The sequence below is a fragment of the Leucopleurus acutus genome (genome assembly GCF_964270905.1).
Source record: "Leucopleurus acutus genome assembly, chromosome: 14".
NCBI lineage: Eukaryota > Metazoa > Chordata > Mammalia > Artiodactyla > Delphinidae > Leucopleurus > Leucopleurus acutus.
Genome location: NC_139156.1, coordinates 46,100,696 through 46,234,619, shown reverse-complemented (window position 1 = coordinate 46,234,619; position 133,924 = coordinate 46,100,696). Strand labels below are relative to the sequence as shown.

Below are 133,924 nucleotides of genomic sequence, written 5' to 3'. Positions count from 1 at the left end.
GCACGGCGGGCTTGGGCACTCGGGACCCTCATACACTCTTCTCACCCTCGCTCTGTTCCTTGCTGGGAGGGGTCTTGTCCTGGCTGCCGTCGGGGGGCGCCGGCTTGGCTGCAGGGCTGGGGCTGCTGCTGCTGGATGGCAGGAGGTTGGCCGACTGCAGGACGGCCTCCGAGTGCTCACGAGCTTTCATGCGCAGGGCTGCCACGCTGGCCGTGCGGTTAGTCTGACAGCCGTAGGGGGGGAGGAAGGAGAGCCCCATGGGGTCTGGGACACAGCAAGAGCACAGTGGGCCCCCTGGAAGAAGGAGAAACAACAGGCTGCCATCACTGTCCACATTTCGCTCTCTCAGACTTGGGCGCGGGCAAGGGGCTGATTGATCCTGTTTGGTTCCAAACACTAAAGGGAGAGGTAACAAGTGCTCAGGACCCCAAAGATGCACAGCTCAAGAGATCCAGCTGATAGTCCAAGGGATTACCAGAGTATCAGGGAGAACCGACCAGTCTTGGCTCCCTTACCAACCAGCTGTGTGGCCTGAGACCAGTATCTTGACTTCTCTGAGCCTGGGCTTTTCCTTCTGTAATATGAAATGATCCCCACCTCACAGGATCATTATGAGGATCCAGTGAAGCAATGCCACACACCACAAACCATGTGTCAAAGCACCCCTAAGAGCTCACAAGGGCCCTGCGGGGATATTTTAAGTTTTCAAAGGCAAGGGGAAGCCAGCCACATCTGCCGGACACTGTGAAGCTGCTGGACGAGGCAGCTCACAGCTTCATCAGGAGATCTCACTGCACTCCCTTCAAGGATGTCATACATTTGTGAAGCTGGATTTTGCAAGTACCACACAAAAATCCACACGGAACATAAAATGAGGGGTGGTGGCATCCAACCTGATTCCGCGCTTAGAGAAGCCATGCAGAGCCCATTGGTGTAATCCCATTAGAAAGTAATGGTAGCTATTTAAGAATAAAAGAAAAATATTATTTTTCTTTCAATTTATAAGTGATATTTTTCAAATGGCTACTAAGTTGTTGGGACATAAACACTCACTGAGTTACTTGGACCTAACCATTTAATGAACAGAACAGGTAGGTATTTTTTATGGCCCAGGAGAGTCACGAAACATTAACCTGAGGTTCAAGGGACCCTCAGGGCACCGTGAACTAAGGTTTGAGAAGCTCTGATGGCCTCAGTTTGGAAAGCACTCAGCACAGGTCCGATGTGTGAAATGGGACGTAGGAACAATTGCCTGGCCCCGAGCGTGCCGGCCAGCACTGCATAAACCACTCCAGGGACAGGGCCGGTGTTGAGGAGCCTCCCTTCTCACAGGTCACCCTCAACGGTGCATTTATTCAATGACTGGCCCATGAACACCTGGCACTGGTCTCGACCCTAGTGACCACTCAGCAGGAATAAGGCAGCAAGATCCCCGGCCTCATGGAGCACAGCTCCAGTGGAGAGGCACACCACAGCCCAGGCATCCCTCATGCAAAGGCAGGCGGCAGTAAGTGCTATTTAAAACGGGAATGGAGTGTGATGCTTGGTAGATACCTGAGTGCAACGTCAGAGAAACAGACACGTGAAGGCCCAGGAGAGAGCATGACAGCTGGGGAGGAGCCAGTGCAATGGCACCAAAGTGGGGAGAGCACGGCTCAGAGAGCAGCAGGGCATTCCGAGTGACCAAAGCCAGAGGCTACAGGGGAGGAGGACAGCGGATGAGTCGGGGGCCGCCAGGGCCAGGTGGGACGCAGGGAGGGGAAGCCCCAGAGGGTTTGAGTAGAGAGTGTCTGGAGCTTCACTGCATCGGGGAGAGGATAGGGAGGCTACTGCAGTAACGCAGGCCCAGCTGATGGCGGCTTGGCCCAAGGTGACTAGAGGGGAGGTGATGAGAGGTGGCCAGATGCTGGGTTTATGCTCAAGGTTAGCACCTGTGCAAATTGTCCTTGGACTGCAGGTGGAGGCTGATGGAAAAGAAGGAATCACAGACGACACCTAGGTTTGGGCCTGAGCACCCGAATGAATGAATGAAGGTGCCATTTCCAAGATGGGGAAAAACAGAGAGAAAGGTGTGTGTGTGTGTGTGTGTGCGCGTGCATGTGTGTGTGTGCGTGCGTGCGTGTGTGTGCGTGCGTGTGTGTGCACGTGCGTGCATGTGTGTGCGTACGTGCGTGCATGTGTGTGCGCGTGCGTCCATGTGTGTGCGTGCGTGCATGTGTGTGTGTACGCATGCGTGTATGTGTGTGTGTGCGTGCGTGCGTGTGTGTGTGTGTGTGTGAGGGGATATGGAGAGTCTGGCCGTGGAATCCTGAGGTCCTGATGGCTACCCAAGTTCTGAGGGGACAGTTGAGCAATGCTGACACCACCACAAGCGCAGGTGTGGTGGCCGGAGTCACAGACCTGCACCCAGACTGGGTGGGTGGACACGGCTGCTGACATGACATAATTTGAGAGACTTCCTGAGTCTCTGGACAGGTCAAACGGTGCCCCATGCACCACGTGTGATTCCTGCAGTAGATGAGCATCGCCACAGCCTCCGCCCCCAGCCGGCTCCGGAGCCCCATCCCACCAGGGCAGCAGGAGACGGTGCGCCGTGGCCCTGCCAAGGACAGTTAGTTGGGAGTCAGTGCCTGTCCCAGAGGCCTGAGACCTGGGAGGGGCCGGCAAGGCCAGCCCTCCAGGCTCCACCCACCCCTTGACTCTTCTGAAAGTGCAGCACCAGCTTTGGGAGAAGCAGCATTGTGAATAGGGAGTATTTTGGGACCAAAATCCGTATTTGTTGAATGAATCCAAGTTCCTCCCTGTGACCTTCAAACCCTTGAGTGCTGGGGCCCCCACTGCCCTCTCGTCCTCCTTCTCATGTGCCGCCCAGGCCTCCTTTCAGATGCTCAAACCACCGTCACAGCGAAGCCCTACACAGGAGCTGTACTCGCTAGAGCAAACACGTGTAGGTACCAGGCACCGCGCTTGTAAGCACACCATGACTTCACGCATCTCAGCTTTGGAACAATCCTAGGAAGTTGGCTCTGTGATTATCCCCTTTTGCAGATGAGGAGACTGAGGTTAAATAGTAAGTGGCAGAGCCGGTCGTCACACCAGGCAGAGGGCCGGATCCTTAACCAGCGTGTCCCTCCATCTGGAAAGAGGACACGTTCCTCCCCCTCCCTTGGGCCCTTGGCCGAGCTCTGCCTGGGAGTGAAGATACCCTCCCTCCGGCTTGGGGCTCCCTCTCTGTCTTTAGGGCTCCATTTGACCATCATGTCCTCAGGGGGCCCTTCGGGACCTCCTCATCCAGGGCAGGATCCCCCGTTACGCTCCGTCAGAGCTTCACCCTCACATCTTCAGGCACTGGCCACAGGCGGTAAGTGGATCCTCAATGGTTTGTGACTGCTTTCTTGTCTACCTGCCCCTACAAACCCCCAAGGGGGCAAGTATTTTTCTGCTTCATTCACTACTTTGTCCCCAACACCTAGCACAGTGCCTGGGACGGGCCAGGCCTATGGGAAACATCTGTGGCAGGAAGGAGGGAGGCAAGGGAGGGCCGCCCAGCCCCGGGGCCCACGTGTAGAATCAGCCTTCAGCTATGCCAGCAGCTGGGACGTTGCCACCCTCCTTTCCTGGGGACAGCCTTCCCTGTGCCGCAGCCAGGCTCCTTTCTCTCTCGAAGCACATTTGGGCATCTTTCTCTTCCTTTCCAAGCCTGTCAGAGGCAAAAGGAAGCTCACCCTTACCAGCACCTAGTGTGGCCTCTCGTCACCATTCTGGCTGCCCTGAGGGGAGGGCATCACTCAGCCCCATGTTCCAGGCAAGGAAACGAGACTCCAGTAACTGCCCAAGTTCTCACAGTTCATGACAGAAGTGGGACCAGAACCTTCCGGTGGCCTTTCCCTTCTCCTCTAGTCTAATAGGAGGTTAACGCGCGGCCATCACTTCCTGCCTCAGTCTTGACGGAGGGGCCAGTACAGCAGGCAGCAGATGGCAAGATGAGCGCGAGATGAATCACAAGTGCCCAGTTTACACAGGAAATCCCGAGAGCCCGTCCCACACCCCACACCCCTGGCTGGCTCTAGCCTGGTCATGTTTCCAGAGACAGCAGGAAACAAACAAAAAGTTACATGGGGTCAAACCCTGTTATCCTGATGGTCCCACTTCTCCCAGTGGCTCAAACAGACAGCTGCACGCTGACAGCAGTCTCAGCCCCTGCGTGGGCTCGGTCCTGGCTGGGAACAGTGCCTGTGCCCTGAGCCTGGGGGGCCATCCCGAGGGCGAGGACCCTCCCTTCAGGGGAGGCCTTCCTCCCCTCCAAGTCCTTCCTGAGGGGAGCTCATGTGGGAAGAGAACAGAGCACAGTGAACCCTCTCAGCAGTGGGAGATTGACTGAGGCTACGGGCTTTGGGGGACCTGCAGGGGCCACAGTCTCCAGGCCCAGGCCTGAGCAGCTGACCCCAAGTCAGGCCAGCCCGAGAGGGGCACAAACTCAATGTGCATGTCTTGCTGGTTCTTGTCCCCAGCAAGGCCTTGCTCTGATGTAACATCAAAGAGGGAGTTAACTAGTCTGTGACTCAGTGATGAGCATGTCACCTGCAAGATGAAGAAGTGCCACTTGGACAAGACAGAGCCTCCTGGATCCACAGCTACACCTGCAAGGTCACACCTGCAGCAGGCAAGTCCCCGCAAAAGCCACCAATAACTAGCAATATATTCCTGGCCCACAAAACCCAGATTCAGACGTAAAGAAATAAGTTAACTCACAGAATGGAGGCTGCAGGAGGGAGAGAGTCTGTGTGGCCCGCCTAGTTCACCCCCTACACTAGACATGGGGAAACCAGGGACCAGATGAACCCAATGACTCTGGGAGACCCTGGTTTAAAACTGTAAGGGCTATGCATACAGTGGAATATTATTTGGCCTTAAAAAGGAAGGAAATTATGACACAGGCTACAACGTGGATGAACCTCAAGGACATTATGCTAGGTGAACTAAGCCAGTCAGAAAAAGACAAATTCTGTATGATTCCATTTGTATGAGGTACTTAGAGTAATCAGATTCACAGAGACAGAAAGTAGAATGGTGGTTGCCAGAGGCTGAGGGTATGGGAGTGAAGAGTTAAGGTGTAATGGGCACACAGTTCAGTTTGGGAAGATGACAGAGCTCTGGAGATGGATGGCGGTGACGGTTAATAATGTATAATATATATAATATCAAGCACATGTAAAATAATAAGGACATATTCAACACTTCTGAACTATACGCTTAGACATGGTTAAGACAGAAAATTTTATCATGTGTGTATTTCACCACAATTAAAACTAAAACAAAATAAAATAAAATAAATTCTTAAAAACAAAACTGTAAGAGCTAAAAGAGAGTTCAGGTCAAGGTCATCGGGAAAATGAGGACCGCTCAAGGCTGGAACTCCTTCTTGCCCCTCCAGTGGGTGAGGACCCCCAAAGTGCCTCAGGCCACCCACACACATTTGTGAGAGGCACCCTCAACCGATCTCACCCACCCCATCTCTGGCTGAGACAGCATCACGCAGTTTGTACACCTCCCTTGAGCCCTGCCTCTGTCTCATGACTGCACTGTGCCCTTTGGGTGGGCATTTCTAAAGCAGGGCAACAGACCGTGAGAGGTGCACCCAGGCCAACAAAAGTCTTTGGCATGAAGCCCCTCACAGACGTCACCCTCTTTCCTCATCAACACCCCAAGTCTGAACAACAGCTGAGTGTCCATCAAAGGGGGGCAATACTCATAGGTGGACTCAAAAACATCTGAACAGCTACCTGGAGGAATGCTGAAAAATGAGCCACTGGGAGTTGCCTCCTCTCCACACTGCCCTGCCCTCCCTGGATGAGAACATGGAAGACGTGCCGACCCACACGGCAGATGCCGGCAAGACTAAGAGAGGCCATCTGGACAGCAGACAAGATCAAAGGCGAACAAGGAGACAAATCTCATTCGATGATATTTATCAGGGAAACGTGTGAAGTCTGTGCTCTGCACCCAAGGATCCAACTGTCGAGAGGGGCGTGTGTCTCTGCAGTAGAGCACGTGGTCCATATGACTTCACAGTAAGTTCACTGTGACGCCATATTGTGTGGGTTGCCGAGGCAGAAGCTGCAGGAAAAGGGAGGGGAAAGTCATGGTCAGACCGTCAGGCCAGAGGGAGGGAGTTGGGGGGAGGAGGGAAAAGTGAAAGAACCGGGGCCATTTAGGCACAGTGGATATGAGGTAACTGCCTCTCTCTGGGGGTGGGTTGAATAGAAGCAGTGGGTGGAGTGAGAGAAAGAAGGGTTTTCTTTTCTTTACCGTCAGCGTGCTATGCATGTGTGGTGGGCTCTCTCTGGGAGGTGATGGGTTTCTGGTCATAATATCCTGAAGCTCCCTTGACAGGATGTTGTAGAAATCTTCATGCACAATATGGGCTATTGGACAAGTTTTTTAATCCCTTTCAACAAAAAAATGAGTGGTTTTAGAATGGGATGTGAATTACAAAGCTAAGTTTTCCTTCCAATTTTAACGTGTGTTCAGAATTTCAACTGATTTCAGTTGAACTTAAATTGTCCAACAAACAGCATCTGCCTTAACCATTTTTAACACAGGAAAAAAAAAAGTGATTCCTACAAATAGGATCCTTTTAGACCTAACTCTTGATTTCTCCATGATTTTTTTTTTTTTTTTTTTTTTTTTGCGGTATGCGGGCCTCTCACTGTTGTGGCCTCTCCCGCTGCGGAGCACAGGCTCTGGACGCGCAGGCTCAGCGGCCATGGCTCACGGGCCCAGCTGCTCCGCGGCATGTGGGATCTTCCCGGACCGGGGCACGAACCCGTATCCCCTGCATCGGCAGGCGGACTCTCAGCCACCGCGCCACCAGGGAAGCCCTCTCCATGATTTCACAGTAACAACAGCAGTACGAGATTTCTCCATGTGCCTCTGCCTAAAAAACTTCATCAACCTGGAGCACTACTGAAAACCAGTAGTAGCAAAATAGGGACGCATCCTTTGCAATGTTCAGGGCAGCAGATGAACAGACAGTTACCGAGAAAAAAAAACAGACTCCAAAACGCATGCGCTTTTCCCATGAAAAGCAGTCTCAAAGCCCTCACCACGTGCTGAAAGACTCTTCCAAGTGCACTGCTAACATAAGTTGTTTGTCTTACAAGGCTGCCGCAAGCTTGAAAGCAAGCTTGAAAGGTAATAGCAGAAACATTAATGGGTAATATTGAGAAAAGAGACAAAAAAATTATAAAACAGCCCCAAAAATTAACATGCACAGTAACCTGGGGCCATTTAGTACAAGGCAAGCAAAGTAGCACGTCTCAGGATGGCCGGAAGCCATCCGTCACCGGACAACAACAGGAACCATCACAAGAGATGACGTTTGAAAGGGTTTTGAAAACCGAACAAAGCTTGTGTCTATTAATGATGGGACGACACAGAGTCGGCCGTGAGAGAGGCTCTGTCCTCCTCTTTATTATGTCAGGGTGGTGACAGACACTTTAGAAAATGTCTACCCCAAAACCAAGTCATAATTATCAAAATCCTATAAAACGAGAGTGGCGATAAGACATCTCTGGGGTCTGAAAGCCGGATACAGCCTGCTGAGGAGGAAGAAAGTGGGCTTTGAAGTCTGGCTCCTGACTCCACCGTTAACTAGTCATGGGACTTCTTCTCACCAACGTTCCAAGCTCCAGCTTCCTCATCTGTAAGAGGAGGTAATACACCTACCTTAGGAGAAATTCTATAAAGGACCTAGCACTAAGTCCTGCAACAATTATTATTTCCATGACCCCATACAAAATAAAGGGCAAGAATAATTCACAATTCACAGCTTATTCAAGTTACGCATTCAATTCAGCGGCCGGCGAAGAACTCAGTTGCTCTGAGCATCCCCAGGAGGACACGAAGAATGAACAGTGCCTCGAGATGCGTGACTGTGCTGTGAGCATCCTCCACCCTGCGTATCCCTACACTGTTTTCACAGCTGTGTGGGTTCATTGGTGAAGCCTTTTCCATGAGACCAAAAAGTAGAAACATTTATTCTGCCAATAGAATCTTGAGGAGTAAGCCAAACAAACTTTAAAAGTCTCATCTTTTAATAACCAGATTTCCAGACTTGGGGCTCTAGTTTTCTTTTCTTTTCTTTTTTTAATCTATCAAAAAGCTACAATCACCAATGGGCTAAAAATTAAATTAGCTACAAAGGAAGTCATCCCCATGTGGCACATAGCACCAAAAAACTATGAATAACCTGACCGCCCGATACGAGAGAGTTGATTGAATAAGTTATAATTGCCATGTTGAACGCACTGAAGCTATGACAAAATTATGTTGTAGGAGGATATTTGGTGCCATAAAAAATAATAATAATAAAATATTAGGTTTAAAAAGTAGGTTAAGAAACAGTAAGTCAAAATGATCCCATTTTGGTGTAGGTATGTATATTTATATACATACATATACATATATACACAATACATACATATATTTGCATAGTACATATGTATATATGCATACATGCAGCCATATACCATATCCATATGTGGTCACAATTATGTATAATATACAATTTTATTTAGCAACAGAAAATATTTATAAATTTAAACTTTTTAATTAAAATTTAAAAATTTTAAATAAGTTCTAAACTAAATAATTTTTTTTTTCTTTTGGCTGTGTGGCTTGCAGGATCTTAGTTCCCCGACCAGGGATTGAACCCAGGCCCCCGGCAGCGGAAGCACCGAGTTCTAACCCCTGGACCGCCAGGGAATTCCCTAAAATACATAAATTTATTAGCGATATATATTTATAAATGGGAAGAAAGCAAACGTACCAGCAGCAAATATTCATAGTGGTTGATTCTGGATGCTAAGATTACAAATGATTTTTATAGTTTTCTTTGGGTTTTGCTGTACTTTCCACTTTTTCTAAACTGACCAAGTATTACTCTCACAATAAGAGTGTCTTTTTTGTGACTCATGATTTCCCTTCTCCCTTCATTCAAATGATGGGATAGACGTTCTCCTTTAGGGCAGAGTTCCACTGAGGTTTCTAAGGAATAAGAACTGTACCCTCAGCACCCGGCTGAGACTCCACGACTGCTAATGGCTTCAGTCTGCACTAGAGTAACTGACTGGCGAACATGGAGCTTGAGGGCTGACCATGGAAGACCCACCGGGAACATCCTGTCTATCTCCCATTCGGCCGGGATCGAAGTCAGTGATCCCTGGCATGGGACGCGACCAACCATCAGCCAGCAAAGCCCTTAAAAGGCCACAATTTCTTCCCTCTCACCCTACCACGCATGCCATCACCAAAGCCTGGACAAGAGCCTCCAAGCCCCCAAATGCAGCCTGAAAATTATGTTGTTTGAAGAACTTGCTACCTCTCGGACACTAAATTAAAACACACAGTTAGATTTCCATTAAGTTACAGCAAATTCTGCTGAATTGATCGAATCGGCCTACATTCCTATATGACATCATGCTTTAAAGGCTTGGCCTGAACATAAATACTTAATGTAATAAATACAGTCTGAAATAGTTGATCTCCTTGGCAGTTTAATTGATCTACTACAGAGACTGACAGGAAAAATTAAGTTAGTTCTGTCTCCTCTCTGCCGAAAGCACATTTTCACCATAGCAAGGCACATGAACGATAATTTTGGTTACAAGTAGAGCTCTCACACATCGATTTCTTGTCGAACGTTCAGGTTAAGGGTAAGGAATATGGAGCAAGGAAATGAGTAAGTGGATTTATGAGACCTTTCACATAAATACTACAGTTCAGTTCTTTTTTTTTGCTTTATAGCAAAGTAAATAAATGAATAAAGATATTCTGTGATTCCTAATACCAGTTCCTTACAGTTTACAAGGAATATTTGGGTGGCAGTGTTAGTAGACGCCTGCAGTATTTAGGCAGAGATTTTTAGCTGCAGTGGCTAAGCGTGTTCACCAGTAATCAAATACACAACAGGGTCCGATTCACTCCTGGGTGACTACTACCACAGAACCCCCAAAGCGCTTTCTCCTGCGCCTGTGTGGCGGTTTTGATCGCCTCTTTACCATGAGTTGTGTTTATTTTTGTACCTCACCTCCCAAACTTGCAGGGTAAGGGCTTTCACCTATGTCACCCACACAGCCCTGATTGCACAGCTAATATTTCCAATGTGGGTACAAAGTAGGCACTTGAATGTTTGGGGGAGGGAGAAAAGGAGGGAGAGTCTATCTTTCCTGACTGAGGGGGCATATTTTAATTGCTCAAAGGTTGCCAACTCCCAGGTTCTAAGCTTCCTCAATACCCCATGGAAAGGAAAACTATGGTCATCACAGAGTTACCCAATCTGATTAATGCCAAAATCCCCAGGTTAATTTGGCAGGTTATGCTGGAGGAGTGGACTCGAAATCCCTCCCTGTCGTAATTCCACGTGTGCACGCACTGTCCCAACATCTGCTTATTCACTCAGCAAATGCTCCCTGACAGGAGTCAGCTCAGCCGACCGTCCCTCATGCTGTGACCCAGTCTCGGGGCCAGCGCCAACGTCCCATTTCTGCTTGGATACCTTTAAAGGGGCGAGCAAATGATGACAGCACCCAGATTCAAGGACCCTGGCACAGCCAGAGGAGCAGCAGGGACACGCGTTCTAGGTGATCCGATGCCAATGAGCGTCACCCTCCCTCCCGGCGGCTGCCAGAACTCTGGACGGGCAGCCTGCTTCCCCGCTGCCTCTGGGCACAAGCCAGGAGCCCTCTGCTCAGCTCCCTGCCCTCCAGGGCCCCATTGATTAGCAGGAAGGGCAAACCCATCAGCACCCATAGGAAATGGCTTCTGGAAAGTGAGTTGCAGTTTTTAAAGCCAGAGAATGGTAGCAGGGGCCTGTAAAAGGAACGGAATCAATACAGGGTGTGGGGAGCTGGCAGGTGGGACACTCGGGTCCCTGGCTTGTCTTACCTCTGGCAGAGGCACTGTGTGACCTTGGGCAGTCCTAGCCCCTCTCTGAGCCTCAGTTTCCCCCACTGTATCCTGGAGAAGTGGTGGTAACATACTCATCAAGGAGATTCCTTACAAATGTTAAGTGCTGGGGTTCTCCACCCCTACCTTCCTGACATCGGCTAGGCACCGAGAGGCTAGGGCTGACCAAACCACCTCCCCCATGAGGACAGACCATGTCCTGGCCCTCAGGTGCCCTGTTCCCCAAACGCCTGCATCTTCAGAAATAAGCCAGGAGCCCCTGCAAGGCTGTGCTGCTTTCCTGAAGCTGCACACACCGCGGACCTCAGGCTGAGAGCCTCTCCCACTGAGGAGTGAACGCCTGCAGGAAGCGGGATCCTCTGCCCCAGAAATCCAAACCCAGACCCTAATCAGATCCCAGGTGATCTCTTGGCCTCATCCTCATAACCCTAACAACAGTCACCAGCGCCTACCGGGCACTTGGATGTGCCAGGCACAGATACACACGCTACAGACCACAGGCAATATTGCGTATGGCCATGACGACCCTCATTTTACAGATGAGGAGACTGGGGTCTCCCCTAAGTTGGCCTTATAAAGGGAAGGAGGCAGTGAAGGGCCATGGCTGGTCTGACTCCAGAGCCTGGGCTCATCTTGAGGCCACACCATCCTCTCCAAGGACCGTGGCTCCATCCAACCTCACACTTTGTCCCTTCCTCAAACAGCCAGCCTCAGTGCCTTTGCTCATGCTCTTCTGTCAGATGCCTGGAGTGCCCACACCCACTGGTCAGCTCCTACAACTCCTTCAAGCCCAACTCAAGCATTTCCTCTGGAAAACCTTCCTCATTCCTACAGAGAAAGAGTTCCTCCCTCCTCTGGGCTTCCCCCACACCTTGCATGCCCTTGTTGGCCTCTATGAGGGCATGTGACAGTGTCACAAGTGTCTCTCTCTCCAAGCCCACGCCCAGTCTTGAGCCCCTTAGGGTAGGGTTGTATCTAATTCATCAAAGGATGCTCAGCCCCCCATTCAGAGGCTGACAAAGTAGGGTGCTCAGTGGGTACTGAATGAAGAACGGAAGCCTCCAGCAGTTTCTGGGGCCCAGCAAGTGGTCCGCAGTACAGGGCCAAGGCCAGTAGACTGGGGTCTCCTAAGTGAGGCGGGTCTCCCAGGGCCAGAACAGCACGACTTTCTTTCCTTCTTTCCCCAAACGTCACTACCTTTTACTCGGCACCAGACCAGACCCTGTGTAAGGGGCAGAGGTAAGTGGTTTGGAAAGGTCTAGAGGTGAGTCAGATAAGGCCAGTGCCCTTAAAGTGCTTATAGTCAGGATTGGGAAGTTGGATGGGTTCAAAAATAAACATCCCAACTCATGTCACGAGGCCAGAGTATTCTCAATACCTAGAGAGTCAGTCTCTACAGAGGGCCTTCAATGAACCACCTTCCCAGTATTCACACCGGTGTGCGGTTCCCTCCACCTAAGTCTGGGCCGGCTCTGTGAGCAGCTTTAATCAATAGAATACAGCAGAAGTGACACTGTGCCTGTTCTAAGTGTAAGTCTTAACAAGACCTGGCATCTTCTGCTTTCACATTCTCAGGATCCAACCTCCATCCAACTGCCACCATGGGGAGAGAGAGAGAAAGAGAGAGAGTACTTCCAGCCTCCCAGCATCCCTGCCAAGGCACCAGGCGCAGAAGTGATGCCGTCTTGTATGTATCAGCCCCAGCTGCCATCTGACTGCAACCTCATGAGACGCCCCAGGCAGAAGCAGCAGCAGAACTGCCCGGCTGAGCCCAGCCAGTCCTTGGAATCAGGAGAGGTAATAAAACAGCTGGGTAGTTCTGCTGCTGCTTTTATTATACTAAGTTGGGGGGTAAAGTCAAACAATACTGAAGCCTGGAATGGCGATTATAAGAAAAAGAAAATGATGAGCCAATTTCTTCATGATCATAGATGAAAATACCCTGAACAAAATGGCAGCCAATCCAGCTATATATAGAAAGGATAACATGTCACATCTAATTTGGGTTTATTCCAGGGATGCCCAGTTGGTTTAACATTAAAGAATCAATCAGTGTAATTTGCTGCATTAATATATTGAGAAAGAAAACTCATGTGATTGTCTCAACAGCAGCAGAAAAAGTATTCAATGAAATTCAACATCCACTTATTCATGATTTTTTTAAATAATAATTAAAATACAACTCTCAGAAAACTAGGGCAAGAGAAAAATATCTTCACTTGATAAAGGGTATCTTAAAAATAAAAAGGCAGACAGCAAACACGATTGTGAAACTGTGAGAGCTTCCCCCTGAGATCAAGAATAGGGCATAAGCCCAGGGTCAGTCACAAAGACCAGATATTATAGGATTCCATTCAATGAGATATCCACAATGGCAATAGCAGAATGTCCACAATCTGTAGAGACAGAAATATTAGTGGTAACCTGGGGCAGGGAGGGTTGGGGGAAATGGGGACTGACTGCTAATAGGTCTGGGGTGATGAAAATTTTCTAAGGTCAATTGTAGTGATGGTTTCCCAACTCTTGACTATACTAAAAATCACTGAGTTGTACATTTTAATGGATGAATGGTATGGTATGTGAATTGTATCTCAATAAATCTGTTATTTAAAAAAAAAAAAAACAAGGCAAGAATGCCTATTATCACCACTTCTATTCAATACTGTACTAGAGGTTATGGCCAGACAAAAGCGAGCACAGCCAGACAAAAAAAAAAAAAAGAGAGAAATAGGGCTTCCCTGGTGGCGCAGTGGTTGAGAGTCCACCTGCCAATGCAGGGGACACGGGTTCATGCCCCGGTCCGGGAAGATCCCACGTGCCGCGGAGCGGCTGGGCCCGTGCGTGGGCCATGGCCGCTGAGCCTGCGCGTCCGGAGCCTGTGCTCAGCAGCAGGAGAGGCCGCGGCAGTGAGAGGCCCGTGTACTGCCAAAAAAAAAAAAAAAAGAGAGAGAAATAAAAACTATAGTCTGTCCTTCTGTATCCGCAGGTTTCGCATCCCCAGATTCAACCAACCAATTGAAATCGATCCGCCAGTTGCTTGAATCCAGGGATATGAAACCCACGGATATGGAGGCCCAACTGCATTCATTATACTACCACATTTTATATAAGGGACTCAGGATGGGTGGGTTTTGGTATGGGGGGTCGCGGAGGTCATCCTGGAACCAATCCCCCACGGATACCCAGGGATGACTGTATAAGGATTGGGAAGAGAGAGGCAAACCGTCTTTATCGGCAGATGATCTGAGCATGTACACAGAATATCGTTAAGAATTGACAGCTAAACCTAATTACATGGATAAATCTCCCAAACATAATGCCGAGTTAAAGTAGCTAGGCACGAAAAATACAACCTGTATGATTCCATTTATATGCATACACATGTACAGTTCAAAAAAGTTCAGGCTAGACAGTAGCGTTTCTGAATGCCTACGCAGGTGGCCAGCAAAGCTGCATTACCATAAAAGTCAGCACAGTGGTTTCCTTTAGGGGGAAGAAAAGTGACATTAGTAGAAAGGGGTACAGGGATTCGGGGGCTTCTGGGGTGCAGGCATAGTTCCAAAGGAAGGGTAGCACATGGGTGCTTAAAATCATTCATTAAGTTCTAGATGCATGTCTTCTGAGTTTTTGATTAACATATTTCATAATAAAACAATTTTAATTATTTATTTAGATTGTGATTTTTTTTCTTTAATCACAGCACAGGAAAAAGTGATTAAGAGAATTAGGGGGAAAATGTTTTCAGGGGACTTGAAGGAGGAAGAGGCTGCCTCCGGCTCTGAGTTTAGCCCTGGTGGACAAATGTTCATTGGCCAATAAAGCCCTTCCAGTCTCAGACTCTGGACACTTTACCCTGGCCTGGAAGCCCAAGGGCCAACGCCAAGGTGAAGCAGGGAGGGCACATTCTTGGGTAACTAAGGGGCCCTGCTCTCAAGAAGGACATGACCAGACCCTTTCCCAGCACTGGACACCCTGCCCCTCGCCTGCCTGCTCGTCCTCACACACATGATGCAGGCCCAGGACTGCTACTCTGATCGCTAGCACTGACTGAGCACCCACTGTGTGCCAGGACATCTCCGTCAGTCCTCACGGCTTCCGAGGCCTGCATGGATGGAGCTCAGCTACGGAGGTGGGACCAGGTGTGTGTGCCTCCAGACTCCTCCCTGCCTGGGCCTCATGTGGGACCACAGGAGCCGTCTGGCCTCGCCAGGAACCGATGGAAGGTCAGCCGTGATGCCCCGCCCAGCTGGGGAGAGTGGCTGTGACTCCCGGGCATGAGCACGGACTGAGTTATGAAAGCTCTCCCCTGGCAGCCGTAATGAATTTCCACCTCACACCCAGCTCTCCGAATCACAGGTTAGAGGCAGCTGGGCCAAGTGCACCAGGGAGAAGGCCTCCGCTGACTGTGGCCCGTTCTGTGGCCAGCACTTCCCCGGAACAAACCCAAGCGCTTCCCTCGGCCATTAATAACTTCCTCTGCATTAATGAATTGTGAACAGGAGGCTGGCCATTAAGACAGTGCAGGAAAGCTCTTTGTGTTGCAAAGGCTTTTTCTCTGGACACCCATTATTGTTATGCAAACCCTGACTTCATGGGGTAGGGTCCCGCTGCCTTTTTATTTTTAAGTTTCCGTGGGACACTCAATCAGGAAACACACTGACTGCATGCCTGGCCAGGATGCGCCCTCTCTGACCACCCCAGAGTACAAAGCACATCACTGGCTGCACGAAGCCCCAGGGAGGGAATGGATGCCCTGACCAGCAAATCCTACCAGGGACGGGAAGGAGCTCCCATCACAGCCAGAAATCAGAATGAGGGGTTACGAGGAAAAGGTGAATGTCAGCAGCGATACAGTTCAGAAAAATGGGAGAAGTTTGGGAGAAAAGACATTTCGGTTGGTCTTTTAAAGATGAGTGGGACCCAGTGACTTGAAAATGAGAATGGAGGAATCTGATTAATAATAACGGTGTTGACTCACACGTCCCACTGGTCCAACTCACACTCTCCCCATTTGGTCCTATAAGTCCAGTCCTGTGATGGTCAAGATCCCCAATTTACAGATGAAGAAGCAGAGGTAGAGATTCCCAGTACTTAACTCAAGACTTACATGGCCAGAGAATGGAAGAATGAGGATTCACACCAGGCAGGACGTCCAGAGCCCTTGCTCAACGCTGCTGCGCTAGTTCACTGCTTGATAATTAAAGGATAATTAAAGGAGGAAATTTCCACAAGTGCCTGGTTTTCAGTTACCTGGCTCTGTCGCTGGTGGGCAGTTTTCTGGCCCCCTCTGATGGGCACAGCCCAATGCCCATCCACATGTCCCTGCCCAGCAGAGCGTGGAGGCAAGTCTGCCACACCTCTGCATATAGACACTCTGCTTACCCAGCCACCCCAAAGGGGTCATAACCTCCTGTCTTCAAGGGCGCCGGCCCCACCTCCCACCCTTCCCAGGCTCCAGATTGCTTGGGCAGCCTTGCTGACCTAGCCAGACCCATCCCTCTGTGAACACCCCCATCCACACGCCCCAACACTGAACCTGCTGAATAGGTGTCCCCAGGGCTCCAGCCCCAGAGCTGCATCTCAGCCACCTGCCCAAGCCTGGGGACCTGGCAGCGGAGCACAGTCCCCCAGCACGGGATGTGGCGGAAGGCGAAGCTCCGGAAGGTCTCTGCCCTCACCCCTTGGCCGGAGGCAGAACTGCCGAGCCAGCTCAGTGTGCGCTGTGGCAGCTCTGAGCTGTGCAGGTTTTCCAAAGCCAGGGGTCGTTTCCAGCCTCATCTTGGTTTCCCTAGCTCTCGAGCTGCTTCCGAATCTCAGGCCCCTGCCTTCAACAGGTGTCTCCAGGGAATGAAAATTAGGGCCTCTAATTTCCTAAGAAAACCATAATCTGCTACCGACTTCTCAGTCTGGGTGCTAAAGCTCAGCAAAGCGGCTGAGCGACCTGTTCCTCTTCACCTTTTCTGGGCCACTTCCCCCACAATCTAAAAATAAAAAAGCAGAGTCTAGATCCACCAGCATGTTCTGGGCCACAGTCATGGAGCTGCCGGGGCCCAGCCCACCCGGCCGTTCACATTGGAGGCAGGGCTTGGTGACACCCCACAGCTCTGTGCTCTGGGAGTCCAGTTTCTTGGACATCCCCCACCCAGCACATTCCCTCTATATCCAGCACCCCGATCTGCCCCTGCTTGCCCTTTTCCTCCCCCCAGTGCCACCTGCTCCAGGAGCTGATAGCCAATATTCCAAGAATGCCCTTGTTTTCAGAGCACATTCAAAGCCAAAATGTTTCCAGGGAAGTGAATTCAACAACTACTTAGAGAACCTAAGGAGTTCAAGGACCGGTACTCAAAGGAATTCAGCAAACCGTACCTCAACAACTCCCAGGCTCCCCTACAAACACACTTGGAGGCTCTCTCAATGTTTCCCTGGAAGAGACTTCACATCTGTCACAACAACACCTAGAACCGAAAGACCAGGACCCCCAACTCAGAGTCCTTCGACTTGTAGCTCTATAGAATGCTCTGCAGGCAGTTAGCTCTGGGGCCACTCGCTGGGAGGCTCCATGTGCCCCCAGGGAGAACCGATCCTGCCTGGGCACTGGGAGCCCGGATTCCCCTCACACCCAGGCCGGGTGCTGGCGTAGCACAGCTCAGCCTTGGCTTGGGTCCTCGAGCCCTGGGCTGGAGTCTCAGGGCTGGAGTCTCGGGATCGACACCGAGAGTGCTGTCTGGGGCAGGGCCAGAATAGTGGTGGCCTCTCCAGGACACCTGCTGTCTTTAGTCCAGGACCATAGGACCCCACTAGGACCACTAAGCCTGGGGAAGGAAGCCTGAACACTGGTTTGAGTCCAGAAGCTGAAATTCACTTTGATTCTTTCTTGATGATTTGCAAGTTGCCTCAGGCGCGGAGAAGTGGGCTGGGATCTCTGGGCTGGAAGGGGCTGCGGCGCTCAGCTCACAATGGTTCTGGGCTCTGGGTGAGTCCAGATTCTTTCCCCAGGGCTCATGCCCAGTGGACCTCCAGCTGTCCTCACTTTCCAGGCAGAAGCAGGGTGGGGGTCAAAAGCCCCTACCAACAGGTGCCCACCCAGAGGAATGAATGAATAAATCATGGCCGGAGGAAAGAGCACACCAGGATCCTGTGGGGATCAGCCTAGATCTCAAAGGGGAGACCTCGCTGATATGAGTGACCTGTGAGCAAGTGGCTTTCCCTCCGGGAACCTCAGCTTCTCGTTTGTAAAAAGACGGATGGGTACGGAAGCCCAGGTGTGTGCCTTCTAGCACACACGTGCGTGAAGCTCCTCACAGCTTGCTGAGGGGGCCCCCTGGTTGGCCAGAGGCCCCTGGAAGCAGAGCTCAGGCCACCAGCTCTGCCAGCACCTGGTCGCCCAGCCACCTCTGGGGGTGAACTCAGGAAAGGGAGGCCAGGTCACAGCCCAGAGGTCCGGGCACTGAGCCAGGCCTAGAAAATTGGGATTGCTCCTCTCTTGGGCCTAAACTGGGCCATGCACTTAACTTCTGTAGCTGGGGAACCCTCGGAGAAGAAGACGTAGGCTGCAAGAGTCTGCAAGATGCAGGCCTCAAACCACTTAACAAATGTTCCGGAAAACAATCGAGAGTTGAATCCCGGGGCACCCAGAACCTGACTTGCAGGTACACGCTTGTTACCCCAGGTTCTGAGGCAGAGGCAGGTCCCCCAAGCGCATCTCCAAGGACGGCCGAGCCCACCTGGACTGGAGCGAGGCTGTGCTGCCACCTCACAGGGTCAGGAGCTCTTAGAATGCAAAGATACCCCAACCAACGCCAGCTGTTATCGCAGAGCCATCCCAGCTCCACTGACCTGCTGTGCAGCTCTGGAGCCTCCCTGATACATCGTTTACTACTCTCCTCTACCGTGAGAAATAAACGGGACCACACGTGAGACCACGGGCAGAGGACAGAAGAGGTTTTCAATAATCACTCATTTCCCTCCCTTTCCAACACCACTTAGCTTGCCAGAGACTAAAAAGCCAGCTGCTCAGAGAGGCCAGATAGCAAGGGCCTTGGTGGGTAAAGGGGTCAGGATGAGCTACGGGAGGGGAACTTTGCCGGGGGAGGCCTGAAGAGGAGCTACGAATGCAGCGAGAAGAGCACAGAAAGCAGAGATGGGAGGGGTGGAGGAGAAGTACCCCCCACAGAAAGGCAGTCTGCAGGCTTGTCTGACCAATGATGCGCCCATTTGGCCCAAAGACTTGGAGGTCGCATTTAAAAGATGGGACTATTTTGAGCTTCCCTGGTGGCGCAGTGGTTGAGAGTCCGCCTGCTGATGCCGGGGACGCGGGTTCGTGCCCCGGTCCGGGAAGATCCCACATTGCCGCGGAGTGGCTGGGCCTGTGAGCCATGGCCGCCGAGCCTGCGCGTCAAAAGAGCCAAAAGATGGGACTATTTCAAATAAAAATCCAGATTTCCAGCTTCTCCTGAAATTTCAATAGTTCTGGCAATGTAGGGTCCACAGACCCACGTGGCCACCATCGGCTGACGTGAGCAGTAGTTGACCCTGGAGCGGGCAAATGCTCCCCAGCCCGCCTCTGCCGAATCTCAGGGAGCCCCTTAGCGTGCTCCTCGCATAACTGCTTCTGATGTAGAGAAACGTGCCTTTTCCCCACCCCTTTCTCACAAGTGGGAGAATGACGTATAGACCAAGAAGGCTGCGTATCTGGGGGAGCAAAGACAAAGCCCACACACACTCGCTTTGCTCATCGCCTGCCCGGCTCTGGAACTATCCGAGTGTGTCACCTGCCCCAGCACACCTCGTGTCCCTGATCGCAGCCAGGAAGACCTTCCAGTGGGGATGCGCAAGCTGTGCCCTGGCTTGGTGAGCGCACTGTGATTTCCAGCACTTCTGCCGGATCCTGACACCCCAACGCCCCATCCCTCCATCAGAGGAAAGTCTGTTTCCAGCGAAGCAGGCACAGGTCAGGCCCCAAGGGAAGCGCTGGGGTTGGGGGAGTACGTACGAGTAAAGGAAGAAGAGGAGAATGACATTTACCTGCCCCTCCCACCAGCCCTGCTTCCTTCTGCTCTGTCCTCTGTCTCCCTCTTATCAGTGCCTTCAGCCTCGCAGTGGCAGGCAGGCACTCCCACCCTCCCTGCCAGCGGCCTGGCCCTCTCTCCACTCGTTCAGACACCTCAGGCCTCCACCAGGGCCTGGGCTTTGCCCCAGACCCCTCCCACTGCCCCAGCGAAGAGACGTGGGATTCACCTTCAACTCGTGAGGCTGGTGTGGGGCAAGCAGAGAACATCGATAAAAGAGACGGTTACCCTCAGGGACTGAGCTGGGCCTCGCCGAAGCGGAGAGGATCTCATAGATGGACACAGGATTGCTCTTCTGCCCAGAGCAGCTCCTTGAATGATACCCAAGTCCCAGTGGTAATCTCCTTCTGGAAGCCCCTTCCAATTGGGACCCCATCTTCACAGTGCCCCCTCAGCCTATTGTGTCTGTGAATGCGTCCCAAGGCCACTCTGTGGCGGGGGCTCTACCTGGCCCCTGGAGCACACAGACCCTGGAGCTGAAGGGGGCACTATCAGGACACGGGGTGCAGAGCTGGATGGAGCTGAACCCCATCAACCCACGCCGGCCATCTGAGCATGGCGACTTGCCCAGCCGCCTGGACCACTCAGAAGTGGCTCCAGGCCTCAGGGTCCCTCCTCCTACAGTGGAAACTCCAAATGCAGGAGTGCGGCATCCAAGGCCTGCAAGCTCTGGCCCCTCCACCTTACCTCTGGGCACTCTCCTGTGGGCACCCAACATACCAGCCATTCCCCAGACAAGCCTGGTTCTTCTCCCTGCGCCTGGCACTCTGCACGTGTTGTTCCCTGTGCGTAGAACACCCTTCTCTCCCTTTGGAGATTCCCTAGAGAAGCTCCATCATGTCCTTATTCAGGCTCCAGAAACTACATTTGCAATGCAGATTGCCAGTGTGCGTGTGCGTGTGCGTGTGTGTGCGCGCGCCCGTGTGCACACACACGTGCGAGACCAACCTGCAGGAGGGGGAACCTCTCGAGGGCAGGAGACCCCAGACCCTAAAACAGAGCACACAGGAAACATCCTAGGGGGGCCTCTCCCACTGCCTATTATGGGGAAAAAGCCTACAGCCCGCACCTGCACCCCCATCTCCCAGACCCGCTGTGACGGACAAACCCCAACACTAACACTCACTGTCCCAGACGAACTCTGGGGCCCAGCCCTGCTCCCGGCCAGCACAGCTGCTTGGTCTCCTCACAGGAAGAGTGAGTTTGGGGCCAAGAATTGAAAGACACTGGAGGGACCCATTCATCCAGTAGGGTTGACCCAGAAACCCCCAAAGGACAGCCCCACCAGAGTCCTTCTCTCTGGGCCTGACAAAAATGCCCCAAATGGTTTCCATCCTTCAGACAACCACAGCCTTTGAGAAGACAGCAAATCTTAGAAAACCACAAATCCTAACCCCCGACATCAGGAGCCCCAGGGAAGGCAGGTGGGGAGGCTGCACATCTGGGGAGGGTCCTCACGAGCTGGGACAACGGTCCATCGCAGGCCTCACCCACGAGCTGCAAGCTAGCACCTGAAACTGGTACCGACAGGAAGCAGCAGTCTGTGAACATGCAATGGCCCTTCTGAAACAGCCCTCTCTCAACCAATTCCGCAGCTGGTGCGGTGAGATGACATTCACCCTCATTCTCAGGCCATGTAGAAAGCAAACAAGATAGCATGTGTGGAAACAGATGCCGTTCATGACCCTGGCTGTGATAGACAGAAGGAGAGAAGGAGCTACACCAGCCCCAGGTGCAAGGATGGGCCCGCCCAAGCAAACAGAAGAGGCAAACCACCTCCATGATCCCCCTGGAGGCGCTGCAGGCAGGCAGAGCCCCCGCCCCGCACCAGCAGGCAGCAGAGCCCAAACTCACCTTTCAGGGAAGCAACGTGTGACAGGGCCTGGGCGTACGTGGCCGTATTCAGGAGGGTCCCCGGCAAGCAAGAGGGGAAGAAAGGCCCTGTGGGACCGACAGTTCGCCCCAGGCTGGCAGTGGAGGAAAATGACACACTGAGTTCCCAATCCTGGGTGCCCGCCAGCCCTCCAGGCCCTGGGTTCAGCCAGCCTCACCTCTGCTGGGCCTCCAGGACCTCCTTCTTGCTCCGGGCCTGGTCCCCAGGGGGCGGGGAGTTGATATTCCTCACAGGCGGTGGCGTCACCTCTGCCATGGGCTCCTTGGCTCCTGGCTCCTGGTCCGAGGCCCCTCTCTCCGTTTTCCTCCATTTGGCTCTTCGGTTCTGGAACCAAACCTGAGTCCCCGAAGGAAGCACACACCCACCAGAGGCAGAAAATCAGACAGAAGGAGGCAACCAGAACCTAAACCCAGGTGCCTGGTCCCCGTGCCCCCAGCTCCCCTGCGGTAGGTGTGCGGGAGCACAGCCTCCTCTCTCTAAAGATCTAGCGAAGCAGTGCCCTCCGAATTGCAGCTTCAGACTCATGGGTGGGTCAGAAAACCAGAGCGGAAGGTGTGACAGGCATTTTTTAATGAGTGTGAAATCATAGAAAGTATCCGAATGCACTGCCCACAGTAAGGGTCAAAGTACTATCTTGTGGAAATACTCAGGGTATGCAAGTACACTTATTTGATGTGAAATGTGTTTCCTACGGGGAGAGGGGGGATTCATCATCAAAGCAGTTTGTAAAACACTGCCCTGGGGTTTCCTTATCAAAAAATACTCATTCTCTCATCCAGCAGGTTTGGCCGGAGTGTGTCTGGCCTCATACGTGTGATTTAACGCTGACGCATCACAGCAAGTTCATGACCATCAGCCCAGTGCATCCACTAGAAACACTGACTCTGGAGTCAGTCCTGGTTGAGAATTCTGGACCCCGGTGAATCTGGTTTAGAATCCACTGCAATCCTTTAAGGCAGGTAGTTCTACTACCCCCACTTTACAGATGAGAAAACTAAGCACAGACAGTTTAATTAACTTGCCTGAGGTCATCCAAGTGCTAAGTGGCAGATCTACAATTTGAAGCCCAGTGGCTTGGCTGGGTACCATAATCCAAATTGTCTGAGAGTAATAATAACAGCCACCCCCAAGCATCGTTAGGAAATTTAATGGAGATGCATGCAAAATACTAAGCACAGTGCCTGGCACACAGCAATCCATCACTCGGTGAACATTAGCTAGTGTTATTATCTCCACCATCCTCAGGTTGGGAGGCAGCTTGTGATTCACCTGCTCTGAGTGCCTTCTTAGAGGCGGGTGTGGAATTCTTTAAGCCTTAGAGACCAAGATCGCATTTGCAGGACAGCCTCAGGGCAGTCAGGCAGCCTGGGCCCAAGGTGTTCCCAGAGGTCAGTGAAATCCTGCTGCTCTTTACTCAGTGCAGCTAAACCTCTTCCCCCTCTCTCCTGGAAGATAATTCCTGGCTTTAAAAAAAAAAAAAAAAAGGGCTTGTCTAGACCTCCCTCCTATTCCCCTGGGCATCCTCTCCTCCTTGCCTGTCAGCAGACTGGCCCAGGAGAGAGCCTCGGTCTCCAGGCTCACCCCACCTCCGAATTTTCATTCTCCTTTAACTGGGTTTCTTTCTTTCTTTTTAATCTAGTTGGTTTTTTAATTGCACATATCAGCAACCACTGAATAATGATTTTATCTATATTCTAAATTTAGGGCAGTTAAATGCAAAGCAAAATGCAGACACTTTCTGGCATCTTAATTGAATGAAGGTCACAGCTATAACAACATTTAATTGAGCTATTTTTCATTATCATATTTTAATGACTTTGCACTGACAGTTCGCCTGCTTCTGAGGCAAGAGCATGATGGAGTCGTTTATTTCCCTATTTAGTTATTGTTTGACAACATCAGCTTCGATTAAGACCCTGCTTTATAGAACATTAATCATATTTGAATGAGCAAGGGGTATAAATGTAAACACATCTCCCTTCCCGCCACCAAAGCCATGTCCCCACATGGAGTCTCACTAAACAAATGCTTCACAGCCATTGTCTGTTTGCATAATAGCCAACAATAGCCCGAACAACAAGTCCCAGCTTTAATTGTCACCACCCCTATCTCACCCTTGCACCTTTCAGGGAGAAGTTATGATCTTCCACTTCTGAATGCTCAGTAATTGTGCCATTTATCTCAATTTGCAGTTCAGTCTTTACGCAGCTATTGGCAAGCTGGCATTAAAAAAAGAAAGGATGAACGGCGTCCTGGCCAAAGGAGATTTTCATTTCCAAATAATAATCAGTTTAATTTGCCTGCATATGACCAATGATTCATGTTCAGATTTAATAATCAGGATCACATAATCTGATTATAGGGGAAATAATTTGTTTACAACCCCCAATTTACTGTTCAGAATTCCATTATCTCTCTTCAGCCATAGGTTTTTAAGAGATACTAACATGACCCAGGGGAACCGAAAGCAAACTATTATATTTCCTACAATTAGATCTTTGCATAGTCTTAACCCCAAGCCCCTACATAAAAAAGAACAGAAACAGCATGGAGGAAACCCCATAAATAAAATGAATATATAATTGTGCTCAAAGAATAGCTCGCCCGGAGAGGCGCTGCTGCGAATCTGTTCCTCCTGCGTTCGGGCACATCTGCTGGGCTCGACGGGTTTGTGCACTTAAACGTAATCACCGTGTAGCTTCTAAAAAGAAATCCTGCCTAGAGACAGTCACCACGGGCCACGCTCGGCTCTGAGGCAGCCCTTTTGCTGCTGCCGTTTAAAGATTTTTAAATTGCCCATGTTCTTCGGACCACTTTGCTGAAAGGGTCCGCGTGCTGGGGAAAAGTTGGACATGATGCAATTTCTGGAAAGCAGATCCTACTCTGTTCCCATACGAAAACACAGTTCTCTGCCATTGACCGGCCTTACCCCAGAGTGGTCAGAGCTGCTTTGAGAATAGCATCTCAGCTCTTTTTTTTTTTTTTTTTTCCCCAAAGCAAGGAAATGGATGTGCATTGATGTAATTTAGTACCTTAGAGACGCGGACAAATTAGTGTAGAACATTATCACTAGTTAATTATGAATGACCGATTAATCAACCTAATCTAATATTCCACATTATGTTGATGTTATTAAAGTGCATCATGAAAATGACAGATAGTCTTCATTTGCTTTCTTTGGCCAAATGTGCACTCTGCAGTCATGATGTCAAAAAAAAAAAAAAAAGTTTGCCAGTTTTAATATTAGAGAGTTAAATAATTAAAAAGAAGGTTTACCTGCACTCTGGCTTCTGTGAGGTTGATTTTCATGGCTAGCTCTTCTCTGGTGAAGACATCAGGGTAGTGTGTTTGGGCAAAAACTGCCTCCAGAGCTTCCAGCTGGTAAAAGGAAAAAAAAATATTTACTGGTGAGAGGATGTGGCTAGGTGAGAGGAAGCAGATGCATATTTCAAATTTGCTGTGTGTGGTGAGGAAGTAGTTTCACAGATCAAGTAGGGGAAGAGAGGGAGAAAAATGCTCTTTGGAAAGATCCCACAGAATTAAAATTTCAACCGCGGAAGACTTGGGAGCTGAGACTTACTAACAACCTCAGTGCTACCCCAAGAGGTGGAAATAAGAGAGGCGCAAACATCTGAACGCATTTACATTTAAAGTGCAACCCACGCAGCTTTCACTATAGAGCTTGGAAGAACAGAATCAACTTGCAGAAGCCCTCGCTGGGTCAGTCCCACAGAAACTGCCTAGGGTTTCTGCTCCAGTGTGCTCTGGGAGACAAACGGATCTAAGGGAAGGAGCCGCAGCCCTGGAAAGACAATATCAAGGTTCCAGTTGTAGCCCTTCCACTTATGGACGACAATACCTTCTACAAATCAGTCAACCTCTTGGGGCCCGGTTTTCTCATTTATCTACTGGGGATGAGAACACCTGACCTGCCTTCCTCAGAAGGTTATTTCCAAGTTGAAATGATGTTGCTGTATTGCTGATGTGGAAACGTTCCCCAAACTATCAACTTGAGACAAAAGGGCGCCGTCCTCATTGCCTCTTCACTGACTATCTGGGATCATAACGTCACAGTCCTCTGCCCTCTCCCCAGACAGATTCCTTGACACATGAATTGTTCAAGAAAACAGAAAGATCCAGTTAACATGATCAGTTGGCTTTATTTTAAAAGACAAAGAAGAGCTGCTCAAACTCTGATTAATTTGGAGGCAGGAAGTGGATGGCTCTCAGAAGGGGAACATCATTACCTGCTGAAGAGTGAACGTGGTCCGGTTCCGGCGCTGTTTTCTCCGCAGAAACCCATCATCGAAATCTCCTGTAGAGTGGTTGCCAAAGGGTGCAGTGCCTGCAGGGAGCAAACTGGATCAGCCTGAGCACAGGGCCCCCCAGTCTTCACACTGAGCCCCTGCCATGCACACTCACTCAGTGACCCATCCCACCCAGACGGAGCCCTGTCTGTCCTAAAGCATCTTTCTCTGCTCCTGTTATTAAAGCTCCCTCTTTTTCACTCTCTCATGCTTTCTCTCTCTCCCAGTAATCTCTGACTTTAGGCCTAACTATGCCTATTTCATAGGGTGAGTGGAGACCTTACTCCCCTAGACAGCCAAGTCCACTTGTGAAATTCTAGACTCTGAGCCAGGAAGGGTCACTAACTTGAGATGAAGCCTTCATCGGCCCTCTGGCTCCCAGCTGCCTGCACCTCTGTCCAATGTGCCTTCAGCTCATCCCTTCTACCTCTGACCCTTTAATAAAAGCCTCTACGTTTCCCTTTTGCTCACTTGTTATTTTACTTTCCCTTGTTTCGACAACAATAAGAATTAAAGGCTGGGGATAGGGGAGGAATGAAATCACCAAGAGCTTTTCCCAGCACTTTTCTCCTAGAACTTCAGGACACGAGGAGGTAGGAAGTTTATAAATGAATATTAATACTGTTGGTCACAGCTCATCAGCACTCTAGTGGATCTGTTATATAGATGTCAATTAACAAGAAATCTGCACCAATGGCGACTGTCCTGAATTCCAAGCAGACTTAAACAGGAGCCTCTGGCCAGGCTCATAAAGGACCCACTACTCCCACTTCTGTGAAAAGAAAGGCATCCACAGTCCTCCCTGCCAGCCTCCAAAGCTCGGGTTAAGCCACAGCAGAGTTTGGCCCCAAATGTGCATTCAGGTCATTTTCCAAATGTGCACCATTGACTTGACAGTCCACCATTTACTTGGCTTCTTAGGAAAACAAATGAGCAAGTTCCCATTAGCCAGTGAACGCTGTACCTGCCACGGGCTCCGGTCTCAGAATCATTGCATGTTCGCCATTAGGAGCTGGCTAGTGACACTGCCCAGGCACCATCCCTCCGAAGGACCTCAGTCCCAAGGAAGCAAGGTCCTTCGGCTTTTTAAAATTCTATCTGCTAAATGGAGTCCCTCCTACTTATTATTCAACTCCCCAGTGCACATCCCTGGTCACAAGACCTCCACTCTCTGGTGAAGACTTCTCCCTCCACCATCCCATCCAAATTGCTTCCTTCCTCAAAATCCTAGTTACAAATATTTCTCTCCAGCTCATTGAGAACTTCAAAGGGACAGCCTCAAAGTGGTCTTATTTCCATTATTTTGTGGGAAACCAAACAGTTTCCTTTTGAAACAAAGCACTTGACTGGTGAGGATGAAATGCGAGCTCTGAGGTTCTCAAATCACAATCAGCCTCACAAACTTCTACCTGCTTGTCCCAAATTGTTTCACAAAGTGTACATATAGTATCTTTAAGTGAAACACTGCATGTCAAACTGGATCCTAAAAAAAGCTGACAGTTCATCAAATTAATAAGAACAACGATTGACAACCTAATAGAAAAGAGGAAATGATGAGAACAGGCTTCTTACTTAAGAATAAATAGAATGGTTGATAATGTTATGAAAATGTTAAAACTTGCAATAATTAGACAAAACATTTTTGCCAAAACAATAAGCTGCACAATTATACCCAGTACAGTTAAAAGCATAATGAATTGTACACACTATTCACCATTTGTAGGAGCATGAATTTGTGCAGCCTTATTAGAGGGTAATTTGACAATATCCATCAAAAATGTTAAGTGCACATACAGGTATGTAGTCTATGAATATACTTTATAAGTGTGCCAAAATGGAGCGAGAATATTGTTCCTGGTAACATGGTAACAGGAAAAAAAAAAAAAGGAAACAACCAAAGTGCACAATTGTAGGCACCTTCTGAACAATATATAATGGAATACTACACAGCTATTTAAAAGAAGCCAGTCAGGCTTCCCTGGTGGCGCAGTGGTTGAGAATCTGCCTGCCAATGCGGGGGATACGGGTTCGAGCCCTGGCCTAGGAAGATCCCACATGCCGCGGAGCAACTGGGCCCATGAGCCACAGCTACTGAGCCTGCGCTTCTGGAGCCTGTGCTCCGCAACAAGAGAGGCCACGACAGTGAGAGGCCCACGCACTGCAATGAAGAGTGGCCCCTGCTCGCCGCAACTAGAGAAAGCCCTCGCACAGAAATGAAGACCCAACACAGCCAAAAAAATAAATAAATAAATTTATAAAAAAAAAAAGAAAGAAAGAAAGAAAAAGAATCTGCCTGCCAGTGCAGGGGACATGGGTTCGATCCCTGGCCCGGGAAGATCCCACATGCCATGGAGCAACTAAGCCCACGTGTCACAACTACTGAGCCCGTGCACCAGGCTCCGCAACAAAAGAAGCCACCACAAGGAGAAGCCCGCGCACCACAACGAAGAGTAGCCCCCACTCACCACAACTAGAGAAAGCCCACGCACGGCAACGAAGACCCAACAAAGCCAAAACTAAAAACAAATAAGTAAATAAATTTATTTTAAAAATAAATTTAAAAAATAATAAAAGAAGCCAGTAGATCTGCATACATTGACACGGAAAAATCACCAAAATCTGTATTATAAAGTGAAAAAAGGAAAGTCCTGAATGACGTGCCAGTATGATCTCAGCACAAATAAGGCATAGCATATAAAGGAAAAATACATAAATGAGGGTAAACGCAGGTGATAGCATGTTTTTCTTGAAGGAATCACAAGAAACCAACAATAGGGAGTATCTTTAGAAAAAGAGGTAGAGAAGGAGGATTTCACTTTTCAGTGTGTAAGTTTCTGTTCTATTTGAATTTCCTAAGCAGGTAGATGTAATACTTTCTAGTTTAATATCAGCAAAATTATCTGAGAAGGGAGATTATGAGCCATGCTTTGCTTTCTCTTATATGCCTCTCTAGATTAATAAAAAATTACAATTAAAAAGATGATAGGCAATAACGAGAAGTCAGATTCCAAGGATCTGTCCTCAGCCTTTCCATCGGCGGCAGGCCACCTCCCCCCACAGCAATACTAAACTAAAATAAAACACCCGTTTCTGTAAAACTGCCTTTGAAACACATCTGCAGAGGAATGAAAAAGTTCTTAAAGACCCATCTCCTTTTCTTCTGGTCACAGCAATCAGAATAAGCGTTGAGGCGGGATGTGCCCCAGGTGTGGGAAGGAAAGGTGAGCTAAGCTGAGCTGAGGACAGCAAGCAGCTCTGTGTGCTGGGGCCACGACAGGCTGGCCAGGGCTCTCCCCAGGTGACTTCTGCAACCCCCCCTGCAGACTGGGCTTTCCCCTTCAGTCACCCAGGCAGCCCACCCTCTGCTAAATGCCCACACCTCAACCTTCCCACTTTAACTGGAAGGGTGGGCTGCCGAGTATCCATCAGTCCAAACCTGAGGTTCAGGGATGCAGAAAAGGCGTGTCCACTGCACAAGCAGAGGATCTCCCTGCAGTCCCAGGTGTCAGGGGGTGAACCTCTCAGACCTTGATAAAGCCCATCTGCATGGGTCATTGGAAGTAAAAGGAGGTGAAATGCAGCCAAGTGTCTGGCCTTCCCTTCTTAGGAATGCTGATCTGGCTGGCAGGGCTTGAACCCTGGTGTTCATTAGCCTCCTTTAGAAAATGCTACTGAACTTTTAAAAGCTTCCACGGGAAAAACAAAACAAACTTTCTGAAATCCCTGTGTACACTGGCCAGCTGAGGCCGGCTACTGCTCAAGGTAACCGGGGCAAGGTGAGGGAGCATGCTCTGATGTTTCAGGTCCCCCCAGTGTCTCACCACATTTTGCCCTGCCCCGTGCCTTTCTCGATTTCTTCCCCTCCAAAATTCACTCACTGCCCACCCCCACCCCCCAAAGGAGTAGGTTGCCAAAGCCGAGTCCTGGTTCTGCTCCCAGTTATAGAAGTCCTAGCAGCCCATGGCTCAGACTACTGGTCTGAGGAAGGCGCTGTTAAAGGGCCAGAGTGTGTGGCTTTGCATTTGCCTGATACATAGAAATCCCCTTCTTGTATGGACGGCCCACCCCCGGGGAGCCCCCACGACCAGGAATCCAAGCTATTTCCTTCTCACCAACCTACCCCCGCCTAACAACCCAGTGCAGAGACCACACCAAGGATCCTGAAGCGAAATTTCTTCTAATAACTGGAGACCCTCAAAGACCCAAACCCTGGTCATGGGCTGGCCCTGGGAGTGGGAAGTGGTTAGCATCTGAGGTCAGAAACCCAGTGAGTCACAGAGGAGCAGCCATGCCAGGGCACTTCTGGCAGTGGTGAGCAGGGCCACCCTGCTCCTGAGGGCCACATTGGCCTGGCCAAGCAAGATGGCCTTGGGCAGGGAATGAGAGCAGCCTGGCAGCGGGGGTTCCTGCTCACGTCCGGCCCAGGACCCTGCGGGTCACCTAGTCCACCGCGGCTTATCAGGATGTTTGCAAAACACCGTGAAAGATTGATGTGGCCCCCTGGGCAGGGGAGCCCAGATTAGAGGCGTGACACCAGCATCTGTGCTGGGAGGATCCGCCGGTCCTGGCAGCGCTCATAGCCCGGGGGCCAACCCGCCCAGGCCCGGTGGGGGGGGGGGGGAGGTAGGAGGCAGGTGGCAATGGGGTGGAAGGCTGGAGCCGGATGTGGGGAGAGGGCCAAAGGCGCCTCTACCCACCTCCGGCGGCTGCGCCCCTCGCTGAGCAGGGACCCAACCACCAACCAGCCCCAGCTGCTGCTATGGCCCTTTCTGGCCGGCGCCGGCCTTTTGGAGCAGCTCCTGGCTCGGCGCTTACTCACCCTCTAGCTGTGGCGGACAGTGGAAATAAAACATCGCCGACGGCCGGATCGACCTGACGGCCAGGACTCGGGAGGGTGACTGCGGGACCGACAAGGCACGCGTAGATCTGGCCTGGCTGCAAAGCAAACAGCGACAGAGCCTGAGTCTCCCTCTGCCTTCGCCCCCGCCCGGCCCTGGAGTGCCCCGGGCGCTCCTTTCATGGAAAACCCCCTCCCAATGCCTTCAGCCCACTCTGGGGACTGGAGGGGAGGTGGCAGCGCCGTCGCAAGCCGGAGACCCCGTGGGACAGCCCTTCCGTTCGGGTCCACCACCCGGACAGACGTCCCCCCACCTCGGCCCCAACACCAAGCCCACGTAGTCTGGTTCCCGGCTCTCAGGGGTCCCCGCCACAATCCCTGCACCCAGGACAACGCAGCCGAGTCCGGCGAGCGCGCCAGGCCATCTGCGCGAAAGGCAGCCCCCACCAGGAAGGCGGCCGAGCCCCAAGGCCAGGCGCGCAGGGCTCGGTGTGTGGGTCGGGAGCCGCGCGTACCTCGGCGGGCGGCGGGCGAGGAAGGCCAGAGCGTGAACGCCTCTGGTCCGCTCGCCCGGCTCGACTGGATACGGGCGGGGCTCCGCGCGGCTGGCGCCCGCAGGACCAGAAAAGTGACTCGGGAAGTGGCCAGATGTCTTGCTATCTGTCTACAGCGCGCGCCGCCGCTCAGCACTCGCCTTTATAATCTCACGCGTAATTGGCCTTAATCTGATTATTTCCAGCGCTGTCTACAGCGAGTAACTTGGATAGGTCTACTGGGCCTTACAAATGGCCCACGTGGTGTAAAAAAAAAAAAAAAAAAAAAAATCCGTCATTTCTCAGCAAACATCAGGAATGTTTTTCCTCTTTTCTTTTAAAAGAAGGTTGAAACAATCACCACTACCACCATCCGCCAAAAAGCATTATTTTCTGAACACTCCACCCCACCCCCACCCCAAGTTCCCTCTGACTCAAACCTTCTTTCTCGGGGAGAGCTCGGTCTTAAGCTCCCCTTGTCAGGCCTGGTGACTCCTGGTCTGCAGATGACAAAGCGCTGATAATTGTCGCCACCGGATGGGTTTTGGGGGGACTCTTTGCACACGGCTTCCCTTTCCAAGCGACCGTACAAAAGGAAAGTTTGATTTTGTTCTCAGCAAGGGGTCCCAGAATTTATGTTCGCTTCTCCATGCAAATGATATGCGGTGGGACCCTTCGCAATTACTTTTAAAATGCATCCGAGGCAGAAGCTCAGCGGAGAGACCGCCCTTCCCTCTGCCTGGGTGAAAATTAAACTCTAAAGTACCGGGCTGAAATTTTCAAGTCAGGGGTGCGGGATTGGATCAAATCACATAAACTGCAAAAAAAGCAAGTCTAATGGCACATAATTGGTTCTGTAATAGCATTACACCAGGATAATAGCCCGTTACGGCCCCCTGAACTATTAAGTGCTTCCCTGGCGGAAAGCCTTTATGATATTAAAGGGGGAATATAATGATATTTTGGTTATTAAATGCGTGTAATTAATTTATGCACCACTGAAAATAAAGTTGGTATTATGACCCACTCAAGATGCATCAGAAGATGCAAGTCAGACAACTGTTGATAAGTTCTGGTGTCTGTGTTCCGTCTAGACTGCTGATTTTATTTTGGGACGATGGCTTCTTGGACAGACTACATAAATTGAATATTTTATAAACATTCTAATGCTGCGTTCAGGAGCCCTGGAGAGGCGGTGGGTCGGGTCCCTGCACCGCCTGGGATCCAGCCTTGACCTTAAGGATACATTGAGTTGGAAACAAAAGGCCTGGCAGGGCCACACGTGGACACCCGCCCCGAAAGAGGCGCATGGAGCTGGAGGGCAGATTACTGGGGCCCTGACCGGCCCGTGGACGCCCCTCCGAAAACCGCCAGGAGGAAGATGCAGCACGGCTCCTGCAGAGGCAAGTCGGGGCCGGTGCACTTCAGCGGCCCCTCCTGGGCTCAGCCCGCCCAGGCGCGGAAAGTCGACCCAGTCACGCGGAAGGAACCGCTGGAAACGCCGGCTGGGTTCAGAGCGGAAAGATCCCGCTGCGCCAACTCCGCCAGGGCCACCGACTCCGCGAGTCCAGGTGACCCGCCGGCGGGGAGCACGCATGCTGGTCTGGGCGGCGGGCGCGGTAACAGGCAGGGCCGGCGGGCCATTTCCACTTCATCCGGAAAGGGATGGAGCCCTGAGAACCGACCCTATTTCAACCCAGGCCAGGAAGCTCGGCGCGCTCTCTCTGTCTCCCTCAGAGCACCCTTGCTCTCTGGATCTCTTTTCAAGAGCCCGAGTCTCCCCTTGCGCTCTTGGGTTTGCCAAAAGCCCCCTCAAACTCCCACCTGCCCTAGGCGGCGTCCCCTCTCCTGCAAGAGCCCCGCGCGCTCCGGAGCCTAGTGCCTGTGAAGCGGGGTGAGGAAGACATCCGGGCGGGCCTGGCCAAGGTGCTCCAGGGAGCACCTGAGTATCTGTACGGGAACTCAAGGCACCAGGCGCCCAGCGCCGCGTTGGCCCCAGAAACCAATGAGGTCCAAACCCCAGTTTCAGCTCCCCATCCCTGACATCCGCTGAAGCAGTTTCTTGGCAAGGCCCAGAGATGTCCCCGGGGCTGGACAGGCTTGTTCTGGGTCGGCGGGCAGCGCGCTCCCAGAGCCTCCCGGTCAGTCAGGACCCTGGACAGCGGCACCTGTTCCTCCAGGGCTGCAGAGGGAAGAGACCAGTCACAAGGGCCGCTCTGTGGCCCTGCGCTGCGCCGCGGCCGGACGCGCCCCGCCGGATTCTGGGTGTTGGGGGCCCGATCCCAATCCTCTCCTTGTCCAAACCTGAGCAAGTTGGGACGCGCGCTCAGTGCTCGCAGCAGGGACCAAACTCTCGGCTCCGCAGACCCACGCCCCGCTCCTGCCCCGCGGCTACGGCCGGGAATCTTCCCGCGGCCGGTCGCCGCCTGGTCCCGGCTTTCCCAGCGTCACCGACGCGAGCCTGGTTGTCTCCCTGATGGGACACTTAGTCAGGCTCCCGCAAAACACCCACCTGGCGCGGGGCTCAGAGCCAGCGGGACCCTCGGCCTCGCCTCCCCCGAAGTTCCTCTCCCCCAGCAGGGAGGCCGGGCTCGTTCCTGTTGGCAAAACAGTGAATTAACAACAAACCAAGCAATCGCAGAGAGGAGAGGCTACAGCAAACTTTGATGACAACGCGGGCCCGTTTTTTTCCTCGGATTGTCTCTGACACTCGGGGCCGGAGAGAGGCGGCTAACGTGTATGTATTCGCTACCATCTCCCTCCCCTCTAAAACAGAGCGTTCGTTGGCAACGAAAATGTTGTTTTTCCTTAATTCTTGTGCAATAAAATGTATTTTCCAATTAACCAAATTCACCGATCTGTCCTGCTTGGACACTCTGATAATTTACAACCTAAAAGTGTACTTTCTTTATCTAAAGACCAAGGTGACTGCTTTTAATTTTCTCTAACCTCTTTACACTTGATGTTCACCAGACTCATAATGTTAATTGGCTTCATATACGGATCATCAGTTTAATGAAGAAATAAATCCTGTGTTGCTTTATGTTTTAACAGTGATTGCTTTAATGAGGAATGTGACGTGTTCCAAAATCAAAGCTGCAGGAGACATTAGAGGGGGCTTCTATTAGGACGGAAATGCTTATTTAAAGTTAAAACCACGGGTCATATCTCAACAGATTCTCACACCACTGCCCTCCCTACCCCCACCTGGGTTGCTGCTTCCAGCCTCTGGAAGGAGACAATTCTGTGGTTGGCCCTCAAAGGCTCCTTCTCTCCGTATTTCATGCACAGCAGCCACAGTCTCCATTCCCTCTAACAATCACTTTCTGGTTACTAAACAGGCATGCTACGTTACCTCCTGTCCAGCAGAGCAGAGAGAAGCCGGAACAGAATGGGGAGTTCAACTTTCAAGGTTGTTCACTTTTAAAAAAATAATAAAACCAAGTGGGAAGAGAGTAACACACACCCTAATATTTGTGTGTGGAGGTTGCAGAGAGGCTCCCCCGTGCAGCGCATCCCTACCTCTGAAAACCCAAGCCTCCGCTCTTAGACAGACAGCTCCGGCTTGGGCCAAGTGGGCTGCTGCTGACCCAGGCTCTGGCCCCTGAGAATGTCTGCAGGGGATGCACTGGGCTCCCATCTGGGTGATGGTAGCTTTCCATCTCTGTATCAATTAATGAGAGTAAATCTGCTTTCTCTAATGGGTGTTTGATGTTTCTAATTTGAAGCTTGTTCTATGAAGGGAGAACTGTCACCTCAAAAACACTGAGAGCAGCAAGAAAATGCTGGAAATCGGAGCACCTATACCTGGAAGCCCTAAATTGTCTTTCAGTTGAATTATGAGTTATTTTTAATTGATTCCTGAAAAGAATCCCAAAGCCTTAGAAAATGTAGGGAGCTGAGGCTCCAGGTCAGTGTCTCAAACACCACACATGGTATTTATTTCCTACCATTTGCTCTGTTTTAGGAAAATGGAGAAACATTTGGAAACACCACTGTCAACATCTTCTGAGCCTGAATACATGAACATATGTTGGATTTGACATCTCTACTGTGCTCAGAAGAGATTTTTTCCAACCTCCCTTTTAAAACTTTCTTTAGCAGAAACAGTTTTAGTAAATACGGTTTAAAACCATAACAATGGGCTAAAGCAGATAAAATACTTACATTTTCAGGGAGAAAAAAAACACACTGAATTCCTAATTATGTGTGTTTTTTTTTTTTTTGCGGTACGCGGGCCTCTCACTGTTGTGGCCTCTCCCGTTGCGGAGCACAGGCTCCGGACGCGCAGGCTCAGTGGCCATGGCTCACAGGCCCAGCCGCTCCACGGCATGTGGGATCTTCCCGGACCGGGGCACGAGCCCATGTCCCCTGCATCGGCAGGTGGACTCTCAACCACTGCGCCACCAGGGAAGCCCCCCAGTTATGTGTTTTTAAAGTGTCTGGTTGTTTTGTAATATTGTTCCGTTATTAAATTTTACAAAGCCTCTCTGGTGTAATACTCAGCGGCCACACAGCTCTCCAAGACAGAAGGTGCAGCATATGCATGTTCAGTGTGGACCCCACACATCCTCTATTTGTCTGCAAATCTATTGTCATTTTGTAGTTTTGGAAATTGCCAAGAAAGTTTGCAATTGCTAAACACAATGGAATATGTGAGGGGAAAAAAAAGCAGCTAATTGAAATTCCAGATGAACAGGGGACTATGAACAGAAGAAAAAAAAAATATATATATATATATAGCAAGGGATAAATATGCATTTTATCTTGGAAATTTCCTATCATTCATTAGTTTTACTGTCATGTAAAAGTAATAGCAGCTACTTAAATACAAGCCAACTTCTAATACTCTCACCTGCAGTGGCCACAGGACAAAGTGTATTCTCATGTGGCTCTCAGGGAATCTCAAAGCTGGCTCCAGTCTGCCTGATCTTCACGAGGTAAGAAAGCATTACACCTGAGGCAGGCCCGCTTCCTGAAGAGTCTGTGCATACTTGCCTTCACTCAAGCAGACTCCAGCCCTCATGAGAAAGGTGAGCTTGAGCAGGTCACCTACTCCTTCAGGACCCCCGTGACTTTCTCTGTGAAGGGGGGATAAAAATGCTTACATCGGGGCTTCCCTGGTGGTGCAGTGGTTGAGAGTCCGCCTGCCGATGCAGGGGACACGGGTTCGTGCCCCGGTCCGGGAAGATCCCACATGCCGCGGAGCGGCTGGGCCCGTGAGTCATGGCCACTGAGCCTGCGCGTCCGGAGCCTGTGCTCCGCAAACGGGAGAGGCCACAACAGTGAGAGGCCCGCGTACCGCAAAAACAAACAAACAAACAAAACAAAAACAAAAATGCTTACATCAGGTGCTGGTGGGCAGATTAAAAACAGTGCTAGAGGGTTTAGGGCAGAGAAAATATTCTGTATGTTACAGGGGTGGATACATGTCATTATACTTTTGTTAAAATCCATAGAGGGTACAACATCAAGGATGAACCCTGATGTAGACTCTGGGCTCCGGCTGACTATGATGTGTCAACGTAGATTCATTGACTGTAACATCTGATGGGGGATGTTGGTAATGGGGAGGCTGTGCATCAAAAACTGCTCTGAAAAATAATAGTCTATTTTCTTTTAATTAAGGGGGAGGTGGGGAACTGAAAACAATGCCCAGCACCTAACAACCAGTCATTAGCTACAACTGTTCTACTACCATTATTGTTATTATTATCTTGTCACTACTATGGCCCACTAGGGGGCCACATTCCTGGAGAGATGCTACCCTGAGTTGCTTTGGGTACTTACAAGATGGCATCTGCCTCTGCTGGCTGTCTCCAAGATGAGCCCACCTTGGGCCAAAGCAGTACCACCATGGGGAGAGCTCCTCTGTGGCTCTCCCGCCTACTCGTCCGCCAGTCTACCATGCTTATTTCCTTACATTTTTCTCTTCATGCTTCATTGCTTGGTTTGTTGAGTTTTACACAGCACACAAGCATTTGACTAGAAAACCTAAACCAAGGGCCTTTAAGCTGTATCAGAGGTATTTTATTTGGCCAACAGAAGTTTTTTAAAAATTCAAATTGAGTGCCTTTAGACTGGGCATGTCAACTCTACTTAGCCACAGGCCCCACTATTCTGCACTCCTTTCCTCCAGGGCACCTCTCACATCTGTGTGGCACACTTGGTTCCTGCAGACATCTGACTTTCCTACCCCTGACATAAATTCTGTGTGAGTCTAGCATAATTTCCCAACTGATAATGCCTTCTTATCAAATGTTAGGATGGGAAAGGGCTGTATTGATGGAAACTAAGTCCACAGCCCCTGGAGTTTCAGAGTCTAGCTCAGTCCACTTCTATAAACACTTATCTAGCACCTGCTCTGTGCTAGGCACAGGAGATACAGAACTGATTTCTTGGCCTTGGGAGCCAGCCACTAGAGATTCTAGCTAGGAAATGAGATGGGGTAGCACGGAGAAGGGAAACTGACACCATCTGGCCAGTTTGGCACTGGATTCACTGGGTCTTCCCTCCTCTGTCCTAGAGAGCTCTTTGGAAGGGCAGCTGTCAGAATACATCCCACCCCCAGCTGAAGGAGGGGCTCCCATACGCCTGCATCCTTATGCGGCTTCAAATGGAGAAGCGGCCTCTCTCCCCAGAGGCCACGGACCCAGTCTCCCCTCGGTCCCCAGTGTTCAGACCATCACACCAGAATCCAAGAGACTCGACAAGGCTCAACAACAGCCTTCAGCCTCCTGCTTTCCAGTTTCAGCTACAGTGAAAAATCTCAGGGAGCTGGACCACAGTCTGGGATATATCCTACAGGTGCACCCGCAGGATTCTGTTTCTAAGATCCCAACATCCAGGACTACTCTGCAGGATTTACTGGAGTCACTGACTTGGAGCGAAATCATTTTAGGAACATTTAGTTGTTAACTCCAGCCGGCTATTATTAAAGACGTCATAATAAGTTGCCGATAAGAAAAAGGAGCCAATCCAAGGAAATCTCAAATAGGATCCAGCCAAAAATAGAAGAAAGATCTGTCTCCAGACCTAAATTATCTCACCGGTAAGCCTTTAGGACAAATAACTTTCAAGGTCAGCTCTTTGGTGTAAAACAGTTGTCCGTAAGAATAAAATAGCAGAGGTGCGGAATGTTAGGAGGAGGAGTGAGGAGATGGCAACTGGAGGAACTGGTTATCAACAGAAGCAAGACTGGAATCCAGCCCCCAGCCCCAAGCCCAGTGCTCTTGGCTGTGCCCTCTTTAATGAGATGTGTTTCTCCTGAAACAAAATACACAGTCGTTTGCCCATGCTAAATGTTTAATAAATGTGCAGAATTTAATTGAAATGACTATTAAAGAAATGAAATAGGTTTACAACATGAATATTAGTAAGCACAAGGAAAGCCTTCTAATTTTTAATAGACTTGAATTCTGTAAACATCTACGGTGGGAGGGAGGGAGGTTTGCAATCAAGCAGACTTGGGGTTAACTTTGGCTTCTTAAACCCCCCTTTCCTTGTCTGCAAAGCAGGATTGACAATGCCTGCCTTTCAGTATCTGGCCAGCCATCAGGACATCAGTGCCTTATTCTCTCTCTCTCTCTCTCTCTCTCTCTCTCTCTCTCTCTCTCTCGCACACACACACACACGCACGCACACACACGCACGCACACGCACACGCACACACACACGCAGCGTAGGCACTCTATAACTGTGACTTCTCTGTGACACCCTTCCCAACCGGGCTCTTTAGGAACCTCCCGTTCCCTCTGATCAGCCACTCGTGTCCATGGTTGCACCCTCCCCTCCTTCTCCAGGATGCTGCCCCAGCCCCACACCCAGTCCACAGCTCTGCTCACATTGTCTGGTTCTCCCTTCGTGACTCAGTTCACCATGGCCTTGCCCAGCGTGGAGAGACCATGTGTATATGCAGCAGAAATTCTCAGCACACTCCAAGGGTACGGTCCTATTGCCCCCTTCCCTCCTGCTGGCCTCAGCCTCACTCAAAGGCAGACTCAGAGCACATTTAAATCCCAACATAAATATTTATTGAATGACGTTGACTGGTGTCTGAGCAAGGCTGGTGCAGGCAATTCCCACCTCTCAGTCCAGTCACCAAGCAGCCCACAGTGCCCCACAGGCCAGCCTGGTGATGGGCAAGGCTCAGCTTGACTATTGATACAACTGGGGGCATCCTCCATGTACCTGTCTATCCATCCGCTTCCATGTACCTGTCTATCCATCCGCTTCTTCATTCATTCCCCAAATAGCTGTGGAGTGCCAGTTTCATGCCAGGTGCATTCAGGGGATGCACTTGTACACAAGATCCAGGGATAGAGAAGGTAGGTGTGTCAGGAAAGCCTCTCATAACCATTATAGCAGAGCTTGCTAAAGTCCAGCCTCCAGCGACAGGCTGTACCCCTGGAGAGGACCCCTGCTGCCCAAGGCTGCCCCCCAGTCCTGCAGCCGTGTGGCCCAGAATCCCAGCCAGAGAGACTGAGCCCAGCTGCTGCAGGAGGACAGCTGAAGCAGGGATGGATGAGGCCTCAGCTTCGCCGGGGAGGTGGAGGGCCCCATCAGAGCTTCCCTGATGCCATCCTGTAGCTGCAACATTCCTCTTCTCCTCCACCTCTCACTCCTCCAACAGATGCTCACAGAGAACCATGTTTGTGCCAGCCTTATGCTGTGGGCAAGAGAAAAGAGATGTCTTTTCTTTCACTGTGCTGAAACCTTTTAATATCGTTTGTGTGATTTTTTTTTTTTTTTACTAACATTATCTCCCCAAGTAGACTAAATGCCACGAAGTTAGAGAACAGGTCAGAGTGGGTTCATCATGATATTCTTAAGCCCTTAGCCCAATGCCTGGCACCTAATAGACATGCAAGAAGGAAAGCATAAGAATAAAACGAGATCTAGGACTCAAGTCCAAGAGGACATAGACATGAACAGAGCATTTGGCGATCAACACCTCTCCCTTCAAGTGCTGGGCCGTGTCCTTCGATGCTCCCTGGGACAAGTCAGGACAAAAATAAGTACATGAATCGAGGGCCAATCAACCAACTCCTCTCTCCTGAATCTCTTACTAAATGTTGCTGAGGGCCTTAGAACAGTACAAGCACTCGCCTCCAAGACGGTCACAAGCAAATCAGACACGCCGTCCACAATCTTACAGGATGAAAGCACTCTCCTGGGCTGTTTTGCCTGACTCTACTCACAAACCATTCTAGAGCCTTTTCTCTGCCCACTCCACAGCCCGCAGTATAGAATGTACATGGTGTTTCATGTCCGAGATCCCTGGTGCCCCTTTCCAGCTCCTGGGTCCTCTTAGCTTTTTGAACATCATCTCTCCCATCTGCAACAGAGAAATGATTCCCATCTCAGAAGAAGTACTTTATGAAATGGTAAAAGGCTCTGTAGATGTGGTGGTGGAGGTTAGCCTGCGTGAGCTCCCTTTCATAAAACTAAAGAGGGGCGAGTGTGGGGAATGGGTAATAGCCCTTCCACTTTCGCATTCTCTCCTCTCTCTCTCTGTCTCTCTCCCTATGCTAAATTCTGTCCTATCCAAGGGATGCCTATCTCCTTCCCTCTCTGCTGTAACTCTCCCAAGAGTGTCTGTGTGGGCTCTGACCTCTCACCACCTTCACCCTTTTAACCAAGAAATAGTGTTTGGATGTGGGGAGGCACGAGTGAAGAATGGGGGAAGAGGAGGAGACCCCCATTTTTTACTTTCTGAAGGGGTGGCCACCTGGCTATTGCGGTGAAAATTTTTTTGTTCAATCCGAATTGATATTGGCTTTGTTTTATTTTCTTTAAAATGTGAAAACGATTGTATGGAACACAACTGATCAAGGTCCATATCCTGCCCCCTTGTAACACTGGGCACTTCACACAATGATGATTTCTATCTGACATCTGAAGGCATCTGAACTTACAAACCCCGGATAGATTTTTTTTAAGTGGTAGGTTTATGGCTGACGTTCCTTTTTTTTCTGCTCCTCAGAAAAAGTTGTCTAAAGGAAAAATAAATCAATCAATGGATTAAATGTTAAGATATTTCTAAAAAGCACATAGAGCAATGAAATTAAAAACATGCACAATCTCACAACCCAAGAGAACCATTATTAACCTTTCATTATAGAGCTTACAGGTATTTTGCATGAATTTATTTTATGCATATACTTTTTAAAGAAAAAAGTGGGATCATAACACTACCTGGTTTTGTAGTTTCTCACTCACTTAACAATATATTGTGAATGTCTTTCTATGTCATTAAATGTTCTTCCACAATATTCTCAGTGGTTCTACACATAGTTAGGGTATATGTTCAGTTGCTGTGATAGAGACACATAACAGTGACTTAAAGAAGACAGTTCGTTTCCCTCTTGTGAGGATGTCCACTCTGGTATGGCGGCCCTGCTTTCTCCACCATCCCTGTCCACATGGCCCAAGAGGACCCCTCTCCATGTCTGCCTTACAGCCACCAGGGAGAGTAGAGAAGGAGCGTGGGTGGCACACCCTTCACTGGAGGGCATCGCCCTTCCAGCATCTGGAAGGTGCACATGTTACCTCTGCTCTCATCCCCTTGGCCAAGACTGTGGCTCCACCCAGCTGTTAGGGAGGCATCCGTGTGCCCAGATAAATATCACAGGGTCTGTTATCATTGGAGAAAGGAGAGTGGCTATTGGGAGACAGCTGTCAGTATCTGTCACGGTGCTGTTTCATTTGGGGGACTGTTGTGGAACATTCATACAGCCGTTGTTATTCTCTTAAGATAACTTTTCAGTATTCTCTTATTGATCAAACAGTAAGCATACTGAAGATTCCCGAGAGTCTTGGTACCTCTTTCCAATTCTGTGAAGGCCCATACCCACGTGCACATTTTTCTTTTTGGCTTCCCTTCCACTTGAGCAACCTTCAGCTCTCCATCCTTTAACAAGGGGACCAGCCTGCATGGGTAGTAGACGTCAGTGGGCATAACCCCCAAATGAAAACCACATCAGTAACGCAAATCCCACAGGCCAGCGTCAGCCCCCTCTAGTAGCAGGTGGCAACGTTGGAGCCAATCAGGGTCTCAGGGACAGTCCAGAAAGTCAGATACTGCCGGCGAGAACTCACAGACCACGGGACAAAGGTCTGGATGGAAGCCCCTGATCCCCCAAACACACCCTTGCGAGGCTGCCTGGGGAGAGAGGTCACCATCAGGAAACCTGAAGCCAAAGGACACTGGGGTGGGGACTGGAAGGCGGCAGAGGCAGGTCCTGGGACAGGCATGAGATCAGGGCTTTCTTTCCCAGGCTGAGGAAGAAGATAGTCAGGAGGCCAAACACCAGGGGCGTCAATACGCTATAGGCCACTGGCTGATTTCTCCCTAAGGCAGAGACATCTAGCAGGGGTCCTCAGGATTCCCTGAACCCACTCAGCTCCTGCACCACCAGGGGCTGCCACCAGCAGATGGGGCACTCTGCTTACACCCCTACAGAGTGGCCATACACCCCGGTTCACAGGTCAGGACTTTAGACTCCATGAAAACGGAAGCCCGGATTAACAGGAGAGCAGAGGGAGTGGGAGGAAGGCAGGAAGGGAAAACCCTAGGCAACCCCATCTTGGAGAGCAGAAAAGGGGATGGGGGAGGGCTCTCTGTGTCCCCAGTTCTCCCAGCCCAATTTCCTCAGACTGGGCTGGCAAAGTGTTACCAACCGACGATGCAACTTCTGAGATTGCTGCTGTTATCCTGAGGTCCCACGGAGCCCCCCAACCCAGAGTCGCCCCCAGTGATTTAAGCCGGAGCCAGAAACTGCCACCAGGTGGCACCAAACTGCAAAGACAGTAGCTCCTTCCTCTTCGGCTCAAAATCCTGTACAGACAGCTTCACGTCCACAACTGGAGCCCCAGCTGATTTATCTGTATGTTGCCTGCTCCCACCAAGACCCTGGCACAGAGTGAGGGCTCAGAATATGCGAATGTCTTCTGGTTTCAGGATGGACAGGTGGATGGAGGGAGCTGATTCCCACTGCAGGAGCTGGACGCATCTTCTCCTTCAAGTGGGCACTGCAGATGAAGCTGGGGGTGCACCCCGGGCCTCACACGTAGCTCCAGCTCAAGAACAGGACTTCCCAGCTGCCTCTGCCTCTGGCTCCGTCTGGGTCCACAGCCTGCAGAGAGGGTCTTTATTATACAAATTGGTGGTCTACTTCCATGCCAGGGGGTGAAGAGCAAGAGGACGCTGGGGGTGTCCTAATGGGGCATCTCACGTGGGACGATCAGAGAAGCCCCTCCTGTACCCAGTCCCCACCCCAGCCTGGCCAGCTGTCTTACCACCCTCTTCCTGGCTCTCCTCTCTGTCTGGGAAGGCTTTGTCAACTACAAATTGACATTTTCTACTGACACGTGCCATCTACCTCTACAAGGATTAAATCATGCACCGCTGCAGCTGCTGACTTTCAACACCCCCTGAAAGGAGCTCAGGTGGAGAGCAGAAATGAGGCACTCTGTACTCTGGGAAAAACTGGCAGAACAGGTCTTCAGATAGTTAGATATTTTCAGGAGCCACTTTTATGAGCCCAATTCTTGTATCTCCTCATATCTAGAAAAGCACTAAAATCCTTCATGGTGACAACTGTTCCTCCTGACTAGCAGTAACCTGCATGAGACTAGCAGAAAATTTCATAAAAAATATATGCTTCATGACCCAGGAGGGCCAGACTATGCTGCCCTCTAGGTGGAGGAATTGACCCCGGGGTTGAGCACATGACCCAAATAAGACAGCCTTTTTCATTCTGAGATAGGAGACAACAAAGTGTCCAGAAGCCTGGAGTACACAGGCGCCGTCTGTGCTGCCTCATGAGAAGAACGTCCCTTAAAGTGAAGTCTTCATAGCAGACAGTAAAGTCCCAAGATGGAGACGGTCAAAGCCCCGATGGAAGTTGGTATCTGTCAATGCAATTGTACCTGAAGCAGCTGCCTCTGGGGTTTCCCAGTGATCGAGGCCAATAAATTCCCTTGCTGCTTAAGCCAGTTTGATGTAGATTTCTGTTACTGGAAATCAGGCATCTTCTAATATATGATGTTACTCAGATCCAGCTGAAGTAACCTCATCCTCTGAGATTTAAATAAAATGTATTTGTATCCCCTTCCCTTTAAAAAAAAAAAAGAAAAAAAATATGTACTTGATTACATGTATTCACTCTTCACCAAAATCACATATATGCTGACCTTCCCCCCCTGCCTCTTTGGAGCAGTTTCTAAGAGCTATCTGGGATGCTGTCTCTGGGCTACAGTCCTCATTTTGCCTCAAATAAAACTTAACTGGCAACTCTCACGCTGCGCATTTTTTTTTAAGTTGACACCTTCAAGCCTCTGGCACTCACATCATCTATTCCCACCTCTAAGTCATCTCTTCAAGAGAAGACTCCCAGGGCTACCACAGCCCCACTCTCCCCACAGCCCCCAACTCTCTGCTTTAATTTCCTTTTTAGCTGTCAAAACCTTCTCGTGTGTTTTATCGGTCCACCTCCCTGCTACCGTGCAAGCTCAGTGGAGCAACCCAGTGTCTAGAACAGCACCTGGAGCACAGCATTCTGCTGACCCAACAAACTCCAGCTCCTCCCCTAGCTGGACCAGTTTCTGGCAGCCCCTGGCCCTTCCCCCACCCCAGCTAGGACTCCCACCACCAGTGAGAGTTCATTACCCCTGAGAAGTGCATCTTTGCACGACAAAGGCAACTTCCCCTTAATTACTCTGCTGATTGTAAGTCTTGAAGTCCTAGATCTGCACCACCACCATTGCAAACCTCATTCCCTTATGAAGTCCAAGATAAACAAATCTAATATATTTTGTTTTAATTATCGTTGTTTAATGAGCCATAACGAAACTATGGTGAGGGTGCACGAAAGGAGATCACTTAGGGGAGGCACCAGTGCAGAGCTGCTGGTGAGTGAGAGTCTTACCTGCTCTCATCTGCTGTCATCCGCTGCCTCTCTGTGCCCAGAAACCCGTCACTCACTCATCCCTCTCTGCTTCTGTCTACTCTACTCTTCATGGCGGTGCGCGGGCTTCTCATTGTGGTGGCTTCTCTTGTTGCAGAGCACGGGCTCTAGGCACGTGGGCTCAGTAGTTGTGGCTCGCGGGCTCTAGAGCGTAGGCTCAGTAGTTATGGTACACGGGCTTAGTTGCTCTGCGACATGTGGGATCTTCCCAGACTAGGGCTCGAACCCGTGTTCCCTGCATTGGCAGGTGGATTCTTAACCACTGTGCCACCAGGGAAGCCCAGCAGGCAACTTTTAAAATCATTTCTGACAGTCTAAGCCACACACAAAAAAGGCATCTTGCTTTATCTTTCTTTTTTTCATTTTTATGGGGTTAAACAGTTTACTGTACATATATTGCTTCTACTGTACTGTATTTCTTTGGGGTTTGGGGGGTGGGGGCTTGTTTATTTTCCTGTTGGAGGGTTCATGATTCCTACCGGAGGATCAATGATTTGTAAGATCTTTAAATGCAAAAAGATTTCACTCTTCTGTTTGTCATCTGTGTTGCAAATGTTTTTCTTAGTTTATTGTGTGGCAGTGGCTGTGTGTTTACCCAGGACAATCCCACCCCCTCTGGGCTTTCGTCTCGCTGAGCCAGGGCTGTCCCCCCACTGCCCTCGTGATGAGTTAGGCAGAGGCAGAGCCCTCATTGCTCAGTCGGGCGCTGGTTGTCTAGTTACCCAGAAAGGGAAACCCCTCCTCCCCAGCCCCCAGGAGGACCCCAATCTTGCCTACATCAGCCCCATCACTTCCCCTCCATCCTGCACGCCCACATCCCTGTTTTTCCAGACACTTCCCCTATTCTAGTCTTACATTTAGGATCCTGGATCCATTGAATCTTTGTTTCTACTTAGGAGGGGACTAGAGAAGGAAAAGACAGCCCTGAAGCCTCCCTGCACGACGGCTCGTCTTCCTTGTCGTGTTCACGGAAAGCTTTCTAAACTAGGGGCCAGCCTAGGAGCAGGAAGAGTGAGCGCTGCTTTCAGCATCTGCCGTCCCTCAAGGAAGTGTTTGATGGAGGAATCTGGGGAGGCAGTGTCAGCCGCAGAGAAGGTGGGGGGACCTTGGAAACAGCCAAGGCCTCAGGCAACACTCAGCTCTGCAGAGCCACAACCAGTCACTCACAAGCTGCCCCTGACCTTCCAGAGAGCCAGGGTGCTGGGAACAAGGCACAGTTGCCCCCTTGCACAGGATTTCCCGGCTCAGCCTGACCCTGGTCCTTGGCACACAAAAACCTGGAGGGGAACAGGGGCCCGAGGGGGCTTGTCTGGTCCCCCAATACAGCCAGAGGATTATTTGTAGAAAATGAGTATTGGGGTTGCTTTCATCTATTCAGTCAACAAGCTGTTGCCAGGCTAGAGGGGCCCAGACATGCCCAGAGGCGTCCTGCTGTCAGGGCACCTCCACAGTAAAGCAGCAGAAGGCTCTGCAGATCTAAAGAATCTGTTCCCATTTTGCTCTGCAGACAGCCAGTATTCCCATAGACTCACGCCTATGCAGTTGGGTTTTTCCTGCAAAATGATAAGCTTCTGTCTGCGATGGGGATACTGACGGTTGGGAGCTGGGGGACCCACGGGCCAGGGTCTCTGATTGCCAAGCCACTCTGCAGACCCCAGCCCCACAGAAGGTATAAGAGGAGGGTAAAACTCCAGAGCCGTGGAGGGACTGAGCTGGGGCAGGACGCGGCACTGTCAGTCCACGCCAACCCCATCACGATGGACCGATGGAAGAAACAGCCAGGACTGGAAGCCGGGTCCGTGGGCTCAGGAGTCATGCCATGAGTGGAGCCTGAAGCTTCATGCCGGCTGGGCAGGCAGGACCCTGCGGGGAAAAGTGATTAGGAGAGAGGGGAGCGGCCGAGCCCAGGGAGGGCTGGGGAAGCGCTCTGAATCCAGTTTCTACTCCATCTGGGCCAGTGGCCAGCACACCCAGGCTTTGGTCCTGCTCATTTGGGACTTTGACTATATTCTCAGTGTGCAAAGGGCTGGGACCTGACTGCTTTCATCTCTGATGCCTCCCGTGCCTGTCAGAGGGGCCCGTGACACCCAGCGCACTGTCAACCAAGCCCTCACCCACTCAGGCTGAGCGTGAAGCTGTCCTCACCATTGGGCAGGGCCGGCTAGTCCCCCAGGGGGCTCCTTGCCCCTGCTGTTGGTGTAGATGACAAGCAAGGAGTTCCCGTTCTCTTTCCTGTCCACTTTTGGTCGATCTTGCCATAGCTGTCCTTCTGCAGCGTACCCACGTTCTTTGTGGTCAGAACCAGAAAGCTCCTGGTCAAGGCCTTCTCCTGGATGCAGACAGACACCCAGAGACAGCAGGGTCCCAACAGGTAGGAATCAAACAGGGTGGCCCTGCGACCGCCCCACCCGGGTGCAAACTCTGGGTCTTATTAGCTGAATGGTGTTTTTCCCCCAATGGTTAGCATTTAATGGGAACTTTCTATGTGCCAGGCACTTGATATTTTGCATTATCTGAAACCAATCTTCACAGTAGCTTCAAGAAGTAGGCGCTATATTTATCCCCGTTTTACATATAAAGAATCTGAGACGTAGAAATAAGATGTGTTGAGATAAGTAAATTTCTTTAATATGCACCAGTTCTCCTTAAGACAAACCAGATGAGCAAGCTATGGTTTTCTGCCTAAGCAGACCCAAGCCAGTGCGTGTTTTTAATGGAAAGACAATCCCGATAAACATTTTATCTTTGAATATTAGCAATGGAAGAGACCTTAAATTTCATTCAGTGCCACAACCCACACCCCAGATTAAGAAAGTAGAGATCAGCAGCCTGGTCACCATCACAGACTTGAGTTACTGCAGCACCAAAGAGCCCTGCCCCACCAAATGGCCTTTTGTGCCTCAGTTTGCCCATCTGTACAATGGCAACAAGAATGGTATAAATCTCATAGACTTGCTGAGAACATTAAGTTCCTTTGACTTGATATGAATGAGCTATTTTTCTTAGCCCAAGCCAACTTCCCCACGAGCTGGGCATTCCCAGCATTCAGTGTTTTGGGGGGACGCCCAAGTGCCCCTTGGTGTTCAAAACCAAGTCCAGTACAATGTGGTCTGGGGTTTTTCTGACTCCATTCATCTATTTCCCACCTTCGCAATGTGATACAACAAATTCAGTGCATAATATTGACTTCATATGTTTCTATAAATCATATCACTTTGGTTACCCAAAATTTATTTTAAATAAACACTTTAAAGCACTATTATAAACCCAGTATCTTTGTGTTCCTGAGGATAGACTGAAAATAAATATGGAATACAAATGATACTCCAACAGCAATGAGCATATAACGTGTTTGGTTTTTCAGTATCATTCCCCACTAAAACAGGAGTCGGGCTCGCAAATGCTATGTAAGTTTGAAATTGTTTCAGAATAAAAAGAAAGAGAGAGAGGTGGGGGGGGGGAAACGACTCAGAGGAATGGCTGATTCCAACTCAAGAGGAGAAAAGTACACCGTGAGCCTGAACTATCTTGCTGTGCCAGGAGGGAAGGAAGTAGCCAAAAACTATGGGAACACGTCAAAAAGCTATAAGAGCTCACTCACTTAACGCAGCTCCGGGCCAAGACTGGGAATGTCTGAGCGTCAAACTAAATGATGATACTAATGGATTATAATCTACTGAACAAAATAAAATTCCATAAGTCCATTCTTCTCTAAATAAATAAGCAGGGACAGCTCTTCCTTCCAATGAATGCCAATAATAAATATAGAAGGAATGATGAAGTTAGAAAGTCTCTGGCAACCATCATAGTCATCATGGATCCAGGCAGATCTCATCAATGAAGGTTAAAAACAGTGGGCAAGGATTTGATGAGGAGCAAGATAGCCATATAATCTCAAAAACAGCTCCCCACAAAATACTTAATGAGCTTACAGAGGGGGGTAAAGAGTAACATAGACGGAAGGAGCCCGGGGGGAACCCATCTTCCCCAGGTGGTCAAGGTCAGCATGACCAATATGGGGTCAGAAGCTCATCAAGCCTGCCAAGGCCATGCCCTGAGGGGACAAGACACCACCTCTGCTAAAGATGCTTCACCAAACCCTCATCATAAGCAAACAGCCCACAGACCCAAACTGAGAGACATTCTGCAATGTCCAAATTGTGAGGGTCATGAAAGCCAAAGAAAGGTGGGACTACTCCACTTAAAGGAGACTAAAAGAATGGATGACCAAAGGCAGTGTGTGGTCTTGGACAGGCGGGTGGCAGGAGCTGCAGAGGACAGAGTGGGGCAGCTGATAAAATCCGAATATGGTCTTCATATCAGATCATAGTATTGCATCAAAGTTAAATTTCTTGCCTTTGATAACTGTACTGTGGGTATCTAAGAGATTGTCCTGTTCTTAGGAAAAGCACACTGAATATTTAGGGGTAAAGGGGCATGTATACAACTTACATTCAAATGTTCAGGAAAAAGTGTGTGTGTGTGTGTGTGTGTGTGTGTGTGTGTGTGTGTGTGCGTGCGCACAAGCAAATGGGGCAAAAATGTAAACAGTTGGTGAATCTAGGTCAAGGGAGTTCTCTGACATTCTCATAACTTTTCTGTAATGTTGAAATTATTTCAAAACAGCAAGATTTTTAAATTAAGGGTATTTATCCCTGTGCTGACCCAGATCCTCTGCCTTGGGCATCATCAAAAGAGTGAAAAGAGAATGTGGCTGACTGCCGCCCTGCAGCCCAGCACCTGCGTGTGGTGTCCAGGGACACCAGAGCCTAACCTGGACACCTGGGAACTGGAGTCAGAGCAGCCTGGGTGGTGTTGGAGGAGGTCCATCTGAGACAATGCACGTGAAGTGGCAGCAGTGCCTGGCACATAGCACACTCCACGCTGCTTCCCTGGGCCCCCAGCCCCTCCAGCCCAGAGGGCTGAGGCCCCCTCCACCACTTACATCCAGGTGACACCAAACAGAAGCCAGCCAGGGGAGGTCAGGGGCAGGTCCATGACTGAAAGGAGGAGACCTCCCTCCAACTATGGGGGGATCCCAGGACCTGAGGGATTTCCACCAGGGACACAGCAACCCTGCCATGAGCTGAGCCCACATTCGCAAAAGCTCCCCATAGCACCAGTATGAAATTAGACCCAGATGCCTAGAAACGCCACGCCAGCCAGGGAACTGGCCTCTTCCTTTCCAGGGAATGCGAAGGTCTCTGACCTGGGAATCCTTCCAGGAAACTGATCCAGAATGAGAAGGGAGAGAAAACTGTCATGCATGGAAATGTCCACCAGTATTATTTATAACAGGAGAAAATGGGAAAGTGATGTTAAATTATGATATATTAAGTTGATAAAAATGGTATAAACCTCATAGGCTTATTTATTTAATAAATGAAATAAATTATGATACATCTGCATATGACAATATTATGTGACCAAAATAATTCTTTTTTTTTTCCAAAAGAATTCTTAACATGGGAAAGTGATTAAATGAAGACACCAAATGAAAAAATATATGTAATATAATCTGTTATTAAAAGTATTCAGGGGCTTCCCTGGTGGCGCAGTGGTTGAGAGTCCGCCTGCCGATGCAGGGGACACGGGTTCGTGCCCCGGTCCGGGAAGATCCCACATGCCGTGGAGCGGCTGGGCCCGTGAGCCATGGCCGCTGAGCCTGCGCGTCCGGAGCCTGTGCTCCGCAACGGGAGAGGCCACAACAGTGAGAGGCCCGCATACTGAAAAAAAAAAAAAAAAAAGTATTCAGAAGAAAAAAAGACTGGAAGGAAATATATCTAGAAGTTAATTATCGTTGCCCATGAGCCATATGATTATGGATATTTTATTAATTCTTCTTTATACTTTATGTAATTTCCAGATTTCCCCCAGTGAGCATGTGTTCTGTGTCCATATTACTCTATGAAGTAAAATCCAGCTCCATCCTTGTTATTCCAGGCCTTCTAGGATTACCTCTAACCACCCACCACCCATGTCCCAGCACGAACTGGACATTTGTGTTTCCCCTCCTGGAACATCTTCCTTTCTCTGCCTAGCAAGGTCCATGCATCTGTCAAGGCAGCCTAGACAGCAGGTACTTCTCTGGGGTTGCTGTCTGGACTACAGTGTGCCCAATAGAGGACTGTGGTATGAATGAGAGCAATGCCGCCTTCGATACCAGCCTTCCTTGGAATCCCTGCTTCTCTTTTCTTTTCTTTTCTTTTTTTTTTTGTGGCCATGCAGACAGCTTGTGGGATCTCAGTTCCCTGACCAGGGATTGAACCCAGGCCACAGCAGTGAAAGCCCAGAATCCTAACCACTAGGCCACCAGGGAACTCCTGGAATCCCTGTCTCTTGAGACCCCTACCAGGGCATGGGTTCATCCTGCCTCTTGATAGTTCATTGAGAGCCTGTCTCCCCCAGGATTGGGTCTCTTTGAGAATACAGCCATTACCTTCTTTATTATTATTATTATTATTTTGGCCACGCCTCGTGGCATGCGGGATTTTAGTTCCCCGACCAGGGATCGAACCCTTGGAAGCACAGAGTCCTAACCACTGGACCACAGGGAAGTCCCTACCTTCTTTTTTTTTTTTTGCGGTACGCGGGCCTCTCACTGCTGTGGCATCTCCCGTTGCAGAGCACAGGCTCTGGACGCGCAGGCTCAGCGGCCATGGCTCACGGGCCCAGCCGCTCCGTGGCATGTGGGATCCTCCCAGACCGGGGCACGACCCCGTGTCCCCTGCATCGGCAGGCAGACTCTCAACCACTGCGCCACCAGGGAAGCCCCCCTACCTTCTTTATTTACCCTTAGAGAACAGATTAATGGTGCATACTGTTGACACATAATAAATATGACCAAATGATTGAGAGAGGGGGAGGAGGAGGAAGGGGGAATAAGGGAAGGAAGGTGCATTGGGGGACTTGATAAATTCACCCCAGAAACACACAGCACCTGCCCTCAATGCACACTGTGCCACCTTGATGCCCCCTGCTGAGGATGCCCACCCTGTCTCCTTCAGAAGAAGGCCCATGTGGCCTGAGGAGCTGCCCTCCATGGCATCCCTCTCCCCATGCTCTCCCCAATTAACTTGAGAGCCAGAGCATTACCTGAGCCAGGCTTTAGACCAGACACCTAGGTCCTGCTGCCTCTGCTCCCACTGGCTGTGGGCAAACTGAGAGCTCAGGGGAAATGCATCTAGACGGGCCTAAGCTGGTTATCCCTTCCCAGACACTCTCCTTGTGGGCCATCTGCTCCCCTGGCAGGCCCAGCTCGCCCTGGGGTCATGGTGGGCCTTGTCATGGGCAGGAGTCCCGTGTGGATGACGGAGTTTAGAGCGTGGCACTCAGAACTTCTGGGGGTTGCCTTCTGAGTAGATGTTGAAGAAAAAGTGGACTGGACTACAGGTGCTGCAGATTGGGAAGGGGGGGTGGGGCAGTAGTCACTGCCCTTTGTTCTCTCCCTTGGGTGGGGTTGGGTAATGAGAAGGATAAGGCAGAGGGTGGCTGGGTCAGTGGAAGAGAAGTGATAGGTCTCGGGGGGTGTTCAGTCCCCCAAAACCAGGGAGCCTGGCCTCACTCCTCACTCCCCTTCCCCTTTAGTATTTCTTATTAGGTAGCAACAAATTTTGCTTTTGTTTATCTGGGCAAGTTTTTATTTTGCCTTCACTTTTTAATAACTTCGCTGGTAAAATGATTCTAGGTTGATAGTTTTTTTCTTTGAGGACTTTGTTATCCCTGCCTTCTGGCCTCTGTTGTTTGCTGAGAAGTTAACTGTTAATCATATTGAAGTTCCCTTGTAAATGATGCATCATTTTTCATCCGCCACTTTCAAGATTTTGTCTTTGATTTCAGCAATTGTACTGATCTGCCAGTGAGAGCCTTTGCATTTAGTTCACTGAGCTTCATGGAGTTTTTAAAAAATAAATTTGGGATATTTTCAGGCATCATTTCTTAAAATATTTTTTCTTTTTTCTCTCTCTCCTTCCAGTACTCCCATTATGCGTATATTGGTGCACTTAATGGTGTATCACGTTTCCCTTTGGCTTTATACTTTTTTCTTCATTCTTTTTTCTCTGTTCTTTGGAGAGTATAATCTCTATCCATCTATCTGCAAATTGCCTGAATCTTTCTTCAGCCAGTTCAAGCCTAGTGAATTTTTCACTTGTTATTATGCTTATATGTTTATATATATGTTTATATATTATATGTTATATGCTTATTATACGTTATTATACTCCATGAATTTAGCCCCTGCAACTTGGAGCTGGAGGGGATGAGAAATGCTGCCAGCATGCCCTCCCAGTGAGATACTGTATCCCTGGATTGGGAATTGCAGGAAGGAGCCACATTTTCTTGGCTGAACCTTCCTGGATCACAGACTCTGTCACCACACTGAGATGAGGAGGAAGCAGGGAAGGAATAGGTCGTGGCTCAAGAGTCACGGACTTTTGCTATTCTTACCAAGGTTTAGTAGATTTTCTTGACTGTCTCTTCATTTACAATATACCCTTAGGATTATTTCCAGATATATTCAATTTTCTGGGGGAGGGAGGGGGTGTGTGTCTTCTGGAATTTTGTCCAGTTATAGTCATTTTCTGGATTGCACTACTGCAGGGTCCTTCACACTGCCATTCTGTCAGTAGAAGTCTAAAAGATGTTTTAATTTTGGAAAATTACTGTGTACTTTACAACACCGAGAGAGATTTAAAGGAGAAAACCTACACAATTAAATCAATAGTGCAGAAAAATCATTTAATAAAATTCAGCACTGGATTCAGGATTGGAAAGAGCATTTCATTTTTTTTTAATTTATTTACTTTATTTTTGGCTGCATTGGGTCTTCGTTGCTGTGCGTGGGCTTTCTCTAGTTGCAGCGAGCGGGGGCTACTCCTTGTTGCAGTGCGTGGGTTTCTCATTGCGGTGGCTTCTCTTGTTGAGGAGCACGGGTTCTAGGCTCACGGGCTTCAGTAGTTGTGGCACGTGGGCTCAGCAGTCAAGGCTCGCGGACTCTAGAGCGCACGCTCAGTAGTTGTGGCGCATGGGCTTATTTGCTCCACGGCATGTGGGATCTTTCCGGACCAGGGCTCGAACCTGTGCCCCCTACACTGGCAGGCAGATTCTTAACCACTGTGCCACCAGGGAAGCCCAGAAAGAGCATTTCCTTAACCTGACAGAGATCATCTGCCAGAAAGCTACAGCAACTGCGTATTTAACGGTAAAACTTTAGAAGTCAGGAATAAGGCAAGGATGTCAACGTTGTCAATTATATTCGTTATCATATTGGAAATACATGGTGGAAGTATTGAAACAGAAGAAATACAATTGGCATTATTTGCAGCTGACATGATTGTAACACACAGGACAATTTACAGACTTACTGGAATTAATAAGAGTTCAAGCAAGGTTGCTAAATACAAGACCAATACGTAAAATCCAACAATACTCTTATAAACTAGAAAATGTGGTTTTAAAAATGTTACTTACTATAGCAACAAAAACTGTAGGATAATTAGGAGATAATGTAAGATGTGCGTGACCTTATAAAAGTGAAAGACATAATGGAATTATGCCTTTATAATATGTATTATAAACAGAGTGATATGCCCTATTCATAGATGAGAAACTCCGTAAACAATCCTAAGTAATCTGTACAGTCATTACAATTTCAAAAACAACAACAAAATCCAAATGTGACAAGCTGATCCCAAACAAAGGTTCAGGAACTAAGAAATTTTTTGGAAGATGAGGGGAATCGTTCTACCATATATGATTGCCAATTATAAAGCTACAATTATTAAAACGGTGGGTTACTGGCAAAGTTAAGTAAGTGGACCAATTTAACAGAGTACAGAGCCCAGAAACATTCCCATAATTACATGGAAATTAGATATAGTGGTAGAGGAAGGCTTACAAGTCAGGAGGGAAAGGATGAACTATTTTTTTAATAGGTGCTAGAAAAAGCAACTATCCACATGGTGTTTACAAGAGAATTCATGAGAATGTAATCAAGACTTTAGGTTAGGAAAGGGGTTCTTAAATAAGGAAATAAAATGAAACATGAAAAGACTGAATTTGACTATATTTAAATTAAAAACTGTATGATAAACATCATAAAAAAGTTCTGTGTTCTAATCCTCCATATTTTCATGCAAAAGTAAAAAGATCCCTCACAAAACTAAAAATCTATAAAATAGCTAGGAATAAACCTAATATGAAATGTGCAAGACCTTCATGAAGCAAGTTATTAAAATTTTATCCAAGAATATAACATACTCTAATAAAATGAGGCCTACCATGATGCTAATGGGAAAAACTACATTAATTAGAAGAAGTCTATTATCCTCAAATTAATGTATAAACTAATACAATCCCAATCGAAAGGGCAACACAATTTTAGTGGAACTTAATAAACCGATTCTAAGATTCACCTGAAACAAAATGCACAAGAATAAGACAATGAAGAGGGGGGAAAAAGGAAGGGAAACATGCCTATAGATAGCAAAACACTGTACAAAGTTGGACAGGGAAGTGTGTGTTCAGTAGAATAGAATCTAGATCCACTGTCCAGAAACAGACAATTTAGCATATGATAAACTAGGCATTTCAAATGGATGGAGAAAAGATTGGACTATTCAATAATAGTAGGAACAATTGCCTTTTCATTTTTGTTTGGGAAAGAGGGTAACCCCTAAGAGAGAAAACGATCTATAGTGAAACTAGGCCAACATAACATGAACAAGCAACTTGTAATGGAGGATCTACAAATGGCCAAAAAACATGGAAATGTTTAGTTTTATAAGTAATCAGGGAAATTCAAGCTAAAACAAGGTATTTTCAACCACAATATTGTTTAGGAAAACAAACTTCCGAGATTGATACGGCCTACTGTTGGCAAGGGTGTGGAGAAATGGTCCTTTTATGGAGTATGAATTGAAGGAAGTACTTTCACTACAACCATTAAAATAAAAAATCCACCTAATTTTAATTCCAGCAATTACATGAAGGTTGAGCTATACTTAGAGGAACGAAAGGATGTGTTGTATATAACGTTAAATGAAAAGTTAATAGTTGCAAAATAATAAAGATGATAATCCCATTTTTGTAAATCACATATAAAACAAAACCAGCTGCTGTAACAAAAAGACTCCAAAAGACAGTGGTTTAAACAAGTCAGGAATTTATTTTGCTCTTAACGGGTGAAAGGGAAGCAGTTCAACACTGGCAGGCCAACGTCTCCATCCTCAGCACACGACCTCTCCCCACCGCATGTCACTGCTAAAGCTCCCACAGGCATCTCGGCCAGCACAAAGGGGAATGTCGAATGGAGTGGACACCCAATTCCTTATTTAAGGGCCCAGTCTGGATGTTCTCTTTGTAGCCCATTGCCTGGTCACGTGGCCACAATTAACCATAAGGGAGGCTGGCAAGTAGAGTCGTGAGCTGAGCAGCCACGTGTCCAGGTAGAAAGCAGGAATCTTATCAGCAAAGGAGAAGGGGAAACACATTGCAGCAGCAGTCTCTGCTGCACGCATCTGTAAAGGCATGGAAAACAGCCTGGAAGAATACACACCAAACACAGTACTTATCTCTGGAACACGAGCAAGAGGGGGTGGGGAGGCACAGTACTGCTTGAAAGTTTTTAAAGAGTGATAGTATATTCATGTATTAACTAAGGAATTTTTAAAATTTCACAAAATTTTAAAATCCTTTATTGTAGCTTAATACCATATAACATTTTAAACACATTATCTATATTGTACAAAGCTTTTAAAGTTCCAAAAGTTAGATACTATCTAAATGAAAAAGTTACTCTATGTTGTTAAAACCATGACTTCGAGCATCTTCCTCTAAGTCTCTCCACCCAGAGGCACGATGACGATGTTTACAGATATCCATACTGAGACACAGGCAAGGCAGTGACTACCCAAGGTCTCAGCTGGTGGCAGAGCTGAGACAAGGCTTGGAGTGAAGGCCACCTTGCTGTGACTGTATCATAACTTTTGCTGGCATTTTCTACTTGATGAGAAGGCTACAACTTCCCTAGCTTGGTAGAGTTTGGATTTCACACAACAGAGCCAGGATGCCAAAGCACTTCACACTCGTGAACTGCATTGGTACTTTAATCCGAGAACAAAGGGATGCAATTTTCTTAATTGAAATGATGATTACATTTCAATTAATGACTTGATTACAAAAATAAAAATTAAAAAAGAACCTCCCAGAAACAAGTCATTAATTTTGACTCCCTTCTGAGCCAAGTAGTCAAGTTTAGGATGTACTGACCTGTTTAAAAGTCTCTATTATTTCTAGATAATGATGGCAGAATGAAGAAAATAATAGAATCTTCTTCCTCTAATACCGAACCACTCTAAAAACAGAATAAAATAAAAAAGCCAGAATCCAAAAAAAGCAGCAGAAAATTCTGGTGGGAATTATGACTCTGACAATGACATCTCCTAATCTAAGGGGAAGGATTCATGGCCCAAGCTATTTAACAAAATCTCAGAACAGAAAAGTAAAACCCAAGTCCTCCAACCAAAAGCTGCATGCTGCCCAGCAGAGGCTCCCCCCGACCTCCAAACCCACACCCCTTCTCTCTGGGTGGCAGGGAAGAGCATACAGATCTGGACCCAGCTGCCTGATTTTAGCATGAGCTAGATGTAAAGAAACAGCATGGGAAGAAGGAGAGCACAATACAGAAAAACCAGAAAGAGTGAAAACAGCAGCCAGAGGAAACAACTCTAAGAAACAAACTGCACCGTGACAGCTCTAGAAGACATTTAAGGAAGCCAATGAACTTCAGGAAACAGGACTTCAGAGCTGTGATGATAAAACAATGACAAGGAAGGAAAAACAACGCTAAGAAAACAAACTAAGATCAAAACAACATCACCACAAAACTCTAAACACATAAACAACAGCCAGAAACAGATGCAGCTGAAAACCAAACCTCTAGAACAGGAGAGTCACGGAGAACGGAAAGGGAAAAGAGAGATGAAGATGACTGGACAGAAGAAGGAGAACAATGATGTCTGATATAAAGTTACCAGCATCCTTAGAAAGACAGACAATGAATAAGGTAAAAAAGGTTCAAAGTTCCCGCCCAGGATGTAAGCAGAGAGAGGGCTGGAATGGTGCTCACCATGTGGTGATGATGGTATATCCGGGTGTGGTCTGGAGCAACGTCCGTGTGCGTGTGTGTGTGCGTTGGTGGTTTTATTTGTACCTACTTTTGGTTCTGCTTGAGTTTTTTTTTTTTAAGATAACATATATTTTCCTAAAACCACTATTCACTATGCGGGGGGGAAAGGTGCCCTTTGCTTAAAATAAAGCCACTGTAAACTGAGAAAACTACAAGTTTCTGAAAATACATGTCTCATCATTTACTACCAAGCTATTCCATGCTTTACTAATAAAAATACCTGTCAATTTAACAGTACCTTAACAGAAGATCGTTTAAAGGCAACTAATAGGACTCAAAAGGTAACAAGTCTGATCTCTTTTTTGGGTGGCAAATGATCGACTTAAACATTTAAAAGCTAGGTACCAAAAACAATTCTGTTATCAGATACTGATGAACTGATTTACTGAACAGGTCTAACTGAATATAAGACATGATTTTAGCACCAATAAAAAGAATTCTTGAGAGTTCTGGTCTATAAACTTCTAAATGAGTAGTACGTATTCCCTGACAGCATCTTCTGGGTAAAAGAACAAATGTGTTCCAAGGATTAACAGTTAGGTCCCTGATTTCATAATTAATTTTGGAAAGAAAAAAAAAAGAAATCCAGGTATTTGGGAAAAAAAAAAGAAATCCAGGTATTTTTTAAGTTTCAGAGAAGAACTTCTTCCTCCTTAAAGTTTTAATTATGAGGTAGCTATCATTCAAAGTAAACATCAAATGCAGCCAACTTCCATTGACAAAACATGATTATTAATCATAAGATTAATAATCAGAAATTTCCACTAGAAAAAGTCAATTTAAAGTTCAGAAGGTAACATTGATTAGCAGTATTCTGGCTTGAGTTTCCAAATTCCTTCACCACCTGAAGTTCTATGAAAAGTGCACAGATTTCTCAATAGTTCTCGAAAGACACAAGACTGTGATGCTGATAACTTGGATTCAAACTCCTGCAGTATCTCCCGAGTGCTGGCCTGGCCATCAACTTCGGCCTGAAAGGCAATGAAGTTTCTCATTTCTACCAGAAGGTCATCGTGTTCCATGCTGGAAGGCGGAGGAGCAGAAGCCTCTGGAAGGTACCCACTTTCACTTTCTAAGCGCTCTGGCAAAATTAGGTGGTTTCTAGCTCTCATCTTAGCCAACAGTGAGGACGAAGTGAGGGCCCCGGATGAAGGCTCTGCATCTTCAACTTTTCCTCTAAAATGCTCCGAAACATTGTCTTTTCCATCCTTTTTCATAGTGCTGTCCTGGAGAAAGAAGACCAGTGCATCGATATATTTAATCTCCAGTTTACGCTCCCACTACTTATTTCTCCAAAGGCTCTGAGGGGCCATAAGATAACACACATGCCCAGGGCACTGAGGTTGACGGAGAATGGATGATACACCGTCTAATGCAAAGGGAAAGGAGGAGAGTCAAGTGTCTAAATGCACCCACTCTTAGAAAACATTTCCTAAAAAAACCCAAAACTACACTATTTGCTTCGTCACCATCCTGAGGGACGGGAGTGGAGGGAGGGCAGAGAGGGTGGGGCCGGGCTTCCGAAGAAGGCTTCTAGGGAAACCTGTCTCCAGCAGGTACGAGCTCTGTGGGCATTTACTGTTCTTCCTCCCAAATTTTCCCTGATCTGAGCACCGTGGGATAAGGAACAATATCAGAGCTGTACTTCCTTCACTTTTAAATCTTTTTACTACTTTACACCTCATGTGAGTTTCCTTAGAACAGCTACATAAATCTAGTTTTTCTTCACATTCCTACTGCTAAAAGAACATAACACAGGAAGTCAAAAAAAAAAAAAGGTTCTCTATTCCTAAATGTGTTCATATTAACCTAAAACAGGAATCTGAACCTGGGAGTTTTCAAATTTTATAAGTAACATGACCCTTAAGCAGAAAAAAACAAAGTATTAAATGATAAGAGCATGGCCTACTATTTACTCTCAGTGAAGCACTCAAGGCCTTCGGGGTTGTAGGACAGGCAGAGAAGGGCACAGTGCTCTGGCAGCTAGGAAATTACAAACAACATTCAATAAAGGCCCTCTAGACCTTTAGTCTAGAAGGCAGTGGTCCTTGGAGCTAGTACTTCACCTCCGGGTGGGGCAGGTGGTATGAGCAGCAACTCACACATCACCCATCCTTATATGAACTTTGGGAAGACAAAACAGAGATTCTACTATGGATCTTGGGTTAAAGACTTTGTCTTTTCTAGGAAGTTCGCTGGCCCTTTTAAATTCACACAAAAGTACTTCATAAATGCATGAAAGTGCATACAATGTAAACATCAGATGTCATTATGCCAGTGACGCTCTTCACATGCAGAATCGAGTGAAATTTTCATGGCAATTCAATTAAGTAGATCTCACAAATGAAAAGCTGATAGGCTATCAGATTACCTGGCATTTCTCCTTTGGAGACGTTGAAGAGGGATGCTGCACAGAGAAGCTGGAGTTCCTTTTCTGACCAAATCTTCTCCTAAATACGGAAGAGAGTCATAGTTGATAAAATGTAACTTTGTGACTTACAGATGAGAATGCCCTTCCAACAACTAAACTCCTCTTGGAGCAATTTTCTTCTGCACGGTTATTCTTTCACAGCCATGATGCTTCTGCTCCAGCAGCCATGGTGCTTCTGCTCTATCCCCTGAGATTCCCGTACTTTACTCTCCTAGTAAAGTAGTAGAAATTATTACTGCATCTCAAGTAAAAACTACTCAATATCCTTGCTCAACTTACTACCCTTGAATTCTAGGTAGGGAAACTATTCTAAAAGAGCACACTGAATACCATAGTAATTACTGATTGCTGAAACCTAGCTAATCATCTTATTAAAGTTTAATCGTTATTCTGTACCTCTTACTATTTTTTATGACATCACCTCTTAAGCAAAACAGATTTCTCCTTTCCCTGAAAAATCAGCTTTGGAAAGGAGGGAATGAAAGCAAAGAAGAAGGTAAGATGATAAAAATCTTTCCCCAAGTCACATACATCTGGCTGACCCAATCCCTCCCTGAGAGATTTTCTATTGCTTCAGATAAACGGGAGGAGGTATCCTCGCCTGCCCTGATTTTATTTCCAGCCCAGCAGGTTTGGCCTCCTCACAAGCATGGCAGGGTGGCAACCTCTTACTTTCTTCCTGCTGGTGTACCAGCCAGCCCCCTGTGGCCGGTCCAGGTGGGAACACCAGATGCTGCTCCCAGACACCGCTGCCGAGAGAGTCTCAGTGCTTTGAGGGCATCCTGGGCCACACGGTTGGCCTCTGCCTCCACCAGCACGTAGTCTGGACTAGCTCCGTCCATGATGGCATCATGCTTCATGATGCTGTGCACACCCACTGGCAAGAGCAAAGGAAACAGTGAACATGTTATTTCAGCTCGTACACAATCACACGTTTTCTTCTGTATAGGCTAGTGTGTTGTGGGTAGAGGAAACATCATGAACGTTTTTAGCTGCTATTCACCCGTGATCACCAGGACCCAGGAACTTTTACAAATGCTGCTGCTCTTCACCTGCATCTCTACCCGATGAGGGAGGGACTATCAACTGTCACTGCTTTGTATAATCAAAGCATAATGCTTTAATAACCACACTTCAACATAAACTCTTCACTGTCACCTGGAAAACTTTAAAATCTTCTACTAATATATTCTCTATTGAAGGGGGAAAATATACAAATATAAAATAAAACTACAGAATTTCTAAAAAGTAATGATGATGGAAACACTACATATAAGAAGAATCCAATGCAGTCATCAGTGGAAAATGCATAGCCCTAAATATTTCTATCAATAAAAATGAAAGAACAAAAATAAATACACTGAATTCCAAGTCGAACAGTTTTATAAATATTAAGACCAAAAAAACTCATCAAAACAACAACAAAAACAAAAGCAACAGGAAGAAAATACTGAAGATAAAAGCATAAATTAATGAGGTAGAGGACAAGCATGGATCTAATTAATAAATCAAAAACCTGGTTTATTGGGGGGAAAAAATCACAAAATAGACAATCTACTAGCTTAACCTGACAAAGGAAACGGGGGAAAAAATATACAAAATTAGAAATGACAAGGGGGAAATTATCTTGAAACAGAAGCCGATTTTAAAAAAATTATTACAAGAGTATTTTCTATGCCTCCATGCAAATAAACTTGAAAATTAGACAAGACAGATAATTTTTCTTAGGAAAATAGACCAGGAACTGTAGGAAAAAATAGAGCAAGTTACCAATGAACTACCTTACAAGAAAGCATCAGGCCCAGATGGTTTCCTTCCGAGATGCCATACGTAAGCCTGCTTTCCTGAACAGAAACCCATTCAGCAATCTTTGGAAACTCAAGGCTGTCAGCTTGGGAACACAATGACTGGTGAGACCTGAGTAAGACAGTCCCAGGGATGAGTAATTTTTGAAGGCTGGTCGGTCCCTCCAGGGTCCTGAGCAATTGTTGAGTCTGCTTTCCTAATTTTTCTCCCTTGATATTAGCTACCAGCTTTCCTACTTCCAGAGTGCCTGCCTCTGGCCATGCCCCTGTGTCTCTCTCCCATGATCTGTCACTTTACTCTCCTGTGTTTGTTAAATCAGATAAATATAGCATGCAGAGAAATCATCTATGAATGTTCAGGTAGTACAAATCTATTTTAAGCATTGCACCCCCCTGTATGTGGTTAGAAGTCGAGTCCTATTGTTCTCCCAAGGTTCAAATTCTCCTATGAAAGAGAGGTGAAAATGATTTTCAAAAATGTCAATACATTTCAAATCTGAGTTTTAGAAGGAAAAATACTTCCAGTTGAGCACATACTCTGCACTGTCAGAAAAGGCTGCTTCCGCTAGAAGTGGCCCCCTCATTTCTATTCCTAGCACACCTGTGGCAAGGTCAGCAAAAGGAGTACCTGATTTTCTGAAAAGCTTTTCCAGGACGTAGTCGTCGTGGCTGCGTTCCTTGGGCTCGCTCTCATTTTCATTGTCCTGCCTCCGGTACTGCTTCTTCTTCACCAGGTGCGGAATTCGAGTTCCCTCAAACTTGGCATCTCTGCGGTGCTTAGAGCTCTTAAGCTTTTGCTTCGGCCTCAGATGTTTCTCCAGGGTCTTTTCTTCTGCCACATGATGTTTCATTTTTGACTTGTGCTTATAAAAATTATTTTCTGTTTGCTCATTCTCCCAAAGAGGTTCTGTTTGAACCCGGCAGCTTTCTCTTTTATCAGAAAGACCCTCCTTTTCATCGATGCTTTCCTCACCAGACATCCTGTACATTTTGCTGATTCTTGGAGAATCTGAACCTTCCCCGTTTCCATGAAGCACTGAGGAATCCTGCAGTCTGGACACTGCATCTGTCTCTTCTCCAAGCCTCTCACTGTTAGTTAGACTACAAGATGCTTGAGGGGCATCTTTCAAAGGATCACCCAGATTAGAAGTTACTGCATTCACTTCAGGTCCGATAGTTGTAGATTTCTCTTCAGATGACATGGCAACGTTTGCAGATGTGTTAGAACCAGGGAACTTTTTACCTACTGGAATGTTCTGGTCTGTTCCAAAAGCCGGTTGAAGTTTTCTTTTTAAATGGCGTTTGGGTGTCTGAACATCTGAACCAGTTCCTGTGAAAGGGAAAAACATGCTAGTGTTATACTGCATAATTCTTATGTATTTCGTTATTTTAAGTTAAATTCTTTTATGAAATACCTGCAAAAATAGCACTTGTTTCAGTGCTCTGGGATGTATCAGGACTAGTCAGAGTAAACAGCTCATAAAGATCATTGGATTTGAAAAATCGCCTTTGCTTTGGATCTTTCAGCACTCTATTTGTCAAAAACTGCTTGAAGATTTGTCTAAAAAGATAGAAATCAAGCTGGTATGAAACAATCTTTAGCTGTACCTCAGAATTCTAAACATACAGTAATTGTTTATTAATAAGGTAGAAAAACAATCAGGTTCAAAGACATTTTTAAAAAACACACAATAAGACATCTAAGCTTATTTTAATGAGAAAGAAAAAAAACAAGATAAAAAAAACCACATATCGCTCAGTTACAGCAACTATTGCTCTAAGATGGAAAGACTTTTTTTTTTTAATTAATTAATTAATTAATTTGCTGTGTTGGGTCTTTGTTGCTGCGCACAGGCTTTCTCTAGTTGCCGTGAGCGGGGGCTTCTCTTGCTGCAGAGCGCGGGCTCAGTAGTTGTGGCTCGCGGGCTTAGCTGCTCCGCCGCATGTGGGATCTTCCCAGACCAGGGCTCGAACCCATGTTCCCTGCGTTGGCAGGCAGATTCTTAACCACTGCACCACCAGGGAAGTCCCAAGACTTCTTAAAATACTATTTTTAAAAATTCCCTGCTACAAACCCTGGCAGCGTGCCTCTCCCTCCTGCACACCCGCAACCAGGAGAGCACCCTCCGGTCAAGGAGCGCAGCCACGTGTACTGACCGGTGGTAAATCTTCTCTTCAATGGTGCCTGCGGTCAGAAGCCTGTACACCGTCACCTGTTTCTTCTGGCCTATCCGCCACGCTCGCTCCCGGGCCTACGGTAGAAGAGATGCAGCTCAACAAGGGCCCTTCTCAGCGATAAGCACTGATTAATAGCCAGTCGCTTCCTTCCACTCCCGAAATTAGAATTTTGGCTAATGAGGCTAAGTACAACCAAGGTCTATTAAGGAAGATAAACAGGCAGGTGACAAAACAGACCTAGTCAACTCTACCTGAAAAACAATGTGTATCTGTCCCCTCCCACGTTCTCTTTTTACCCATGTCTAGTGTGCCTGCTACGGGAAAACTGTGAAGACCCTTACTCTGAGCTGAAGACAAGCTACAACCAAGATGTGAGCTATATGCTGAGGGTAACGTGGCACCGAAGGACGCTCCCGAGTGCAAGCCATCAGACAGTATGTCACCAACACGCTCCTTTCAACAAAATAAACGGACCTGCACGTCTGTGCTTGGGTTCCAGTCAGGGTCATAGATGATGACTCGGTTTGCCCCCGTCAGGTTGACTCCTAGGCCACCCACCCGAGTGGTCAGAAGAAACACAAATATGGATGTGTCCTAGAGGTAAGACACACAACACTCAGTATGCACATGGAAGACTAGTTACAGCTCTTCACCTCTGCCTTTACATATTCTCCACACGGAAGCCTGTTCCCAATACAAGCAATGGGTTATGCCCCAGAAACCTTTGGTCAGCCAAGATCCCATCTCACAGCTTCTACTTTTAATATCAATTATATTAGCAATATTTAAACCCGGGTTTTCGAGAAGGAATACACATTCTCTGTTTAAACACAACACATCCCAATAATCCAGAAAGGCACTGAGTTAAAAGCACCCACTGCCCAATCCCAGATGTAGGCTCTGTGGGTGCAGACCTCTCCTTCTTCCCCCCCTCACCCCCCCGCACAAAGTAGCACCATGTGACTTCATCGTTCTGTTCACTTGTTACCTCATTGTATCTTGTGATCAGTGGTTGTCTTGAAGCTATCGCAGTGGTACCATCCATCTTGAGATAGGAATACTTTTGGGCCCTAAGGAATACTTCAAATATGTCCAACATCTGTTTGGGAGAAAGGGTGGAGGATATAAGAGTTTAAAAATCAAATGTACACCTCCAGTGAGTACTCCACATTTGTGTAAAGAGTCACATCCTTCCCAAAAGGCTTATATTAAAAGGGGTTTCCTGATTCGAGGAAGATAAACGTAATTACTGCAAGAATATTTTTGGTATTTCCATACTGTTAATTCTTACAAGTTTTGTAATCAGCACGGCATTTATTTGAGTTCAGACCCAAACTCACCTGCACCCCAGAATCACATGGTAATAAACCTTTTTTAAAAAGCCGACTTCTGGGCACCAACTCTAGAGAAAGATCCCATCTCCCAAAGAGCTTTGCAGGCTGCCACTTCAGGGTCAATGGGTGGATTTGCCTTTGGAATCAGTATTTTAGACAATATCTCATTTTTTGAATAATGGTTGTGAGTCATAAAGAACCAACTTGTTTCTTGTATGAGGTTTGTATACTCACCTGTCTGGACTGAGAAAACAGCAATACTCGTTGGCCCTGCTTGTGCCATATTTTCAACAAGGACTCAACAACTATCATTTTCCCAGAACGTTTCCAGTGTCCAAACTGATCTTCCCCTAGTTCCTCATCTGGAATTCCTATAAGATTCTTGGGGCCTCCAGAAAAGAGATCAGGGTGGTTGCAGATTTTTCTTAGGGCTACAAGTCCAGAGAAAATCTATGGTACAAAAGAATTACGTGCACTCAGATTACCCCACGTAAAATACCATTCACTCCGGAAGGAAAGGAAGGAGGCTGTTTGATATGTAACACAGATTAAAAAGTAGTTCTTCACCAGCTTCTTAGTTTCCTCCCTAATCACAGCATATTAGGAGCTGGAAGAAATCAACCTTTACACATCTTCTTTTCCTGATAGGGCAAGTTCTCTAAAAACAAAAAAAAATCCTTTTGGACCAAACATATCTACCAGGGTCACACTCAACTGCTGATGATTTATTTTCCCTCTAGAAAGAAAAGTATGCAGTTCACAGTATATAAAAAACTGGCTCACCTTTTAAATATAAATAAGAAACATCAGGCCCATCTAAAATTTAGGAAAATCTATCATGTAACTTAACAAATGCATTTCTTATTTTTTTTTTGAGTATAATTGCTTTACAATGGTGTGTTAGTTTCTGCTTTACAACAAAATGAATCAGTTATATATATACATATGTTCCCATATCTCTTCCCTCTTGCCTCTCCCTCCCTCCCACCCTCCCTATCCCACCCCTCCAGGCGGTCACAAAGCACTGAGCTGATCTCCCTGTGCTATGCGGCTGCTTCCCACTAGCTATCTACCTTACGTTTGGTAGTGTATATATGTCCATGCCTCTCTCTCGCTTTGTCACAGCTCACCCTTCCCCCTCCCCATATCCTCAAGTCCGTTCTCTAGTAGGTCTGTGTCTTTATTCCTGTCTTACCCCTAGGTTCTTCATGACATTTTTTTTCTTAAATTCCATATATATGTGTTAGCATACGGTATTTGTCTCTTTCTGACTTACTTCACTCTGTATGACAGACTCTAGGTCTATCCACCTCATTACAAATAGCTCAATTTCGTTTCTTTTTATGGCTGAGTAATATTCCATTGTATATATGTGCCACATCTTCTTTATCCATTCATCTGTCGATGGACACTTAGGTTGTTTCCATCTCCGGGCTATTGTAAATAGAGCTGCAATGAACATTTTGGTACATGACTCTTTTTGAATTATGGTTTTCTCAGGGTATATGCCCAGTAGTGGGATTGCTGGGTCATATGGTAGTTCTATTTGTAGTTTTTTAAGGAACCTCCATACTGTTTTCCACAGTGGCTGTATCAATTTACATTCCCACCAACAGTGCAAGAGGGTTCCCTTTTCTCCACACCCTCTCCAGCATTGTTTCTAGATTTTTTGATGATGGCCATTCTGGTGTGAGATGATATCTCATTGTAGCTTTGATTTGCATTTCTCTAATGATTAGTGATGTTGAACATTCTTTCATGTGTTTGTTGGCAATCTGTATATCTTCTTTGGAGAAATGTCTATTTAGGTCTTCTGCCCATTTTTGGATTGGGTTAGTTTTTTTGTTATTAAGCTGCATGAGCTGCTTATAAATTTTCGAGATTAATCCTTTGTCAGTTGCTTCATTTGCAAATATTTTCTCCCATTCTGAGGGTTGTCTTTTGGTCTTGTTTATGGTTTCCTTTGCTGTGCAAAAACTTTGAAGTTTCATTAGGTCCCATTTGTTTATTTCTGTTTTTATTTCCATTTCTCTAGGAGGTGGGTCAAAAAGGATCTTGCTGTGATTTATGTCATAGAGTGTTCTGCCTATGTTTTCCTCTAAGAGTTTGATAGTTTCTGGCCTTACATTTAGGTCTTTAATCCATTTTGAGCTTATTTTTGTGTATGGTGTTAGGGAGTGATCTAATCTCATACTTTTACATGTACCTGTCCAGTTTTCCCAGCACCACTTAATGAAGAGGCTGTCCTTTCTCCACTGTACATTCCTGCCTCCTTTATCAAAGATAAGGTGACCATATGCGCGTGGGTTTATCTCTGGGCTTTCCATCCTGTTCCATTGATCTATATGTCTGTTTTTGTGCCAGTACCATACTGTCTTGATTACTGTAGCTTTGTAGTATAGTCTGAAGTCAGGAAGCTTGATTCCTCCAGCTCCGTATTTCGTTCTCAACATTGCTTTGGCTATTCGGGGTCTTTTGTGTTTCCATACAAATTGTGAAACTTGGGCTTCCCTGGTGGCGCAGTGGTTGAGAGTCTGCCTGCCGATGCAGGGGACACGGGTTCGTGCCCCGGTCCGGGAAGATCCCACATGCCGCTCAAAAAAAAACTTGCCAAGATTGCTTTGGCTATTCGGGGTCTTTTGTGTTTCCATACAAATTGTGAAATTTTTTGTTCTAGTTCTGTGAAAAATGCCAGTGGTAGTTTGATAGGGATTGCATTGAATCTGTAGATTGCTGTGGGTAGTAGAGTCATTTTCACAATGTTGTTTCTTCCAATCCAAGAACATGGTATATCTCTCCATCTATTTGTATCATCTTTAATTTCTTTCATCAGTGTCTTATTATTTTCTGCATACAGGTCTTTTGTCTCCTTAGGTAGGTTTATTCCTAGATATTTTATTCTTTTTGTTGCAATGGTAAATGGGAGTGTTTTCTTGATATTATTTTTTTTAAACATTTTTATTGGAGTATAATTGCTTTACAGTGGTGTGTTAGTTTCTGCTTTATAACAAAGTGAATTAGCTATACATATATATATATATCCCCATCTCTCTTCCCTCTTGCGTCTTCCTCCCTCCCACCCTCCCTATCCCACCCTTCTAGCTGGTCACAAAGCACCAAGCTGATCTCCCTGTGCTATGCTTCCCACTAGCTATCTATTTTACAAACAAATGCATTTAAATATTATACTCCTAAGTACCTCACTAGAAGTTCTGTATTTTAACATGTGAGTCAGAGGTTGAAATTCCCTTTACGTTTACATTAGTTTATCAGAAAACATACCCACGTGCAAAATCCATGGATGGGAATGACGTGCGGGACTTTTCACGCAGCAGAAGGGCTTGGAGACCCAAAGTGAGAGAGCCCACCTGCCCGCCCCAACAAGAGGGAATCTTTCACAGGTTTCACCCCTGACTCAAGTCACACTCACCAGTACAAAAACTCAAGTGGAAAAAGATAAATCATAAATTAAGCCAAAAATCAATGGCTAAAATGGTAGTTTTAACTAGTAAACAGTTAAACAAATAAACAATAAACGATCTGAACAAAGCAGGAACCCCATCACCACTCCCCAGAGTCATCTGTTACTTGTCTTTCTTCCTGGAGATCTCTGCTGTCCAACACAGCAGTCACGAGCCATGTGTGGCCACTGAGCACGTGAAGTGTGTAGTCCAAATTGAGATGTGTTACCAATGTAAAATACCCAATTTTGAAGACTTAGTACAAAAAAGAGTAAAATATCTCAGTAGTTTAAAAATTTTGATTACATATTAAAATATTTTAGATACATCAGGCTAAATAAAATATATTATCAAAGTTGATTTCACCTGTTTTGCTTTTTCATCATTTTTAATGTGAGTACTAGAAAATTTTAAATCACACATGTGGCTTGTGTTCTCCATCTACTGGACAGTGCTGATCTAGACCACCTAAGGCTTCACAACTTGGAGACACGTGAAGATAAGTTAAGGGGAGATACAGGAGAGATGAATAAATGTGAATGGTTTCAAAACCTCCTAGAGATGCCAATGACAGATGAAATAAATAGTAAGAGGTGGGTAAAAGAACGAAAATGCCTTAATCTGGAGGAAAAAACACGTAGATACTACGGAACACAGGCAGCCTTGTCACCCACACTCATCTCTATCTGGCTCCATGCAGGAGGCAGGAAAGTGTATTTCCGAGCATCCCATGCTGCTCAGCTGTACCTCCAACGAGGATGGACCAAGGATCAAGGAAGTCTTACATGTCAAATAAAAATACAATTCACGCTTCAAGATACTGAAGCACAAAGAAGTTGAAGAGTTTACGTGAAGCTTTTGACTAAAGCTGATGATAAACTTACTACATGTGCTGAATGAAGAGACGTTTACCCACATATATTGCTGAATATGGCCAATAACTAAAATGTTATTACTTATACAAAAATGTATAACAATAATTCTTCCTCTGTGCAGCCCAGCAGTCCGGGGCTGCTCCCGACATGCTACAGAGGAACAGCAATCCCTGTAGGACCCACCATTACAGACCCTGTTGTCTAGTGCATTCTTCCACTAGACCATGCAGTGCTGGGTTCAAGTGTAACAGTGCTGCAGTACAGATAAAAAGGGAGCATGCTCAAACTGTGTGTTCTCTTACTTCTGGAAGGGCTTCAAACGAAGGGAAGGTTCACACCCAAATATTTTCAAGAGGGTAATAATAGTGAATCCTTGACTAGTACTAGTTTCCTTTCCTCCCCCACTTTCCTTGGTCCACAATTCTTTCTCCAGCTTCTATTATTTGGCTGACCTGCATCTCTCCATTGAGAATTCTGTAAACTTCTTTGGAATCAATGAAATTTTGGTAGACTTTATGTTGCTCATCGGTAAGACGGCAAAATAAGACCTAAGGGGAGAATAAAAACAGAGCTGAAAAATAAAACTTAACAAAACAAAATAACTAAAATAGTAACAAAATTTACTAATCAAAAGAACACAATGTATGTAATTTTCAGTGTACATCTTATTAAAAACAAAAGAAGCCACATCTCAGAGCTGAGCAAAGAAGAGTTCCCTCCTCTCAAGAGCCCCCTCCGTTTCTGTCTTCCATCCACTTTTTGGTCCCCATGCCATTTGGTCCCTACCCCACTATCCTGAGAGTCCTTGAAGCCTGGCTTCCTGCTTATGGGGAAGTTCAGGACCAGGTGCACAGCGTTTCCTCCATCCCAGCCTCCGAGTGCTCAGACCATCTCAGCTCGCAATCCCCTCAACGCACTCTTCACTTCAGCAAACCTGACCAGGGACCTTAACCTTGCCTGGCACACCCCCTCCCTTTCCTGGAGTTCTAAGCCATCCCCAAGTTTACCAGACTCACCTCTGACAACCCCTTACCCTGCCAGCCCAACAGCATCTACTAACCCACGCCCCCACGTTCCCCTCACCCCCCGACATTCTGCCTCTCAACCCTCCTCTCCTTCTCCAAGACCACTGCCACCATTTCACGGCCTATGTTCCTCGGCTACTCACAAACCCACGGTATTTGCCTTCAGCTACCCCTCTGCCACCCACTGCATCTGCCCTGCAAACTTCCAAATGAAGAGGAACTCAACTGCCTGCCTTCTCCACTCCTTTGTGGTAAGTGCTGAGTGCCGCTGGAGACAGCCCCACCAGGGCGGCGTCCTAGAGAGGACCCCCCCCGCCCCCCGCTCGGCACCTGCTCACACCCAGACGGCCGTGACAAGACTCCTCACTCTCCCCAAGCCACCCACCCACCACCTGTGTCTCCACCTCTACTTAAAAACATCAGAAACAAAAAAACAGAAATAGAAACTGAAGCTATCAGGTCTGATTTCCTAATTTTCATTCTGTAAAATGTATCTACTTCTTCATCTGTCACACCTGGTTGTTCTCCTTTATTCTCAGACCAGCAGGTCCCTAGAAGGGATCCAGGACAACCCTTTCATCTTTGCACCAGATCTGAAAACCCATTCATCTTCCTCAGATCAGTGCTCCACACCTTAGATGCTCCAAAAACTGAGGGGGATGCTTCCCTGGTGGCACAGTGGTTAAGAACCCTCCTGCCAATGCAGGGGACATGGGTTCGATCTGTGGTCCGGAAAGATCCCACATGCCGTGGAGCAACTAAGCCTGTGCACCACAACTACTAAGCTTGCGCTCTAGAGCCCAAAAGCCACAACTACTGAAGCCCGCGTACCTAGAGCCCGTGCTCCACAACAAGGGAAGCCACCGCGATGAGAAGCCCTTGCACCGCAACTAAGAGTGGTCCCCGCTCGCCGCAGCTAGAGAAAGCCCGTGCACAGCAACGAAGACCCAACGCAGCCAAAAATAAATAAATTAAATAACTATATTTAAAAAAAACTGAGGGGGAAAACTCCCTGAAAGGATGTGCACAATGACCACCTCCACTTCCCCACCCTCCAGTCACTCCTGAGCCCAGCAGGCTCACCTGTCGTAGGCAGGTATATACAGCTGTAGACTAGCCTGCCCCCCAGCACCAGAGACCACACCTGTTAGCCTCACCTATTCTGTGTGTGAAAAGCAGGGTGAATGCCAGGTACACCTGTGCTTTAGGAATGTTTTGATAATTCTTGTATTTACAGACCTGTTCGTTTTTATCTGGCAAAGAAAGGCTCATTTTGACATCCGACTTCATTCTCCGCAGTAGGTATGGATTTATGGTATCTCGTAGAACACACGCACACTTATAAGCAGTTTTAACCTTTAATAAGAGAAAAGGGGAAACAATTACTGTATATCTAAGGAATGCATTTGTTCTTACCTCTCAAATGATTCCAATGCTTAAAAAAATTTTTTTAAAAGAATGACCAATGGTTGTACAAAATTGTGGGAAACAGTAGGAAAATGGTTTGTAAAAATTTAAGTTCCATATACTCCAGGACGCAGTAGCTTTCATAATAATATCATCAATAAACAAAACAAAACAAAACAAAACTTCTCATTAACCAAAATGTACGGAAGAACAACTGGTAATTTTGTGCCCTGTTCCACCTCTATTTAATTATTATTATATAGTTAAACCCTAAAGTGGAGATTTATTCAGCGCTTGACCCCCTCTAGGGAAAAAAACTGCTTTCAAACAAATCTCAGTTTATAATCTTGTACTCTCCAATAGCCACAAAGGAACTGCTACTCCGCAAGACTGAAGATCAAACACTAACTCAGGGAAACGCTGCAGCAAGGGGAACAGCAGATAATAAGCAGAGATTACTGCCCACAGGAGACTCAGAGAGTAAGTTCAAGAAAAGCCCTATGATCCCAGAAACAAAAGGTCACTCCAGCCTAAAATGGAGCATATGGCTCTGTAATGGAGCACAGCCACATGAGATGGGTATTAACTGTCCAGAGAAAAACAAAGACCCACAGTGCAGGAAACCACTCTCTCTGCAATTCACTTAAAGGCAAACAAAGAATTCAATAAATTATTGATACTTTGAAAAAAATCTAAATAGGCTTAACAACCTAGTAAATACTATTTAATGGAACAAGAAAATTTCCAACCAAAGCTTAAATTTAAGAAAGTTATCAGCAAAATGAATAATTTAAAGAGCTTGAATAAACACAGAAAAATTCACGTTAAAAAATTAACATGGTTGGGCTTCCCTGGTGGCGCAGTGGTTGAGAGTCCGCCTGCCGATGCAGGGGACACGGGTTCGTGCCCCGGTCCGGGAAGATCCCACATGCCGTGGAGCGGCTGGGCCTGTGAGCCATGGCTGCTGAGCCTGCGCGTCCAGAGCCTGTGCTCCGCAATGGGAGAGGCCACAGCAGTGAGAGGCCAGCGTACCGCAAAAAAAAGACAGAAAAACAAAAAAACAGTTTTACTTGGACCAGCAGACAATAACAAAGAAACTCCATTCATCAACGACTTTTGGTTACAGGTAACCCTGTAAACGTATCATTCAGACATTGATAAAAATTACCTGAAGATGATAACCAGGTTCATTTTATGGCTTGTAATGCTGAGATAAATTTCAAATTTTAACAAGACATTGCAGTCCTACCAAGGAAGCAAGTACATTATTTAAAATCTTCCTAAAAATATATACAGCGTGTTAAGGAAACTCTGCCCACATGCTCACGTCTACCTCCATTTCTCTCCTCTCGAAGAATGAGTGAGATGCTGATGGTGCTGGAAACCCAGGGCTGGGCTGGTGAGTGGCCTGGCAGCTCGCTCTCTCCTGCCCGTCTACCCTTCTGGAAAGTCCGCCCGCCCCCAGCCCACTTGTGCTGAACTTGCAAGGGCTGGAGCTCAGAGTGGCTGGGGATGGGTCTGTTTCTCACACCCCACTCTCCCCAGAGGAAGATCTTAAGCTCTACACTGGGGTGGGGATGTGAGAGCAGGGAAGATCAAGAAACCCTATTTTAGCTTTGATGTCACGCCACATTCTCCAGTCCAACTTTCGAGCCAATTCTATATTGAATTCCCTTCTGCTTCTTGTGTCTGCCTCTGTGAGTAAAAATGCACAGTGAGGATCCAACCGTGTTCCTTCGTCACTCCACCTCCCCACTGCTATGGAAAATGGACACCTTGCTGAGCCCGCTCATGCTTCCTTCCTCTTCCTGAGGAGGCAGAGTGATAACTCCTTCCCAGTTCTGCCTTTCCCAGAGCCCAGTCACCAAAACGCTCAGTCTCAATAATAACCTTGAGCATGAAATGAGGAGGCTCAACTAGATGACTCCTCGGGCTCTTTTCAGTTCGAAAATCCCCTGCACTGGCTCAATGTACAAATCCAAGGGGCAGTCCATGTTTTGGGTAGTTAATGTTCTTCCCCCTCACCCTCCTCAGCCTTTTAGATCCTAATCATCCCCACCCAGGAGGCCTGCCTTGACTCCCACAAGCCCTGCTATTGGCTATCTCCCCTGACACAGTCCTCATTACCCTATACCGTGACCATCTGTTTACCACTTTCCCCCCTGCACACTCTCCACTGGACCAGGAATGCTATTCAAGGGAAGGCTCTGATTGTCAGCCATTTCCCATCATTTTAGCCCCAGCCTGACACACAAAATATCTGCTGACAGACTACCTTCTTGGGATTTACTATTTCATGGCAACTATGGACTTAAAACAAAAAGGAGCAAATAAAAGCAGTACCTCTGCTCCCAAGGACTTTACAGTCTAAAAAGGGAAAGAAGATAAGTGCACAAACTTCTGAAAGGAGGACCTCAAGGAAGAAACAGACCATAGTTGCACCGCCTCAAAGTATACCCCATAAATGACTTATTAATTATAAAGGAGAAGTGGTAGCTTCAAAGAGTTTAGAAATCTGACACACAACACCTTGCCCAGTAGTCAGACCACCACCAATGAAGGGACAAACCAACAGCATGTACCTCCAGGTACGGTTAAAGCACTGAGAGACGGGCCACTTCTGTGCACTCCTGCTCAAAGGGGATAAGCTGATTCCAATCACAAAGAATGGAAAACAAACCCAAGGCGAGGCACGTTCTATGAAACAACAGGCCTGTAGTCTGCAAAAATGTCAAGTCATGAAGGCAAAAGAAAGATCAGAGGAACAGCTTCAGATTAAAGGAGACTAAACAGACACGGAAATTACTGGAACAACCGGCACAATGTGCATGACAAATAGATTAGATAACAGAATTACATCAATGTTACATTTCCTCCTGATTTTGATGTTTATACCATGGTTATGTAAGACAACATCCCTCTTCTTAGGAAATATACACTAAAGGATTTGGAGAAAAGGGGCATCATGTGTACAACTTACTCAGATGATTCAGAAAAAAAAAGCATAAATTTGTGTGTGTGTGTGTGTGTGTGTGTGTGTGTGTGTGTGTGTGTGTGTGTATACAGCAGGGGGGGAGAGAGAGACAGAGAGAGAGAGAGACAGAGACAGAGACAGAGAGACAGAGACAGAGACAGAGACAGGTAGGGAAGGAGGAGGGAGGGAAGGAAAGATAAAGCAAATATGGCAAAATGTTAGCAAAATGCTAACAATTAGGGAATCTAGGAGCTATTTTTACAATTCTTGCAACTTTCTGTTAAGTTTTAAATTATTCCAAAATAAAGAGTTAAAAAAAAAAAGAACAGGATACATGAAGGATAACGGGGATTCAGTGGAGGAAGAGAGCTCCTGTACAAGTTAATTAAAAATCAAAAATCATTCAATCTCAAAATTTTAAAGGTATTAAAATGGTTTTTGACAGTCCTCTAATCTTAAAGGTCTAAAATTCTTTTTCTAGTTATGTATTTTATTTCTGGCTCAGTCATAACCTGGCTGGTACAGGCCCCCACCTGAGAGCTGTGCAGAGACCCAGCCTCTCATGGAGGCTAGAGCCTGCCCCCAAATTCCATAAACCGCCCTCCAGTTGGCCTCACCTCCTAACGTTCCTGTCTGTGACAAGCCCACTCTACCAGTCACCAGGCTTGAAGCCTCAGGGGTTAGCTACAGCAAGCTCACCACTCTCCCACCAATTTCCTTTATCTTATCAACCTCCACATCTTGTTTGTTCTGCCTAGAAAACGCCACTTGGGACTCTTGCTTTGGACCTGCTTTCTCAGGACCATCACCCACATCCAGGTCCAGGCTCTCATCACCCTCACCCCCAATTCCTGCAGGTCCCTCAATGCCAGCCTCCCTCCCACAACTACTTGCAGCCTGAGTAACCGTCCAAGAACAGCCTGCTCCCAGCCTCCTGCTCAAACACCTTCAGTGGCTCTTCCCTGCCTAAGCGCTCCTGCCTCCCTTCAAGGCCCCCACTGCCAGCATCCACAGCTTTCCTGCAACTTCCTCCTAAAGCATCTCCAGTCCAGTCAAGCATGTCTCCTCACTGCTCATGGTCACACAGAGTGGCTGCATTATACTGTTGCTCTAACCTAGAATGTCCCACTTTTCCCAACCTGTTTTCCCAGGATCAGGTTAAAGGGTATACGTCTTGTTAAGTCTTCCCTCGTGTCCCCTTTGCTAAGCTTGTAAAGTACTTTATAAGATGCACTACCCAATTTGCACTATTACATGCTGTCCAGAAGTGACTCACTCTTATCTCATAATTTCTGACTGCTCTTGAATATTTTACATGATTTTTTAAAAACTCATCTGGAAAGTTATGCGCTATCAAGCAAAAATAATTTTGTGGTTTTTTTATCAGATACCAATTTATAAGCTTGGTCATTTCCCTTACATTCTGAATGACTTGGCTACAAAGTATAGTATTTAGTAGGAACATTTTAAATATTAAAACACCAGAAGTGTCACCTGCCTGATACATTACCTGTACTGGGGAGGCATTTGAATACCCCCCCATGGTGATGGGGACTGAGAACTGCTCCATAAACACAGGCAACGTGCCCAACTTTCCCGGGAAGATGAAATCAAAGAGTGACCACAGCTCACGGAGATTATTCTGCATCGGTGAGCCAGACAGGATGATGCGATGAGGGGTGCGGAACTGTTCGGGTAAAGCAAGGACTTTTCTGTTAAATTCACCTTTTAGCAGATGATCACCAACCCTACCCCAAAACACTCCCATGCAATCTTATTATTTAACACAACTACATATTCTTTTGGTCTCCTCTAAAACGCAGACATTTTATGAAACTTTAATTCTTCAATTACACATAGATTAAAAATATATATATATACAGGGAAGAATTTTTCTTACTGTTCAAGCTGAAGACTATGGACTACAGTTGGATTTGGTTACATTCTAACAACTGATCCCTATAAGAGACATTAAGTAATGTGAACAATTAGAATTTTAGAAAACATGATTAAGTGCAAGAATGAAAAGTGTTCTGCATTAAGGCAAAATGTGTATTTCAAATTCCTTATGCAAAAGCACAAGGAAAGGGCTTCCCTGGTGGCGCAGTGGTTGAGAGTCTGCCTGCCGATGCAGGGGACACGGGTTCGTGCCCCGGTCCGGGAAGATCCCACATGCCGTGGAGCGGCTGGGCCCGTGAGCCATGGCCGCTGAGCCTGCGCGTCCGGAGCCTGTGCTCCACAACGGGAGAGGCCACAACAGTGAGAGGACCGCATACCGCAAAAAAAAAAAAAAAAAAAAGCACAAGGAAAGATTAAATAAGTCTGTTACTAAAAGCAGAGTTTATTCTCAATTAAATATTATCCACCTGGAAACCCTCCTTGTTATTAAAGGTCACACCTGTTTGCAAGCAAGAGTGATGGCAGCATTTGGATTCCGAATTTTGTGTCCTTCGTCCAAGATCACATAGTGCCAGTCATGCCTGCTAATATCATCTTGCATCAGTCGAACGTAGGAGTAAGAAGTGATCAAAATCCCATGACAATGAGCAATATCTCGAATTAGTTTCTCCTAAAATGATGACAAAATGGTAAAGACAGTTTTAAATAAGAAGTTAAATGAGGATGACTCTTAAAATCAACCTTTTAAGGACTTCTCTGGCGGTCCAGTGGTTAAGACTCCCCGCTTCCAATGCAAGGAGCACGGGTTCAATCCTGGTCGGGGAACAAAAATCCCACATGCCATGCGGCGTGGCCAAAAAAATAAATAAATAAAATCAACCTTTCATGTGGAGAAAAGGGAACCCTCCTGCACTGTTGGTGGGAATGTAAATTGATACAGCCACTATGGAGAACAGTATGGAGGTTCCTTAAAAAACTAAAAATAGAACTACCATATGACCCAGCAATCCCACTACTGGGCATATACCCTGAGAAAACCATAATTCAAAAAGAGTCATGTACCACAATGTTCATTGCAACACTATTTACAATAGCCAAGACATGGAAGCAACCTAAGTGTCCATCGACAGATGAATGGATAAAGAAGCTGTGGCACATATATACAATGGACTATTACTCAGCCATAAAAAGAAACGAAATTGAGTTATTTGTAGTGAGGTGGATGGACCTAGAGTCTGTCAAACAGAGTGAAGTAAGTCAGAAAGAGAAAAACAAATACTGTATGCTAAAACACATATATGGAATCTAAGGAAAAAAAAAAGGTCATGAAGAACCTAGGGGTAAGACGGGAATAAAGACACAGACCTACTAGAGCATGGACTTGAGGACATGGGGAGGGGGAAGGGTAAGCTGGGACGAAGTGAGAGTGGCATGGACATATATACACTACCAAATGTAAAACAGCTAGTGGGAAGCAGCCGCATAGCACAGGGAGATCAGCTCGGTGCTTTGTGACCACCTAGAGGGGTGGGATAGGGAGGGTGGGAGGGAGGGAGATGCAAGAGGGAAGAGATATGGGAACATGTGTATATGTATAACTGATTCATTTTGTTATAAAGCAGAAACTAACACACCATTGTAAAGCAATTATACTCCAATAAAGATACGAAAAAAAAAAAAGAAAAGAAAAGAAAGAAATAGCCATAGGTACCAGGAACAAACAGGGGATGGGCAGGGAAGAAATAGGTGAGGGAGATTAAGCGGTACAAACTTCCAGTTGCAAAATAAATGAGTCAAGGGTGAAATGTACAGTGCGGGGCAATCTAGTCAATAACTATGCAACATCTTTGTATGGTAACATATAATAATTAGACTTATCATGAAGATCATTTTGAAACCTATAGAAATATTGAATTACTATGTTGTGTAATAGGAATTAACATAGTGTTATAGGTTAATTATACTTCAAACACAAACTCATAGAAAAAGAGATCATAGTTGCGGTTACCAGAGGTGGAAGATGGGGGGGAGGAGGAATTGGATGAAGGCAATCAAAAGGTACAAACTTCAGTTATAAGCTAAGTACTAGGGATGTAATATACAACGTGACAAATATAATTAACACTCCTGTATGTTAGGTATGAAAGTTGAGAGTAAATTCTAGAGTTTTCATCACAGGAAAGTTTTTTCTATTTCTTTAATTTTGTATCTATATGAGAGGATGAACGTTCGCTAAGCTTACTGTGATAATTATTTCATGGTGTATGTATCTCAAATCATTATGCTGTACACCTCAAACTTCTAAAGTGCTGTATGTCAATTATATCTCAATAAAACTGGAAGGAAAAATAAATATAATAAAATGTTTAAAAATTAAAAAAACCAACCTTTCAATCATGATACAATCTAAGGCACTTTATAAATATGTACACAAACATAATATATACAACAGAATTATACATTATCAGCAGTGGAAGTTTATGTTTCATTAATCTGTAAACACTGACTAGTATGTCCACTACTGTGGGGGAGGAGGGCTCATAAGAAGACCAGAAAAAGGTATAACATGTAAACACTTACCCAATTTTTATTTTTCCAAAACATCCTTTGTGTCAATCCTTGTTAAACTGAAAACAACACAGTAGATGGAAAACGGTTTTTTTTTAAAACGAAAGAAAATGAGAGAAAAGCCAAGGAGACAAGAAAGACAAATCCAGGAGCTCTGATGATGTATAACATGAATTCAAGAAGGATAGAGTACAAAGGATATAAAAGAAGTGATTTTAAAAATGATAGAAAAAACTTCCGAGGAGAGACTAGAGTCTATAGAACAAAACACCGAAACAGCCATACACCTGGGTACACACCTATTAGATGTCTGAATCCCCAAAACAAGGGAAAACGAGAAAATGCTGTAGCTTCTAGTCAGAACAAAACAGACTGAAAAAAGATTCCCTGCAAAGGAAATCTGTGCTGGATATCTTTTCTGCAACACTAAATACGTCAGAAAACGAAGGGCAAATCTTTCCATAATTCTAGGGGGAAAGCAAAGACCCTGGAATTCTGCATTGATCCAAATTCGCAGTCACGCTTGACAGAAAAAAAGAACAAATTCCACCTTTAGCTGGGCAAGGACAGAAAATAAACCAGCAAGAGATGGCCTATGAACAGCATGCTACCTGCAGCCGGTGCAGGGGTGCGGTCACTAAAAGAATGCAGCTCCCTTCCCTGGTGGGAGAAGAAAGGTGCTCAGGACCCCGCACTCTGCACAAGAGCAGGCAGCAGAGCTCCCCGCCTCATGCTCATCACAGACTGAGTGCTCACAGCAACTCTGAGAAAGGACAGAGGTCCTTACCCCCAATTTACAGAGGGGAAAACTGTGGCTTATCAGGTCACATAGCTGGTAAAGTGGTGGTAGGATCTGAGCATAGAAAAGCAGCCAACTCCAAAGCTAATATTAACTGAATATTAGGCAACACTGCCTCTTACTTTACTATAAAAGAAAATATTTTTAAGGGAAGGTTACATGTAATATACCTACCATTCTAAAATTATTAAAATAATAAGTAAATATTAAAACATTGTTTTAAATACTAATGAAACTGTTATGAAATTATCTAAAATATAAAAAGGGATCTATTTTTGCATGATTATAATTCCAGTTTAATTTAACAAACCTAGAGTGAGAACAGGGGAAATTAAGAGTGTACTAAAAATCCCACCTTACCAATGGTAGAACGGAGCACAGGTGATGAACACTGTTCATGTCCTTATCATGACAGAAAAACAGATTGAAATACATTCATAAAAAATTTAAGCCCAGGGCTTCCCTGGTGGCACAGTGGTTGAAAGTCCGCCTGCAGATGCAGGGGACACGGGTTCGTGCCCCGGTCCGGGAAGATCCCACATGCCGCGGAGCGGCTAGGCCCGTGAGCCATGGCTGCTGAGCCTGCGCGTCTGGAGCCTGTGCTCTGCAACGGGAGAGGCCACAACAGTGAGAGGCCCGCTTACCTCAAAAAAAAAAAAAAAAAAAAAAAAAAAATTAAGCCCATTTATTGATTAATAGTTGCTACTTCAGCATAAATACCAGAAAAGAAATAGACTGTAGAACTATCAAACCACTATCAGGAAAAAAATAGATATAGGAATAGAAAATTTTCTAATAGGAAATAGAAAAAGAATTAAGAAAATATAAAAAGCAGAAAATACAATAAACAGAAAATAAGACAGCTGGCTTCAGAGCTAACATTTATGTCAGGGTCTCCACATGACAGTGGGCTGTCAGCTGGGACCCTTTCCACTAGGAAAGTACGGCCAAAACCTGGCCTGTGTTTAAGAGATGAGACCCAAACTAGACTGGTGCTGAGAGTTAAGAGTGTGGGAACTATTAAAGATATCCCAAGGAAATGCAAACAAAAACAGGGCAGGATCAGAAATACAAGTATCAGACAACAAGAAGTGAACAGGAAAAGGAGGGCCTCTTCTGTATTTTAAGGAGACAACACACTAGAGAGAAGAGCCAGGCCTTTACCTGCCTGCCCGGAGCACTGCACCAGAACCCAAGGCACAGCCCTTAGAGCTATGCTGGCAAAGGAGCACATCCACAGCCAGCAGGGGACACGGCCACAGCTTCTCAGAGTTCGACAGTCATTAGAGACAGGAAGACTAAAGGCAACTAAAAGCTTATAGTTAGGATCCGAAGGATCTGAGTCTCTCCATCAGTGAGCTCCTTTTAATAGCTCTCAGCAGAGCCTTAACCCACACAAAGATACTCATTCCCCACACCCTACTGAGGCTGAAATCAAACCCAGCAGCCAATACAACTGGCTAAATAAAGACAGTGAGACAGTAAGAGAAAAACAAAAATCAGGGAAGCTTAAGGACAAAACCTGGTAGAATTGATAGAGAAAAAAACTAAGTAACTCTTTGAAAAGACCAAAAAACACAGACCTCTGGAAAGTCAGCCCGAAGAACAGACTCAGATGGGCAGCATGAAAAACATTAAAGGAGTCACCCCAGAGGCAGAGAACACAAAATGTTCGCCAATGTCACGTGCAATCCAATGCCAAAGAATCTGAACTTTGACAGAGAATGTGAACATTACCCAAAACGGACCCAAGAAAAATGAGACAAACCAATCAGACCAATACTGAAGGACTTGAAAAGGATGTTATGCTTTTCCCACCAGAAGTCTACTAGACCCAAAGGGTTTTACGAGTGAAGTAGGAATCAATCCTGTTATTTAAACGGTTCCAAAATACAGAAAAAGATAGAAGGCTAGCAAAACCCTGTTTTCAAAACTGACAGAAGCAACATACTCACACAGTGTGTGTACTCCCCAACTAGAGATTCATTACTTTATAAATAAAACCTAGCACTACATTAAGCTAACAAGGCACAACAGAAATAGAAGACTAGCTAAATATTAGGAAAACTAATACAATAATTCATGTAATCATAGTCATACAAATTTTATAAAATTCAACATCTTAAAAAATATTATCTTAATAAACAAGGGTTAAAATATTCTTTAATTCAATAGACTATAAAAGGGTGTAACAATGGCCAAGAAAATTCTGAAAGAGGAAAAGAGAAACTTTTCTCATGTCATAATACACTCAAAACTTCAGAGTTAAGAGCTATAACACCTGGTACTAGTAAAGGCTCAACAGTTGAGAGCTGTATTATTAATACGACTACTGTTTTGCCATCTTCCTATTCATGATTTTCCGCGCCTATGCAATACTACATCGAGGGCCACACCTGATTTAATCATTTCCTGATTTTTTTTTTTTTTTTACCTATGATGAATGCAGCACTAAATACCTCAAGGCTCACAGCCTTACAATCACACGTATAGACTCTCCCATGCCTCGCCTTACCCACTTCTCCCTGACTACACTGCTACTCCACTGCCACCGGCTCTGCCACGGTGGCTAGTGTCCAGTGAAGAAAAGCAGGCTGTCCGGAGATGCACCGTTCCACCTCGAACGCATCCCACCAGTCCTGAGACTTTTAGAAGCCAGAGCTGATTTCAATAGCTCCTCCACATCTGAATTTTCCACTGAGATTCTAGGCAGGCAGCTATCCCAACTCTATCCCCATCTCTTCCTCCTCCTGGGACAGCAGTGGCTGCCAGAAGCCCTGAAGCAGGTAGGGCGTGGAATGACAGCAAACCGACACACAGGAATGCCCCGTGCCCTGTGCTACTCCAGGCACAGAGCTATGTGCCCAGAGAGAAATGCGAGAGTAAAACAACGACAACTGTTTGGGGCCTGAAATACAGCAGAAGTGAAATTACCACTCACATGTATAAACTGTCCGCTGGATCACAGCCAAAGCCTGCCCATGTGCATCTGCTTGCTCATGACCCTGGAACTCCTAACTGCTAGACGCAGTGACTCACCACAGTCGTTCCACTCCCCTCCAAGGAACGCCACCCTGAACTGGATTTCGGACATCACTTTACCACAGTTAAACAAACGAGATGCCATGCCTCTCAAATACATACCACCAGAGTGATGTTTAGCTTCTTCGACATGTCTAAGAATTGAAGTTTATTTGGAAAATTCTGTAACGTTAACTATAGAAATACAAAATTTCTACCATATTCGAAAAGATGTATGATGATAAGAATCAAAGATGCTTTTATAAAAAGAGTAAGAAAATTTTTTAATGTCCACATTGAAAACATAACCTCCACTTAACAGCCACTGGGTAAAAACACATCTAAGACTATTTGTTTTTACCTGATTCAATCTCAGAATTCTGTAACTGCCTAGACCAGAGTTTCAACAATGGTGAATTGTTGAATATTATGGACGTCTCTATCCAAACACTTAAGACAAATCATCTCGGGCGGTTTCAAATTAAAAGCTTGTAAAATATGTAACCTCTCCTAGTTTTTGCAATTAATAGGGTACATCTGCAATTAGCCTGACTTACTGAATGCAGTGCTGTTGTCATTAAAAGATGTCTGTGAAAGTGCTGCTGTTATTACGGAGGCTCAGGAGACCAATCCCTCCTAGAGGGCAAACAGTGGACTGGTAGAAAACAACAGCCATAAATCACACTGTCAGGCAGCAGGGAGAGCGGAGTGGAGCACAGGCACATGAAGGCCATTCACGGTAAACACAGCACGGCAGCTTCCCAGGCAGGATTTACTGCACCTGTAATTAATTAAAATTTCCTTCAAGCTAAATCTTTAATAAACAAGGATTTGTGCTGACAATGAAGAAAAAAGGGCTCCAGCAACATAATTTTACAATATCCCTCAAAGACCAAGCATAGGATCTATCATTTCTTGTATCAGGTGTATACACCGTCTCGAAAGTTAATGGGAACTACATCACATTGTGTTGTAATTTGTGTACCTGGAGCGGGTCTGAAATATTCAGGATGCTTGAGGGACCATGTGGCCCTTTTCTACTTTTATTTGTTATGTTTTTACTTGTCTCCCTTCCAGCTTTTTAAAAAGCCAAGTCTTTTTATTTTAGTGTTTCAGAAAACGGGCCTTTTTAAAAAACATGTGATGGTAGTTGCATCAGATGGCCATGTTTTCCTGTGGTCTGTTCTTTAGTCATACCTTGCATTTCCCAAAAAGAATTTTAACACTGTATCATTTGGGGGCCAATGAATCTAGACACGAAGGAGAAAGGTCTAGACGTGAATGACTATGAATATTTTTGATAAAGCAGGTCTGAACCTTCTATCTCGAATGTATTTATATTGAATCCCTCAGAAATGTCAGAGCATCTTTTCTCAAGTACTGAGATGAAGATGTCTACCACATTCTTCATTTCTAATTGTAGGAATTACCTGAGTAGACACCGTATGCTGGGGACCATACTAAGTTTATTGTGCACACATATTAATCCAACAAATCCTCAAAAAATTACCAAAAATAACCCATTTTCAGGAGATCAAACTAGGCTCAGAAAAGCTAAGTGACTTGCACCAGGTCACAAAGCTATAAGATGGCAGATCCAAGATTCCAGCCCTGGTGTGGTAATTATAAAATCTATGCCTTTATGCCACTGTCACATTTCCTAATCCTATGCCTCTAAATACCATGAATGGATCAAAATGATCTCTTTGAATTATCAAAACTATTCCACAGAATTACTATATCCTACAAGGCAGGGAAAGATGGGAGAGCTACAAAGTGACAACTGTTTCAGAATATAAGCAAGAAGTTTCTCATTACACATCTTCCAACAAATTGAAAAAAGGGTCCTTAATAATTAAACTTTACAACACAGTGCTAAAGTTGCCACCCCCTGCTGTGAGTTATGGGATAAGAATTACAAAACTGCCTTCTTTTATTATCTTTTCATATATTTTCTTTCCCCAAGAAAATGGTTATCTTTTCAAGATCAGTTAAAAGCATCATATCCATTTTTTGGAGTCCTAATAGCATCAAATACATGCAATGTTATGTTTATAGTTATTCAACAAATAAATATTAATCAACTTACATATCAAGTTTCTCTCCATTAGAAAAAAGGGATCATAAAACATGAGAAAAGGATAATCTTAGATTCCTAGTAAATGAGATTTCAACTGACCATTAAAGGAGATTCAGAGCCTGAAAATGTCTTTATCTGATTTGATCATCTGGTTGAAAATATTAGCCACATATTTTTTGCAAGGTTGCTGGGTGTGCATTTGATAATTCAAAATTATGCTGTCAACCAAAGAAAATATTAACGAAGATAATATAGGATCACCTGGTGAGAGAGGTGGGAAGCTAAAAGGCAATTTAGGGAAGAAAAATGATAGATGATCTCCATTTAGAAACTGTTTGATCATTTGATAGCTCTTCTCTAAATGAAAAACTTCCAAAATTTCAAAGTTTTACATCTTACCAGCTACAACAAATCATTAGAAAAATAAAAATAATCTATTTGAATGATAAGCAGAATAATTCTGGCATTATTACTTTTTTAAGTTTTCCAAAGAGAAATTCTCCTCTCTTCCCTATTTTCTCCAGCACTGAATAACCCTACACCAGAGGGCTGCTACTATCAATACATTTAGACAGGACAGCTGGTGCGCACAGAAAGTTCCCCCATGGAAAAAAGAAATTTCAGCCTATAAGGATGGAAAGGAAGTTAGACATTAGATGCTGGCTTAAAGGACACAGCAGCACTGACAGAATATTTGAAATGTGATTAAGAAATGTAAACTCTATTGCAATCTAACACACACCTTTAAGCCAACAGGTGTGCATGGAGTGGCAACAAAGATCTGTACACACAAATACAAAAGGAAGGAGCAAAGGGATCAAATGCCACTCAGTCTTTTAATCCAGAAGCCAGAGTTCTGATCTTGGAAGTGTTATAACAAGGCCTGTGCAGAGGAATTAATACATTTTCAATATGTCACCACAAATAATAAACTGATATTAAATATTAATAATAAACTGATGTGTTTCTAAGTAGAGAGTACGGTTTGAAAGATGCGAAAGAACATCTTTTCAATCTTTTGCATAACAGCTTACATCTTTAGAGATCTGAGATACTTTATAATGAAAAAGGAACTGTCCAAAGAGTTAAGGGTCAGAGTAAAAACACAAGTCTACTGCTTTTCCTCAAAAGTTAAGAAACTTCAAGTTAAAGCTCTTGGTAAACCATTAAGTACTAAAAAAATTATGAACAATCATATATATGCATGTGTCTGTGCATAACCAGACACCTCAGAAGGTGCAAATCACTGTAAACAAAAGTGAAATAATTGTTTGCTCTCTAAGCAAGTTAAGGAAGCAAATCTCACCAACAGAGACACTGACCAATGTCAATTCTATTTTCATTCATGAGTCAATGTATTTCATTTACATGAAGGTTGCTCTTCAGGCTATAATAACAGAAGAGACTCAAGTGAGCCATGATATGGTGAAGGTGTAAAAGGAAAAGCACAAAAGAAATAAAAGGATAAGGAGGAACATGTGAAAAATTTGCCTTTTAAAGACATTCATCAACTAATGAATCCTAGTACAAGACTTTGCAATACAAAATATTAAGAAATGTCAACAGACAATGGAAGTGAAAAAAGGAATCAAAAATGTTTTACAAGAATGATGACAGTAGAGTTAACAATTTAGTTTGACTAGAAAAACAATCTAAGCTGCTATTTTCATGCTGCTGAAAAAAAAAATCACTTTTGTTTTTTGTTTTGATTGTGGCGTTTATCCCACTTCATTAATTATTTCAACTCATTTGTTTTCTATTTATCATTTAAAATTCAGGGCAAAGTATGCTGTTTTTAACAACAGCTAGTAAAAGCAAGATTCCATCTCACCAAAGTTGAGCTACCAAATTATAGATACTCCTGATTCACTTTTATCAAAAGTTCTGCTTACTCATGACCATGAACAAAATGGGAATTTGGAGGAAAGGGGGTACTGGCAGAATTATAAAGACACTGGAGTTTAGTGGCTCGCACGTATTTAACTGAGCGAGGCAAGCATTCAACAGCTCTCTCAGCTCGCACTGCTTTCATGGGGGCACAGAGACCTCACTCAAGAGCTGTGAAATTCAGGACAGAAAGAACTCATAGCAGACTGCCACTTCTTGTCTACAGAGTAAACCTGCAAACCCACAGTGAAAATATGTAATTATTATCTATTGTCTATAGGGCCCCTGGGATACGATAACGATGAAGACACAGTCTCCACACTGCAGAGCTTACAGTCTAGATGGTAGACAGACATGAGGATTAAAAAAGCATAATACACCCTATCTATGCTACCCAGAGGAGAAGAGATGATAAACCTTTTTGATAAGGTGTGGGTAAAACTACAAGTAAGTGAGAAAATGCAACTTTCAAAGAACAGTGATTAGACCTGAATGGTAATCAACGATTCAGAGAACAAAAAACAACTTAACTAAAAGGCAACAGTACAAATTACAAAATGGCAGGCTGTTCTTCTGTTCATTTAAAATACATTTTAAAAGCATGTTAACAAATTCATTTATCAATTAAGAGTTATTTTATTACATTTTGTACCTACTTTCCTAAAACTCTTTAAAGCCTCTAATGCCCCCAAATCCAGCCAGTTAACTGCTGCATAAGCCCCCCGATTTCTGGTCCCACTCAGGGTATCAGGCTTGTGTTTCACGGGACAAGAACATGTCACCACCATGGGCTGTTAGAATGACAAAGCCTCCATTCATAATTATTTTTAAAATACAGAGCTCTACATTAAATCAATAACAGTAAGTTTAAATGCAAGAAAGAAACACAGGAACATACACTTAATAAATAAATGGATCAAAGCAAAAACAATTATGTAAAACAGAGGGCTTTAAAACAAGCAGAAAGATTCTGAAGTACTGTAATGTTACCTTTTTGTGGCTAAAGGACCCAGTTTCGTGCAGAACTGCCACTCGGAACGGAGGCCACCACGTGTGAAATTCCTTCACCCACTGATGCATCACTGTCGTCGGACAGACAATTATAGTCGGACCCAACCCCTCGAACCTGCACCCAAAATGTCCAAGAAGAAAAGACAACCATGAAGGACAGCATATGGATGATCAACTGCCAAAAAACAAAAAAGAACAAAACCTTAACAGCTCAAAAAGAAAATCCTAGCTTTGGAAATTTACTAATATTTTCTTTAAAGAAAAAGCTATTGAGGATAAAACCCACCAAGTGAAATCCCTACAACCCCATTCATCAGTTAGTGAGTGCAGGTATTGAGAGGAGACACCAGCTACTACACATCAAAAGATAATGTCTATAGTAAAGTAAAAAAAAAAAAAAAAAAAATCACACAAACATTACCTAACAAAAATACTTTTCTCTCTCCTTCCAGATTAGTGAAGGCATTGTACAGTATAATAAGAGTGTCTTCAATTGGTCTGAAGCTTTATAGTCTACCAAGAGTTTTCACCCACAAGAGTTCAATCAATCTCACAGCCTCGGGAAGCAAGCAGGACAGAAATCCTGCGGTGTTCGGGCTGCTGTGCCCGAGGCCCCCTGGCTACCAGGAGATGGAGCAAGGCCTCAAGTCGGTCTTCTGATCGCTGCAGCCTGCTCTTCCACTACATGGTGCTGCTCTCTTCTCCACGTGATAAAAAGCAAGTGGGTGAGCATCACAGTGACCGTTTCTCCCAGAAAGCCCAGGCCAACGGAAGGCAAGCCACTCAGTTCTGGTGTAAAGCAGCTGAGCACTACGTGGCAAGAGCTTTAACAAGAGTCGCACGTTGACCAAGCGATCCCAAGACAAACAGTTGTGTACTGCGATACATACTGTAGCATTAGTTATACCGTGGAGAAAGTGGGCGCTGCCTGAACGTCTGTAAATAAGAGAAGGGCTGAATAAACCATCTTTACTACAGCACTACAGGCTGGTGGTTAGGAGCACTGCCTGGGTCTGAATCCCAGCTCTGCACACACTAACGGAACCTCAGCTTTTCATCTTAAAATAATAACAGTAGTGATCATACCATTTATATGAAGATTAAATCAACATCTATAAAGTGCTTAGAACAGAATACAGTGAATACTATTAGGGTTTGTTAAATAAGATGGAATATAATATAACCATTAAAATCGTCTTTGAAGAATATTTAAAATCTGGAAGATGCTCATAAGTCTTTTAAAAAAACAAATTACTTATGGAATCACCCCAATTCACTTACACATAGGTAGCCAGTAAACTGGTCACAGCCCCCTCTCTCAAAATCCACATCTCCCCTCTCTCCTTCCAAACAGAACCACAATTTTGTGCAGGTATCCCCTCTTCCTTCCCAGACGTGTACTCGATGGGACTCTGATCACTGTCTGGCTATGGCGAAGAGGGGAGAAGCCAGAATCATAGCTTGTCTGTCAGCACACAGTGTTCCCCTGGCGACAATCACCTGTCCACTGAGGGGCGTGGGAAGACTGGCTTGCTCACGGTTAAGGAAGGACTTACACTCTAGGTCGGGGAGAGCTTCCTCTCTTGGTCTCTCCTGCTGCATGTGAACAAGGAAATACAGTGCAAGGAGATCTTATGACCACAAGAAGAATTGGCATCAGGAGAACCCGGGCCCCTGATGACATCACTGGGCTGCTTCTGATCATGCCGTGTCTACAGCCTACCCCCTCTGTAGGTATGTGAACGTTTAACCCAATTTGAGGCCAAGATTTTTTTACCTGAAGTCAAAATATCCTGATCCACTGTACACCGTAGGCACCTGACTGAATCAGTACCATCCTGCCTTCCTTCCCTCCTGTTACCACGGAACAGGTGTCCCTTTTCTTGTCTGAGCCCATACCCCCGCTACATCAATGTTCCTACTACTGGAGTTGCTTCATCCTCAGTCCTGCTGGGAGATGGGTATCCATGAAATGAAAACTAAGCAAAGTCAAACTAACTATGGGAATCTCTTCAACACTAGACTCACACTCAGCTCATGCCACCAGAGGCAACTGGGAGCCAAGACTGACAGAGGAAACTGGAGCCCCACATGGCCTACCTTCTCACTCATCCTGGAGCAGAGTCACTGGCACCTTTTAAACTGTCATTCGCTGCCCCCAACCTTTTTCTGCCCAATGAGGATACTGCATATCTGAAGCTAGATCCACTGCACACACTTTCCCCATGCCATCTCATTAACTCGCAGCCTCAATTACTATCTTTGCACTGATGATGCACATCTAGGTCTCCAACCCCAATCTCCTTCCTGAACTCCAAAGTACCACATGCCTGGATGTCCAACTGCCAGCTGATCTCTCCACTCAGATGTCCCCACGGCACCACACGTCATCCTCTCCCCACCTGGCCCTCCTACCATGTTTCCTAATCCAATGGAAAGAACTGTCACCCATTCTCCAGGTACCCCAATTGGAAATCCGGGCCTCTGCCCCTCTCCTGTTCTCCACTGTATACAACCTGTACTGAGTTCATGTCACATCTACCTCCTAAATCCCTCTCAAAGTTACCCTGTCTCTCCATCTACACTGTTAACACTCCACTTCTGGCCACTGTCATCTCTTACCTGGGTGACTGCACTTTCTAGGACGATCATTTCAAGAAAGCAAAATCTAAACACGTCATCCCTTTGCTTAAGAGCCTTTTCCTGTTTGTCCCCTGCTCTCGAAACAGTCCAAACACCTCACCCTGGCATATGAGACCAGGAGGATCTGACCTCGGCCCACCTCTTCAGCCTCTCCTCTCTCAGGGCCCCTACCCCGACACTGGCCCGGTGGTTCAGCACTCCCCCACCAGCAGCGTCTTCAGTTCCTACAAAGTGCATACTCCCCTGACCTCTCAGCCTTCACCTTGTCCCTTCTTGCCCTCTTCTCCTAGCCACCTGTCCATCAGCCCGCAGCTTCTTCCCTTCCCGTCCCTTTCTCTCCAGGTAGGTCAAGGACCCTTCCCTGGTGCATCCACACTCGTTAGGACCCCACATTAACCCTGTCATAACGCGTATCACCCTTACTGTAATTGTCTGCTAGATCCTTCCTAAGGTCCTTCAGGGTACAGGGACAGCCTCTTCTTCAAATGATCTCAATGTCTAGACCACAGGAGGTAATGAATAAATACTGGCTTTATTAAATGAAAACTTTTTTTAAAGGTTGGAATAAATTGTATTGAAACGTTAAAAGAGATTATTTCTGAGTTAGGGGATCCTGAATGATTTTTATTTTCTTGTTATGGTTCAATAAATGATTCCTGAACTTAAAATTTTTTGTAAACTAGAGTAAATCACACAGTACTTGAAATATTAAAAATAATCTGCACAACTGAAAAGTACCTTGTGGTTCTAGTAGAAAAACAAGCCACAGCCTAAATGAGGCTTACCCTTATAATACTGCAACATAACAAAATGCCTCCACCCACTCTAAATCCTCCCAACCTCCAGCTACAGTCACTGCCCCTGTCCCCTCTGCTCCACAGCATGGGCTCAGATTGCAAGAAGCCAGGTGCTGACACTTTCTGAAGAATTCCCAAGCCATGCTCTGCTCCTCCCCAAGGGCAGGGCCCATGCAAGAGGCCCTTCAAACTCCCTGGGGAGAGCATGACTCTGCCCTGGCCCCTTCCTTGACAATATTCCTTTCTAAAAGGATTAAATGCACCAACTTCTTTACATCCTCCAAGGGGAATTAAAGAGAGTTATCATCGATATGCACTTAGCAGGGATTAGGAAACAACCAATCAAAACCCATCTAAAATATTTAAAAACAAATTCACTTTCAAATAAACATAAATAGGTACATATGCTTTTGGAGGTTATATAGTATTTGTGCTCTTTTTATAACACACTCTCTGCCAACCGCCACAATGTCATTTAAGGCCAATATTTTATTCTGGCTGAACATCTAACTGGCATTATTACGCCCTTTAATTTCTGCCACTCTATGAGAAGATTACAGAGGTTTTCACACAGAGTAGGAATCTAGGAGCAGACCTAGATCGTCCCTGAACCACAGAAGGGGCAATCAAACCCATTAACAGTCACTTCAACTGCACCACCCTTCCCCAACCCTCAATCCCGTGAGATGAGTGTAAGAAATGGCTAAATGTACTAGAGTGATTAGCATCAATTACCAAACTGGCTGCAATTCTTTTCATCTCTGATTATCACTGACTACCTAATGAGTTTACGACAAGCCCACGGCTCCATGGTCAAATATTTCAACCTGCAGGATGGAAATCTGCCATTCATAGCCTTGAATTTACCAGGAATTACAAAGTAAAAACATTTACCTTTGAAAGTTTATTACCTTTTTCAGGCCATTTATTTGTAACTAGGAATTTCCTAAATGATATCCAAGACTTCAGAGTATTAACTGAAGTCTGAAAGGTAAATAATTTATTTCCTCTCCATCACAAAATTCAGGGGGCCTATCATCATAATATGAATGGCAAAGTGAAAAGAACGTAGTGTATACAATATGAACTGGGAACACAACAACTAGTATAGATGTTTATTATCCACAAGTAAATGTAAATATGCTTTTCCCTCTTTTTTAAAAACACACATATAAAACACATTAAAGAAACAAAAATTTAAAACTTCTTTTACCAGGAAATTCCTTCCTGGTATCCCAGGGACTTCCATGGTTTCAGGGACCGTTGACCTTAAAATTACAACACTAAGACCATCTCAAATTAGGGCCCCAAAATCTACAGCTTGCAAGAGTTCAGAGGAAACGTACATAGCCCATGAAGCAATGCTGGCTCATGCCGAACTTCGTTTGACTATGCATCTGGTATTTTTCTTTAGGACGTAAACACAGAGGAGGACTCCAAGTTCATCTAGTTTCAGAGGAGGACACAGTACGAAATTGTGAGGAAAATGTCATACAATTTGCTCTGGCACGTGCACGTGGAAGGGACCAAGCTCCTCCGTACACCTCTATTCATAAAGAGCTCAGTTGTTTGGCTGATATGAACTGCATTCTGGGAAGCCACTTCTACCAATACCATTCTAATAAAGACGATCTGGGCTATAATCCAACATGCCACACTATTTCATTATGGAAAAGAGGAGATGCGCATTGATAGTTAATTGATTACAGCTGCTGCTCATTATTAGCCCTCACTTCACTCCTAGTAGGATTGTCATCACTCGAGAGAGCACGTTTTAATTTTTTGACCAAAACTACACTGCAGGGATGACTTTAGGTTTCCTAGGCCCAGTATATTAGACTCCACACAAGTTTCATGGTAACAGGAAGGGAAGAAAAGAGATGGGAGATAAGAAAATCCCAGAAATCATTTAAGGAAAGAAAGACAGTCTTAGAAACTAGGGCAGCTTAGGGCATTCTAGTTAACAGAAACAAAAACAAAACAAAACAAAAAAAACCAGAGGTGCAGAGCCAAGCCGACCAAAGAGCTTATTTAGAACAGAGAAAGCATTTTTTAAATGGTGAACTAATGACATACATAGATAAGAAAACCCTAAATGCCCATTTTCAACTCTGACTCTTCCACTGGGATGGAATGTTTTCACATGAAATGTAATAGAATTCCAATATCTGAAGAAAAAACTCTGCTTCAACACAACTTCCTTGTAATAACAACGGCACATTTAGTATTTAAAAATCTCCAAATACATTTTTCCCTTCCTACAGCTATATAAGTATTTCTAAAATATTCTAAAACTTCAGTACTGCTCCTGGTAAGTGTGGATCTGCTAAATTAATGAAAAGAGTAAGGAATAAAAGCAAAGCAATAGACTTTGAAGATTTAAAAAAAAGTTCTTTACTCAATAGTTTATGGTTCGTATCTGGCTCTCTCGCAAACATTTCTCTGACAAGGAACCAGTGTGCGGGGGGCAGTAACTCTTTGCTGTTGCTGCCTTCAGGCACACTGACACTCTTTTAAAGGGATCGCCGAATCACATCTTGTGAGTGCCTGAGGTTTCCAGGACACAAGCACCTGGTAAGTATCTTGCTGGTACTCATTAGGTCAGCCTGTTGGAATCCAAGGACATCTTCGATCACCTGGGCTCAAGATTAAAGATCCCACATAATTTACCTAGCATTATTTTTACCAATACTGATTGACATAAAAAGTCAATTTACAGCTTAAATACGGAAAAGCTCACTGGATTTCAAGATAAACTATTTCAGTCCTTCCACACAGAACAAATGTAGTTTAAATGCTTCTTCTTTCAGAATATTAAAGTTTTAATATTTATTTAAATTCCTAAAGAGAATAAAGATTACAACCTAAAAATATTTTTGTATCATTTTACAGTCACTTAGGTTTTGGCTTTAGAACTTATATAAAGTTATTAAAGACTAGGAGAGGAAGTAGAAAGCATAGTGAGCAGACAAATACGTATAGCTTCATTAGGAAAAAAAAGCACTATCTATAAAAGCTATCACGCATAATTGATTATAAAGGAAATTCTCCAAAGCTTCAACTTTCCCCATGAATAGACTTTGTACTTACTGTAATGCTCACCCGGTCTCCTGCCAGAACAAATATTTTAATGTAAAATTTAATAAGTGGAACTAAAGGTATTATGTCTAATTTAAAATTCCATATTGTGTAAACTACTGATATTAACATAACTGAGTTTGTAAACAATCCATTTGTAGAAGCTAACCTTAGACACTGTATTGACCCAAAATATCTAGTGGGGCTCATCTGCAAAATGAAGCATCAATGCCTGGAATTCATTAAAAGTGTTACATGTTTAATTTCTCCTGCCCTACAGCTCCATTGTCTCGTAAAAATTTTCCTTTGATGTCCCCCACTAAAAGAATTAAAGGAATATTGTAATTGAAATGTCATCAATAATTCACAAGACCCTCCTCCACAGCAATACATCTGATGAAATATTAATTGAGCTCCACAGACTGACAGTCTGCAGAGGAGCACTTGCCTGTAATTTGAACCACGAGTCCTGATCTTGCTGTAGCTCAGACCTGCCAAGAAGGCAATTATCTGGATGGTCTTGCCCAATCCCATTTCGTCTCCCAGAATTCCTCCTGCCTGCTGGCAGTGCAATTCCCACAGCCACCTAACACCTGTCTGCTGGTACCTACAACAACAAACACCAACAAGAAAAAGAAAATGGCAAATGGTGGATAATACAGATCATAACAGAAAGTACTCATGAATTAATCATTTAGCGAGGTTCTAGTACCAGTCAGAGAAACATGCCGGATGTGTGTTTTACATGAGTATTATATTTATAAGGTCATACATTTTTGATTACCTAGGCATAAAAATCACAAATTTTTCTTTACAGAACATTAACACATTTCTAATTAAACTGATAGATAGGGTAATTAGGGACTATTTCATTTCTTTTTCAACATTAGAAATAGCTTGGTAAACAAGCATAAACTTATTATCTTTTATTCAATATCCTTCTGGAAAAAACTGCAAATATTTTTAGTTATACAAAGTTCCAATCATTTTTCTATGAAAAGATGCATTAACATTTACTTTTTCCATCTGAACAGCTTCAAAAAGCAGGACAGAGAACACTACAATTTACAGTATACACTGTTGAAAAGTCACTTGGTAATCATATTATCTTTTTATAGGAAAAATTAAATTAAATTTTAAGGCCATAAACAAGTCTGAATAACAGGGCTGCTCACAAAATTAGTACATATGATTCTGTCATATTACTAGCAGATGCAAAAAAAAAAAACCTAACAGTTTAAAGACTCAACAATACAAAAGGTCTTTTAATATTTTAAAGTAGAACTTGATTCAGAGACTTTATCATAGATACAAAAAGGTCAGAGCTATTAAAATCTTAAATAAGGAGTACAGGTCAAAGAGCAATAATATATTCCCCTCTAAAAACAGAACAAGAGTTGGTATTTGCCCTTCTCCATCAATGGTATGTCTAATTCAATAATCTAAAAATGAAGTTAAAAAGGGAATAATGCAAAAAGCATTTTTGAGAGTGAAAGATTTAACACTATGGAATGGTATGAAAATTATATGCCACGTAAAAAAATCTAAAGCAAAAAACACTTAAAAGACAATGATGGGCTTCCCTGGTGGCGCAGTGGTTGACAGTCCGCCTGCCAATGCAGGGGACACGGGTTCATGCCCTGGTCCGGGAAGATCCCACATGCTGCGGAGCGGCTAGGCCCGTGAGCCATGGCCGCTGAGTCTGCGCGTCCGGAGCCTGTGCTCCGCAATGGGAGAGGCCACAACAGTGAGAGGCCCGCGTACTGCAAAAAAAAAAAATGAAAGCTAAAGAATTTTTTTTTTTTTTGAAAGAAAATACCAAGGCTAGTGAGCTGCCCACCTTAAAAGGAGGTGGTTTTGTTGCTGTTTTACTGCCCAAATGTTTTTTACTCTTTGGTATGTGATATGTCTACCTAAAATCTCATTGTGGATTTCAGTCCCTGTTAAACTAGTTTTATTTACTCTTCTCCTAGTAAGTATGTCATAATTAACTTTCCCCCAGTATTCTGCAAATCAATTCCAAAAGTTTGACTCTAGCTGTTGCCATTATTATCTATCATATAAGGAAAACTTTGAATGAGTATTTTGCTGCTTAAGTTTGCTAATTATAATATACACACTCAATATGTACCCTGGATGAGAGGATTTAAAATCCAAACACAGTGAAGTCTACTATGGATAAAAGATCATTTAATTTGGGATGAAGGACAAATTCTATTTAACACGTGGTATGTAATCAGAAAATAAAAGCTACCAACCATTTATGGGGCCTACTGCTGGGGAGGCACCTGGTCAGGTGAGGTTCAGATACAACCTCACAACCAGCCCACACAAAGAGGATCAGCCCATTTTACAGTTAGGAAATGAAGGCACAGAGAGGTTAAGTAACTTGCTAAAGGTCACACCGCTAGAAAAAAAAATGAGCAAGTCAGAACTGAAATCCAGAACCTCTGATTCCAAAGCGATTCCACTTTGGAGATAATCTTGACCAGCAGTTCTCAACCAGGGATGGGGGTAAATGGGGGGTAAAGAGGGTATTTTGCTCCCTAGGGGACACTGGACAATACCTAGAGACATTTTTGGTTGTTACAACTGGGAAAGTGCAAATGTAATCTAGTGGGTAGAGGCCAGAGATGCCGCTAAACACCCTACAATGCACAGAATAGTCCCTACAACAAAGAATTCTTCAGCCCAAAATGTCACTTGTGCTGAGAATGAAAAATCCTGATCTAAAAATAAAAGTTGGTCATGAACTACTTACACTGGACTAATCTCAGCTATGGAAAAAGATGTAGTCCAAAAAGCTCCCCCAAAAAACTGATGTACGTTCAGAATCACTAAATTCCAGTCAATCAGCCTCCTTTTACTGAGGTACAGAACAATTATGGGACCAGCTCCTCCAGGCAGAGTAGGGGCCAAAATCTCGCAGTGGCCATTCCAGTGTTTTCCCACTATACAGCACTGCCTCCACCCAACACAGGTCCAACCCCTCTCTCTGTTTGGGGCCAATCAACTTAAGGAATCAAGAGAGGGACAATCGAGAAATCATGAAAGGAATAAAAACTGGTGACCAGCATGGTATCCCAGAGGGAGTTAGGACATCTGCATTCTAGGTGACTCACGAGAGGCAGAGACGCTGTGCTAGAAGTTTCCTCATCTACAGATGTAATTTCCAAGGGCGTTCACACAGTGTATGATTGTGCGTATAAGACGATGAACAACACTAAAGAAATGACTTCAGGAAAAATATCTACCAGGCAGCCCTGTAAGTCACATCACTACATGGAAATGCCCAACCACAGCTGGGGACGTTGTATAAAGATGGTGAAGAGCGGCTCTCTCTTTCCATGAAGGCCCTCAGGCTGCACGAGCACACTGATTGGTAGGCATGTATCACTGCATGAGGAGTTAGGGGGTCTGGGTTCTGGTTCCAGCAGTGTCACTAACTGACTCAGGCTTTGTTGCTTTAAGTTCCTAATAATAAACACTGTAAAACAATTACATACTTTAAATGAAAGCAGGCTACGGAATTCAGTTTTCAGAACCTTTGAAGACATAAAAATTACTCTTTAGGAAAAGTTAAAAGATTTTTACAAACTACTGTGTAAGAGTAAAGAAATTACTGTACTCTGCTTCCCCCATGAAACTGAAGCGTCACAAAATAACCACAGATAATTGGTATATCTTGGCATTGTCACATTAACCCAAGATTGCATTTACTAGTGTGGCTAAAAGTAAAGTTGCAAGACTGAATTTTGTCATCTGATTGCTAAATCACACAGTCAAATACATTTTCCAGGCAAACTTTCAAAACAGAATTTTAAAAGTTAACCATGATCTTGCAGAAAACAGCACTTAAATAGATAACTGTACCTGCTGACTCCCTTGCGTACAAATATACCCTGTTAATTTAATTCCACAGAGTGCGGTAAGTACAGTAAAAATAGATCTACAGCTTAAAATTAAATTGGCCTGGCTAAAACTTAATCATGAAAGAAAAAAGGAGACTCTACCAATCCTATTACTTTTTTTTTCATGTAGCAGAATAAAAGAAACAGAAGTTTCATAACATTTATGAACTATTTAAAATCCTGTTTTTGAGAGATGAAAAATGAAAACAACAAAATACTTTCCAGGAATGTGCAATTAAGACAAATTTTTTTAAAAAACCGTGCATTTACGTTAACTACAATAGGGTTAACAGTCAATACACTAAATCCTATATACTCCTAAGTAAGCCAAGTTTGGTTCTATTAACTGTGAAACTCCTTTGCTAGAAAATACCACATTTATACAAAAATGCACATTCAACTTGATTCTTGAGGATATTTGCCAAATCACTTAATACTCATGTAGAAGTATCCCGTCTTTGTTAAACCAATTTAATCTATAATCTGGGTATTCCTTTTGCTAGTTTAACACTGATACTATTTGGCGTGTTTCTTAATAAGCAATCACTTTAGAGAAGATGAAAAGAGTTGCCAATAAATATTATCTTTATGTACCTTTCCATAGTTAAATTTTCATTTGGGAGAAGCAATAAACACAGTAGCCACCTCCCCAGGCTATAAAACATCTACAGAAATTACTAGAGATTCAGGTTTGAACTTCTTTACAGTTCTCCTGTCCAGTACGGCAACCCAACCAAGACAGTTCACATATTTTGGATTCAGCTTTCCTATTATGTTTAGTGGGATAAAATAACCACTCCCTTTGTCCCCTCCAACCCAGGAGAAAAATTAAAACTATAATAAAAGCTCTTCGAGAGGAAATATAAAAAGCATGCTCTTTTTAAGGAGACATCTTGCACAAGTTTAGGGCATGGCTGACAGCTGAATCTATGAAGGAGATTAAACATAACCATCTCAAAGAAAGAAGTTTACATCCTGCACCCAACTACCAAGTGACAATACAAGAGACAGAAAGAAGCTATTTAATGCTTTAACTTCCTATATGCATCGAGGAAGCCTTCCTAAAGCACCTTGTTTAGTAAATCCCAGGAGGACTGAGACTGAAAACGTGGCTCAGTATTTACATTCATCACGGAGACTCGCCTGGACCTTGTAGGCTATAGGCACGCATCTATCACAGGGCATCCGGTTATATGCAACCCTGGGCCACTTGACATATGAAACATAGTCAGTTTCAAACAGCAACGCAACCCTGAAGGTGTTTGCCTATATCTTCTCTTTTGATATCAGAATAACATCTACAGGAAATATTTAGATACACATTTGGTCAGCTCAGAAGTATTATACCCTTAGGTACAGTATAGGACACTCAGAAGACTAATCTCTACACAGTTTTTTATTTCAATATAGAAGTAAAAACCTCTCCAATATTGATTTTAATAAGCAAGTCTTCTTAATCTGATTTAGAAGTTAGAGGTTTGGCCCCTTAAAATTGCTAAGAACGGCAACAAAAAAAGAACTCGATGTAGATAGCTTTTAAATGTGTAGCTTTTAGTCTGCTGAGACAGGTCCACATAGATTCATCAGTTTATAAACATACCCAATGCGCACTTTAGTCAATTTATTACCGTCTAATTTTAATGAACAGCATGTGGCTAAAATTTCATTTGACAGTATCTGTGTTTGCAATAAATTGCTGCAAGTACCTTAAGGGCCCACAGGTAAGTACTATGTAGTTCCTAAAATATTAATTTGTACACAATGGCTTGATGACAGATGTAAAGGAAGGAACACATGGCACATACTTAAAAAGCTTTTTGAACAGAAAACCCGGCACTTTAAAACCTTCGTCAAATTCGGCATCACTTTCCTCAGAATCATCTTCAAGCCTCAGACTCTTCTCTTTGTCCTGCAGTCTCAGTTTATTCCATCTCCTACCGTGAAAACAAAAACCACATTTCCATTATTTTGGTTCCAAACCAGGTTAAAATAGATAGTTCTAAGTAATACACAGGAAAAAACAGACAAAATTGAACAGTCTTTTAGCTTTCTGCTGCCATCATTACCCAAAACACTGATATTCAAAGAAAAAAAAAAAACCAACTGCTTCTCTTTTCCTTCCTCCTCAATTCAATTCTCATTTGAATTATTATAGCTGCTCTAGAAATATTCCTGTAAGGTCTCATTTCATTATCAAAACCACTTGCTCCTCTGCTGGCATACCCTAAAGGGAAAATTTCTCTGCTAGTTCCTAAGATATATGAACTTAATTCTAGAAAAGAGTCAGTGAAAATTTCAATCTAACTAAATTTATAGATACTAAACGTCATAGCTCCAAAATGACAACGTAAGAAGAAATAAATTTTATTTATAATTACTATTTCTGTGCTAAAGATATGATGGTCATAGCATAAAACAGCACATCTTGAACATAAAGCAAATTTTTGGTCAATATTACTATATATCAGATTCACACACTGATGACTTAATTAAGGGGAGGCATCAACAATATAAAGGACTGATAATTATACCACTGAGGAAAACATGTGTCCACTAAATAAAACCTAAGTTATAAATTTAGTTATATGATGCTTTTCAGACGCGAAATAAGATGAACATTTATATTTCAGAAGGGTGACGCCATGTATGCATAACAAAAGAAACGTCTGAAGATCTGAAAGTATTAGCAATACAGCAAGGCTGTTGGGAAGGTGCAGCCGTTTAGCCAGACTAATTTTGCACCTATATAACTATAATGAACACTGGGGTCACAAGTGGAAAAAAAAAGTCAACAGCCTCATATTCTAGTCACTTCCATAAGAAAAAGATGGCTTTTTTCAGTATGCATGCAACTGACACTTTGAATTTCACAAAATGGTGGAAATGAAATAAAACAATAACACAGATAAATGCCTTCCAAGTAAAAAGCTCACAGGAAGGGAATGAGAACAGCAACACAATAAGAAGGCATTTCTCTGCCACTGACTATGCAGGAGTAATAGAGAAAGTGTGAGGGAAGGTAAAGGAGAACGTGGAAGGATAATACCGCACACCCTGCCCAGTTGGAGGAATGGTATGTTTTCCAGCACCAACTACCAAATCAGCACAGAGGCCAAACACAGCCCCGTGCACTAGATGCTGGAGGACCTTTAAAGCACGTCCTCTGATAAATTCTGGTCTTGTTGAAAATTTCAGCTCTTCAGAATAAGGAAAGGAAGGGCTAGCTGAGGATCAGTAAGGAAGAATTGGTTGGTGATTTGAAACTGCTTCGCAGGGCACTAAGAGAACCTATAAATAAGCAGTGCTGGTGATTTCCAGAGAACAGCCAACGAAAGAGACAGTATATGGCCAAGTCTAAGGAAATAGCTGTCACATAACCATAAGGTTTAATATGTGACAGTCTTTTTATGGGAAAAATGTAATGGCCTTTTTGTGCTTAACTTCTAAAGGTGATCTCTTTCTCCCTTTTATTTGTATTTTTCTTCCTTAAAATCACCATGCAATTGATGAAATGAAATACCTCTAAGTGGCTATAATAGTCTCTGCTACTCTTCTGAGTTCCACATTATCTACAAATTTAGGTAAGTGCAGTGGTTCTCAACAGGGGGCAATCTGGCCATCCTCCGAGGGCAACCCCCTCACCCCCACCCCAGGGTAACGTGACAATGTCTGCAGACATAACTGGTTGTTACAACTGCTGAGGGGGAGGGGAGAAACACTACTAGCATCTAGCAGGTAGAGGCCAGGATGCTGCTGAACAACCTACAATGTCCGAGACAGTCCTCCACAACAAAATGTTATCTGGTCTCAAACATCAGTAGTGTCAAAGTTGAGAAACCCTGGTATAAAGGTAACCCTTACCATTGGAACTTAGAAACCAAAATGATGTATAAACGTTTTCCTAATGTATATATCTGAATTCCTGCTTCTCACTATCTGAAGTTTAGCAAGCAGGCAATGTCAGATAATGAGACAGTCCTCAGTACCCACATTCTTACCATCAGAGCTCAGAACCAAACACCTGCATATTATAAGATAATTGTTTTTAGCGAATATGTGGATAATACAAATTTTGTGGAAAAATCACAAAACCTATCACAGCCACTTAAGAATACTTCATTGCGCAACTACTCAAAAATAATTGTACAGGAAGAAAAAGAAAAACAGAAGATCCTGGCTTAACAAGTTTGACACAATGAGGTCGTGAAATACCTTACATACAAGAGTACCACACATTACCCTTCATTGATAAATGATAGCTATTGCCTTAGACTTAGCCAGTTAGTCTTTGTGGCTGTTAAATTTCCCACCGCATCACTCTGTTTCAACAGATTTTCAGCTTCCTCCTCCTCCCTCCCTTCTAAAACATACAGGCATCATGTCGCCACAGAACACACAGCACCTAGGAAACCACATAAGCCACTACAGAAATGACTGCATTCCAGCGCCTTCCGCTTTGTAAAGAAAGATGAAAAGAGACAAATGTTTATTCAGTTTGGCTAACAGATGACTAAAGGTGGTGGGGAAAAATCATTATTGCCTACAAGTATTTGTATCATTGTAAAGACAAATCGCCCCAGTAGAATCATATACACGTATTAAAGACAGAGAGTACCAGGGTTACAAAACCACATGCATGTGTGGCTCAGGCTAAGAGATTCTCCTGGTATATAAAGCAGTAATTCCTCATGTGGTTTACAGCCAAGAGACCTGACCGTCTAACCCACGCATGCTGAAGCTGGGCAGCACCAAGTGCTGGTCGACCAGAAGTACCACGTGGCACACTATGGGGGGTGGAGGAGGGCCAGATTCACCTGAACTCTGAGAGAAACAGATGCCTTTCCCATCCCAGATGCTACCAGGGTCTAAAATTGCCCTCTTTAGTGTGCTTAACTCGCTGGTCCTACAGCCTGGCAGGCCAAGCGACCTGTCCGGCCAGCAGGTGTAAAGGGGGATGAATAAAGCGGGTCTGACACATGCAGTGAGCACAGGCCCAAACCCTCAGACTCAGACGGTCTAGAATCAAATTCTACTGCCATGTATTAGCACTTTAGCCCTCAGCAAGCAACTTAACCTCTTTAGCATCTAAGCTTCCTCGACTCTGAGACGGGGGAACAGTGGCATGTACTTCACTGGATTTAGGGGAGAATTAAATGCGGTGCCCCATAGAAAGCACTTAGCACAAGCCTACAATATAACAGGTGCTTAATAAATTAATGTTATTATATATAATCATATCTACTTAATGAAATCCTCACACAACCCTGAGTGAACTATAATGTTCACTTACAAAGGAAGAAACAGAGGCAATGTATAGTCCAATACAATCTGCATGTGATAACGCAACGCACCACAAATGCTTGACAGAACTCCTGAACATGTATATTTGCACAAAAACTATGATATTAAACGGATGCTCAGTAAATGACTGTGAATAGCATGATCACCATGAGTAACGACACCTAGTCAGCAGACGGTATCTGCTGGAATATCTCAATTTAAAAGTGCTATAACAGATTTGTAAACAGTAAATTGTCATGAAGTATGGCCACGTTTAATGCAACAGTAACAGAAAGATAGCTACAGAATGACCTAAAACTGGTTGGGGGCAGGTCAAAATTAAGATCTGGACCCCAGTGATCTGAAATCTTAAAACTCTGAAATGGCCTCGAAATGTCTAAATTCTGTTCTTTCGACAAATAAGCTAGATAACAGATTTTAAAAGTGGGGGCGGGGGGTAAATAGTCCAATATTTACATTTTTGGAAAAGAAATAACTTTTTCATGTTTTCTTTCCTCTCGTTTTAAAAGAGCCACACATGTAAGAGTCACAGCTGCAGCTACATAAAACCAAGTGGGCCTGGTATTCTCTGGCAGCTCCAACTCCCCACGCGACTGCCGTAGTCAGCCCGCTGCCGACTCCACTGGCAGCTACTCAGAGGAGAACCCAGTAATAAACATAAACTTACAATTCCAATCAGAAGCAGGCAGGGCAAATGCTCCTTGGCTTCGCCACACTCACGCAGGAATGAGAAATCAGCCCAGGCTGTGGGACCTGGGGCTGATACTGCGATAATGATCTGTCAGAAGCAACGTGGACCCAGGGCCAAACTGCTAGCAACGCTGCACAGTCAGCTGAACTGCACCAGAAACATACGTCCTTCAGTTGTAACCTACAGGCACGCCTTGTCGATGGAACCCTTAGAATACACCTGAGAAGTTAATTTATTTTCGAAGGAGAATTTCCAGCATTTCAAGGATGTTCAAAAATGCCAGGGCAGAAAAACACAGCTAGCTGCCACTGTGCTGAAATTCAGAGCCTCCTCTCTGTGCATGTGCATGCCCCGTACTGTCCCCAACCTCTCTCCCCCACACACCTGTGTACCCTTCAGAGCTCTGCCCGAGTAGCACCTCTGGAAGAAGCCATCCCTGACCGGCCAGTTAGGCATCGCATCCTCCAAGTAGGTGCCTTCCCAACACCATGGCACCTAGGCACACCTGACGTCTCCACTAGAACGCTAGCACCTACCAGAGTGTTAGCATCTTTTGAAATCCGTATCTGTCTCCCCCATTAGACTGGGGGAGACTGTCTCAGTCATTTTTGTATCTTTAGAGGCTAGTATAATGCCCACCTCACAAGACGCTCAATAAATGCTCAGGGAATGAATGAATGAGGTTCTGAATTGGGCTAGGGATGAGGAAGACACCAGGGGTAGAGAAGCATGGCTAGAAAACGGTCAAAGTGGGTCCCTCAGAAATGGGTTCAAGAAACGTCCCGTTCTACCTCCTTTAGGGCCTGCCTCCTGCTGCATTCCTACCCCTTCTACATACGTGACTTTAAAGTACTGCTCCGAGCTGTAGCCACTGCCTAAACGTGGCTGGGCCCACTGCAAAGAATGAGGCCTGGCAAAGGGTGACTGCAAAGCCAGGTGTTTAATTTAGAATTTTATAAGGAGGAAAAAAAAGGAGAGGAGGTTAAGCTCACTATGTTGAATGACAAAAATTCTGTAAGTTATTTTCAAGCCCTGATGTCTGTTTTTGGGGGGTTCCCAGGGGATTCACTTTGCAACAAGACTGGTTTTTGCACACCAGCTGACTGGAAGAAATCAGGAGTCCTGAGTTTGGGTCCAAGCCTCCCTAGGACCAGGTGGGAAAGGCTGAGCAAAAGGTTCGACTTTTTATGAAAGACTTGATCTTCTAGCAGAGGAAAAAAGAAGTTTAACTAGCCCTATATTTACATCACTAGAAAGGAAATAATGTTTCTAGTGTTCCCACTTTCATCTTTTTCTTTAATCCATACATATAATAGTCACAGCTGCAACCAAACAAAATGAGGTGAGTGTGTTATTCACTGGGAGGTTTTCTAACTCCTATAGTCCCTCAGACTCCAGGGGCGGCCATTAGAGCAGAACCCAGCAAAAAGCACAGATTTAAGATACCCACTGAGAAGGGAAAACCAGATGCAGGTCCATAACTAGTAAGGGGAGGTCCGAACTTTAGAAACATCATTTAACACCACTGTATTTGTCTCCTCGACCACAGTGAGCCAAATAATAGGTCCTTATAGGACTAAATGAGATAATATGTATACTATACCCTTCAGAAACTATTTTTTAATACTACATACATGTCAGATACTATCTTATAATTATGGGCAGGAGATTACACAAAAAAAAGTAAAATTGAGAAATTTTCGTTAACTGTAGGTTAAACGTGAATAAATAGTAACAAATGTCAAAACACTTGGAATCGCAATCTTGGGCAGGCAGGAGTTAAGTGCAGCCCCCAAGTCTAGAAGGCCATCATGCTACTGCACCTGTACTATCAGTCAAGATCAAGATTATCATGGTCACTCTAGGCACAATGTCCTACACACCTAGTACAGCAAGGAATGTGGAAACTAAGCCTTATAAGGCACGAGAGAAGCATCTGGAACACTGACCTCAGAACAGAGAAAATTGTGAGGAACCAAAGTGTAATCCTGACCTATCCACACTCAGAACCAATAAGCAGGCTGTGAGGTTGGAAGAATGCCCCCTGGGCAGACGTCTAGTGACCCCTAGTTTGTTCAAAGGAGAAATAATTTTTTATTTCTCCCCAAACAATTACTGATAATGTACTTATAGTCATATAGATATTTTATCACTAAGTGGACCTTAATCATACTAATAAAAAATGTATTAGAGGTAAGAAAAGCCTAACATCAAACAACACTAAGTTTATAACAGCTAATGAGTTGCCTGTGCATATTACATACAATTGTTAAAGTGCTTTTTACCTTGGAAGAACATCACATCTTCATACATATCAATATTTATATAAGCTCTTCCTCATGATTCTCACAGACCCTCTTACTGGCTTGATGGAATCTTTGTAGTAAATGTTTTACCTAATGGGCATGCAAATAACAAGAGAAGCTAATATTTGTTGATTGTCTGACATTTGCCAAATATCTTAGATGTATTACCTTTTGTAATCCTCCTATCACCCTTGAAGAAGGTACTGCTAAGATCCCCATATACAAATGGGGAGATATACAAGACCTCATAGCTATTAGGGGAGACTGGCATTCTGACGCCATGGCCTGTGATTTCTACCCCCTATGCCATATATTACCTCCTTAAGTAACACTGGCTAGCTCTGGACAAGCTGTGTTTTGAAATTATATATACATATATATTATGTATACGTTTTTTAAATTTAGAGGCAGAAAACAAACTCTAAGTAATAATAACAACTAATGGCTACCAATGCTCACTGTGTGCTGGGCACTGTTTTAAGTATTTACATGTATTAAATAATTTAATCCTTACAACCCTATGAGACAGATACTATTCTTAATCCCTTTTTCACAATTAAAGAAAGGTAGGCAGGGACAGGTAAAGCAGCCTGCTCAAGATCACCAATGTGAAGATTCTAACCCGGAGTCTGTGCTCCTAACTGTTGCATAATCTTGCCTCTCAAAAAGTATTTTCAAACTTCCAAAATTCACCCCTTTGCTCATAGCACCAGCCAAAAGGTCAATAATCACCTCTTTAAATGCTATACAATGAAAATGAAATGCTATACAAAAAAAAAAAAAGAAAACAACTGCACAAGAGCAAATCAAATTATAAAACTTCAATTCAAATCTGTCTCAAAAAACATTAGTGCTAAAAGTTTGAGGAGATGGGCTTCCCTGGTGGCGCACTGGTTGAGAGTCCGCCTGCCGATGCAAGGGGCACGGATTCGTGCCCCGGTCCGGGAAGATCCCACATGCCGCGGAGCGGCTGGGCCCGTGAGCCATGGCCGCTGAGCCTGTGCGTCCGGAGACTGTGCTCCGCAACGGGAGAGGCCACAACAGTGAGAGGCCCGCGTACCGCAAAAAAAAAAAAAAAAAAAAAAAAGTTTGAGGAGAGGAAAGACGGCCTTCGCTTTTGTACGATAACATTATTCCTTCCCCACCTCGCTACTGTGCAGAGTGGGTCAAAACTCACTCTTCACTGGACACCTGCCAACTTTTCCAAGTAATAGTAAAATCAGCTTAGTAATTCTTTTGACTACAGGTAATCTGGGCTGAACAAACACGTAAGATACACTTAATACCAGACAAACCGATATACAGGCATACCTTGGAGATATCACAGGTTCGGTTCCAGACCACCGCAACAAAGCAAATATTGCAATAAAGCTAGTCACATGAATTTTGTGGTTTCTCAACACATATAAAAGTTATGTTGGGGCTTCCCTGGTGGCGCAGTGGTTGACAGTCCACCTGCTGATGCAGGGGACGCGGGTTCATGCCCCGGTCTGGGAAGATCCCACATGCCGCGGAGCGCCTGGGCCCGTGAGCCATGGCCGCTGAACCTGCACGTCCGGAGCCTGTGCTCCGCAACGGGAGAGGCCACAACAGTGAGAGGCCCGTGTACCGCAAAAAAAAAAAAAAAAAGTTATGTTTACACTAGACTGTAGTCTATTAAGTGTGTGACAGCATTATATCTAAAAGAACAATGTACATACCTTAATTAAAAAATGGTTGGCCAAAAAAACGCTAACCATCATCTGAGCCTTCAGTGAGTCATAGCAGTAACGTCAAAGATCACTGATCACAGATCACCATAACAAATATAATAATGAAAAAGTTTGAAATACTGTGAGAATTACAAATGTGACACAGAGATATGAAGTGAGCAAACGCTACTGGAAAAATGGCAATGATAGACTTGCTTAAGGCAGGGTGTCACACACCTTCGATTTGTAGAAAGTGCAGTTATCTGTAAGCACGATAAAACGAAAGGCAATAAAAGGAGGTATCGCCTATACTCAAATGCCTACACCAACCTACAAAAAAGGCAAAATATACCTATTAATGGGAATTATCAAATATTAGTAGCCCAAGATTATATATGAATAAAATGAATGTGCCCTCTCCAAAATTTCAAGGAAGTCACTTACTTTGCTGTTTGAAATTTACAACTGACCTTATTGCTCTGTTTTCATTTTTACGTTGTAAGAGCCACCAAGATCTGTAGTGATTGTGAGGGAAAAGTCACACATCATACAGTTAAATCATTTCTAATATAGAGTGAAATTTCACTCTCAGGATCATTCTCCGCTTATTGCAATATCCATGAAAAAATTCTACAGCAGAAGCACAGTGAGTACAATTTGATTTTTTAAAAATATACTCAAGGCACCTAGCTGGGTATTTAATATAGTTTGCATTTCTGTAGTGCAATAAGTATTCTATTTCAGACAGCTAAGAATTCCTTGCAGATTAGTCTAATTTGCTAAATTGAGATACTCAGTGTTTTACTTTTCCTATCTGCCTTTTTATGGTCTATCTGGTGGACTTAATTGGCACATCTGAGCAGATGAAATACTCTCAGTTAGGAGTCCAGATCTCACAGAGTAAATTAAGACTGATGCAGACAATTATGCACTGGAGCTGAGGATGAGAGGTGTGTGCAGAGCACGGAGCAGAATTAGTCTTCATTTGTGTCTTAGCTTCGTCATTTAAAAGAAGCCAGGATGCTCTCTAAGAAAAGTCTTAAAGGGAGTTAACTTTTTCTTCTCTCTTTAAAATATAGAGTCCTAGAAGAAGAAAAGAACACAAGTTTATTTCCTGAAAAAGAAATCAACTCCCAGAAACTGATGACAAGGACAATCTTCAAATAATTATCCTTAGTTTCTGGATCAAACCTAGATTAAATTTTTACCAAATTCAGATTTTTAGAAATCAAACGATCTGCGTTTTGTTTTGTTTTTTTAAAGGTACAAGCAAATCAAGCTCTACGCTGTATCAATAATTTGGCCTTTGCCTAAGTGTGACCTGAATCCATGTGCAGCACAAAGATGCAACTGAAGGATAAACATGGGACAATCGCACTGCAAAGGGATTGGCTCTAGGCAAAAGGAAGAGGAAGAGGCTCGGTGAAAACAATAAAATGGAGACAGAGCAGCTGAGACTGTGGTTCTAGGAGGCATGGCCTTCAGCGCCGTTTCAGGCAAAGGAATGGGGCCTGCAAAAGTGTGGGCTTGGTCCTCATCAAGCAACGGGAGAAAGTGATCACTGAGGCCATGCTTTCTGAGCCCACCGCACCAGTCCACACTGACAGACCACTCCCTCCTGACCCAAACCACCAGCTTCTCCACTTGCTGCTATCCTGGGCAAATGACTTCAGCTTTCTCAGCTCAGGTTCCTATCTCCTAGGGCGCTGCGAGGACTAAGTCAATAGAGCCACATACAGTGAAGCACTGCTAAGTGGTAAGCATTCACTAATGTCGGCTATCTTAGTTCTCATAACCACCTCCTCCCTCACCCACGGATACCACCCTTGCTCAGGGCCTCCAAATTTCAAATCCAAGAGGCTTTTTTCAACATTCATCCTCCTCAGCTTTACTCATTTCGGCATCTGAAAATACCGACAGCCTTCCCCTCCTAGAACTATGCATGTATACAGCTAAACCCTCCAAACCAGGATCCAACTCGCCCCTGGCCACAGAAGCCACAGTGCTCAAGAGACAGGGTGCTGAAGATACCATTTTCCCAGATGATTAAGTCTTACGGGGGCTTAGAAGATACTCTATAAGATTTACACAATGAATGGAGCCATCTGACCTTTTGTTTGTTTGTTTTTTTTTGCGGTACGCAGGCCTCTCACTGTTGTGGCCTCTCCCGTTGTGGAGAACAGGCTCCGGACGTGCAGGCGCAGCGGCCATGGCTCACGGGCCCAGCCGCTCCGCGGCATGTGGGATCTTCCCAGACCGGGGCACGAACCCGTGTCCCCTGCATCGGCAGGCGGACTCCCAACCACTGCGCCACCAGGGAAGCCCTGACCTTTTTTAACTCAAAGTTATTCACGGTAAATAAAGTTCAAAATGGGGCAAAAGAAAAGAAAAACCTCTAACGACAAAACTGTATTAGAAGCCAGTTACATCAACCGGTGTCATGACTACAGACGCGAGTTACACCACACCACGAGGCAAATGCTATGCCCATCCACACCAGATCAGTCAAGTTTTCTAGAGTCCCTAGCAATCTCCCCAAATCTTTACCCAGCTGACTTGGGTCTAGGGTTTGGTCTCCAGCCCAGGGAGGTAGGGGCAGCTATGTTCTGATTCTTGGCACCACCACGTGGCCACACATAGGTACTGCCCATTCCACCCAATTCCACAAATGAAAGGAAACCGCCGTTTACACAACCCGGTCCTGGCTTCAAATCCCAGCTCTTAACCAGTGACATCATGGGCAAACTGATCACCCTGAAAGGGCCAAGATAAAGTGTTTGTGCAGCCTACTATAATTAGAACAACTGAAAGATATATATGCATAGGATCAAAGGCTGGAATGAAATATAAAAAAACAGAGGTGCAGGTGGTTTTTTCTATCTTAATATTATCACAATTTCACTATAAAAAAACAAGGAATTGGGGGCTTCCCTGGTGGTGCAGTGGTTGAGAGTCCACCTGCCGATTCAAGGGACGTGGGTTCGTGCCCCCGCCCGGGAGGATCCCACATGCCACGGAGCGGCTGGGCCCGTGAGCCATGGACGCTGAGCCTGCGCGCCCGGAGGCTGTGCTCCGCAACGAGAGAGGCCACAGCATTGAGAGGCCCGCATACCAAAAAAAAAAAAAAAAAAAACACACACACAAAAACCCCACACATAAAAAACAAGGAATTATCAAAAGTGAAAGGTCAGGGGCAGGGTATGGGAAGCCTTCAAACTATCTGGAGGTACCAGTTCAAATCCATTTCAGGCTGTGATCTCAGCAGCTTGGCCCCAAGTACCAGATAATCTGAGGTGACTCAGGCACCACCTACTGAAGAGTCTGTTTCTAAATTCTACTGTTCCACTGACTGAGGATGGGGGGTGGTGGCGATTTATCCCGGCAGCAATACCAAGCTAACTTCGGGCTAGAGTTGAGCATTACATCCTCAAATCCCAACATCCTTACCAACAATTCTTTCCAACCTCCTCAAAGGTTTCCTAAATGCGAACATCGTAAGGGCCTCTGATAAGGAAGAATGCTACCAACCTCACCTCAGAATTAGTGGGAGCTCAAAGCCCAAGTGCAGTGCCCAGCTCCTGCTGCTCGGGGCTGAGCCCTAAAGGTGCTCCCCAGGGGATTCTCAAGCACACACCCTGGTAAGAACCCGATGAACTATTATACACAGCACTGAGCTGAATAAACTGGCCCCAAAGCTCCTGCCCAGGCCCTCTCCTATGTAAACACAATTGTGCAGGGTACATAAAAGTTTAGAGAAAATGATATACAAACTCAATCTGCCAAAACTTACGGCCTCAGAAAGGAAGAGAATATATAAAGTCCACTTATATATATCAAAGTAGTTCCCAAACATGCCAGTGCCTCAGAATCACCTGGGAAAGCCTTTTTAAATGACCACCTGGTAGTCCCACGTACACATTTTGAATCAGCACCTCCAATGGTGGAGCCCCCAGTGATTCTGCAGGATCAGCCCATGGGCTGGGAATCTTTGCCTCAGTCTATGCTCATTGCCAAGAAAATACAGTTGTTAGGTGAGCAACTTAAGCAGTAATGGCTGGCAAATGGAAATAGAAAGGAGAGATTCAGAGTATAGGTTTAAGTCAAATTATAAATGTTCTCCCTAGTCATGCCAGCAGGAGACAGACCTTATTTGGAAGTGCATCCTCTCACTCGGGGTGTCAACGGACCTACACTGCAAGTCCGACCCAAGCAGTATGTCCACTGCTGGGAAAAGAGGCATAAGTTGGTGACATTTTTTGTGTGTTATATCTCACTGTTGGCAAACAGCATGTTGCTTGCTTCCCCCTGTTGTCCCCGTGCCAAGGTAGACATCACCAACGGATTGCGGCACTCTTTCCCAGGGAAGCCAAACAGGCCTCAGTCTCCCCCGGACAGATTACCACTGCCAAAGGTGGGAGCTGGCTGGCAAAGGCAAGGGCTTGTGCCCTCCCTGTCTTGAAGTGGCAGCTTAGCAACCGGACTCCTCTGCAGACCACGGCCACCATGCCAATACCCAAAGCAATCCAGACGAGACCCTTGAGGAAACAACGTGCCCCCAAAGCAATGCAAGTATTTTCCTGTTCAGTGATGCACCTGAAGTTCGGGGGTAAATGTGGCAAGTTTTAACCTGCATCCTCAGGTCCATATCAACATATCTGAATGACCCAACAGACCAGGCCCAGTGCTGGGATGAACGTCCTCCACAAAATCTTCCCCAAATACCTCAGTCTGATTTCATTATGCCCTGCACACTGGTTAGGTCCCATCTGTGCCCACGTCCCCTAAAAGACTGCAGATTCCTCACAGGAACCCCCAGACGCCAGTCCTAGAATGGAGATGTGCATTCATGCAGTGAGAGCAAAGATGAAGCAATGGAGATGACCTCACATCTCAACTGGAAAATGAACCAACTACACTGAGGGAACCGGGATTGCACATCTCTGTTCACCTGGCGGGGAAAGGTGCACGTATGAAATGTTTGGTCTTCTAGGTCACTCTGGGATCACCAGGGACATGTATCACCCAACACTGAATGTGTGTCATTTCTGTTAAGTGTTTGGCACCTGGAGCTCCCAGACCCTAGCTTTCTAAAGCATCAATAGATTTTAAGGAAGACCTCACAACTGAGAGTCATACCCTAATGGAAACGTGAGTACCCCAAAATTAAAATAAAAAATAATGGATGCTTTGTAAGATCTGTTAGCATTGACATGAATAAGAAACGACAGAATATTTGCTTCTAAGAAGTGGCCCATCCATCACGGTACATTATCAAAGGTATGAAAATCAGGGAACACCATTGAGCAGACAGCCTCCAAATGCAACAGAACAGAGAAGAAAGCAGGATAAAAATGTTGGAAAGGCAAAATACACGGGCATTTTAAAAGATGCTTAAAACTTCCAAGACTGATCTGAGGTCTTGGGCTAAGTCAGAGAAAGCAGGATCATCTACTATCCAGATGCAGAAAAGGCTGAGCTGTAGAAAAGGCCTGACAGGAAATTCCCACTGAGCGTCAGCTAAAACTAAAGACACCTAGTTAGGACTAACCTAGAGCTAATGAAAGACCTAAGACTCTCCAAGTGGAGAGAATAAAGGGGGTGAGATGTCTAGGAGTCGCCCACTTTCACTTCTAAGGGTTCAAAACAGCATTATAATCAACAGGGCTATAACCAACACATATTTAAGTCCAAAAGGTACTTACCTTGGGTACATATTCCTAAATTCTAACCATTAGGAAAAACTCATTTTCTATGTTGTAAACTATATGGGGCTTTATTCTTCTTATCCATCAACAAACCACTGCTAAGATAAGAAATCCTAAAGTGTTTTTCTTCCCTCAAGGGGATACCATTACAATTTCATTCTGTCTACAAAGATCAACAACAAGAAATAACAAAGTATAGAGTGACTGGCAGTTTTAAAATATTCTTAATATGCTTCTCAATCCTGAGCATTTTATTTTTTTAACATCCCCCAATCCAAAGGGTACCAAAGGAGATGCAGTATAAACATTTCAATGTGGATATCTGCAATTTAACAATTATCTACCTTAATAACTGTAGCTATAAAATTTTAAGAGCTATAGTATTTTGGTAGCAATTAGAGTTATTGATATTTCTGAAATTCATTTGAGATTTTACTATAACTTGAGCAAAAAACTGACTTCTAATATGGCTTTGGAAATAGCAGTTTTACAGTCTTAACATTATTAAGAAAAACGTATTGCCATGAATTTAAACTAAACCTGTATTTAAAATTCAATCAAAATAATTGCTCTTGATCAAAATACTGATATACTTAAAATATATTTAATATTGACTCAATTTAATGGGAAGAATATTCATTCCACTTATAATCAATATGTTGAGATTAACACTTTTATTTTATTTTATTTTATTTTGCGGTACGCGGACCTCTCACTGTTGTGGCCTCTCCCGTTGCGGAGCACAGGCTCTGGACGCGCAGCCCCAGCAGCCATGGCTCACCGGCCCAGCCGCTCCGCAGCATGTGGGATCCTCCCAGACCGGGGCACGAGCCCGCGTCCCCTGCATCGGCAGGCGGACTCTCAACCACTGCGCCACCAGGGAAGCCCAACACTTTTATTAATTCTCTACAATAGTCAAGAAAAAGACTGATGCCACTCACTGTTCAGACAACTTTACAGATATCAGATGTGCAAGCTACAATGAGAAATGACAAACATTAAGCCACTCCTCAACTGTCTTGCTGCATAAGGTACTACCACAGTGAAAGTGTAACAGCTCTCTTAAAGACCTGGACTTAGGTTGCAGGTACTCAAATCATTGGTGAAAAGAACTATGATGCACCTGCTTCTAAAAGGATGTATGTGGCAGCTTGGATGTAGGGCGTCGGCAGTTATAAATAACAGAAGAAAAGAATATCAGGTCAATCTTCATTCGCAAAGGCCAGTGGAAAGCTACAAGAATTATAATAAACTAGGTCTCCCTACACTGAGAAACAAGAAAAAACTGTTGAGGACTGGGGAAAAAAGCCACCCTGGGAGCAAGTATTAAAAAAATAATCTGTTAAGCAGATTCCCGCATCCCTTTGAGTCTCGCGGCACTCTTAAAAAGCTAAGGCGTGAGACCTGAGTCGCACAACGTCATGCTCCGTGGGACACGGTGGAGACTGTAGCATACACACTGGTTTTCTTGACTCAGAAGACGTGTGGCAACATGCAGTGCGGACTCCACAAACAAACGTGTTCACCTGGGCTTCCCTGGTGGCGCAGTGGTTGAGAGTCCGCCTGCCGATGCAGGGGACACGGGTTCGTGCCCCGGTCCGGGAAGATCCCACATGCCGTGGAGCGGCTGGGCCCGTGAGCCATGGCCGCTGAGCCTGCGCGTCCGGAGCCTGTGCTCCGCAACGGGAGAGGCCACAACAGTGAGAGGCCCGCGTACCACACACACAAAAAAAGTGTTCACCTTCCTTTTACTTACTTACATCAGACACTGACAAATTCACGGAAATAAGAAGCCAAAGTTAGTCTCTAGCATAAAAAAAGACAGGGCACAGGAAGGGTATGCTGGGCATACGAAGCCCATTTCTGGCACGGTATTGTTGAAATTCTGTAGAGAACCACTTTTTCAAGACAAGGAAGGAGGGATTTAGGAAAGCAAGCTTATTCTTTCATACACTAAAACTTAAATTTCAGCTCTTTTTTGAAGGAAAGTCTCCTAAAATTACTTTCACCCAACATACACTACACAAGCCAACCTCCTCCTGCCCCTTGTGGCAGGGTACCCACTCTCCCACCCACCCACACAGCTCCTGCTTTAGTCCTAGGCATGCCTCTTGCCCAGCCCTCCCCCTAAGCTTTTCTTCTTAGACTTGCCCTCAAATCTCAATGAAGACCCCGAAGTAGAAGCATCTTGGGTGAGCTCCATAGAGGACTCAGGGGCTCTGATGGTTCTAGCAGGCTAAGGTTGCAGCAAGTCCAACCTTTGGATGAATGGAGGTCTAATATATTACGCTAGACTAGAACTCTCATTTATTAATAAACCTACCACCTACGATAAAGCAAGCAGTACAATCCCTGGAGACTGACCTTAACCGCTGCTTATAATAATCTTCATCTCCATCATCTCGGCATCTCACTACTTTCCGACCTCCTCCTCCTCCTCCTGCGGCTTCAGCTTCTTCCCCAGAACTTGGAAAGAAGTCATCATCAATCTCCTGCACTGTGACTTTCTTCTGCCGTTTCTGGTGACTGAGCACCCGTCTCCGGTCACAGTCGGTGTCTTCCCCGGACAGGTCAGTCCCTGCCGCCTCCCCCTGCTCCCACTCCGTGGGCAAGTACTCGGACACTTCATCCTCAGAGTCTCCCTCTGCCTTTGGCCTCACACCACACTCCAAGGGTTTCTTTCCCTTTAGCAATCCCACCTGCCCCTGGAACTGAAGAGCCCTCTTCTGGAGTTTCTTGATGTGTTTTTTCAAGCGCTTATCTGTTTTCGAGAGAACTTTGCCTCTCTTGTCTGGTTTGTCTTCATTGAGTGTTGAGCTCAGCTCGGAAGTGACCGAGGCCGGGGCTTTTTTAGTTGCTCTTTTATTACAAGCTTGCTTCTTTCTTTCAAAGGACAGTTTTGCTTGATCTGCCAAATACTTTTCAAAATCTGATGCTTCGTTGAGCATTAGTTTTCTGGGCTTTCTCTCCTGCTTCTGAGGGATCTGGGTACCAAAAGGTGTCATCTGACCAGTGCGGACGAGCTCTTCCCAAGCAGTCTCCTGAGCGGGCATGAGCATGCTGCCGAGGGAGGACGGCTCTGCTTCTGAAAAGAGGGATGACAACACGTTGGGCACTAGCACAAAACTTTCCAAGAGAACAACGGATATGTGCACGACTCAATACATAAATTAAAAAAAGAAAAAAAAAATCACTGACGTACTAAAGTAGATGACGTACTAAAGTATAGTGTATATGAAGAACAGAGTGAAATTTACTATGGCATTCATGCCGCATTTAGTATACTCCTATTCAAAAAGGTAACTTCTCAGTAACTTTTCCCAAAACACTGCATTATCAATATACTTTCTGTGCATCCAAAGACAGACCCAGTCGTATGTAACATACAGAGAAATTTTACCATGTTTCCTTATCAACTGCCCTTGAGGAAGCAATCTCCCAAGTTTCCACGTCACTGCTAATACCAGCATTCAGATGGACTTAAATACAAGAGACAGCAGAACTGAAAACAGACATCTAAAGAATCAGCATGCACCTAAATAGGTAAAACATAAATGCTGCCTCTGCACCGCCCAATAGGAGAGTCACCATATGGCTACTTAAATTTACGTTGAAAATTCATTCTCTCAGTGGTACTGGCCACATTTCAAGCGCTCAATGGCCACATGTGGCTAAAGGCTACCATGATGGACAACACAGACAGCATTTCCATTATTGCAAAAAGGTCCACTCAACAGCACCGTGGTAGATGTGTGAAGTTAACTGACTGAAGGGATGAACTAAAGTTGGAAGTTATGCCATAATAATAGAAAGCCACCCAGAGATCATCCCTCTTTCATTAGTTGAAATTAATCTCTAGCAAAATTACTTTACCCATAGCCAAAATACCAAAAGAAGTAAAGGCTTAATAGGAAGGCATCCATATTCTAAAATCTGTATTTCTTGCAGGCCAATAATAGCACAGTGCAGTTTTTCATTAAATGTGCACTGAAGAAAAACATACATCAGAAAGTGCACAAATCCTAAGTGTACAGCTCAGTGAATTTTCAGAAAAAAAACAAACCCGTAACACCAGCATCCAGATCAGGAAGCATAAATTACTAGGACCCCCAGATATGCCCTTCGTGGTGCCTCCCAGCTTCCACCCCACCAGATACTGACTGACCTATTAACACGGTAGACAAGTTGTACCTGGCTTTCAACTTAATGGAAATGGGAATGTCTGTACTTGTATCTGGTTTCTTTTGTTCAACATTATGCTTGGGTGAGTCACACTTACTACTGAACATAATTGCAGTTTGTTGATTCTCATTGCTGTTAGTATTCTATTATAACTCTACTACAATTTTTCCATTCTAGTGTTACTGGACATTTGGGTAGTTTCCAGGTTTAGGCTACCAGGAATAATGTTGCTACGAGCATTCCAATACACATTCTTTGGTAATGTATGTATATAATTCTTTGGGTTTATTAAGCTTTAGGAGACACCACCAAACCGATTTCCAAAGTGGTCCTAGCAATTTTAAGTTCCACCAACAGTGTTTGAGAGTTTCAGCTGGTCCACATTCTTGCCATTCCACTTTAGCTACACTGGTAGGCATGTAGTAGTACCACTTTGTGGCTGTAATTTGTATTTCCCTAGTGACTAATGAACTAGGGAATCTTTACGTAAGATCTGTTGATCTTTTGGGTAGCCTATTTTGTGAAGAAAATGTTCAAATCTTTTGCCCATTTTTCTCATATGTGGTCTGTCTTTAAAAGGAAAAAAAAAAAAAGATTTCTAGGAGCTCTTCATACATTCTGGACTCAAGTCCCTGGACTGATACAGATATTGCAAACATCTTTTCCCATTCTGCAGCTTGCCTTTTCACTCTCTTAAATGCTATCTTTCAGCGACATAAGATCTTAGTTGTAACATAGTTCATTTATCAAATCTTTTCCTTTACAGTGAGCCTTGTTTTTGTGCCTTGTTAAATCTTTGCCCCAAGATCATGAAAATGTTTTCCTATGTTATATCCTAAAAGCTTTGTTTTATCCTTAACGGTGAAATCTACAATCCATTTGGAATTTATTTTTGTACACTGTATAATGGGCCAATATTCACTTTATCTTCATGTGGAGTAACCCAGCACACTTAGTGAAAAGACGATCCTTCTCCACAGCACTGTACTGCCACATCTGTCATAAATCAAGTGACCACATATGGGTGGGTCTGTTTGCTGGACCCCCTACTCTGTCCCATTGGTGTATTTGTCTATCCTTATGCCACTACAGTGTCTTAATTACTATAGGTTAGTAATAAGTCTGGGTATTTTGTTCTTCTTCAAGATTGGCTTGGCCATTCTTGACCCAATGCATGTTTATATAAATTTTAGAATCAGGTTGTTAGTGCCACCCACCCTCAGCCTACTCTTCCTACTCCATACCCTCTCCCTCAAAAAACTCCCTGAAATTTATATTGGGGTTGCACTGGAACTATAAGTGGACAGAACTGTATCTTCTATCTATGACCATGGTGTATCTCCCCATTTATTTGTCTTCTTTAATTTTTCAATGACATTTTGTAGCTTTTAATGTAGAGAGCGCTGAAGAAAACTACCTTTTTTTACTAAGAGTTATTTCCAGGTATTTGATTTTGATCGTAATTGCCATCTTTATTAAATTTTATTTTTTGCTTTTGCTCGTATGTAGAAATATGACTGATTTTTATATATTGACCTTGTATCCAGTGACACTGCTAAATTCACATGGTAATTCCAACAGACTGCCCATTGATCCTTTCAGATTTTTGATATGACCAATAACATACGCTGTAAATAATGATGGTCTTATTTCTCTTCTTACATTACTACACTATCCAGGTACAATGCTGAACAGGAAAGGTGATAGCAAGCAACTCATCTCATCCCAGATCAGAGGAGCAAAGCCAACTGTTGCAAAGTTTATCCCACCTAATTCCAGGAAAGGATTCTTTAATCAGATAATCCTCACAACAATTAGGAAACGGATCGCTATGTGGAGACCAGGGGAAAGGAAACCTCAGGCAAGCACGTGAGCAAAGAAATGAAGGTCTACTATGCTTATGCCCATCTCAAAGCAGACTTGGAAAGGTTAAAGAATGTAGCCAAGGTCTATACCTGGGCAATACAGAGCTGGGATACACAAAGCCTAGACACTCTGTTCTCCTGCCCCACCAAACAGAGCATAGAGCACCACGGAGAAGGAAGGTATCCCAGAAGGGATGGAGGAGGAAGGGTTATAAGAGAGACCAGGAGTCTGAAGTGTTAGCTGGAGCCCCACTGGAGAGGGATAATAGGAACCAGGAGTTCAGGAAAAGGGCAAAAGGCCACAGGTCTACAGATTTATAAGATACTAGAACCTAGGTGGCCACAAAAGCCATAGGTAATGGATGAGATTATTTGGGGAGAGGTAGTATAAGAAAAAGGCAGCTCAGGACTTCCCTGGTGGCGCAGCGGTTAAGAATCTGCCTGCCAATGCAAGGGACACGGGTTCGATCCCTGGTCCAGGAAGATCCCACATGCTGCGGAGCAACTAAGCCCGTGCACCACAACTACTGAAGCCCGCGCGCCCTACAGCCCGTGCTCCGCGACAAGGGAAGCCACCGCAATGAGAAGCCCGCGCACCACAATGAAGACTCAATGCAGCCATAAATAAATAAATAAATAAATTTATAAAAAAGAAGAAGAGGGCTCAGCAAGAAATTCTGAGAATAATCAACATTTAAGATAAGCCTAGAAAAGCTGGTCATAAAAAACTAAACAGGAATGGTCAGAAGGCTAAAAGGAAAACCAGAAGAGAGACATGGATCTTGGAAGGCAGGGAAGTATCAGCTGCTACAGACAGGCCAAGTGGAGCTTTTGGATGGGGGAAGTAACAATTAATCCTGGGCCAAGTTTTACCAAACAAATAATAGGTAGCAAAAGGCAGCAGCGAGTTCTAGTCAGCCAGACCAGGACAATCGTTTTTTTTTACCAATGAGAAATATGGCATTTCAGCAGCAGAAAGCACTCCTCATAGGCCCAATGGATTCTGCGAGACGTTAATAGCACATCTCATAGTTATTTTTTTCCAATGCCTCAATTCTCACAATTCTCTTGTCTTACTGAATAGACTTCTGGAATTAGTAGAAAATATCTGCCTGAAGGGTTTAAATCTATACTTCAACTAGTAAATAACTGAACAGCTACCAACAATTTCTAAACACACATGCACACACACTGACTACAAAGATACTTCGTTTCAGAGCTTATGCATCTTCCCAAAAGGCTTCCCAAAAGATGCCCATCCAGGTCAGTGATAGAAACAAAATCATGGCCATGGATTAAATAACCTGAATTAAGATGCCCTTTCTTGAACAACAGAACTGATGCTTGGAAAGCCTGCCAGATACGTCCCCAAAAGATATTTAAAAGCAATTCTAGGAATGTTCATGGACGATGCTTGGTCAACAAAACGCAATTCAATCAAGATGCTAGGTGTCTCCAAAATCAACAGAAAAGAATGTTAAGATTTCTAATTTATTAGACGTAATACTAAATGCACACCAGGAGCCTCCATTAGACTGAGTTAAAAATTTACTTTCTTTCTCTGAAACCCCGTAAGACTTAAAATAGATTTGGTTCTACAGGTGTGGAGAATAAAATTTTCCTGTGTCTCTTTTGTCACTAAGTAAACAAATGTATTTTTCCCAACACCCAGGCCAGAACTGAAGGGACACCCTCCACTGACGAGAGGCATCAGGCATCAATTCGAGAACAGAGACACCGTCCCCAGGATCCTCACCTGCATCCTCCTCCTCCAGACTGGCATGATCTAGTTCAACTTTTACCTCTGCTCCCCCAAGGATAGCCTGGAGACGTTTTTGTTTTGCTGTGATCTTCTTCAGCTGTTGTTCCTTAATGGGTAGATATTGAATACAAAAAACAGCAATGAAGTGATTAAATGTTAAATACAAACGACAGCATTGCAAAATTTTAAAAACTTTAATCAAGAGCAAAATAAAACAATTACCAAATACAACTATTACTACAGAAAACCTTATTTGAATAACTGCCACTTTTCTAGCAGGAAGAAGCCCTCAAAGCCATGTCCATCGGGCAGCATCCCTGTCCCCACCCACTCTCCTGACTGGGCGGCACGGCTCTCTACCTGCCTGAGCAGCTAAGTTCACTGCACTGACTCTCCACCGACTTGGGAGGTGGAACTGCTCTACGTGGTTTCCTCATTACACACTGGGTAAATCACTGAATTTCTCTGTTTCTGACCTTAGCAGCCAATGCGCTATGAGGTCAATAGGCTGTAGGGATAAGAAACAAACACAAATGTTCAAACAGTTGAAAAAGTCAGTCACCTTTGATAATCTACCATATTTATGACTGTCCTTTATAGTATCCTACCCAATCACAAAATTTTAAAGGGAAAACCTATTTTGATATACCCTTTTACTCTGTCCTCCCCGGGCCCCCCTTTGTCTTGTCTCCCTCTACATCACCAGAGCTTGGATATGCGGCCATTCCTAGGGACTCCCTAATTAACTAGGCCTGTGGTAGGTGGTTCTTTCTCCCAAGGTCAAGAATGCTTGAACGCCAAACATGAGTGTGGAGCAAGGGGACATCCTGATTATAAACACCATGTTGTAATGACCTGTAATTCCTTTTACTGTATCTCACAGTTTTTCTCTCAGCGAACTCTCATACAAAACAGCCTCTCTCTGAATAGTCTCTCTCTAAACAGCAAAAAGCTGCTAAAGAGAGACAGGAATACATAACCAAGTTAGACCAGTACCTAAAGGGGCCTAAGACTGGTCCTCTCTGCTCTTCGAAACCCCAGCCCACCAGAAGCCCACTATTCACACGCTCCACGAGAAGCCAGGCGGTCTCCTCTCTGCTTTGGGGAGACCCCTGGTGCCTCAAGCCACTGTGAGCTCTGACCTTTGGGCTGCTGCTGTGGAGTTAAGTGAGAGAGACAGTGTGGAGAAGATCATGAACCGGTGAGTGGAGAGCAAAAGGAGGAACCAAGGTTAACCACACCCCACAAGTAGAGCCTGAATAAGAGCTGTGGGGACTCTACTCACTGCACTGAATCCACTGCAAGCACAAGGCCATCTGCTAGTCACTTAGGATGGCGGCAATAAAATGATCAAAACTAGTCATTTCTACCTCCTGCAATATATTGTCATGAAGTGTACATCAATTCTAAAAAATGTTTCAAACCTCATAAAAACAATGTCGTAAGTGACAGACATTCCCTACCCTTAAGTCCTCCAACCCTAAGTGCAGACCCGGTCAGTGTGGCTGGGTGATGACTGAACACCGAAGGCCAGCCTCTCAGAACAGTGATCACGAGTGTGTGAGGGGCGAGGGCTGGGTCGATGGGAAATGTCTACAGACAGTCAGTGCAAGCAGGAGCTGAGCAGGAAAAAGAGCAAGTCCACCCAAGACAAGGAGAGGGCTGAGAGGAAAGAAAGTGGCTCGGCAGGGAGACTATGAAAGTACCCGAGCGAGGCGGCACGCGAAGCCAAAAGAGGAACTTCTTCTCAGTTACGTACGTATGCGTACATATGCGTATTTTTAGAAACACTCTTTAAGCAGAGGATGTTAAAGGGAAACAGCCAAAAAAATTAAACGTATAAAAGGAACTCAAAAGTTTCTGTTATAAATTTGCTTCACATCTTACCAGTACTTTTCAGAATAGCTACTTCCCAAATATTAAATGAGCCTAAATAATGACTTTTGCAAAAATGCAACTTAGTGTGTTATTTGGAGTCACCTTGTTATACTTCTGTCGTTTTACAGAATCTAGTTTCCTGTTGATGTCTTTGTTGGTGTCAGCTTGAGGGCTAAGTTGTTCAATAATTTTATTGATTTGCCTTAGGGATGTCGTACATGACCTGAAAAAGAAGATAAAATGTCCATTTTCCACTCTGGTAACATCTTTTATAGAATAACATGAAGAGAAATGCTAAAAACACGTCCCTTTTACTTCTTATTAACTAAAAGACAAAAGCAACTAAACCAGAATACATATTCTTTTTGGCCACTAATAGAACTTGAAGGGTTATTAGGAGTCTAAGATGACTGCTCATGTTTTTCTCTAATCTGGCCAATTTTAATCAGTTCATTCCCATTTGCAAGCAGATTCATTCATTCTACAAGCATTTTAAGGGTCTACTCTATTCAAGAGACTGTGCAAAACCAACAGGCAATAAGTTGTCCCTTTATATGAAAAAATGCATACACTTTTTTTTTGAGAGTTAATTTTTTAGAGCAGTTTTAGGTTCACAGCAAAACTGAGAGGAAGGTAAAGATTTCCCATATACTCCCTGCCCCAAATACGCACAGCGTACCCCATTACCAACAACTCATACATCCGTGTTTAAAGGCCATTATGGAAGTCTCCCAAAGCTTGGAAAAGTACTAAAAATATTTAAACATCTTCTTATATAGGTCAGGCAACTGTGACAATATTTTTCTTTTGCATGACTAGAAGACTTATTTGCTGTCGTTTTACACTTTGTAGTGCAAAGAAAAAGAATCAGTTTATAATACATTGCTCCTAAAATAGACATCATAGAATTGTAACTCCCAAGTTTCAAAACACAAATTCAATCTCAACACTTGTGTAATTTGCTGTTTGTACCCTTTGTGGATTTCAGGAGAAAAGATGTTATCAATGCAAGTTACTGGCAGTCTCAGTACGTGTCACCATCTGTCTAGTGTTAGGCGGCCTCTAGTGTTAGGTGACACTGCAGGACCCTGCTCTGTCACCTCTGCAAGCAGTGGATACATTTCCCAGGTCGAATGTAAAAGGTGTGTTCATTACATGGCATTGAGGTCCTCACACCTGAAGGTCAGGCTACAACTATTGGAGAACACCTGCTGCTCAAGAGGCCCAAAGAACACACCAGAAAACTGTTAGCAGAAAACATGCCCTTTAAGTGCCAACAGCTGCCTGTACCACAGCGCCGCCCGCCCCCCCCCCCCCCGCCAGGGTAGCCAAAAGCTCTACGTGCCTCCCTCCCCCTCCCCCAGCCGCTCCCACCTGAGACCACACCATCCCTCCACCCAGTCCTCCCCTTCCCCTTCCTGTTTCCCTGACACAGCCGAGAACACTGGCCAAGGAGGGCAGACTGGCAACGGAGAGCGAGCTCAACTCAATCCTCTGCCCCGTCTTCCAACCCAGGTCCAGGGCACCCCCTTCCCCACCAGTGTGCTGTGCGCAACATGGCCCAGGTCTGTTTCTCCTCTAAAGCACAAATGAAGTCTCTATGGGACTTCAGCTTTCTTTATAGAGTCAAAATTACAACAGAAGAAAGAAAAAGCAGGGAGTTGTTTCTCACTGTTTCTAGAAATGCAAATCTGAAAAGGTACCAAAAGACTGGCCCTAAGTTTAGGCACAGGAAACTGGAAAGAAATTATAGGATGGGGAGGTGGGGGGGGGGGCGGATATGTTCCTGGTATCTGGAGTAGGACATATCAGAACTTTAGGAACACTTCTCCTGAGAACCATTCTGTGCACAAGCTTGCAAAATCTGGGGCACTTAGAACAGTGCTTCTCTCCAGGACATCATGTGTAAACAAGCTGCTGTGAACTGAACTGAGCCCCTAACTACTGTGTACAGCGCTTCTGAGCGAAAGGGCTGGGGTTTAGACACAAGGTCAAGGACCACCCTTACTGACCCCATCCTCCAATTAAAGGTTCTATAAATCTCCTAAATTTCTGGACTACCACAGCTATTGTCTGAATCGCTCTGTCATATGTAAACACAAACTCTATAATCAGAGAGGAGGTGGTCCACTCACATGAGGTCGTCCAGCACTGACTGATACTCCTTCTCTGCGTCGGCAAGCTGGGCCACACGGCTGGCCTCATGAATGGCGCTGTCCACCTGCTGAAGCACCCCTTGCTCCAGCACGTCCTGGTCATAGACGTCCACACCCAAACCCTGCAGCTCCAGGGCCTGGGCACTGGGCTCCACCGCCTGGATCTGATGTCTGTTGATGTGCAGCAGGGCTGGCCCTCTCCTCGGAAGTTCTGAGGGATACCCCTTGGCGGAAGTGGAGGGTCCATTAGCAGGGGAACAAGAGGGGAGGCTCTCCCCCAGCTCCACGTCGCCATCGTTCTCCTGCTTGATTGTCCCCTCTGCACTCTCACTGATATCCTGACTCTGTGAAGAGTCTTGCTCCTGAGTTTGACTTGAGTGGGGGATACTCTCATTTGGCATCCTCTACAGACTATCTAAAAGGAAAACAATTTTTCAGTCAGCCCTTCAGTTATATAGAGTTGATATTTATATAGTTTCGTAAATATCTTATAACGAAAGCAGACCAATTTCTAAAAAAATCAAGAAATAATCCTCCAATTATACATAAATTTAAGTTCCCAAGTATTTTTCTTAAACGGGCACAAGCTATAGATCTTCTTGAGTGCTGATAATTGAGAAAAATTAACCAGAAAAACAAAAAAAAAGAAGAAAAAATGCAGTATCACCAACAAACGACACTGGGGTAGCCAGCTAAGAAAGCTGGCAGCCAGCATCCTGAATGATGCCCAGAGTCTTCTCCAAATCAACTGAAGTCATTTCACTGCTGCTTTCCAAGTCAGCCTCTTCACTGCATTATGGCACAAGTGACCTACATTATAGTGGCAAGATCAACTGTAAAGTATAGATTTAGTGACTTGAGAGAGATTCTCTACAAATCTAACACTAAAAACTTTTAGGTTGAACTCCAAAAAACAGAAACTCTGAACAAGAGGTAATAAATAGCACCAATCAAATCAGAATCTGAGGAAGATTAATTAAAATATTCTCAAAAATAACTCCATTTCAATGCGTGATATCATTTCTCACCATCAGGCTGGCAAAAACATGATGACTGATAATATCCAGGAGAGGCAAGAAAAATCCACTTTCACATAATGCCGGTGGGAACATAAGTTTGTAAAATTCTCTTGGAAGGCAATTTAGCAATATCTGTCAAGATTTAAAATTCACATTACTAGGCACTTATTCCAGAGAAATACTCACATATACATAAGGATATTTATTGTAGCATGTTTTAAAATAGTTTTTAAAAGTCATTAAGTATTTTCAATGGTAATGATATAAAAGCCAAGTAAGACGAAAAAAGTCACATCGTATGAAGACATTTATATTGGAAAACCATGTGTATCCACACCTGTGTGTATGGAATGCATTCAAAATGATCTGGGGATACAAACTAAACCTGCAACAATTGGGAGGGGGAAGCAGAAGGAACAGGTAGGAATAAAGGGGAACTCTCACATTTTACTCCAAGAAATCAAGAACTCCTTGAAAGAAAATGTGTTCACTATATTGCCTGTATAACTCCATCGAACAAATACTTTTATATACATTAAAAAAAAGTGACAGCTTTTCTTTTTATTTAACAGTGAATAAACTAAGGTTTCTTTCAGCACTAAAACTTTATTTCAATGAAATGATGACAAATTCCCCAACAAGCCCCACTCATTCCTCATTAAATAAAATATCCCAGTGGCCAAGCACTAGGATACAAAGATGCCAGGAACTTAAGTGTCATCCTGCCCTAAGCAGCTCGCTCACTAGTGGAGGAGAAGCATGCCAGTAACAACACAGAGGGGCAGGTCTGTAAAAGAGGCACAGGCAAGAGCCCAGATGGGGGACTTCCCTGGTGGCACAGTGGTTAAGAATCTGCCTGTCGGGCTTCCCTGGTGGCGCAGTGGTTGAGAGTCCGCCTGCCGATGCAGGGGACACGGGTTCGTGCCCTGGTTCGGGAAGATCCCACATGCCGCGGAGCGGCTGGGCCCGTGAGCCATGGCCGCTGAGCCTGCGCGTCCGGAGCCTGTGCTCCACAACGGGAGAGGCCACAACAGTGAGAGGCCCACGTACCGCAAAAAAAAAAAAAAAAAAAAAAAGAATCTGCCTGTCAATGCAGGGGACATGGGTTCGAGCCCTGGTCCCGGAAGTTCCCACATGCCGCAGAGCAACTAAGCCCATGCGCCACAACTACTGAGCCTGCGCTCTAGAGCCCGTGAGCCACAACTAGTGAGCCCGCATGCCACAACTACTGAAGCCTGCGTGCCTAGAGCCCATGCTCCAAAACAAGAGAAGCCACCCCAATGAGAAGCCCGCGCACCTCAACGAAGAGTAGCCCGCGCACCTCAACAAAGAGTAGCCTCCGCTCGCCGCGACTAGAAAAAGCCCGCATGCAGCAAGACTCAACGCAGACCAAAAAAATAATTAATTAATTTCTGAAAGTTATCTTAGGAACTTAATAAATTCTTTAATTCAAATGAAACTCTTTGATCAACGTAGTCTTCAAAATTAACATTACCTATAGTATTTAGAGCAAGTCAGTTTGGAATATACACTGAGATATTTTTCTAACAGTAAAGATATTGAATCTATTTCCCTTTTTTCCTTCTGCTTCCCTGTGACCAAGGGCATATGTATTTTTTTCTGTAAATTCTTTTTTTTTTGAATTTTTGAATTTTATTTTATTTATTTTTTATACAGCAGGTTCTTATTAGTTATCCATTTTATACATATTAGTGTATACATGTCAATCCCAATCTCCTAATTCATCACACCATCACCACCACCCGCCATTTTCCACCCTTGGTGTCCATACGTTTTTTCTCTACATCTGTGTCTTAATTTCTGCCCTGCAAACCAATTCATCTGTACCATTTTTCTAGGTTCCACATATATGCGTTAATATACGATATCTGTTTTTCTCTTTCTGAGAAAAAAAGAGGCCAGGTGGGCATAGAGGAAAGGACAGTGCACTGGGTCTGGAGTTCAAAAAACACATACAAACTGAGATTTGAACATGTGACCCAGGATCTGATATACAGGAGGTGTTCATACACGCTGAAATGAAGCAAGGTTCAGAGAGGAATCTAAAATAACAAGTCTGGTCTGGACAACTGAGTCACTCATGAATTCAGTCACAAAAATATGAATCAGAAAAGCAGCAGATGGGAAGCAGGGAGAGCTGGCAGTAACGTGTCCAGCTGGCACGCAGGCAGAAATGCCAATCTAGGCTCTAGAGAAAATCTGGACAAGATGTGGATGCACTGGCAGAGTAAACAGCCCCAGGGATCCCAAGGCTGTGACAGGTACCAAAGATCCTTTTAGAGGGTAAGAAAAGGCTAACACTGAAAAGGTTAAAAGAGAACAGCAGAGTAAGAAAGTTCCTCCATTTGGGGCCATTCTGATTATTTTCAGGAGAAAGGATAAGACTGGCACTCTATCATTTTCAACAGAGACAGCAGGATTCTGGCTCAGAGTCTTCATACTAGCTGGAATTTAACAATTCTGTTTTCATTGTTCTTATGTGTATGTATATAAAGATTTCCTTTTCAGGTTAAAAAAAAGACATTAAATCCATCAAAATATTAAGTAATAACACTGTAGTACAAAGAAAAGGTTAAAATAATAATGTTTGGAGAAAACTTCTAATAACAGAAAAAGAGTAAGAGGGAATGGTTAAAAATGGAAAATAATAGGGCAAGTTCCAAAGGAAACCAGAAAGGGTCCAGCGGATTTGGAAAGTAGGTCGCTAGTTACCTTAGTAAAAGAAACCTTAGTGGAGCAAAGGGGACAAAGCCAGACTGCAATGGGATAAGAAGTGAGTAGAGAAGGAAACAGAGGCCTTATCCCCTTAAGGATAGGCCATGGCAGGGAGATCACTGGAATAATAAAGTAATCACAGGATGGGGTAAAGATGCTGAGTAATTGACCTTGGGGTCCAAGCTGGGTAGATTTTTAAAAAACAAGCCAGAAGGGACTGGAAGAGGGAGGGAAGGAGGGAGAAAGGGAAGGGAAGGGAAAAGGGAAAAAAGAAATAAGGAAGCAGTCAAGAAGCCACTTGGAGAATGGACCAAAGGGCAAGTCTCCTGGGAATAAGAGATGAAAACAAGGAAGCTCTCCTCAGAACGTGAAGTTTCCAAAGTGAAATAAATTATATGACATTCAGTAAATATTTATAGAGTGACTTCCCTGGTGGTCCAGTGGTTAAGACTCCACACTCCCAATGCAGGGAGCCGGGGTTCGATCCCTGGTCAGGGAACTAGATCCTGCATGCCGCAACTAAGAGCCCGCATGCCAGCTCAGCCAAATAAATAAATATATTTTTTTAAAACATTTATTGAAAGTCAATTACACCAGGCAATGTACTCGGTTAACTAGTTTCCGTCCCCATTGAGCTTAGAGGCTCTTGCAGATGACACGTATTTTAAGAATTTTATATATACATATACATATTTACGTATAAGTATGTATTTATACATAAATTATACACACACACAAATGTAACCGTGGTTAACTGCCTTAAGAAGAAAGTACAGGATTCTTTATGACAAAATAACAGAGGAGCCTAATTGACATTGCAGAGGTAGGTGTGAGGTCAGGGAGGTCTCTCTGATAAAGTTATATTTGAACCAGCATCTGAAGGATGAATAGGAGTTAACAGGCCAAAAGTGAACATTTTGCAAAGAAACAGCATGTCTAATTCCTAAGGCTGGAAAGAGCTGGTGCGGTTGGAAAAATGGAAGAAGGCTGCATTGTGAGAAATCTTTTATTTTATTTTACATGAATAACAGAGTTAAAGGAGCTGATAAAGACTCCATTTATTGTGTAAATTCTACAAAACATCTTCTAACACTCTGCAAGGCTCAATCATCTGAGAAAACAATATCTTCATTGTCTTTCTTTAAGCACTGGGGCTTCTGTGGGATGAGCTGGATTCTGGTTGGGAGGTTTGGTTGAATGCATGCAGAGCTGGGGAGGGGAATGGGCACAAGTGAAGACGGAGGGGCAGGCAAGGGCCCTGAGGAAACACAAAGGGCCTGAGGAAACATGAACTTGGATTTTTCTCCAAGTGTAATGGAGTCACTTCGAAGAGTTTTAAACAGGGTGACAATGGCATGACCCAATTTATGTTTGTAAAAGACCAGTTGGACTACTGTACAGATAATGGATTGGAGGAAACAGTGCAACAGGGACATGTTGGGACACGTACGGGTGACAAGTGACAGAAGCTTGGAACAGGGAGACAGCACTGAAGATGGATGCTACGTGGGAAATCTTTCTGTTACGGAACTTATATGCGGACTGCTCAATCCTCCTTCACATACTCCCACTTCACTGTATCAATGCCTGAAGTGCCTGACTTCTACTTACCCCGATTCTCTCTTTCAAATAACAGTGTTCTAATCGAGACCAAACAGGGCCGGGCTGCCCCTGCGCGCGGGGGCCGAACACAAAGCCGAGAAGTTGATGTTTAGATGCCGGCCCGCCTGCCCGCGGCGGAACCAGAAGCTGGGACAACCCCCGGCCCCCCCAGGTGAGCGCCCCGCAGCGTCACTTCCGGCCGCAGGTGGGCTGGCGCATTAGGCTATCGCCCGGCCCGAGGGCCGCCTCCCGGCCCCCCGCGCGGATGGGCTCCTTCCCGGCCGCCTGGACAGCCCGAGCGGGCCCCAGACATCTCCCGCCCGACGTTCAACTCAGCTGCCAGAACACTCACCGCAGGGCCGCACGGCCAGCCGTATAGAAACGTAGAAGCACCCGCCTTCGCGAACAGCCTTGCAACCGGGTCTGGGACCGGGCGCGGCGCGTGCGTCTTCTGCCCGCCGTAAGCACCGCCCAATCACCGCCCCCAACAATGACCCGACGGGCTTGCGCGTGTGGGGCCTTTGGCGCATGCGCCGGCTCCAGGGTTTATTTTGAACTGCGGGCGAGACCACGTGGTTTGAGCGAAGAATGCAGCCCCGCCTTTCTACCTGTGCACCGGGTACGAAAGTGGCCTAGACTGCTGACCTGTGGCTTGTGACCAGCGCTTCACTCGTGGTGAAAAATGCCTCTGTAGTAAGGCGATTATAAGAATTAAAAGATGTTTCCAAAAAAAGAGAGAGAGGTACGTATACTAGTGTGCCGTGCGAATGTAAGTGCTTACAATTAACCATGAACTCCAAAAAGAAAGTGAGCTTGGGGAAGGGAGCTGGCTTGAGCACTGCACATTTCAGTAGCGCGCGCACACACACACACACACACGCACACGCACACGCACACGCACACACACACACACACACACACCAAGCAGGGGTGGGTGTGTGTGCATAGTGGGCCTACGTCAATGTCTTGATTGTATTAGTGAGCCAGTCATTTAATATTTGTCCTCCGATCAAAGAGGTAAGGAGAATTTTGAGCCAGGTGAGAATTTAGCAGAACATTTGCAGAACATTTGCAGAAACG

General features: G+C 45.0%; 2 protein-coding genes across 2 annotated transcripts; both read right to left on the bottom strand.

Annotated features, from left to right (window-relative positions):
* Positions 1 to 28: 28 nt before the first annotated feature.
* Positions 29 to 31,090, bottom strand: DRGX (dorsal root ganglia homeobox; the record flags this gene model as incomplete). The annotated part of the gene is made up of 6 exons (XM_082855219.1): positions 29 to 294; positions 21,891 to 22,003; positions 22,088 to 22,266; positions 25,207 to 25,308; positions 26,178 to 26,275; positions 31,057 to 31,090. The coding sequence occupies 6 exons, from the start codon at positions 31,088 to 31,090 to the stop codon at positions 29 to 31; spliced, it is 792 nt and encodes a 263-aa protein (XP_082711345.1).
* Positions 31,091 to 58,994: 27,904 nt separating this feature from the next.
* Positions 58,995 to 133,296, bottom strand: ERCC6 (ERCC excision repair 6, chromatin remodeling factor). The gene is made up of 21 exons (XM_082854512.1): positions 133,197 to 133,296; positions 127,467 to 127,902; positions 125,434 to 125,554; positions 123,448 to 123,559; positions 118,009 to 118,729; positions 101,756 to 101,884; positions 96,488 to 96,646; positions 89,501 to 89,636; positions 78,655 to 78,825; positions 77,767 to 77,943; positions 73,115 to 73,231; positions 71,303 to 71,398; positions 66,749 to 66,964; positions 66,169 to 66,279; positions 65,655 to 65,774; positions 65,160 to 65,254; positions 64,418 to 64,563; positions 63,631 to 64,332; positions 61,870 to 62,074; positions 61,138 to 61,216; positions 58,995 to 59,992 (listed from the first exon to the last, which is right to left on the bottom strand). Exons 2-21 carry the CDS (start codon positions 127,886 to 127,888, stop codon positions 59,570 to 59,572), a joined length of 4,458 nt encoding a protein of 1,485 aa, XP_082710638.1. The 5' UTR covers positions 127,889 to 127,902; positions 133,197 to 133,296; the 3' UTR covers positions 58,995 to 59,569.
* Between the last annotated feature and the right edge of the window lie 628 nt (positions 133,297 to 133,924).

Bases quoted from the DNA above. Each gene is read 5' to 3' on its own strand.
- ERCC6 (XM_082854512.1), bottom strand. From the start codon at position 127,888: ATGCCAAATGAGAGTATCCCCCACTCAAGTCAAACTCAGGAGCAAGAC. The intron at 118,730-123,447 runs GTGAGGATCCTG...CCCTCTTTTCAG, and splicing joins TCTGGAGGAGGAGGATGCAG to AAGCAGAGCCGTCCTCCCTC. The intron at 62,075-63,630 runs GTACTCCTTTTG...TGCTCTTGCCAG, and splicing joins AAAGCTTTTCAGAAAATCAG to TGGGTGTGCACAGCATCATG.